Source organism: Gossypium hirsutum, chromosome A02 (assembly GCF_007990345.1).
Source record: "Gossypium hirsutum isolate 1008001.06 chromosome A02, Gossypium_hirsutum_v2.1, whole genome shotgun sequence".
In the NCBI taxonomy this organism is placed as follows: Eukaryota; Viridiplantae; Streptophyta; class Magnoliopsida; order Malvales; family Malvaceae; genus Gossypium; species Gossypium hirsutum.
The window spans coordinates 1,488,528-1,615,355 of NC_053425.1; the positions used below are offsets into that span (position 1 = coordinate 1,488,528).

At 32.7% G+C, this 126,828-nt stretch overlaps 7 protein-coding genes and 3 long non-coding RNA genes across 12 annotated transcripts; 3 read left to right on the forward strand and 7 right to left on the reverse strand.

The window, feature by feature from the left end:
• Positions 1-3,006: 3,006 nt before the first annotated feature.
• LOC121214465 (uncharacterized) lies at positions 3,007-3,817 on the forward strand. The gene is made up of 2 exons (XR_005910067.1): positions 3,007-3,058; positions 3,437-3,817. It is a non-coding gene; the product is annotated as an uncharacterized lncRNA (long non-coding RNA).
• Positions 3,818-24,182: 20,365 nt separating this feature from the next.
• LOC107927445 (extensin-2) lies at positions 24,183-29,158 on the forward strand. 2 transcript variants are annotated; one of them, XM_041088157.1, is made up of 4 exons: positions 24,183-25,688; positions 26,298-28,059; positions 28,228-28,672; positions 28,767-29,158. In XM_041088157.1, exons 1-3 carry the CDS (start codon positions 24,323-24,325, stop codon positions 28,640-28,642), a joined length of 3,543 nt encoding a protein of 1,180 aa, XP_040944091.1. In that variant the 5' UTR covers positions 24,183-24,322; the 3' UTR covers positions 28,643-28,672; positions 28,767-29,158. The 2 variants fall into 2 exon arrangements, with proteins under 2 accessions (XP_040944091.1, XP_040944090.1); XM_041088156.1 differs by having other exon boundaries at positions 24,184-25,688; positions 26,298-28,672.
• Positions 29,159-41,901: 12,743 nt separating this feature from the next.
• LOC107927451 (clathrin interactor EPSIN 2) lies at positions 41,902-49,373 on the forward strand. 2 transcript variants are annotated; one of them, XM_041088162.1, is made up of 14 exons: positions 41,902-42,088; positions 42,557-42,619; positions 42,844-42,895; positions 43,731-43,810; positions 43,890-43,968; positions 44,215-44,298; positions 44,415-44,560; positions 45,331-45,678; positions 46,067-46,108; positions 46,358-46,453; positions 46,551-46,708; positions 47,200-47,444; positions 47,730-48,519; positions 48,604-49,373. In XM_041088162.1, exons 2-14 carry the CDS (start codon positions 42,585-42,587, stop codon positions 49,062-49,064), a joined length of 2,616 nt encoding a protein of 871 aa, XP_040944096.1. In that variant the 5' UTR covers positions 41,902-42,088; positions 42,557-42,584; the 3' UTR covers positions 49,065-49,373. The 2 variants fall into 2 exon arrangements, with proteins under 2 accessions (XP_040944096.1, XP_040944097.1); XM_041088163.1 differs by lacking the exon at positions 46,067-46,108.
• An 879-nt stretch (positions 49,374-50,252) lies between these two features.
• LOC121214468 (uncharacterized) lies at positions 50,253-52,429 on the reverse strand. The gene is made up of 3 exons (XR_005910083.1): positions 52,268-52,429; positions 51,701-51,866; positions 50,253-51,608 (listed from the first exon to the last, which is right to left on the reverse strand). It is a non-coding gene; the product is annotated as an uncharacterized lncRNA (long non-coding RNA).
• Positions 52,430-59,521: 7,092 nt separating this feature from the next.
• On the reverse strand, positions 59,522-75,384 carry LOC121214470 (uncharacterized). The gene is made up of 2 exons (XM_041088173.1): positions 75,284-75,384; positions 59,522-61,691 (listed from the first exon to the last, which is right to left on the reverse strand). The coding sequence occupies exons 1-2, from the start codon at positions 75,337-75,339 to the stop codon at positions 59,660-59,662; spliced, it is 2,088 nt and encodes a 695-aa protein (XP_040944107.1). The 5' UTR covers positions 75,340-75,384; the 3' UTR covers positions 59,522-59,659.
• Positions 68,735-71,174, reverse strand: LOC121214472 (uncharacterized). The gene has a single exon (XM_041088176.1). It carries the CDS (start codon positions 70,898-70,900, stop codon positions 68,906-68,908), a length of 1,995 nt encoding a protein of 664 aa, XP_040944110.1. The 5' UTR covers positions 70,901-71,174; the 3' UTR covers positions 68,735-68,905.
• Positions 75,385-80,684: 5,300 nt separating the features above from the next.
• Positions 80,685-82,727, reverse strand: LOC107927393 (uncharacterized). Its single transcript, XM_041091633.1, has one exon. It carries the CDS (start codon positions 82,725-82,727, stop codon positions 80,685-80,687), a length of 2,043 nt encoding a protein of 680 aa, XP_040947567.1.
• Positions 82,728-87,714: 4,987 nt separating this feature from the next.
• On the reverse strand, positions 87,715-89,029 carry LOC107927430 (uncharacterized). Its single transcript, XR_001692435.2, has 3 exons — positions 88,337-89,029; positions 88,140-88,237; positions 87,715-87,927 (listed from the first exon to the last, which is right to left on the reverse strand). It is a non-coding gene; the product is annotated as an uncharacterized lncRNA (long non-coding RNA).
• Positions 89,030-89,882: 853 nt separating this feature from the next.
• Positions 89,883-90,909, reverse strand: LOC107927479 (uncharacterized). Its single transcript, XM_016858545.2, has 3 exons — positions 90,744-90,909; positions 90,414-90,650; positions 89,883-90,247 (listed from the first exon to the last, which is right to left on the reverse strand). The coding sequence occupies exons 2-3, from the start codon at positions 90,612-90,614 to the stop codon at positions 90,059-90,061; spliced, it is 390 nt and encodes a 129-aa protein (XP_016714034.2). The 5' UTR covers positions 90,615-90,650; positions 90,744-90,909; the 3' UTR covers positions 89,883-90,058.
• Positions 90,910-94,057: 3,148 nt separating this feature from the next.
• LOC107927340 (uncharacterized) lies at positions 94,058-95,673 on the reverse strand. Its single transcript, XM_016858405.2, has 2 exons — positions 94,695-95,673; positions 94,058-94,322 (listed from the first exon to the last, which is right to left on the reverse strand). Coding segments are annotated over exons 1-2 (735 nt in total). The 5' UTR covers positions 95,428-95,673; the 3' UTR covers positions 94,058-94,320.
• Positions 95,674-126,828: the final 31,155 nt, after the last annotated feature.

Below are 126,828 nucleotides of genomic sequence, written 5' to 3' on the forward strand. Positions count from 1 at the left end.
CCTTTCTTCCTCTTCATATCTGGATCTTATGGTCGAGTCTGACGAATTCTCCAAGAGATGTCTATATTAACTGCTTTTTTGCTGGATCCAGGCAGCGACTCGTTGCTCACTTATTTCTATGATACTTTTCAGCTCCTTTAAGAAAGTCAAGACATGACAGCTCTCGAATAATCTTTGTTAGTTTCTGTCTTCAGGCAATGAAGCAAAGTCTTGTATTTCTTCACGGACTATCAGCCTTCTTTCATGTATTCACTTGGACCATATTTAGACAACCGTGTTATAATCCACTTTATCAAAAAATTTGTTTTCTTATGACAAACTGTTCTATTTAGCAATCAAATATGAATCAACACCTCCTTCCTAGGATGATGTAATAAAATGCAATTATAAGCAAAAACAAAACACGTTAGTGCAGAATAAATAACAAATAAAGCAATTCGGGTTTGGAGTGGCTCTACGTAGGGTAGGCTCCTAGGTCTCTCTATATGTGGTTTGGTTCTAGAGTAAGGGTACCTGAACCAGCAGATTCCTCGATCCTCACCCATTATAGGCTCATATGGACCGAGTTCAGTTCAGGGGAATACATTTCCCTACGGCCATGCGGAGATGAAAATCTCACGAAGACATAGGTACGGATGTATCCCGGAAGCGATTCACTATCCCATGCGGAGGTGAAAACCTCACGAAGGCGTAGTTTCTCACTCCCACTTAAAAAGGTGTGACCAGCGGTCATGCAATGCAATGTGCAGAGGTATAAAATAAAATACAGAACACGATAAAAATATAACTCAAAACAAAAGTGATGCAATGAAAGGATCGTAAATTTAAATCAAATTTTCCACTTTCAACAAAAAGACAAGAAATAATCAACACATGGCTTGACTCTCTTATTGTCCCCAGCGGAGTCGCCAAGCTGTTGACACCATTTTTTTGATAAAACGGGGTCGACTTGGATTTTGAAAAAAAGAATGAAAACGGGAGTCGCCACCAATCCTTTTTTTGATGAGGTGTGATCGGGTCACCTCAAAAAGTGGTTGTTTTTAATAAATGATTTAATTTTATGAAAACAACGATTTTGGTCTACGAAATTCAGAAAAAAAGGTTCGGGAGTCGGTTACGCACGAGGAAGGATTAGCACCCTCGACACGCCCAAAATTGGTACCTTAGTTGATTATTTAATGTCTTTATGTCGAAAATTAAAAACTCGAAAAGAATTTAAAAATAAGATCCTTCTTTATATTGCGTTATTTTTTTTAAAAAAAATTACTTGGATAAGTCAAAATGAAAAATGCCTTCTTATCTCGAATTAACAAGATGTCACATCCAGTAAGTTAGGACACGACACCTTGTATTTTTTGAGAGTAAGCTTTCCTTTTATTTTTTATTTAAACCTCATTTATTTTAATTTTAAAAGGATATTCGATTACTTAAAATCAACGAGAAAAATCGAATCTCAGTAAGTTAGGGCACGATTTTCTCGAATTTTCTAAATACGGAATATTGCCTTTACTTTCGAAAAATCCTCATATCGAGAAAACCACGTGTCATATCCAATGCGTTAGGACACAACATATTGAAATCCCGATAATGAGTTTTTATTTATGTTTTTTATTAAAGAGCATTCTCGAGCATTTAGATTCAACAGAAAATTAGAACCCAGCACGTTAGGGCCCAATTCTCTCGAAGATCCCAAGTATCGAGTATTGCTTTTGTTTCCAAAATTTTCCTTTTTTACGAATTCGGGTAAAAATTGATGTGACGGAATAACAATTACGATAATGCGAGTAAAAATAATACGAGCGAAGATAACAAAAATAAATATATAAAAAATCAATTATATACAATAACAAGTAAATAAACAAAATAAAAAAACTAAAACATTTTTAAAAAAAATAATAATGGACACATAAATAAATAGATAAACATAAAGAAAAACAATAATAATAATAAAGAAATGAATAAAATTATAAAAGTTTTAAAAATGCATGTATGAATTTTAAAAGATTTAAAATACAAAAAAAAAACTATGTAGGTATATATATATAATGAAAATATGTATGTCTATACATATATATATATATATGTATGTACAAGAATTATAAAATATGAAAACATAATTACATACATATAAATAACATGCGCATGTATGTATATATATTACATAAAGACAAAAAAATATAAATATGTATATTATAAAAATAAAATAACGTAAGTATGTACATACATTTATAAGTATATGAATTAAAATATGTAAATATATAAGTATATATATGCCTGTAGAAAATATGAAATATAAAAAAATATATACTTAAAATAAATAAAGAATATGTATATATATATAAATTATAATAAAATATTAGAAAAAAATGAAATAAAAATATTAAATATGAAAATATATATACATGTATACGCGTACATAATAAAAATATATACTAATACATAATAATAATAATAGTAATACTAATAATACTAATAATATAAAAATAACAAGGATATTTAATAAAGATATAAAAATAAACGAAAAAAGGACTAAAATTGAATTAAAAACAAAGTTCTGGGGCAAATGTGAAAGGAAATGAAGAGAAATGGGCTTATTTGAGCGCGCACCAAACATAGGGGGACCGAAACAACAATTATTCCATTCCATTAAAACGCAGCACATTAGCGGGGACTAAATCGAAAAGCGCGAGAAATTATGGGGCCAAATTGGAAACAAGAAAAATGACTTAATTGCAAAATCCTGAAAAAGTGGAAGGACTGCGCGCATAAATATCCCATTCAAACGAAAACACGCGGATCCTCTAGCGGGTCGGGTCGGATGGGTCGGGCAATGGTCAAAACGACGTCGTTTTGAGGCTTAAGTGTAGCCCCCAAAACGACGTCGTTTTGGAGGGCTATATAAAGGCCTAAAATAGCCAAAAAAATCATTTGGGGAGAGGGAAAGAAAAAAAGAAGAGAGAGAGGGAAGAGAGAAGGGAGAGAGAAGGGAGGGGGAAGGGGAATCCGGCCAGGGGGGCCGGTCACCGGCGCCGGCCACCGCGTGCGGTGGCCGGAAAAGGTAAAAAAAATATTTTTTTCTTTTTTCTTTTTTTTGCTTAATAATGCATATATTTTTATGTTTTAATATTTTTTAGTATTTTTATGTAGAAAATAAACTCAAAACAGTAAAGAAAAAAAAAAGAAAGAGTCACCTTAGGTTTTAGATTTGATTCTTCGATTTGGTGTTAGAGCCCCTGATAGTATATATATTTTCGAATGGTTCTTGTATTGAATCTGTTAATATTGAAAGAAAATCTTTTGTTTTCATAGCAAAAAATAAAAAATCCCCCCCTGTTTACAATGACCATAGGGCTTTTATATAGCCCAAAATCCAAAGAAAAAAAAGAATTTCATTTTTGGTGTTTTCTTTGCTGTCCTTTTTTGTCTTCTTTTGCAGGCATAGAGTGGTGGAGGCAAGTGGTGGCAAAGTTGGTGGTGACAGAGGCGGCAGCTGTAAAAGAGGACCTTAGGTGCGCCGCACCTAGGGTTAGGGTTACCTTTCTCTCTTTTCTTTATTTTCTGATTTGGGCTGAATTTTTTTATTGGGTTTGTGATTTTGGGCCTGTTGTATTTGGTTTGTTGGGTTTGGGTTGGTTATTGGGCTGATTGGGCTAGTGTGTTATTGGGTAGGTTAGTGAGGTTTTTGGGTTGTATTGGGTTTGGTTTAATTTTGTGATGGGCCCGGCAAATTTGGGCTTCTACAAATATATTAATAATAAATGCTTTGTAGTATAAAGGTTAAAATATGTAATAAATCTATGTACTCTTCACAAATTTTCAATTTAGTCTCTATACTTTTATTTTCAAGAATTTAGTCCCTCTACTTTTCAGATTTGAAAATCAAGTCCAATTGTTGACATTGTTAAATTTTTTTGTTAAGTTTGTTGACGTCACATTTTTAAATAAAAAAAAACTCACTTAGTAGTCATGTAACTAAAAAATGACGTTGTAATAACCTTGAATTTAACAAAATATTTTTAATCAAGAAAATCACAAATGTATATTTGTTTCATTGAAAACAATTTTTATGAAATATTTTTAAGAAATCTGTCAAATAACAGAAAATATTTTACACAGATTCATTCAAACACCAGAAAATATAAACTTTCTTAGGAAATTAAATCATTTTTTAGAAATTATTTTTCGAAAGCTATTTTCGTTGAAACAAAGAGACCCTAAACAATAAAATGGGTTGAGTCAAACCAATAAAAAATTAAAAAATATAAACTCAAGTCCGACCAAAGCAGCCTAGGCTACCTAACTTATGAGCACCTCTATGTCAGACCATTGACTTCCAGGTAGAACAGTTAGCCCAATAATAATTAAATAAAAATAAATTTTCATAACCGGTTGAATCGTCTTTTTCTTATCCTAATTTTCGATTTTTTTACTTATCGACAATGACTTATTCTATTTTCAAATTGTATGTGACTTATTAAATTGTTGATTCCCTTTCCAACTGACCATTCCAACTTGATTTACAAATTTGAATTTAAGATCACAAAGTTCTTTCGACCTCAACCTTGACATTAAGTAAAGGTGTCATTGAATACATTCACATTTACTACTTTATTAAAATATCTCATTATATGGTCATAATGAAAAATAATAAATAAAAATATAAAAAAAATAAAAATGATTTACTTCTTCTAAACATATATAACCTCATTTTTATATCTTATAAAATTAAAAAAATAAAATTTTAATAATTATACTATAATTTCTTTGGCATTGAAGCTTGATAAAAATATCTGTAAAAATTGGAAATCGAAAAATATATTTTATTATGAATTTTTATATATTATTCGTAATTTAAATATTATACAAGATTGAAATTTAAAAAATAAATCCAAGTTAATCCGATTTATTAAAAGTTTATTCCAACCATGCTATCATCTTATACAAATAATTTACCTTAATTTATTTTTTAAAATTTTTAGTTAATTTATGAATTTCATCACTCTACGTTATGAAAATTAAAATATTAGTTCATCTACGTTAATTTCTCAAAATTTGGTCATCGTATTGTTCAAAAATTATGAAGCTAGTTCAATTGGGCAACACTCTTAAACTTTGTGACTAAATCACTGACCTAAAAGTAGCAATTCAATAATTTATATGCAAAGATTGAATTAATAAAAATTAACGGTTCAGCAATTTATACTTAAAAAATTAGTAAAATTAGTAATTAAATAATCTAATCTATTAGGAGCAGGTCAAATATTCTTTTAAAAATTAAAATTGAAATAAATTTTTAAGGGTCAAAATATAATTTTATTTTTTAATATTTGACCGTTGTTTGTGGTTAGGAGTGAGTGCTTGGCTGTTGGAAGGTTTGTTTTTCTTTTTCATTCGAGATTTGGTGTGCTTTTCGAATTAGACTTATTCATGAATTGAGTTTTAATCCAGTTACAATAAAAAATATTCAAGTCCAAGCTCGTTTTGACCTGATCAAACTTGTCAGCTCGTTTACTATTCAAATATTAATAAAATATTAAAAATATTTTTATATTAATATTTTTATATTTTATAATTAAATTTAAATTTATTATTTAAGTTGAATTAGACTAGGAAAATACCAAAGCATAAAGATTTTCATCCAAATTCGCCTCAAGTAGACATGTTCATGGGTCAGGTTACCTACCCAAACTCGAAGGCTCGCCCGAAATTTGGAAGGGTTTGGGCAAAAGAATTAGGCTCGTTTAAAATATGGGTTGGGATCAGGCTTGAACATTCAAGACCCGAGCTTGGCCCGTTTTTAAGTTTATAATATTTTATATTGTGTAATTTAGAACACATTAAAAAATAAACCTATACTAAATATATAATACTACTCTAATATAAACATTAAAATAATATTAAGATGACTATAAAAACTTTCAATAAATAAAAACATATATAAAATTTTATTAAATATTAAAATAACATAATATAAATATATTTTTTAAAAATTTAAAAAAATAATATAGGTGGGTTTAAAATGGACTTGAGTTATTTTTTTGCAAATATGGACGGGTTCGGACAAAATTTTATGCCCATATTATGGGCTAGGGTAGGCTTAGACAAGTACAAAGTACGTTAATATCATACTTAGGCTTAACTTGAACCGATTCATAAGCACCTCTTGTCTCAAGACAACATAAATGAGTTACTCGACTCATGGATAAGTCTATTCATAACAGCTGCATTTTAGTATTTGGTGCCCTCTAAGCGAGGGGTTGATTTTTTTGGGAGTGGGCCTAAAGCCCAATGGTTCCTTTTTTTTATTTCCATTTGGGGGTCTACCAATCCCTATTGCTTGTTTGGACCTTGGTGCCACCTTATTATCTAATACAAGTTTTCTTTCAAGAATGAAGTTTAGTATATGCTATAATGATGATGGTGATGATGATGATGATAATTACCTACCCATAAATCAAATTTTATTAAAATTTTGACCTTAAGCATAACTTGGAAAACCAATACACTAGTTGTCTCTAAAGCACATTACCTACAAAATATGAGGCATTGACTATTAATTTACTTAAAATGTTTTGCCCAACTTATACTCCACCATTAATGCAAAACTTTATATAGAGGACAAACATTTTTAATTGGAGGGTAACGACATTGATTCCCTACTACATTTAAAATGGTTGCTTCAAATTCAAGCCATGGGTTAAATTTAGGATTATAAATTAAGTTATCAGTTACTAGAATTCAACTCAAACTCAAATAAAATTTATCTCGTTTTAATTTTGAAATTTAAGTTTGTTTTCATATAAAATTTGAATTGTTTAAAATTGATTAATAAGTTTTAACTAAGCTCGGCCATAATCTAGTAAAAAGATGGGATTTATTCTCGCAATTGGTATCAAATTTGATTATTTATATATAAGTTTGAATTCGCATTGAGACTTTCAATATTAATTATAGTTAAAAGTAAAAGTTCGATCAAGTTTACAAACTACTCGAATGAAACATTAGATTATTCAAAATGACTTGCTAGATAATTCGAATTAGATCAACAATGATTGAACAAAATTCAAATTCTTTTCAAGTTAAAAGCATGTAGCTTAAAAAAAACAGCTTATTCATCAACATGAATAAAATTAAACGTATTATATTTATTTTATTTAATAAATGCACCAACAATTTTTATTCAATATTATTTAAGTAACACAATGGTAAGTTTTACTTTGAGTACATTATGTTGGGATTTTCTTTAAATTTTATTATGATGTGAATTTGAATTTATTCATGAGTCGGGTTGGGTCTTGATAAAATTTTAGACTTGTTTAATAGGTTTGGGCTCTATCCGGCCCAAAAATGGGCTTAAAGTTTTTGCCCAAATTTAGCCCAGATAAAAATACTGAAACCTGAGTCCGTATTAATTTTTTAATATTTTTATATAATTTTTTAAAAAAATATAATAAATCAAAAACACTAAAAATATTAAAATAAATGTTTCTCAACAAATTGAAAAATAAATTTAAAAAATCTTTATACTTAAATAACACTAACATGGGTGTAACTTAACAAGAAAATATCTCTAAAATAGTAGCAAAATTAATAAGAAAATAAGAGTTATATAATATTCAAGAAATAACAACAAAATAGTAGCCACATAATAATGAAATGACAACAAAACAGTAAGAAAACAGCAAGAAAACCCGTTTTCTAAACGAACCTCATTTTTCAGATTTATATTTTTACATAAACTCTTTCATTTTTCAAACGGGCCTTTAATTTGGGCTGGATAACCCAACTCATGGACAGATGCATTTAAATCCTATCATATGTAAACTTTGTTTGAATTTATTTTGATAATTAGTCCAATCATATTATAATTATTTAAATGTTGTATTATTTATGTTTGTATTTATAATTTTTTAAAAATCCAACTATTTAATATTAAAATTGTTGAATTATTATTGGCAGATGAGTAGATAAGCTTAGAGCTGATGAAAGACTTCTTTTAGTTGTAATTTTACTTATATAATTTTGCCATTTGGCATTTTATTTATTTATTCATTTTTCCATGTCACAATCGAACCTCACCTAATATTAGTTCCCAAAACTGAAAAATAAAAAAAAAATAAAAAAAGGTTGGGGGAAGTTTCGTTGTCAGAATTAGGGCTGCTCATGTCCTAATGTACAACTTTCTTTAATTTGGTTTGGTTCGATTTATCGACTTTATGATTCAATTTAAATCGTATAAATCTTAACTAATAAATAACTTAAATTAAAACGGATTGATTTAAAGTTAATTTTTTTCTGATAACATAAATTGAGTTACTTATTCGATTTAGTAAAATATTGGACAAAAATTAATTATTTTATTCAAATTTAATTATAAAAAATCGAGTTGTGATCCGATTCATTGATAATTTGTCTAACTTTAACAAAACAAAAGCAAAATTGAAAAGTAAAATGGTGTTTCTGTGGGCAAAACTTGCAATAAATATCCAAATGCTGGTAGACAAAATGCAAAAGAATAGGTTGCATTGCTTGGGTGTAAAAGATTAGTTGAAGTTTAAGGAGCCCACATGTTTAAAGTGCATAAGCTACATCTGGATACCCCCAAATTTGTCAAATTCTTTAAATAGACCACATGCTATTTTAGTATTATATATATGGTACAAAAGTTTAAGCTAGGTGAAAGAGAAAACCCCTTTTTTATCAATACCTAACAGTTTAAATCATGCCGATTGAGTCTTAGCTTAATTGGCATGGGCATTGTTGCCAATGCAGGAGAACGTGAGTTTGAGTATGCTGAAGCGTATTATCCTCTTATTAATGGGTTGGTGAGAGACTATGAATAATTCTAAGTATTGTGTAAAAAAAAAGAAAAAGATAAATATATAGAAGTCTACTGAATAATTGATTTTTATTTTTTTTTATTTTAAAAAGCAACAAAGGGTATAATTACATTATATGTGTGTATAGATGATTGGAGGGTTAACACAACAGAAGAAAATGAAGGTGATGGTCAATTATAAAGGGAATTAGTGAATTCTATTCCTTAGAAAAAGAAGAGCCACCTAACATTTCAGTCAGTCACCTCTTGTCCTTTCTTTTATCATTTTCGTGCTCAATTCATGAATACCATTACTCATTTATTGTGTATATAAAGGTGACTCGAAATCTTTATATATATATATATATATTAAAAAACTAATATTGTATCAATCCAATTATTCAATCTTAGACTTTTGAGAAATTAGATGAATATGGTTGTTAAGTACACATTAACCCCATTTTTTCCCTCTTGAAATCAACTTTTTAAAGATTACAATTTGGTCCTTATATTGTACAAATGATTAGAAAAAATCTTATACGTTGGAAAAATGAATAAAAATGATCAATTTCGTAATAGTTGAAAAAGTTGTTACTTTTATGAGATTAATCTAACAAAATGATGTAGTATTGATTTCAAAATATGATGTTGCATTTTTAAGTGACAAGACATGTTCATTCGGCTCGTTGTAGCTTAAAAAATTCGAGTTGTTACATTTTAAGCAACCCGATTTCTTACTCCATCCCCTGTTAAATGCAATATTTCAAGTTTTTGAAGCTACAATAGATTAGGTGAACATGCCACACTATTAACAATTTTTTCAACCGTTATACTAAGACCTTCATACTCTTTATAAAAGTATAAAGGCTAAAATGCAATCCATGTATGATCATTTTACCCAACTTTAAAGGTATATTGTTAATTTCTTAAACTCAAGTCTCAAGAAGCAAAATTATTTTATGGATTAAGCTTATTGTAGGTGCTGATCATATCTACTCTTTTTGACACAATGTCTAGAGCTGCTCATAGTTTCTCCTTAACCCATAAATAAGAGGATAATGTGTTTCAACACACTTGAACCTACATCCTTTTACATTAGCAACAATGCTCATGCTAATTGAACTAAGATTCAATCAGCTGGATTAAGATTAATTATATGCATAAAGTTGTTGCAATGGGGGAATTTTCAAAAGGTAAATTTGTTTAGAAATGTAATTTTTTTAAGGGTAAATTGTTTAATTAGGTATGCAACTTTCAACTTGGAATATTCATGACATTCCAACAACCTTATCCTATAACCCATTTTATTAAGTTGCTTCTTTTACCTTATCTCTTTGATTTTTTAAATTGGTTTAGGTGAATGAAAAAAAAAGGGTTTGAAACTAATGTCAAGAGAATGAACTACACAATAGGAAGTCCCTATGGCCGTTGTGATGTTGAAATTAGGGTTTCAATTTTATTCCTACCCTTTTGAAAACAAAGGTATTTTGAGAAAATATTTTTATTTTTATTTTATTTCTTATGACGTTGGAAAATTGACTGTGAAATTAAACAATCATTGATTTATGTAGAAATAATGTGAGATATTGCGAAAATGACATCAATTAAAATTTAATAAACGTGGACACTTGTCACTAGCTAAATATTAAAAAAAATTATTTACTTTGACAAATATTAAAATTAAAAAAATACACTTGCATATTTTTAAGAGAAAAAAATTAAAATTATTCAATATATTGGTGGTGTAATTTTAATTTCACAAGTCGAGTTAAAAAATCGTCACAAATTATAAATTTATGGTGAATCTAGAAAAATTTTAAGGGTGAAATTAATTATAAAATTTAAGAGGTCAAAACATAATTTTATTATTTTTAAAAAAGTTAAAAATATTTTTTTTATTTTTCTGGAATTAAAGTATAATTATATACTGATTTATAATTTTATTATTTATAAGAGAATAAACTGTAAATTTTTTATTAGAAGGGCAAAGCTAAAATAATAAAAGCAATGGTATAATTACACTTTTAATCTCTCTTAAAAATAACAATTCAATATAAATATTTTTAGCTTTTTCCAAAAAGTGCATTTTAGACCCTTAAAAAATACAAAGTTTATTTTTAGTCCATTTTTGTTTTAAAATTTCTCAATCCCTAACATAAAATTCCTTACATTCTTCTTTTATATGATAATTTCTTAAATCCCATAGCACTAAACTTTAAATTAAAGAAAAATGAAAAAAAAATTAAGTAAATATTTATTACAACAAATTATAAAATAAAAATAAAACCCATTTCTTAAAAAATCTATATTCTATAGAAATGTTGTAAATTTAACCTAACGATAAAATAAAATAAAATTTTGAGAAAATACATAGATGATATTATGAATTTTTGTTATAGAATTATAATAAAACATATTATAACCCAACCCAAAGTCCGACTCAAAAAATCTCTCTTATATAACTTCCAACGATCCTTTTTAAGGGGGGGACGACACTCCACTTTATGAAATTTTCTTCTTCTCTGCTTCTTCATCAAAACACCCTCCCCTTCTTCTCCACTTACGATTTTTTTCCTTATAATTGAAAAGCAAAATCCAAATTGTCAATGATCGAAAATGTGCAAAAGCAAAATTGCCAATGGAAAAAAGACAGACATGAATAACATTTTTTCTCCATAATTTCAAAACACCAGCTGGGTGGGGGGGGGATTGTTAATAGACACAACATTGAATAATCATTAAGCAAATTTGACCAATCAAAAATTTATTTATTTATTAATTAGGGTTAATATCTGCTATACAGCTAGTAGTGCTGAATCACACGAAAGAATGATAATGATACATATCAACTTGTTTATTTTTTTCGATTAATTAAAAATAAAATTATTTATATTTATTTCTAATGTAATATATTATATCCGTCCAAAACGGATATAAAAATAATAATTATTTTAAAAGGCAGGTTAGATAAGACAAGTTGGACAGTCTCTCGAATAAAAAAAATGGTATGCACAGAGTTTTTTTTTTGTCTTGGAAGCATTAATGATGGAAATTTTTAGGTTTAATTCTAAATTTCATTATGAATTAGAAAGTTATAGTCCCTCTGTTTTTAGAATTCAATCTTTGTACTTCACAAAAACCGAGAAATTAGTTCAGTTGTTGGTAAGCATATGAATTTTAACTGTTGAATTTTGTTAATTTCTTGCATGTAAATTGTTGAATTGTTGATTTTCGCTAAGAATTTCATCTTTGTATTTTATGAGAAATTAGTTTGGTTGTTAGTAGACACATGAACTATAATTGCTGAATTTTGTTAATTTCTCGCATACAAATTGTTGAATTGTTGATTTCTGCTAATGTTTAGCATAGAACTTACTAAATTTATGATTTTCAAGTCAACGATTTAATGATAAGATTTAACAATATTACTCAATTAGATCAAGTTCTCAGCTTTCATAAGGTACGAGGAGCTAATTCTAACAAATTAAATTAAAGGACTAACATTTCTTTTTTGAAAGAAAAGGACTAACATTTTAATTTTCATAAAGAAAAGGGATGAATATCAAAATTAGACCATTTATCATAACAATATCTTGACCTAATGAATATTTTATGAAATGGATTCCGTTGGTAAAAAAATATTATTAATTTCGTCGGTAATTGTGGAGAAAAAGGATTTTATTATCATGTGTCGAAGATTCGTTAGTATTCCTTAATTAACAATACGTGGATATATATAGTGACGAAAAGTCCATGAAATCGCGCTGCTTACTATATGCTCTTCCCCAACGGTCCAATTTCTCTTGGAACAATTTTTTTCCCCTAAGATCTGGATTTTTTAGTAGTTATATTGAATTCTGATTAATTTGACTAGAATCAAGTCGTATTGGATATTGAAATGGACAACGCTGAAGGATAGGTAGAAACCTTGGCCACTTAAAATGGTAAAATTTTATAAATTATAAATTAGTTCAATAGAGCGGCGTGAGGGTAAATAGTGCTAAATTTACCACTACTCCACTGTTGGCACGCTCTTCTCCAACACCCACTCCGCTCCACTATAGATGCATAATCTTGAAAACCACTATCACCTCCATGAATGTATATGTTGGATATATCTATGCCCGTCCCACCTCACCTCACTCCGCTTCAATTTAAACTTCGCTACTTATCTTTAATGTTTTCAATATTTTCAAAGCCAAGTAAATATTTAATCACAATCCTTCAAAAAATATTTAAATTAAAATATATGGATTTTTTTCTATATTATATTATTACATTTTTACCATTTTAATAGTTTATATATACAAGGATAAAATGGTGATTTCATATAGCAGAGTTGATTGGGGTGGGGCAAGCAATTATCATAATCACTCTATACCTGCTATCTGGAAGAAAAAATCCGTCCCACCCTGCTCCGCATCCACTTTTCAAACCGATTGGTTCGGAATACATTGGGTGATTCAGGTTTTACCATTCCTAGTAACTGAGTGGTTAATTAAATGTTTTACTAATACAATTGGTTTGGGTTAGAATCTCACCATATGTATATTTTTATTGATTTTTTAAAAATAAAAAAAGAATAAACTACCATTGAAAAATATAACTTATTTTAATTACGGAATGATATTTTCATAATTTAATAACCGAATTAATAACCCGATTGAAGGTGACATTAACCCAATAATACACTTAAATAAAAAGTATGAAAAATGGATCTTGACTCATTTAAAAGTTTATAATTAAACGTTAATCCCCCTAAAGAGATTGAGACATTAACGTCCTTATAATTCGCCTCACAGATGTTCATATTTATGCCTAACACTTTGGTTGGACTGTCTTTTTCATTAGTTTCGCCTTTAGCCTTTAGGTTGGTGGCTATATGTATATTATATATATATAAAGTTCTTGAAGCTTAATTTTCAAGTAAGAATATGTGCATACGTTATCTGTGTCGGTACTTGCTTAGCATCCCAATATTTAAAACGACACTATTCCTTTCCTTCTAAGGTCGAGGAAACAAAAAGAGAAAATTGAAAATATTTTTGGGTAAACTATATTTACGGTTATTAAATTACTAATAAGTTTACGTTTTAGTCACTCAATTTCAGAAGGTTACAAAATGGTTACTGAACTATTCGAAAGTTTTCATTTAAGTCATTGATTGTTAAATTTTTTTTAATTGTCCTATAAATTGAAGATTGGTATGGTGGATTAATACCTATTGACAAGTAGAAAAATATACCTTAGGGCTTAGATCAATACCCATTGACGAGTAGAAAATAGTTTTTTTGGGTAAACTACATTTAAGGTTACTAAATTATTAGTAAGTTTACGTTTTAGTCACTCAACTTCAAAAGGTTACAAAATAGTTGCTGAACTATTCGAAAATTTTCATTTAAGTCATTGAATCGTTAAGTTTTTTTAATTGTTCAGCTAGCAGTTCCAAATGACAAATTGATGATTGGTACGATAGATTAATACCCATTGACGAGTAGAAAAACATACCTTAGAGCTTAGATCCAAATCGAAGAGAAGGGGATGTGTGCAGGCAGTGCGAACAGGGAGGCCGCACAACAACAATTTTAACAACCAAATGACTAAATGAAAACTTTTGAATAGTTCAATGATTATTTTATAACTTAAATAGGAGGATAATGTGCTTCAACGCACTCGAACCCATGTCCTCTTGAACTAGCAACAATATTGATGTCAGTCGAACTAAGACTCAATCAATTTATTTATAATTACTTTTTAAAACATAATCTATTTATAATTAATATTAACTTAAAATACAAGTCAACACAAATCTTCTTCTTCTTCTTTTTTTCATAGTAAAAAGGCTTTGGACTTGATAAAGGGACCCTTTAACTGCAAGATTTAAGGAAGAAATTAGATATATCTTGTTTTTGTGCATCAAGAAATACAATTTTTGACAATAATTTTAAATTATAACCCTACATGCTGAAAAAGAAATTATTCCAAAATTAAATGATTTTTTAATAAAACTTGTCTCAATAATCTAAATTTGTTTTGTTATTTCCTTAAAAATGATATGTACTTAATTATTTTGCTTGGCCTCTTGGTTAACCAAGTAATTTTTTAATTAATTTAGTACAAAACGGTTCACGAGTCAAGTTGAAAAAAAAGGTCATATTTAGGGTTCAGTCCATTTCTTAAATAGATTTTTTTTCGAGATAATAACTTTATGGTTAAATTCTATAGAAGGCCCCTTTACCATGCATTTTCAGTGGATTTAGTCCTTTCACTACAACTTGAGGAACTAAAATGTAATTTTACTATTATATTAAAAGAGCTAATTTTTTTTATTTTTCTTTATATTTTTTGGAGGGGGTATGGCCATTACGTGCCCCCTCCCTCCACCCCTACTAAATTGTCCAAAAACTTCTTCAAACCTCAAATTAACTCTAGATTATTTAAATTAAAATTAAGTATGGAATATAATTAGGTTGTTTGATAAATATATAATTGCTGAGCCAAGTTTTTCTCGTATCCCCTGGAGAGGAATGTTGGAGGTATTTTTACATGCTCCTATCGTTACTATTACAACTCATAACTGGGCTCACCATTTTGTCTCGTCCCTAGGGCCTCCGGTATTGACATTCCCTGCTTTTGGTGTTGACGTTCTCTATGGGTCTCCTGGCTTGCTAGACATGTGTTTGCGTAGCACGTGATCCTTTTTGATCCTAGGGCTGACATCCTCAGAGAGCTCCTTACTCGTTGGTTACAAGTCTAGATTACTTGTAGGCTCACAATCCTTCTTGCGAGGTGTGCCCGCGAACTCTTCTTGCGAGCTATCTTGGTGAATACGCCTCTCCCGAGTCAGGTCCATTCGGGTCAAGGGTCGGAGACCCAAATCCTTTTAAGACATTCGGGTTGGCGGTTACAGATGTATAACAATAATAATTTTTATTCTATATCTTATCATTAAATTTTAAACATTTTACATATTCTAAAAAGAATCAAATTTTAAACATAATTTTTTATTGGATAATACAATGTTAAAATAAATAAAATAAAATTGAATCAATTGAAAATATTCTTCATTAAGTGATAAGTAACTTTTATTTACTTATAATTTTTCACACTTTTTTAATAAAAAAATTTCTATCAAGTTATTTTTATCTTGAGTTATCAAATACATGTCTAAAAAAAACCATTGAAAATATTAATTGTCAATTGATTTAATTTTTTTTCAACGGTTTATCGAAGAGGTCTAAATTAAAGGATATTAAGTAATTAAACACATAACTTTCAAGTTGCTGTAATAATAACGATACCAACTAAATTAAGACTTAGTTAACCATACTTTCAAACATCGAAAATGGTTTTTGTTTGGAAATATAACTCTGATCTTAACAATTTTTTACAGTTACTAATTTTTAATATAATCACAATTAGTGTCGGTAATTAAACAAAGATAAAAATTAAGTACTAAACGAATCCTCAGATCGCACATTGCACATTGCACATTGCAATAAATAATATGAATAAAACTTAACAACTTAACAAAATATCATAAGAAGGGACAAATAGCAGACAATGAATCAAACAACTATCCTTACATTTTATACATTTAATTATTGTTTTTTAGCAACGGTTAACTATTTTATTACCGACGGTAAGGTGACTCATGTACCTAAAGCCAATTAACAAGTGAAAATTGGATCCACCATCATTAATGAAAATTGTTAATATCTGTATACGGAAAAATTATTTTATGGATTCTTCCCACCATATCATTCATGATCCATTTTGAATTATTTATGATATTTCAATAATTTTTCGTGTCATTAACACATAATTTTGGTAATTTTTTTATCTCAAACCCGAACTTAAACCCTAAACCCTGAATATTAAACCTTGAAACTCCATGACATGAAAAAAATTATATATCAATGACATGAAAAAATTATTGAAATGTCATTAAATAAAAAAATAATGTGATGGGAAAGGTCCATAAAATAAATTCTCGTGGATAGAGGGTTATATAAACAATAATTTGATTTTAATTTCCAAATAAATAAATACTTTAAAATGCTTTGAGATTCTATATTCAAGCCTCATTTTATATAAATTTAGTGGGGGGTTTTTAATCATTATTTATTTTTGTTTAAGTCTCGTTAAGTGTGTCATATTCATATTTTTTCATTATCTAAATCTAGATGTATTTCGATTATTAGTTTATTATGCTTTTATAACACTGATTTTGGTTAGAATTACTGAAATTGTATTATATTTGTAATCGCAATTGTGACTATATTTATAATTGTACATGTAATTTTTTGGTTAAATTATAGATTGATAGGTAGATCAATTCAAGCGCCGGATCAAGTTAATTGATTAGTTATTTAAAAATTCGTATTATGAAGAAGCTTACAAGTAGCAGTGAAGTTAGATTTTTTTTTTTGAAGGGAAGAGAAGTAAGATTAAGATGTATATTTTTATAAGAACTAAAATATAATTTAACTATTTTAATAGCTTATATATTTATAATTTTTTAAATGGCTAAATTAAAATTTAATCATTTTAGATAAAATATAATTTTACTATATACTAACATAAAATTTTATTAATTTTAAAAGGCCAAAAGTATTAATTTTTTAAAAACGACCAAAAGGAAAATTATTTCATTTAATCAAAAGGGACTAAGGCCCTTCCTACCTCACTTGGCTTCATCCTTGGATAATACTCAAACTTATATACTTAAAATTTGGAGACCTACTTCAACAAGATTGGATGATACGATTAACACATGTGTTTAGAGAGGACAACATGATAGTAGATAAATTGACAAAAATGACGTTCTCAAGACCGTTGAGTAAAAATATATTCAAACAATTACCGGATAAAATCCTTCAAATACTGCATGATGATTTTCCTAACATAATGTAATATACTATAAGATTACCTTACTTTAATCCTTCTTTGTAAAAAAAATAGAGACCTCAATCATTGTTGAAGTTATCAAAACCTCTTTAACAATTATTTAAAATTTTTAAATATAATATTTACACTTATTCTTACTAAAATTGGCATCCAAGTTGTAATGGAAGTGAAAATTTTTATTAAAAATTAATGAAAGAGAAAGTTGTTTTTTGGTTATTGATTAAAAAAAAATTTAAGTCTTCGTTTAATTATTTATACGAAAAATGGCATCCAAGATGTGACGAAAGTGAAGAAAAAATATTAAGAATATATGAAAGAGAGCGCTACTTTTGTGGTTATTGATTACAAGAACATGGGTAGTCTTTGGAAAGGATTTGATTTAATTTAATTTTTAATTTAAATAATGTAGAAGATACCCTTAGACTATATGTTTATTTTAATTTTGATTTTCGTGTTATTTTTTAATAAATTTATATGATTTAATTTGAAATATCAAATTACGGATTAAGTCTTAATTGGATTCATAAGAACATTATTGTCAATACAAGGAAAAGACGTGAGTTCGAGTGCGCTGAAGCGCATTATCCTCCTATTTATGAGTTGGGGAGAGGTTACGAATAATTTTAGGAATTATCTAAAAAATAATAGATATGATCGAAACCCATAATAACCTATTTCGCCCCTCTCAATATTTAATATATAATATATATTTTTACAATTAAATTTAAATAGAATTATAGGTAAAAAGACATCATTCACCCCTCTCAATTTTGTAAGTGAGCAATTAAGTGTGATTAATCCTAGTGTTAATGTCTTTTGCAAATTGTACTTAATTTTGATGGGTATAACAATAAATTTAGTCCTCAATGTTTACATGTTTTGTCAATTTGATATTAATTTTAAAAAATTTAACAAATTTAGCTTCAACTTTTACATATTTACACAAATGTTACAGGCTGAATTTGTTAAATCATAATCAAATTGACAGGATGTGTAAACCTTGAGGGTTAAATTTATTATTATACCAATCAAATTTATGTACAATTGACGAAAAATATTAACGTCATAATTAATTATCTTTAATTGCTCAGTTTTGATATTATTAAAGATTTAATTGTTCTAATTTTTTTGAGAGGGATTGGATAGGTTTTTTTTACCAAAATTTTATAATAATATGATCTATACTAACTCAAATTGCTAAAATCATTGGAAAATGAAAAAAAAAATCGATAAACATATTGAATTCTGATTAAATTTAAAGTCAAATCAGATCAAACCAAATTTTTTCTAGTATTATTTTTTTATTCATAAAACTCAAACTCAAAACCTATCCTATTAGTCCACTCACAACCTTAAAATTTTTAACCTAATTTGCAAAAAAAGAAAAAGAATATTAATGAAAATAAATAAACAAATGTGAAGCGACGAAGCGAAATGAGAGAAAATATGAATGAAATATATAAATCGAAAATCAATGCCATGCATGTGACAAATCGTGGGGTCAATGTTAATTTGATTTGATGCTGATTTACTGATCTATTAGGACCCAACTGTATCACTTCAATTAAGTTTTTTTCTTCTTCTTAATTATGGTTTAAAATATCTAACTAAAATAATTAATCTCATTAGGAAGCAATAAACAAAGGGATACTGTCGCACCATTTTCCAATTTTAGGGTTTAAAAATGGGTCTTTGCCATTTTCAAAATATCTCAATTTAGACATTTATGATAAATTTTATCTTTACTTTTATTGGTTCATGATATAAATATTTAACTTTGTTTTTGATATACTAAAAATAAATTTTCTTTTGAACTTCCAAAAAATATGGTCTAATTCTGATTTTCGTCCCTCTATTTTACAAAAGCTAAGAAGTTAGTTATTCTACGATCTTTATAATTGGATAATGTTTTTAAACCTATTTTTGTTAAATTGCTAATTTAGAAATTGAAAATTCAACAATTTATATGCAATAAATTAGTAAAAATTAGTAGTTTAAGTTTGTGTTTACAAACAATTACCTACACTAACTTCTCAATTTCTGTAGAGCACGATGACCAAATTTTGATAAATTAAAGTAGACAGACTAATATTTTAATTTTCGTAAAGTAGAGAGATGAAAATCTTTAGATTTGTTTTTATTTTCTTGTTTTCGTTTACGAAATTAAAAATTCTATTAATATAAGCAAAATAATTTCATTGAAACAATTCCAGAAAAGACTAAATTCTGTTACCTCCTATGCATGTATCTGCAAAGATACACTAAAGAAAATTTTAACCTAATTTTATGGAAAAATCCAACCCCATCAAAGACTAAAAACAGTTCATCGTCTAATCTAACAATTGTTTTTAAAATATTTTAAAGGTAGGGATTGTTTAAAAATCAAATTTGGAATTGATGTTATTTAGACGGGCGATACATTTACTTTCTATAAAGTTAAAAATAACGATAATAGTGAAATTCGTTAATGTAACTGTAAGATAAAAGATTCTACTACACCATAAGTACAATGAATTCAAAGGAAGCCTTAATCGGAAAAAGCAACAATTGATTATATCGAGGAAATTGCTTTTAAAAAAATTAAAATATTACATAAATTATAGAGTTAAACATGACTAATCTAGAGATAAGTAATGCAACAAAGTTAGCCAAATTAGATACTTAAATAGAAATTTTAGTTACTAAAATTTAATGCTAAATTGAAAGTGGTCCTTGTGATGACTTCAACTTCAATTTTTTACTAAATTTAATATAATATTTCCCTTTATTTTGCGTCTTAGTTACTCATATAATTCCCACATTATTAGCATTGAAAAGGACATTTTCACTACCATCTTCTTTTATCTTCTCCCCCCCCCCTCCCCCTTTATTCACATAAAAAAATTATATTTTTTAACAAAAATATAATTTATATTAAATGTGGAATGAGAACTTCTTTTTGGGTTAGAATTAAATTGTATGATTTTATAAGAGTTAAAATATAATTTTATTATTTTAATAGTTTATATCATTATATTTTTTAAAGGATTAAAATAAATTTTTATCATTTTTTGAGGTTAAAGTGTAATTTTACCATTTATTAATTTAAAACTTTATAAATCTTAAAGGGTGAAAATTTAAATTTTCAATTTTAAGAGAGGTCGGATACCTGTCCAGGGGTGAAGCCAAAAATCTTTTTCAAGGGGGTTGAAATTAAATTGTAATTTTTGCGATTGTAAAAATGTAATTTCACAATTTTAATAGCCTATATTTTATAATTTTTAAATAATTAAATTAAATTTTTATCATTTTTAGGAGAACCAACGTCTAATTTTACTTTTACTAATTTAAAATTTTAAAAATCTTAAAAGGCCTAAATATAAATTTTCTATTTTAGAGGGTCCGGGACCCCTAGACCCTTGCCAGCTCTCTAGATTCACCCCTATACCTTTCAACCCTCTACTTCCATTTCTGTTTTTATATCTATTTTATAATTTATATTTAAAATTTATGGTATTCACATATTCATATTTGAGATTTGTGGCTCAACATACTGTTTTAAATGTTTATCATATTCAAATGTTTCATTTCTATTCATATTCAAATCCACCTTTAACACACTCCAAATTGGACTTTTCAATGGTTTTTACTTACACGCCATTGACTATATAAGTGGATATATATATATACACATACATATACATATATATTAATCTCCTAGGATATGAGAAAAAATTATTTAAGTTTTTTCTTTGGGTATAGAAAATCGCATGAAGACCAGAAAAATTACAAACGATGCAGATTATGAAAATTGTTTTAAGGGTTAAAAAGATGAATCATAAATTGTTAGAAGAGTTAAAAAAATAATTTTATCATTATATTAATATGTAATTTTATAAAATTTCAGAGGTTAATTGATAAATCTATTTTTTTAGGGTTAAAGTTATTATTTGCCCCCTTGATTTTTTAAATTTATAAGCATTAATCAAATTAGATGGGTTTTTTTTTGAACAATCTTATTATAGATTCTGATCATATCTGTTTTTTTATACAATGTCAAAAACTACCCATAATTCCTTTTCAACTCATAAATAAGAGGATAATGTACTTCGGCCGATTCGAACCCACGTCTCGATTGACAGTTGAGTTCTTTTTTAAAATAATAAGTGATTTAATTTATGGATGATAAATGAGATTGATCTAGATTTATACCAAGTTACTAACTACATTATTTATGAATAGAAAAAGTAGGCTTTAATTACTCTTAGCAGATCATTAATTGTACAATTGTTTTTTCATATAAAGAAAGACTTGAGATTAAAGATAGTAATAATAATTGGAATTTAAACTCTTAATTTATTGAATTTTATCTTATAAAAATATATGTAAGAACTAAATGAAATAAATTATTATTTAAATTTATTATAATATATCTAGGACAGCTAATTTTGTATAACAACTACATTGTTTGGGAGTATCTTGAAAAGTTGACTTTCTCAACATTGAAGCTTGCATGTTTCATTTTCTAAAGAATTAATTATAAAATAATTATAAAATTAAAAAAATAGTGTTTTATTAAATATATGGGGACCAGAGTGGATTTTATCTAAATCGATCTCGACCCAACCTTGAAATTTTTAATAGAAAAACCATCACACTCCGCTTCAAAAACTGTCCAAAAAAGAACCCTTATATGATAGGAACGAATCAAAACTTGTCGAGTTCGAGATTTTCTTTTGCCAACTCTAATTTGTATAATGTAATATTTTATTTTATATCTTACTAATTTCTACGACATTAGCATGGACTAAGAGAGTGGAGAAATCAAATACAAGTGATTTTATTATACAAGCTAGAGCCACTCTTAATTGGGTCAAATTAAAAATAGATGGTGTTGTTTTGGATAACAACAATGACGCATCAATAGAAAGAGTTTTCGTCTACAAATTGGTTACATGGCTTCACAACGAGAATTAGGAAGGAGAGAATTTATAAAGTTGCAATTGATGACAGAGTTGAGACTAAATGACCAGATCCTAAAATGCAATTAAAGTGTGCGAGTTCAATATATCCCTTGAGACCATAATAAAGTTGCTACTTACGAATTTCACTAGTTTATAATTGTCATTGATTGGCAGTCCTTTGTATCGGAAAAAAAATTATATGTTATGTGACAATAATAAAATCTAAAACACCAAAAAAAAATTAAATTGGATTGAAGAAATCATTTTAGTGGAATTTTAGGAGAATGGCGACATGTCTGGTCATGTTGTAAGAAACTTGAAATTATTATACCTTGCACGAAAATGGAATTGAATACAATTATTTTTCACTTTTTTTTTCCATTTTAATTTTCAATTGTAATTAAAATCTCCAGCAAAAGCTGAACTGCCACTTGATTGAATTTCACATGCCATTACCTCATAATTGAGAAATCACATGGATTTTCAGCAAAAAGAAATATTAAAAAATAAATAATTTTAATAAAAATTAAAGTCATTGAGTTAGTAGTGGTGGTTATATATATACATATATGAACGTGCTTTTGTTTTTCATAAACGTGCATTGTTTAAAAAAATTATTTAATTATTATACTTAGTCAAAAATTTTGATAAATAAATAACATTACAACTTGCCAAGGAATAATCTATGTTTTTTAAAGTAATTACCACATAATTTTTTGTGGGAAAAGATTATATTAGACAGTAACTTCACGTTGTTTATATATTTTTTTAATAATTTGATGCTATATCAGTATTTTCATTCTAAAAAAATTAAATCCAAATGAAAATCCTGAAACTTAAGATAAAATTGTTGATGTGGTATTAAACTATTAGAAAGCGATAATATCACTGTTTCATACAATCTTCGATATAATTATGATATTAATACAAGAATTACTAAGTATAATTGATGTTAGTCAAGAATTTTGTAGTATTAGTCACATGTTGAAAAATGACAAATTATTAAAATATATTTTATATAAATCAATCAATGTTTCTTTAATTTGATTAATGTCAGAATCGATTAAATTATTGATTTTCAATCGGATTATTTTCTTCGTGAGTTAATAGCCATCTTTTTAAGATGAATAGTTGGATGAAAATGAACGTATAGAAAGGGAAAGAATGTAGCACGAAATTTTTTTCTACTATCAGCCAAATTGATAGCAAAAATAAATAAATGAAAGCAGAAGAGGAAGCAGCCTCTTCTTTTGTTTTATTTATATAAATTTTCTAAGTTGTTGGAAAGAAATTTGAATTATTTTTGTCCCTAACTGCTCCTGAAAAGATGCTTGAAAAATGGGGGATTAATTTTACAGATATTTATTTACTAAAAATATTTATAAAATTATGTTATGTTTTGGATCGAATTTGGGGTTTAGATTAATTAAATTAAAAATTAATTGAATTTGTCTCTTGTGAACAGCACTACATCAATGACTATTTCTATTATATATAGTCCCACCATTGCATGCAAGCTTTAACTCAAAACACACCACCATAATCGAAAAATAAAGTTGCCTCTCCCTTTCCATTTTTCTCTTTCGAGTAAGGGAACTTTGAGAAAAATCTAGGCGCATTGGCTGCCGGTGGTGTTCCTTGGTAGTCATCCATGATGGTTCCGCGGGGTAACCCGGCGAGGGGCCGGTTTTGGCCCCAAATGTTAATGGCTATGGCTGTTGCTGTAGTTGTTCTTGCGAGCAATGTAGGTTCAGTGTCTGCTGATGCATATATTTATGCATCACCTCCTCCGCCTTATGAGTATAAGTCACCACCACCGCCTTCTCCTTCTCCACCACCGCCTTATGTGTATAAATCTCCACCACCACCTTCACCTTCTCCTCCACCTCCGTATGTGTACAAGTCTCCACCACCACCACCTAAACATGAGGAGAAGCCTTATGAATACAAGTCTCCACCACCACCACCAAAGGAGAAGCCTTATGAGTACAAGTCTCCACCCCCACCATCACCTTCTCCTCCACCTCCTTATGAGTACAAATCTCCACCACCTCCATCACCTTCTCCACCACCTCCTTACGTGTACAAGTCTCCACCACCTCCACCAAAGCATGAGGAGAAGCCTTACGAATACAAGTCTCCACCACCACCACCGAAGGAGAAGCCTTATGAGTACAAGTCTCCACCACCACCACCGAAGGAGAAGCCTTATGAATACAAGTCTCCACCACCTCCATCGCCTTCTCCTCCACCTCCTTATGAGTATAAATCTCCACCACCTCCATCACCATCACCACCACCTCCATACTACTACAAGTCCCCACCACCACCACCAAAGCATGAAGAACAACCACCATACTACTACAAGTCACCTCCTCCTCCATCTCCATCACCACCTCCTCCTTACTACTACAAGTCCCCACCACCTCCGTCTCCATCACCACCTCCTCCATACTACTACAAATCTCCACCACCACCACCAAAGCATGAAGAACAACCCCCATACTACTACAAGTCTCCACCACCTCCATCACCCTCACCACCACCACCTTACTACTATAAATCTCCACCACCACCTTCACCATCTCCACCACCTCCTTACTACTACAAGTCCCCACCACCACCACCAAAGCATGAAGAACAACCCCCATACTACTACAAGTCTCCACCACCTCCATCACCCTCACCACCACCACCTTACTACTACAAGTCTCCACCACCACCTTCACCATCTCCTCCACCACCTTACTACTACAAATCTCCACCACCACCCCCACATTACGTCTCACCACCATACTACTACAAATCTCCACCACCACCAATGAAGTCTCCTCCCTACTACTACCATTCTCCTCCACCACCAACTCCTTACTACCCCCACCCCCACCCTCACCCCCACCCCCACCCCCACCCCCACCCACACCCGCTCATAGTCAGGGTGGTCGGAAAAGTTTACTGCTACAGATGCTATGACTCAAGCTACCCAGAGAAATCACACGGCAAGAAACATCTCGAAGGTAAATTAATTCATACATTAATGCATTTATTAATTTATTTATTTTCAATTTCGTATGTTTTATTTATTTCATAGTTTCAAATTTTTGTGGAACTTTGTCATGTGATTTAGAGGTTAAAATAAGATGTTTATGAATATTTTAATTCAAATAGACGTAAACATAATAATTAAAGGAATCTGAAGTTATTCTTCTGGAAATTTTAAAAAAAATTAAAAAATAGATTATAAAAATAAACAAAGTCTGTTTTTGTTTCTTATATGTTTGAAAATAAATTATGACTGTATTCTCTGTCTATGTAAGATTTTATATAATTTAATATTCAATTCATAATAATTTAATGATAAAAACTATTGTTATAAATTACTCTAAAATTATAGCTTTCCTTATTAAGGGCTGCACCATATATGGATGCACAAGTCAATATAAGTAGTGAACACATAAGTCATGTCTATGGAAAAATTGTTTTTTTTTTTATAATTATGATTAAATGAATTCTTGGGAAGACAGAATTAGTTATAAAATGGTTGATGTCTAAATAGAAAAAAGCATCTTTTGATTGACTTTTTAGCAAAAAAGAAATTAAATTTTCAATTATTGCACATGGAGCAGGTGCTACTGTGGAAGTGACTTGCAACGAGGGTGAAAAGGAAATCACTGTCTATGGAAAGACCAAAAACAATGGCAAATTTGCTGTCACTGTTGATGGGTTTGATTATGGCAAATATGGAGCCAAAGCATGCATTGCCAAGCTTCATGCCCCACCTAAGGGTTCATCATGCAACATACCCATGAGTGTACATGATGGCATCAAGGGTGCTGTGCTCAAGGTCAAGTCAGAGGACAAGTACGAGGTTGTGCTTAGAGCTAAGCCATTTGGTTATGGTTCAAAGAAACCTTACAAGAAGTGTGAAAAGTACACTCCTAAGCCTCCGACTCATCCGTACAAGCCACCACCGTACTATTATAAGTCTCCACCTCCACCGGCTCCCACTTATGTTTACAAGTCACCACCTCCACCATCACCAACTTATGTTTACAAGTCACCTCCACCTCCTGCGTACTACTACAAGTCTCCACCACCACCAAAGCATGTGGAACAGCCTCCATACTACTATAAGTCTCCACCTCCACCGGCTCCCACTTATGTTTACAAGTCACCTCCACCTCCTGTGTACTACTACAAGTCTCCACCACCACCAAAACATGTGGAACAACCTCCATACTACTATAAGTCTCCACCTCCACCGGCTCCCACTTATGTTTACAAGTCACCACCTCCACCATCGCCGACTTATGTTTACAAGTCACCTCCACCACCTGTGTACTACTACAAATCACCACCACCTCCCACTTATGTCTACAAGTCTCCACCACCACCAAAGCATGTAGAGCAGCCCCCGTACTACTACAAGTCTCCTCCACCACCATCACCATCTCCTCCTCCACCATACTATTACAAGTCCCCACCACCACCAGTTCACTCTCCACCACCACCATACTACTACAAGTCCCCACCACCACCAAAACATGAGGAGCAACCTCCATACTACTACAAATCTCCTCCTCCACCATCGCCATCTCCTCCACCACCATATTACTACAAATCCCCACCACCACCAAAACATGTAGAAGAGCCCCCATACTACTACAAATCTCCTCCACCACCATCACCATCTCCTCCTCCACCATACTACTACAAGTCCCCACCACCACCATCTCCATCACCACCCCCACCATACTATTACAAATCACCCCCACCACCATCGCCATCTCCTCATCCACCATACTACTACAAGTCCCCACCACCGCCGAAACATGTAGAGGAGCCCCCATACTACTACAAGTCTCCCCCACCACCATCGCCATCTCCTCCTCCACCATACTATTACAAATCTCCTCCACCACCATCACCATCTCCTCCACCACTATACTACTACAAGTCCCCACCACCACCGAAACATGTAGAGGAGCCCCCATACATCTACAAATCTCCTCCACCACCATCGCCATCTCCTCCACCACCATACTATTACAAGTCCCCACCACCACCAGTTCATTCTCCACCACCACCATACTACTACAAGTCTCCACCACCACCAGTCCACTCTCCACCCCCACCATACTACTACAAGTCTCCACCACCACCTTCTCCCTCACCACCTCCACCATACTATTACAAGTCTCCACCACCACCAAAACACGTAGAGAAGCCCCCATACATCTACAAATCTCCTCCACCACCATCGCCATCTCCTCCACCACCATACTATTACAAGTCCCCACCACCACCAGTTCATTCCCCACCACCACCATACTACTACAAGTCTCCACCACCACCTTCTCCCTCACCACCTCCACCATACTATTACAAGTCCCCACCACCACCAAAACACGTAGAGGAGCCCCCATACATCTACAAATCTCCTCCACCACCATCGCCATCTCCTCCACCACCATACTATTACAAGTCCCCACCACCATACTACTACAAGTCTCCACCACCACCTTCTCCCTCACCACCTCCACCATACTATTACAAGTCCCCACCACCACCAGTCCACTCTCCACCCCCACCATACTACTACAAATCCCCACCACCACCAGTCCACTCTCCACCTCCACCATACTACTACAAATCCCCACCACCACCATCTCCTTCACCACCTCTACCATACTACTACAAATCACCCCCACCTCCAGTGAAAGCTCCAGCACCTACCTACCACTACAACTCCCCTCCTCCACCATCACCATCTCCTCCTCCCCCATACTACTACAAATCTCCCCCCCCACCAGTCCACTCTCCCCCACCACCATACTACTACAAATCTCCACCTCCTCCATCTCCATCACCACCTCCTCCATACTACTACCACTCACCTCCCCCACCAGTGAAATCACCTCCACCTCCGGTCTACATCTACGCTTCTCCTCCACCACCAACACCCTACTAGATCTAAAAAGATCGACCACACACCGTTCATGTAAGTAATATTTTATTAAATCAATAGTTAAGTATAAATTATCATATAACAGTTAATTTCATATTCTAACTCATTGGCCACATCAAAATTTCAGATTCTAGTTTCGCCAGCAAAATAAAGGAAGGCGCCAAGAAGGAAGGGAGATTTGGACATCAAAACAGTTCCTTTTCAAGTCCATGGAATAAGGGTCTAAGCATTACAGTGGAGAGATACAATTTTGATAATTCAGGCCTACATGTAACTTCCACTTCTTTGGTTGCCATGTTACACATGCTCTTTATTTATTTTAGTGGCATAAGAAGGAAGTGAGTGTTTTTTCTATTTTAATTATTGGTTTTTCACTTTAATTTATTCGTGTATAGAAATGTGGCCTTCCGTATGATTGATGAAGCTTTTTCTATTTATTGTGGGCATGCATTTGCTATTTGGTGGATAATTTGGTGTACTATGTGCACTATTAGCAATAAAAGAATCTATTTGTTTCAATGTCAATGCTATGCAACAACACCTTTTTTCCTAACCATTTCGACCAATTCCAGTTGTATAACGAAAATTTTTAATAAAAAATTTATCAACCCTTAATTAAATAATTGTTTTTTCAAGCAAATTAAGAGAAAATTGGGACATTTTTTTTGGTAAATAAAATAGTAAAGCTTTAAGCTAGGATTATAGTAGAATTAATAGCCATCAAACAATAGATATATAACGTAATGGGTATCATCATTTAATAAACCCTTCATATTTTTTAATAATTTCTGATAAAAAATAAGTGATCCATTTCGTCTCAAACCTCTTTCACTATACGATTTGCCATCCTATTACTTTCTCTCAATATCTGCCAAAATTTTTCCACATAAAAAAAACAAATCAATATTTTTCCTATTGAATTTTCAATCATTGCTAAATATTTTGTTTTTAAATGGTAATTATTCCAAGATTTGAAAGATGTTACAAAAAGCAATTAATTGATTAATTAATTAATAATGCATCCCTTTTCAGTTTTAACTTCTTATATAGGGTTAGGGATGGTGTGTTGGATATGATTTCCATTATAATAATTGTTCACCTATAGGCTATAATAATATTTGAGGCATATACTAGTTTTTTAACCCCTAGATTTGAAAAATTATTATACAACATAACAACTTATAAACATAATTAAAATACAACACAAGTAAAATTTAGTATGTTAGTTTAATGATTAATGTGTTCATCGTCTTTAATGTGACCTGAGTTTGAATCATGTTAATTGTGTTATTGTTAAAATTTTAATCTCCTACTATAAATTACAAAAAAAATACAATAGAAATATAATATAAAATATATTTAAATATAATTATAATACGAAAAATATATGAATACAACTAAATAAGTACATAATGCATTATGTAACTAGCATTAAATAATGCACCAGAAGTAAGTTTTGTTGGAAGGGGGTTGGTGCAATGCACCTTCTAAAAGATTCTTCTATTTATTTATTTATTTATTTGGGTATAATTTTGAATAGTATTTGGATCAAAAGTAAAAAGCTGGATCTCATTTAAATAAAATTTTGAGTTTGAATTTTGTAATTGTATAAGAGTTTGATCCAACCAAGATACTTTAGATGGCAATTTTATGTTTTAGTCTCTTTAAAAGATATAAATTAATATGTTAATACATGATAAAATTATATTTTGACCTTCAAAATAAAAAAAATTGATTTAATCTTCTTAAAAATTATAAATTTATAAAGCTATTATAATGATAAAACTCTCATAAAATTTAAGATTCAATTTTGATTCATAAAAAAAAACTTTTGGCTTCGCATTTGTATTCAACTCGACTCCAAACTTAGTTGGAGCCCAATGTGATTATAGGATTAAGAGTGACAATGAGATACTGATGCTCGCAATTTATTCATGTTTGATTTGAAAAAAGAAAAAAAAACAAAACATGAATTTTCATTTGGTAATTATCAAGTCAAGGATCGAACTATTGATCGAGCTAAATTTGAACACCATAATACATTATTTGAACAGCTTGCTAGCCTAATTGGACTTTTCGTTTTAATATCTTTTTACTATTTTGAAATTACATTGGTACCCTTATTATATGAAAAAAGTTTAAGTACAAACGAGTTTAATCGAGTTTAAATTTGAATTTAAATATGAAAATTGATCAATAAACTAAACCAAACTCGAGCTTAAATAAACTAATTAAGTCACGATCAAACTTGAGCTTAAAAAAGCTTAAACTAAATACCAAACCTTAAATTTCAAAATTGAGTTCCAACTTACTACTATTAGGCTGTGGGTCGGATTGATTACAGCCTTACATATGACACCAAGTCTAAAAATTTTTAAAAGAATTAAACTAATTAAATATAAGTGAACTGGCAAAAGTGAAGCAGGTAAAAACAGCTAGATGCCAATTCATTTGTCATAATCATCATCACCATGGGTTGTCAATAATTTGTCGTGGAAGAATTAAGAAAATTGACAAGTCAAAAAAGTTGAGAGATAAAAAAGAAATTTAATTAAAGTGGCAGCCCCTCCCCCACATGAAAAAATATTCCTTTTCCCCCCTTTTTTGCCAGCATCTTTCTACATTTATAATTCAATCATACCATAGTTCCATTTTCATTTATTTATGTTTAATTGTTAAGTTAAATAAACCACTATAACAGAGGGAAAACGAACCTTATAATCATGTATTCAATCAACAATTCATGCATAACTCAACTCAGTTAATGTCGATAGTGTTGTTAATATAAGAGGATATAGATTCGAATGTGCTAAAGCACATTTATCCTCCTATTTAAGGGTTTAGAAGAGATTATGGGTATTTCTTCTTCTTTTTTGTTGAATAAACTCATTATAGGTTCTAATCTTATCTTGATTTTTTTTGACACGATGCCTAGAACTATCTATAGTCCCTCCCCAACCCATAAATAGGAGGATAATATGCTTTAGCATACTCAAACCCACGTCTCCGACATTGACAACAATGCCCATGCCAATCGAACTAAGATTAAATTGGCGGACTATAAGTAACTCTAAACATTATATCAAAAAAACTACACACAATGAATTTATAAATTAAATAAATAAAAATAAAATCTTTTTATTTAAACTAGATTTATATATATGATCTTTAAGTGTTCAACTTGTTGTCCTTGGTGAATGACCTTGACACTCTATCTTTTTAAGTCTACAAAATTTTAATGTCATACGTGTTGTACATAATTCGAAGTAATTATTTTTTTAATTTATTATATAATATAATTTTGTTTAATGTAAATAATATGAAATAATGTAATTAAAATAGTAGTAAAAAATTTAAACCACAATAAAAGTTCAAGTAAAAATGAATAATAAATTGTCATTAAGTGCACTGAAATGTATTATTTTCTTATTTATAGATTGTGAAGGGTTAATTTAAATTAAGTGTTTGTCGGGCCATCTTTTCTATGTTTAGAAAGAAAACGTAAAGAAAAGAACTTTTAACCATTAAATATATTAATACAGATAATATTTTGGATCGATGTGATAGAAATATCGAATCAATTAAAATTTTCAATGCATAAATACTTCCCTCCCATATCTATATATATATGTAAAAGGAGTGTCCAACTTGTTTTTCTTAGAAAATGGCCCCTACCTTTGCCAAAATAGCCTCCTTTATAATTGTCCCTCATGGGGTTTCCAATTTTAAATTTTCAATTTTATAATAGGTATTAATCTTGACTCGGAACATTTTAACAAATATTTTTCTCAAAATTTAAATTTTAGTTGAATTACCTTTTTATAAAAAAAATTGACTAAACAATTAAATTTTTAATGGTATTGATGATAGCTCGTGCAACAGTCCATGTATATTTCATAAATTTTTAAAAAATATATATTTCAAAAAAGTTCCTAAACCTTTTAGAAAATGTATCTATATTAGCAATGAAGTACGCATAGACTGCCATGCGAGTTGTTTGTTAGTGTTGTTAGAATTTTAACAATTTATTCAAATTGTCCTTCAAAAAGAAAATCAAATTGACTAAAATTTGAATGGTGAAGGGTGAAGTAATTGAAAAAAAATAGAGTCAAAGTGACCAAATGAGTTCATTATTCTTAATTTATTTCCAAACTCAAACTCTTTATTTATTGTCAACTAAATTATAAGTTAAATACTAAACAATATTTATTTTCCACTTTGGTATTTAAAACTTTTGTTGACACTTTGGTACTTGAACTATCATTTCATCTTAGTTTATTTTAAAAAGTACCATCGTGGCTAACAATTTAAGTATTAAAGTGAACCGAAAAAAGTTTTCTTTTGATATATTGCCTATAACGACCTATAATCCCTTCTCATTGTTAAATAGGAGAATAAAGGCAATATCGGTACCAATAGAGCTAATACTCAATTGAGAGTAATTTTGATCATATTAGCTATTTTTGACGCGATACCTAGAACTATCTATAGCCCCTCTCCAACCTATAAATACAATGATAAAACAGTTTTGCGCACTTGAACCCACGTCCTCCTACATTGACAACAATACCTATGCCAATCGAATTAAGACTCAATCAGTTAGTTAAACCCTTTTCTTTTATAAGAATAAAAATCAAATAATATAGATATAACCAAAATTTTAAATACAAATTCTCACCCGTTATAATCATGATTAAATCAAGTTTAGTGCTTTTACCTTACTCTTTCTAGTTTGTCGTTCCGACCCAACCCTAAACAAAAGATAAAGATATCGAAATCGTGATGGGAGCATGAACACTTATACCCACCATAGTCTACCAGCACTACAACAAATTGTCTCCTAAAAGAACAAATCCTTTGATGGCATTCTAAAATCATGTAATTTGTCCATTATAATATATACTCATAATTACAACGTACAAGGAAATAATTAATATTGGATAAGAATTTTTGTAGGACATCCTTAAGTTTTTTTGTTTTGTTTTTTTGACTAAAAGTGGGATCATTTCAGCAGCCAGAACAGTACCATCTTTTATTTGAAATTTTCCGCATCCCACATATAAATCAATAATAAAGCCAAATGTTTTGGAAGAAATTTAAAATAAAGTAAAATTCAAACTTTCTTTTTAGCCAATAATCAAATAAAGTGGACATGCTTTTTGGATAGGCAATCATGAAATAGCCATGCTTTTTTTAAGAAAAAAATTAGACAAATTAATAAACAAAAGATAATGAATTGAGTTTTAGTTCGATTAACATGTGTATTGTTGTTAATATAGGAGAACATGGATTCAAGTGCGCTGAAGCATACTATCCTCTTATTTATAGGTTGGGAATGGGCTATGAATAATTCTAAGCATTACGTCAAAAAAAACAAATATGATCCGAACTTATAATGAGATTATTTATGATGTATTTGATAATAGCATAAAAAATTAAATACTAATATAAAATCATATGTAATAATATTTTAATTAATAAACTGAAATACTAGCAAGAACTTGACTAATATAGTAAGAGTGAGAGTTTAGAAATTTTAATATCTCGAATTTGAGTATCACTATATATAAATAATATGTACAAATTATTTAGATGTGTCAACTTTATATTTTGATTTTGTTAATGTAAATTGAATTTGAATTCGGATTCGAATTTAATCAGGTAATGATTTACCATTTAGTGCACTATTGAGATTTCATGTTGTTTTCACTTGTCTCTTGTAATTGATTGGGATGTGATGAATGTGTTGTCTTAAAAAGCAATATAATTGTGTTCGTAATAATTTTAGCAGTCTCCACTTGCTAATGCCTCTTCCATTCGAGGTTGCCACTTGTAATTGATGGTTATGATAGTAATATTTTTCGAAATATTCTTGTTTCATATATATTTCGGATACGAGTATGAAATATAAATTTTGGTTTATTTGGAGATATCTGATAAAATTGATATTATAATATTTCAAATAAATTTAAAATATTTAGAAATATTCAAATGTAAATATGTTCTAACAATGTCATATAAGTGTATAGCGTCAACAGGTATTAATCGTAGAGCTAAGTTTAAAGTGTGGTGGTGAATGTTAGATTGATGATTGGAATGTCTGGCTTGCATGTTATATTAGCTTTTGTGATAATTGTATTGTTTAACTGGAACTATTGTTCTGTTGCTTTTAAACAGAATAATTTGACTTGAAGCAAAAAAAAAATGTATAGCTTTTAAGTCTTATTAAGAGTAAATGTTGAAATTCTATGTGAATCGATCATTTCGTTGTGCTCTTAGTAAAGTTAGAAGACAAAAGTCTAAAGATAAAAATGAGCATAGTTACCCAAGTCCAATATTGAGTTTGTTGAAAGGGTCCGACAACCTTAAGCCAAAATTCTTTAAACAAAACATATTTGCTTATCCGTATTCAATACTCATCTCAATAAAACAAAAAGCTGATGTGTGGAGGCATCTATAATTGTTTATATTCAACCTAATAAACTCTTAATTTTTCGAATATCTGTGAATAGAGTTATCAATTGGACTGGTGGTTAATTTTGAGTTAGTTCAATTGGGGTCAAACTAATTTAAGTTCTAAAATTTTGGGGTCATTTCAAGTTGGGTCGTTTCAAGTTTCGATTCTTTCAAATTCAAATCATTTTAGATTTAGGGTGATTTTAGATTAATTAAAATCGAGTTTGAGAGATTTCAAGTTCGGATAAGTGAATTCCAACAAATTAGATCGGACTTAAATTCAAGTTAATTGGGTTGGTTTTTCAAACTTGACCTAAATTGTCAAATCTATATTCGAGAACATATATATTCAAACTTGAGGCTGCAATATAATTCAAAGATATAAAGATATTAAGCATGCCCACATCATGCTCATAACCATATCCAGACCCTCACATTAGGGAGACATAACAACAACGAGTTGAGACTTACATTTTTCAAAACACACTACGAAATGCAGAATTGTAGATCATAAAAGAAGTTTAAGTTGAGATTTTGGACATACTTTCAATCACGTTATAATATTTAAAATAAAGAGAGCCAAAAACATAAAATAGCAAATTTGAAACTTGATTAACATTATCTTTTAAAGTTCTTTTATCCGAATTAATTGAATTAAACTCCGAGTAATCGATAGTGGTTAGTTGATTGATTTCAAAATCTAGAAAATTGCATGTTTCATTTTTGAAATTAATTTTTCTTTTGGAAAGCAAACAAAAGAAAAGAAAAAGAGACCTTATGAGCTTTGGCCTTTTCATAATTTTACGTAACCAAAATGGTGATTGATTTCACCTTTTTTTGCTTCTCATCTTTCTATGCTTTCTAAATTTTGATCAATCCCTATCATGAAAACAGACTACAAAGTCAAAAAATTCCCTATTTTGTTTTAGAAGGAAATTTTCCATAAATGAAATTGCTTAAATTTGTATTTTTAAAAAATAATTTAGATAGATCATTCGAAAATTTCAGTTCTACTTTGGTAAAAAGAACTCACGTACTCTTGGCAATACAACATAAATTAAGGCCTAAGTTGAAGCCTTTCTATATTATTTTTCTAAACTATGTTTAATAATTTAAATAGTCAATTTCATATCGGTATCGCTCGCATAAGTTAAAATATTTTATTCAGTAATAAACTAAAATAATAAAAGTTAGTATTTGATATACTGATAGTGTACTTTTATTATTTTACAAGCAGTCTTAAAAATTACCTCGTATCATTTTTTTAATATTTTATTATATTCCTATAAAACACTTGTCAACTCATTGACTCTCCTTTTAGGGTCTAAAAACTACTTTAAAATTTTATTCCTCTATAAATTTAAAAGAGTAATGGTCTTACGGGTGTGACATGGAAAAATGATTTTAAAAATTTATATTTTTCTTTAAATTAAGAAAAGCTTGGCCTTTTCATAATTTTACATAACCAAATTTGTGATTGATTTAAATTTTTTTTTCCTTTATCTTTCTTTACTTTGCTAGCATTACTTGCCTGCTTTTGAGTTTTGATCAATCCATACATACCACATAGTCAAACAATTTTCCTATTTTCTTTTAGAAATAACAAAAGGTGGTTAACTAAGTATTAATTCGATTAGCATTAGTATTATTATCGGTGCAAGAGAATGTGGGTTCGAGTGCACTAAAGCTTATTATCCTCTTAATTAAGAGTTAGAGAGGATTATGGATAGTTCTAGACATTATATTAAAAGGAGCTAATATGATAAGAACTTATAATCAGATTAATGTTAAAAAAATAATAATAATAGAAGGTGAATAACATTATCTAAAATTTGCATTTACTTGAGAAGAAAAAAAAACATTTGGGCCATAATTGGGAAATAAAGATATTCATAATAATGGGTCGAATATGTGGGATTTAGATGGGTCCAACTATGGTATCATCATACTTGATAGCCTAAGTTCAAGCCTCCTGTATATTATAATATATAGATACAAATATGGTTTCGTGTTAGGCAGGGGTGAAGCTAAAACAATATTTTAAAGGGGTAGAATGAAATTTTAATTTTTTATAGTCTATATCTTTATAATTTTTTAAGTATTAAAATAAATTTTGATAATTTTAAGGAGGCCAAAGTGTAATTTTACCTTTACTAATTTAAAATTTTAAAAAATTTTAGAGGCCTAAATGGTAATTTTTCATTTTAAGGGCCGGGGCCCATGCCAGCCCCCCTAGAACCGCCTCTGGTGTTAGGTTGATTATTTATCTATGTTAAATTATGGTGTAAAAATTTAAAGGTTAAAATATGTTCTAAATCCTTACACGCTTCATAGTTTAGTCCCTTTACTTTTTGAATTTAAAAGTTTTGTTAGAATTGTGTTCCTAAGAAAAATTGGTGTTAGGTTTTTTTATTGAAACAGTTAACATTATTAATTATTTTGATTAATTAATGACATTATAAAAGTAGAGTAATCAAATTATGTCAAAACTTAAAATAAAAAAAAATAAATCTCAAGTTTCAACATAGTATAGGGACTAAAATTGAAGTTTAACTATTATCCTATAACATTATAAAGAGAAACAAGACAAACTCAAAAGAAATTAGAAGCTCCATCGATTGAAACTACTGTTTAGCATTTAAATAATACAAATCCAAATTTTGTTATCCTCTTTTCACATCCCGATATTATAATGATAAAAGAAATACTAAAAATATATAAAGTAATCTATGTTTCGTAATTTTCAAATCAAGTCAAATTTAAATAAATATAAAAAATTAAATATTTGAAAAATTATTTGATATAGTGTTAATAGAGATAACACATGTTCAATAATTCATTCTTCATATTCTATAGGTTTATTAAGGGGTAAATATTGGTCACAAGTTAACAAGTAAGTATACTGACCATTAATAATATAATAAGCTTTATTTATTTTTATTATTCTCTAATTAACTGATAATAAGAAAGTGATAGGAAATAGACTTGTAACCGAACCTTCTACCTACTACTCTTTCGTCTGTAGCTTTTAACTTTTTCTCATTTAACTTAGTCCTTTAAAAAATGGTATATTTTAAAGCATAATTAGTCAAATACCCAACCTAGTCAAAATTATAAACTCTCCAAAAAAAGGATTAATTGCATAGACGCCCTGAGATTATGATCCAGATTTGATATTGTCTTCAAACTTCAAAACTTCTAATTGAGTTGTAATAGGTCCTTCCATTAGACTAATCGTTAGGTTGGAAGTTAAACGCAAACTAAAATTTGACGTGGAACATATTTAAAACACGTGGATCAAATTGTAAACATGTGTACATATTGTATTGACAGTTTTGGATTTGATGTTTTTTTTAAAAAATAATCTTCCTAAATTATATTGATATTAGAGGTGTTCAAATTTCGGTTAAAATCGAATTAACCGACTAAATCAATATAATTCAATTAGTCGGTCGGTTAACCAATCTAATTCGGTCAGAGATTGGTTAATGATTTTTTAAAAATTTAGTTATCGGTTAATTCGATTTAAAATCGGGTAATTAACTGTACTTAATAATTAATTATACAATTTATATGTAGTCTTAATTCGGTTAATTTGGTCAAATGAACAATATCAATTTATTTATTTATTTATATGTTTTATACTTGTTTTAACAAAAAAAAACAAAAATATATAAATTTCGGTTAACTCGGTTAACCGACCGATTAACCGAATTAATCAAAATATTTCGATTTGGTTAAATTTTTTTGAAAAAATTTTGGTTCGATTAACAAATTAAAAAGTTTGGTTAACACTAGTTCGGTTCGATTAACCATTCGGTTAATCGTTTTAACACCCCTAATTGATATTGCATTTATTTAACATGTTAGATCCAAGTTATTCACATGATAAGTACACATGTATTTACAGTTTAATTCATGTATTTTAGATACGCTACATGTAAGATACAAACTAATATTTAATGCTTAAATTAACAACAATTTATAAACGTTTAGTACAATTAATCTATCTAGAAATAATAAAAATAAAAGAACAAAATTAATTTTAAAAAATAAAATGAGTTTTCATTAATTTATTTGAAAAATCACAAACTTTCTTGATCTTTTCTATTTGCCCCTTGGATATTGAAATTTGAGAAGAAGCCAATACTTTATTTGAGCAACACATTAGTTAGTAATGACTAATGAGATAATAAGATGGTCAAATCTCCATTTAGATTTAAACTAGCTAGTAATGAGATTCTAGAGGAAAGGAGACTTTTAGTCCCTAAACAATGCTCTATTAATTCTTCTTTGACTACCTAAAATTCAACCATTTATTCTCAATAATGAGCATTCAAAGCACTGCTAGAGAAGACAAAACTATTAATTCCTTTTACAAATTTATAAATCGACTTATTTGTTTAAGTACGAAGGCTTGTTAAAAATATACGAGAATTTTGACAAAAGTATAATATTCGAAGAATGGATTTGAGCAAAAAAAAAAAGTTCATTTATAATATGAGTCGAGCTTAAACTTTAACAGTGAATGCATTTTATACTTTTGTAATTCATTTATTTATTTGTATAAATTATGTAAACTTATATCACATGAATTAAATATATAATAATACAATAATATGTAGACATTAAATAATTTGTTTAAATTTAAATTAAAAACAATATAGTTGAGTTCAAAATGAGTTTGGATTTATTATTTACAAATACAAAATAATTTACGCAAAAATTTAAACTTGTATTTCAGACTAAATTAATACTACATATAAACTCAACTCGAACTCGGTCTATGAACATTTCTAAACATCGATAATGATTTGCTAATCCAGATTTTATTTTACAATATCATGAATATCGAAGAATTTAAGGATTTAGAACAAATACTACCAATACTTGACCTTGGTATCTATGGTTAACATTAAAAAAATGGTTGAATGGTACATAAGTGGTGATAAAAGTTGAATTAAATGGTAGATAAAAAATTAATTAAATCATTAATAACACTTATTAGAAGGTTTTTACTGTTCGAATTACTTATGCAAGCTTAATAAATTTAATTTTATCATGCTAAATTTTAAATAAAATATATTTAATTTATACAAAATAAATTCATCGACATCTATTTCAAAAAAAAAAATTAAAAACAATCAATTTTGTTTATAAAAAAAATCAATGATGATATATATTCAATAATCCATAATTTCTAAAATTTTCAATGATTGTATATGAAATAATAATTATATACATTCAATTTTTTTTGTAAAATTCAAGCTGGTCCTTAAATTATCATCTTAAATCATTTCTTTCAATTATATTTTAATTGTTAAAAGATAATAAGATAGAATGCTGTATAGATAATAATTTTAATATAATTCAATTTCACTTGTACTAAAATAATTATTTACTCAAATAAATAATTTTTTATTTCATTTTAAAAAATTTCAATTATAATCATAGTAAGTATTTTTATTTATGTAATTATATTAAAATAAATAGAAGTAATTACTAATTTATTCAATGGTTAAATTTAATTAACTAAAAATTTAATTTTAGGTGGACTAATGATGATTGTAGGTGGAAAAAAAAGATTAAAGTAATAAAAAAAAATTAGCTGGTGGGAGGGTAAAGGCATATATTCCTCTAAAGCATCTGTCAACTATAAAGCTTTGCATTATGAGAATCTTTTTTTAAGCAATAAAATAAAATAGTAAAATATACTAAAATTAATTTTAAAAAAAGAAATAAAAAAGAAATACCCTTTAGTTTTTATTCTTGTGTAAGTTGAGCTGTCTCTTTTTTTATGTGAGTAAATTACAAAAATGGGGTCTATTAAGAATTTTTTATTAATTGATACATGAGGGAATTTTTTTTTTGGAAAGAAAATAGTAAAATTAAATAGAAAAACAAAGAGCTGAATTTTTTTATTTTGATTTATTTTAAGAAAATCAGATTCATACATTAATATGAAAATCTTAAAATTCTTAGATACAATATAAATAAATAAATTATTACATGTATTTGCCCAAATTCAGACATCTCTAAGTTCATAAAAAAATAAAAATATTATTTTTAAAATTAAAATAATAAATTATATTAATCGCTATTAATTCGATCAAAATCGAATTGATGTGAATTGTAAGTTATATTAATCAGATTGGTATGTGTATTGTTATCAATGTAGTAGGATATGGGTTTGAGTGTGCTGAAACGTATTATCTTCCTATTTATGAGTTAGGGAGGAGTTATTGGTAGTTTTAGATATCATCAGAACCTATAATAAAATTATTAAAAAGAAATAAACGAATATATAAATACTATTTATATATCCGTTTAATACATAAGGTCCAACTTGTTGATATAGTAAGTATATAAATATTTACAAATTGATCCACTTATTTTATATATGCTTCGCAATTGATTTAAGCTAATATTTATTTCTCAAATTGACAACTAAACTGATATAAGGACATGATCGATATAATACTAATATTTTGAGAACTCAATGAATACATATCAAATCCAAGTTGCCACAAAGCGGGAAAATAAATGTTTACAATTGGATCCATTTATTTTAAATATGCTTCAAAACATATTTGAGTTAATATTTATTCCCCGAACTAACGGCTAAACCAATACAAGGACCGGATCAATACAATACTAGTACTTCGAGAATTCAATTAAAACATTTTGAAATTTAGGGATCAAATTAAAATCCGAATATAATTTAAAGTTGTGTAGTGCAATTAACCCAAAGAAATAAAAATGATAATGTGAATAATATGAAAACAAGGGTAGTTTTGAACTTTTCTAATGACTACATTTCATTTTCCTTTCGCAGCAGCTTATTGTGAATAATGAATTCGTCGTATATTTTCTATTGAAAATTCCCATTTTCTTTTCCACTTCAATTTTTTTCCCTCTCTCTAACAGCGACGATCGATTTTTATTAATTTTCTTTGCCGTCGGATCTTCGGTTTTCCATTTCGATTCAATAAGGTTAAGATTTTCTTTTTGAAATTTTTGATTTTTTTTCGTTTTCTCTTTCATTCTCATTTAGATCTGATTTTTTTTTTTGAATTTGGAGTTTCGTTTGGATTTCTCATTTTATAGATCTATTTTTCATGTATCTAAATTCAGCTGAATTTGATCTTATTTTGATTGATTTTTCCTCTTTTTTTTTTAATTCGTAATTGTTAAAACTTACTCGAAGATTCTTAATTGTAAGATTTGAAGATCTAGGGATCTGTTAGAAATATTGGTCAAAATCGTGATATCTATCACAGATGTCGTTATATTTCCTGTAATTGATCTTCAATTTTTCCCTCTTTGAGTTCTTTGACTTTCCTTTGTCATGTTTTTGAACTTATATGTTCAGTTGGATTTAATTATATTACTTTGTATGCCTGAAATTGGTTCAAGATCTAAGCTTTTCCTTTTTTTTCCCCTATTTCTTTAATGTGACAGGATTGCTTCGTTTTGAACTCAGGCGACGATGAAGAAGGCTATCGGTCAAACTGTTAGAGAGCTGTAAGTGTATTGCTAGATTCTAATTCCCTTATATGATAGCGTTGTTGAATTTGTTTCAAATATTTTATAGTTCAAAGCAATATTTTGGTACTAAATTATCTATGAAAGATGATTATTGGAAGTTTAGTCTCTTTTGAATTAATTTGTTTTATTCCTGCTTATCAGTATCTGCTATAAGCCTATAACCAGTGGCTAAATGTTTTATTTTTCTTATGTTTTTGCAGTAAGAGAGAGGTTAATAAGAAAGTTCTCAAAGTTCCTGGAATAGAGCAGAAGGTAAGAATACTCTAGAAAGTGAATTGTCCATTTAAGTACTTAAAAGGTGATTGTTGCATAATTGTAAGTATCGATGATTGTTAGGCAAGGGGATTTAATAAACTATCTAGATACTGTTTTGATAGATATCATATTTAAAATATGAAACTATGAATGTGATTCTAACTCTGGTCCGCAACTCTAGTAATGGGTTAGTAGAAACTGGAGAGAAGTAAATGTAAGATTATACTACTTAGGTTTGAGATTGGGAACTTATTTAAAATTAATGAATTCTTTGGATTAGTAACCTGAGTGGTATTTATTTTATGATGGTTAGTTTCCTACTAGTCAAAGGCCTACATATGCCGCTTTTTAACCAAGTACTATAAGGAATGGGGACATAATAGTAAAAAGTACAAATGGCTGATTTGGTTTGGGAGAAGAGTTTGCTGATCTATGTTGTTGACATTCAGCGGCTGCCTGTTGCAGGCTAGTTTGATGTTTGTTTGAATGTTTTGGAGCACTTAATGAGGTTTATCAATGGTGGACTTATTCTTACATTTGCAAAAGGATCTTTATTTTTCATATAAATGTCTTATTAAGTTTGGTTAGGTACATATGATGCTCTGGCTGAGCTGAATCTTGATAGAATTTATTAGTTCCAAACTATTTTTTCCATACTTCTTTTTTGTCCTTTTGGCAAGGAGGGAATTGTCATTCAAAGTATAGCTTTAATAAATATAGTATTCTTTCACAACAAAAGTGTCTATGCGGCTAAGCAATAACGTTACTTGTAACACTATTAAAATTTAATTTATCTGCTTGAAATAATTTTTTTTTTCATTTTGTCTTTCAGGTTCTTGATGCTACCAGTAATGAGCCATGGGGTCCTCATGGATCACTTCTTGCAGATATTGCAATGGCTACAAGAAACTAGTAAGCTTGAGAGAAGTTATGTATGATTTTCATTCCATATATGTTACTAGGAAATTCATTCCTATAAATATTCATGCAGTCATGAGTATCAGATGATCATGACAGTGATTTGGAAACGCCTAAGTGACACTGGAAAGAATTGGCGTCATGTCTACAAGGTCAGCAAAGATTTGTTGCATTCATTATCAGTTTATTTCCTCTGCAACATGTAAAAAATATCATACAGAAATCTCATGTAATTGTTAGCATTTTATCTTTTAACTAAATCTCCGTCTTCAATTTTGCAACAATCATTGTGTTCTAACACATATTCTGTGTACTGCATTCTCTTTTCTTTTTTGGTATATATTTTACGTTTCTTCAATGTACCAATGTACTAAGGTATTTGCTTTATTGAGCTTCAGGCTCTGACTGTTCTGGATTACCTTGTTGGTCATGGATCGGAGCGTGTCATAGATGACATAAGAGAACACGCTTATCAAATATCGGTAATTTCTGTTTCTTGATTCTGTATGACAACTTTGCATGCAGTGTATATGATACAATCTACAGCTTACTGTATTTAAATGTTGTGGTCTGATTAAATAATTCTTCCATGTTACAGACTTTGTCCAATTTTCAGTACATTGATTCCAGTGGAAGGGACCAAGGTAACAATGTCCGAAAGAAATCTCAGAGCCTTGTGGCCCTAGTTAATGATAAAGAAAGAATAATTGAAGTAAGACAAAAGGCTGCAGCTAATAGGGACAAGTGAGTCAGCAACATGCCTTTATGCTTTAATCTTGTTGCTGAGTTCAACCATCCTCCTGAATAAGTGTTTTTACTCTAGCATTGACAAATATTGGCGGTTCTTTTTGTTCTATGCTGCTTTTAACATCACATTCACAAGCATGCTGACTTTCAACATGAAAGTTCATCTGTGCAAGAGCATTCATACTTTCAACGTGACAAGTACATGTTTCATGAGCATGCACATATACAGATGCACTTTCTCTCTGTTAGGAAAATTCATGTGTTATGTGGTATCTGTTGTTCACATAGCAGTTGAGAGACACACACGTATGTTGTATGTGAGTTTCAGTTGGAAGCATCATTATCTCCACAGAAAATTGATTTAGATTTTGATTAAAGTGGTTTTTCTCTCCTAAGGGGCAGCTGTATTTTCACTTTCTTGCCATTAATTTTTGGATATTTCTTGTTCATCTGTTCACTGGTGGACATCCATATATTTTGTTCTTTCTTGAGTGATAGACACAATCCTTTTAGAATATTAATGCAGAACTGGAACTCAAATAGAAAAAAAGTTTATACTTAATCTAATTTCATTTCTATTTGAGTTTCATTTTTGTGAGTTCTGATAACATTTCTTGCTCATGATCAGTGGGATCTGTATGATTTGCTTTTATTTTCCAATTAGCAGTTTGTTAAATATTTTGCTTTGGAGTTGCATTCTCTATATGAGATTATAAATTAATGGAAAATTTGAATCCTTCAATAATGCATTACTGCTTGTTCTACAGATTTAGGAACACATCAACAGGTGGAATGTATAGGCCGGGTTCAGGGGGATATGGAGACAAATATGATTATGATCGTTATGGAAACAGGGATTATGATGATCAAAATGGTTATGGAAGAGACCGGGAATATGGCTATAGAGATGATGATCGGTATGGCAGATATGGGGATTCAAACAGTCGTGATGGAGATCGTTATGGCAGAGATTATGAAGAACGCTACGGCAGAGATGGTGACAGGGATGATGACTACCGAGGTAGAAGTAGAAGTGTTGATGATTATCAATACGGCACAAGATCTAGGAGCTCTGATAGAGACCGTGCTTTTGACGAGGATGGTGCTTCTTCTCGGTATGCACTTATTTACTTTTGAGACCTTTTTATTGCTATGTTCTTCTTGGGAACAGATTAATGTTGATTTAATTATGTTAACCTTGTCTCAATTTTTTGTTGAAGTAATTTATTTTCCCTTTCATTATGGGTATCATGAAAACCATACAAAATAGAAGGTGTAAATATTAATAGTTTGTGTTGCACTAGAGTAGGATTCTTAAATGGTGCATTCACTTGGTAATTTTCAATGCAACATTTCTATCCAAATGAGGTTTTGGTTTTCATTTCACCAAGTCATGGAAGATTTTATAGTTATGATCCTTCCTCGTCAATTTCAAGCATACTGCTCATACTTTCGTGGTAGGCTTGAGACAGAATGTAATTAGCATGACTATCATCACTGCAGGGGCAGCGGTGCTAGAGCTGATGATCACTCTCAAGATGGAAGGTAGCCATGAGTGGATGCAGTCAAAACTTGTATTAGTTGATATATATATATTTTCTCAAAGGAGATCACAGCCTAGGAATAAAAGAAGAGATTGCAAGTGCTGAATTCAAACTTTAGACTTGTTGGATGCCACCTCTTATGGGTGTCTGCATGAACCAACTAGGCTAATCTTTGATTCTAGTTGATCAATTTTTTTATTAGATTGGTTTCTTGTTTCTGAAATTTTCTGAATATATATATTTTGTTCAGGCGGCATGAGCGGAAACAATCTGAACAAAATATTGGTGGTCCTCCTAGTTATGAAGAAGCAGTAAGTGAGACTCAGAGTCCTGTTCGTGGTGAAAGGTATTGCCTTTCACCTTAAACTCTAGAGACATCAGACATGTTGCTTGGAACTGTGTTTTGGTTTGTTGCTGCATTCTGAAAAGATGTTTGATAATAGGGTTGGCCAAACTTCTGTAGCAGCTGCTCCTGGGGCTTCTCCTCCTCCTCCTACCAATAATCCTAACCAAGCAGCCTCTGATCTTAGTAATTCAGCTTCTCCTCCAAATCAACAAGCAGAGGCTTTTGATGAATTTGATCCCCGTGGTTCATTTTCAGGTATAAAATTCTATGGTTTCTATGTTCCAGTTGCATTACCTGGATGGTCATTGTTTATTGCTTTGATGTGCTGGTCTTTTGACTTGAAATATCATCATGCGAAGTGTAAATTTCTGAGTCGTCTAAATATTAAGTTTGACATGCTCTGTTGCTTCACATTCCATGCTGTTTTTTAAAATTTTTTATGTGGTAGTTTTTAGTGTATTTTATATCTGCAAAATGTATATTTCTTGCCAAATGTTGAATCATTTAAATGCGGATATTACTTGCTGGGGGAGCTAAGCCTTTTGCAGTTGGTTATCTGGTATTGACAGTTTTAGTGTTTTGATGACTTCTTATTCAATTTTGTGCTATATTTTCTCAATCCATATGAAATTATTGGTTGGAGTTTCATGTGATTGCATGGAACTTAATTTGGAATCTTTTGATGCCATTCCATTTATCCCTTGTAACTTGAACTTATTTGTTCATCTTTTGCTCATCAATTATAGTTGCCCCAACTCCTGCTCCTGTTCCTGCTCCTGCTGCTGTTCCCACTGCCACAGCTGTCCCTGCTACTGCTGTTCCCACTGCTTCGACCAATGCTGAAATAGACTTGTTGGATGCTCTGTCAGATTCTTTTGCCATTGTGCCAGTTACACCTGAAATCCCTGCTACTGAGGCTGATGCCCCTGCAAACTCTGGTGCTATGCCCACCTTTGCTGCTAATCAGTCGGCATCTAATTTTGGAAATCAGGTAACATGGTCCATTTAATATTGAGGGATCAATACAAGGATTTCATTAACCCTGTCTACAATATGTCTATTTATGGTACAACGAATTTGGATAAGCTGTTCTGTTGTTGCCTAATGTGTTTCATTTTTTCTTTTAAAGTTGTATATTTGAAAAGCACCTAAAAAAAATTGATAGTTAAAAATGAATGAATTATTGAAATCCTGTGTACAATAGTAAGGGTAGCATAAAGTTATTAGGGTGAATTTGTTGCCATACTAAAATTTTTAGGGGATATTCCTGATTCAGGGTTTTGATGATCCATTTGGTGATAATCCTTTTAAAGCTGTCGCTTCAACTGACTCTGCCCCAGCTGTACAACAAATTTCCACTTCCATGCCTACTTTCCAGCCTGCTACAAACCAAAATGAAGTAGCTCAGCCACCTTCTGCAAGTTCCGAGACAGTCACAAATTTTGACTTTGGGAACTCATTCTCTGCAAATGCTTACTCTGCACCCAATAGCACAAACTCCCAGTTTCTTCCTCAAGAAATGTCAACTCAAAATCAGGGAAGTGCTTATAGCCAAACAACACAGCCAGGTATCTATGGTCAACAGGCACAATCAAGTGCTAATATGTTCAGCCAACCGACACAGCCAAGTGCTAATCCGTACGGCCAACCTGCACTGCCTGGTGCTAACGCATATGACCAAGTTGGACAACCTAGTTCTAATGCATATAGCCAATCTGTGCAGCCGAGTGTTAATCCTTATAGCCAACCGCCACAGCCAGGTGCTAATCCCTACAGCCAACCTGCACAGTTTAACTCTGGGAACCTATCACGGCAGGGTTCTCTTGTTCCAGTTTCTTCACAGAGTGCTCACCAAATCACAAATTCACCCGCTGTACAAAATAACAATGATTTCCTAAGTGGCTTAGTTTCACAACCAGGGTCAAAGCCAGCACAGACGGTTACTCCCTCATCAGCGGGAGCACTTGCTATAGTTCCACAACCCTCAAAGGATAAATTCGAGCTTAAGTCGGCGGTTTGGGCTGATACATTAAGCAGAGGATTGGTGAATTTGAACATATCTGGACGTAAGTAAACATTATTCTTCTCTAAAAATTGTCATCAAGTATGTCCTTTCTGCATGATCTAACTTTGTTGTTTTTGGTATGCAGCTAAAACAAATCCGTTGGCTGATATTGGAGTCGACTTCGATGCTCTTAATCGGAAGGAAAAAAGGATGGAAAAACCTGCCCCAAATGCAGTGACATCTACTGTCACAATGGGTAAAGCAATGGGATCTGGGTCTGGGATTGGTCGTTCTGGTGCTAGCACTCTTAGACCTCCAGCAAATCCTATGATGGGTTCTAGTATGGGTAGCATGGGTATGGGCATGGGAATGGGTGGTGGACCTGTTGGAGGCATGGGAATGGGAGGAGGCTATGGTGGTATGAATCAGCAACCAATGGGCATGGGGATGGGGATGGGGATGAACAACATGGGCATGAATCCAGGCATGGGGATGAATATGGGAATGGGACAAAGACCCCAAATGCAAGGAATGCCCGGCGGTTATAACCCTATGACGGGTTCTGGCAGCTATTCTCAACAGCCATATGGTGGTGGTTATCGATGAGAATGGGTTCCTATCCCGGAGAAGAGGAGTAAGGAAATTACATACAAGCTTGTGATATGAGAGAGTAAAAAAGAGATGGGAAAATAGCTAAAACATTAGACGTTGGGAATGGAATCCCAAAGTAGAAGCAGTAGAGTCGCACATTTGTGTTGGCAGATGAGAACCATGTTTTTTATTCATATTATTGTCATTCTTGGTTAAGCTATTGCAGTGTTTGGGCCATAATCACTCCTTCCATTGATTACTGGTTTGAGCTGTTGTGAAATTGTGTGGATGAAATGGTATGATGAAGCTTCATAAATTCTGTAATTAAGCTCCAATATCTTATTTTAATTTTTTTTAATAAATTTCTGCAATAAAATTTTAATATGCAATCCATTTACAAAATGTTTGTGTTTTCTGAAAGAGACAAGTCCTTGTTACTTGAAAAATTCGTGTCCTTTATCAAATACGTAGAGCTGAAGCATCCACAACAAATACGTAATCAAGCGCTAAACCTAATTTGAATGTGCAGCCAAAAGATAGTGAAATCATTTTAGATAAAGTTGTATTGTCAAGTAAATTTATATAAAGAAACAAAGAGAAGCATTCGACAATACCTTTATTATTGTAAGTATAATCATATTCCCAAATTATAAAATATCAACATTTAGCTTTAGATTATTATATGACATTTATTTAAAACTTAAATATCGAAAAAATCAAAGTACAATAACAACAATTAACATCACAAGTAACAAGGTAAAGATCAAATATTGTTTTCCAGTCTTGAGTTTTCTTGCAAATAAAGTGACAGGTTTCAAATATGATAATATTTGAATTGTTATAAGTGTCACATGCACTAACGCGTAAAACGGGGTGCTATATAATCCCTGTGGACAATATATATGTACTCCGACTTTGAGCATTCAAGAGTCGCATCTTCACAAGGTTTATCACATTTTTCACAACTTGGGTAATAATACTTCTTTTTCACGATGGTGAGTGAGTGCGGATGATCATTTTCTTCATAAATGCTCCTGAGTTTGAGGAATGAATATTTTTCAAGAACACAACCAACATGAGCAGAAGTATTGCATGTTGCACAATGATAAAACCAACGATTTGGATCTCAACTTCACAGATATCACAATGATGACTTTCTAAATAATTGTTATCATCATGATCAATAAGTAAAAGAAGATGCGTATCACATTTGTAGCGAGCTATAATTGGAAGTAAAAAACGTTCAAGATGTAGCACAAAATTGCAATCCTTACAACAAAATGCCCTCCATGTAGTCGTACCACAAGCATTGCATTTCCCATTGTGCTCTCTGTAGTAAAAGAGGATGTTTCAAACATGTTCGAGCACCAGGAGTAAGAGGAATCACACATCGGAGACATTGTTTCCTTACATCCGCAACATTCATAAGCAAAGGTATTAGATATGTGCCAACATTTGTGACACCGAAAAGCTTTGTCGGAAATAAGGGCGAGAGGCTCTTGGCAAGAATGGTGCCAAACATTCTTCATCTTAGGTAACTCAGCACGCGCTTTGTGAGGAAAAAAACACATTCTGAACAGTAGTAAAATGGATACGAGATTGACAACATACACCCGTCGCAACTATTTTCATATCCTCCATCAAAGGGACTTAACATTAGATTTTGCATATGCTTGAAATGCTTTATTTTTGTAGCTTCTCCAACATCGTTCCTCTCAATAGCAATGATGGAACTTTCAATGGGCATCTCATCTTCATTTTCTACTATTTCATACGAATATTTATCCTTCATTGCACACTTCACATGGAATATAACACTGCACTTTGAACAATATTGACTTCATCATGGCACATTATACAATCCAAAACTCTAAAGTTTTCTCAGTGATGGAAATATGTGTGAAGAAGGCGATGGTCATGCCACTTGCTTTTGATAATGCGAGGCAATGAAATGCAATTTTTATGGATTATAATGTTGCATGTACCACATGTATAGGCAACATGATTTCCTTCTGTGCCACACACATCACAAGTGAATGGAACTTGTCTCTAAAACAAGGTGAATGGATGTTCATGATTGATACTCTTAAGAACTTGTCATGGTGATTGTGATGTACATTCAATGTGAACAGTAAAGTTACAAGGTGAACAACCATAAACAAATCCTATACCCTTTCGATTGGTTTCTCCGCATATCTTGCAAGAGAGCTATTCGGTATTAAATTGTAGAACAAGAGGATGCTTGCGATGCCACACAAGGTTCAGTTTGAAAGAAAGCTCAACGCATTTCTTATGTAAACTAAATCCATAGTCAAGAGAAAAGTAAGTATAATTTGCTAATGGTTCCAAACACCAAAAGCAATTACCAACATCTTCAAGTTCTTCATCGCCATTTTCAGTGGAAACCAATGGATGTTGAAGGGCAGCATGCTCAAGCTCTTTCAAATGATTTTCAGCAATATTAAATGTGAATAGAGCACATTTAATATGAAAGTGCAATTCGCAAGAGCAGTGATAAACAAACTTGCCACCAATTTGACGGTAGAAAGTTCAAATGTACTGTCCAGAGGAATAAGGTGGATTTTGCATAAGAAAAGAGGATGGTTGAGATGAAAAGGGTGATTAAGCATCAAAGGTGCCTCAGCACATACCTTGTGAAGGTAAACCCACAATCCTCAACACAGCTAAAACATGGAGTTGACACTTTCTCTCCACACCTTGAGCAGTCAGCTACAATCAGCAGCTGATCTTCATTCAAAAGAAGAAGCAGGTGATGTTGATGACCGTAATTCAGTGACTCCTCCATTTCTCCTTCCTCTTTGGTTTTTTCCGTCGACGTAGCAAGAAAGAAAAAAACAGAAAGTGAATGTTGGAAGTAACATGTTCAAACTCTTTCAATTTCTTTTCAACAAGATTATACATGAATAAATCACCAGCTTTTTTTGACAACTAATCTATTAACTTAAATGTTCACTAAGAGTGAGATAAAAATAATTCCTTGTAGCACTTCTTTTTTCAAATAATTAAGCCACAAGAGAAACAATTAAAGCATAAATCGTATATTATTATGATGATGATCAACTGCAATGCTGTGACATTTTATTCAAATTAAAGAATACAAAACAACAATAAATAATCTAAACCACACAGGTTTCAATCCAATTGGCTAAATTACATTATTTCAACTTACAATTGAAATGCCAATTAAAAGTCTCTACCTCTCAAGAATCCATATTCAGAGCTATATGGGTTCATACATTTTCAGTGAACAAGATAATTGCACTCTGGTTCTGCACATTCCAGAGCGAGCTCTTCATAGGGTTCTTCACATATAATGCATTCAGGGAAGTAATTTATCTTCTTCACAAATGTGAAAGGGTGCAGATGGTCCCCTTCTTTGCAGATACTCCTGATTTTGATAAATGTATATTAACCGAGAATACATTTCACATGGACAAATGTGTCCTAAGTTGTGCAATGATGCTTCAGATTTCTTTTTTTCTCACAAATGTCACAATAATAATGTTTTAAATAATCATTAATCTTGTGATAAGTGAGTACAAGAATATAGTTATCACATTTGTGTTTGACTCTAACCGGTAATAGCATATAAAAAGAATGTACAGAATGATTGCAACCCTTGCTGGTGCATGCCACTTCTAGATCCTCACCACAAGCACTACATTGCCCGTCAAAATCATAATAAAAAAAGTAGGGGATGTACACGTCAGAGCATCAAGAGGAAGAGTTGCACATAGAAGGCAAATGTGCTTTCAACATTCTTTACATTTAAATTTGAAATTAAAAATTAAAGGCTAAACAAACTTTTTTATAAAAAGTAATTAAGTCCATTTTTTTTACTTAATTAAGCATTTGAACTTTTAAAATGTATAAAAAAAGCTCTCAAACTTCTTCAAAAAAGAAGAAGAAGCAATTAAGCCATTGTTTTTTTTTTCACTCCATTGAGTACTTAAACTTTCAAAATGTATCAAAAAGACCCTCAAATTTTTTTAAAATAGCAATTAAGCCAATGCTCTTATTAAAAATTAGAAAAAAGTTATAAACAATAATTTTTATAAAAATTATTAAATTTTAATAAAAATAAAAATATAAAATTTATTAAAAATTACAAATATTTTTATAAAAATCATAAAAAAATAAAATATTGTAAAATTTTATAAAAATCATAAAAAAAATCAACGACCCATAGTTTTTTTTTTCAATTAAAGTTATCACATCATGTTGCAACATAGCGTGATATGTGGTGAAAAATGATAAAAAAATAAAAATCAATAAAAGTTATAAAAAAATCATAAAATACTTCTTTTGGTACGATAATTTTTATATATTTTTTTGTGAAATTTATATTTATTTACATTATGTATAATTTTCTTACGACTTTATAAAATTTTATGATTTTTATAAAATTTTACTATTTTACTATTTTTTTTCTAATTTTTAATATTTTAATTTTTTTATTAAAATTTAATAATATTTATAGCTTTTATTGATTCTTTTTTTATAATTTTTTTTTCTAATTTTTAATAAAAGCATAGGCTTAATTTTCTTTTTGAAAAAGCTTGAGAGTTTTTTTGATGCATTTTGAAAGTTCAAGTACCCGATTGAATGCACAAAAAAATGTAGGGGCTTAATTGCTTTTTTTTTTTTGCAAAGGTTTGAGTGCTTTTGTAATGTATTTTGAAAGTTTAAGTATTCAAATAAGCGAAAAAAAAAAGAAAAAAGAAAGAAAGAAATAGGGTCTTAATTGTATTTTTTGAAAAAAAATTGATGAACCAAAATTAAAAAGATGAGTGTTGAAATAAGGAAAACTTTTATTGTAAAGTTATCAAGGCATTTTAAATAAGACTATGAGTATTTTTGTGGCTTTAGTTACATATTACCCATAAATATATCCAATTTTTATTCTTTAAATTTATATTTAAGTGGAATAAGTTTTTTAAGAAAACTCAAACTCTACTAAAATAAGCAATGGTTAACATTAAATTGACTGATTTTAGTATAAAAGAGTGATTGTAATTAGTGTTAGTGTTATGCATTAGGGATTGGGTATTGGGTTTTGAGCTGAGTACCATGTGCCACTGCCATGTCTTTTTTTCTAAAATAATACATTAATTTGTTTTAATTTTACTTAGTCAATAGAAAATTTTATAATTTATATAAATATGAAAAAGAATGTTATAGTTTTATTCAATTAAAGATGCTAGTCGATACTAAATTATAATTTTAGCATGTAATTTATGTTTTAATTTATTATTGCATAATCAAAATGTTGTCTACCATTACTATTTACCTTTTAATTTCCCAATTTTATAGCTTAATTTTTTGGCACATGTAAATGAGTTTTGGTAGCAATTCCAATTATTGGTTTCACACAAAAGCTAAACAGATTCCTTTATCAAAATAAATAACTTTCCAAAGGATTTACTTCACAAGCCATGCATTAAAGAAAATAACACACAGAAGTCAGGATACTATAGTTTGAAAAATCAAATGTTCGCACAAATTCCAAGTCAAAACATGCTTCCCTTACAATACGAAACCCTAGTCTACATAATAATTACAATCACCATTACAAGTGACCATACTCTGTGTTCTCCGCAAAAGAGAAGTGGTAGTTTTGGACTATAGTCACCTAAACGCCACCTTAGTCCTCCGAATTTTAAAGACACTGTTGGAACAATGGCAGCAGCAAATATCAAACAAAGTTGCTGCACTGTGTTTGCTGAACTAAGCAAGAAGAATCGAAGCAAAGAAAATCAAAGCAAAGCAAGAATTGAACAAGAATTGAATACTCAGCCAAATTGTAACTGAACATTACATTTTTCATTCAAATTTGAAATATAAAAAGAGTTACAATGTACATTGACAGTTACCTAATGTACTTAACTGCCCCAACTAATACAAACCTAATCACTAGCCAAAAAATAATCAAATATAGCTGACCAATCAGCCATTACATCAAAAGATCTTATCACTAACTTAAGTTTAACTAGTATTACAAACAAACTAAAATTGAACCGAACCAAATTACATCAGAACAAAACAGCAAAGTTGGTTGCTTCATTCGGTTCAAAAACCATTCGTGCGCACCAAGCAAAAGAAGCTGAGCTCGATAGCTGCTGGTCTCGACAGTGGCAAGCTTCTGGCTCCATGTTGCATTGCAGTCCAGCTTTCAACACTCCTCCTTGGACTGTATGCAACACATTCCAATTGCACTTCTCAAAGATTCAAATCGAGCAGCCCCTAAGGGCTTGGTCATTATGTCAGCCAATTGTGCTCCTGAGCTGCAATGCACAAGGCTGACTTCCTTTGCTTGTTTAGCCTCCCTAACAAAATGCAGTTTGATTTTAAAATGCTTAGTCTTACCATGGAACACAGGGTTCTTGGCTATTGCAACTGCAGACTGATTATCCACCCAAATTTCAGTTGCTTCATCTTGAGTTTCATTAAGGTCATAAAGCAGCTTCCTTAGCCAAATGGCCTGATTAACTGCTCCTGCTGCAGCAATGTACTCTGCTTCAGCTGTGGACTGAGCAACAGTTTGTTGCTTCTTTGAACTCCAGCAAAACATGCCCGATCCAAGTGTGAAGAAGTATCCAGAGGTACTTTTCATGTCATCGAGGGATCCTGCCCAGTCACTGTCAGAGTAGCCTTCTAGTTTCAGTTGGTTCCCACTTTCAAACATTACACCAAAACTAGCAGTGCCCTTGATGTATCTAAGGACCCTCTTTGCTGCCTTCAAATGTGCCTCATTGCAACAATGCATAAATCTCGATAACAGGCTGACACCAAACATGATGTCTGGCCTGGTTGCTGTTAGATACAACAGACAACCAACCAGGCTTCGATAGTGCCTCTCATCAACCCTCTGCTGATCACCACTGCTAGTCAGCTTTTCTCCTTGAGCCACAGGTGTGCTGACTGCTTTATAGTTATGCATGCAAAATTTGTCTAGGATCTTTAAAGCAAATGAGTGTTGGCTGATGAAGATACCTCGATCAGACTGGTGAACTTCCATGCCAAGGAAGTAAGTCATGATCCCCAAATCTGTCATTTCAAACACTTGCTGCATTTGGACCTTGAACTCATCAATGAGCCCAACTTTGCTCCCTGTCACAAGCAAATCATCCACATACAAGGAGACAATCAGCAAGGTTTCATGTTCTGACCTTTTAACATACAGAGTAGGCTCACTAAGGCTCTTCACAAATCCAAGTTTGGTCAGGTAAGCATCAACTCTGTCATACCAGGCCCTTGGTGCCTGTTTCAGGCCATAGAGGGCCTTTATCAACTTATACACTTTGTCTTCATGTCCAGCAACTTCAAAACCTTCAGGTTGCTCGATGAAGATCTCCTCCTTGAGAAAACCATTCAGGAATGCTGATTTGACATCCAATTGGTGAACTCTCCACTGCTTCTGAGCTGCTAAAGCAAACAGCAGCTTAATTGTATCCAGTCTTGCCACTGGAGCAAAAGTCTCCAAGTAGTCCACACCATACTGCTGACTGTAGCCCTTCACCACAAGCCTGGCCTTGTGCTTGTTTAGTGAGCCATCAGCATTGTACTTGGCCCGGTACACCCATTTAACTCCTATGACCCTCTTGTGTTCTGGTCTGCTCACCAACTCCCAAGTATGATTTTTGTTGATCATTTCCAACTCAGCTTCCATAGCTTTCATCCAGCTTCTGTCCTTAGCAGCCTCTTCAAAGTCTGAAGGTTCAATCACAGCAACATTGCACCTCTGATAGACATCAGCCAAAGTTCTGGTGCCCCTCACTGGTATATCATCAACAGCATCATTACTTGGTCCTTCTTCTGCAGGTTCAGCAACCAAGTCTAACTGGTCCAATTCAGACAAGTTAGCCTCAACACCATTCCAATTCCACACCTTTTCCTCATCAAACTTTACATCCCTGCTGACTAAAACCTTCTTTGCTGTAGGATCATACACTCTATAGCCCTTCTTGTTGCTGCTGTAGCCAACAAGGATTCCTGAAGTTGCTCTGCTCTCAAGCTTGGTCCTTTTCTCTACTGGAATAAGTGCATAACATACACAGCCAAACACTTTCAAGTGTGTTACCACAGGTTTGACTCCATGCCAAGCCTCAAAAGGAGTCTTATCCTTGACTGCTCTAGTTGGCAGTCTGTTGAGCAGATACACTGAGGTGTTAACTGCCTCAGCCCAAAACTGGCTTGGAAGCTTGCCTTGAAACAAGAGGCACCTGGTCATATTCAGCACAGTCCTATTCTTTCTCTCACAGACTCCATTCTGTTGAGGAGTATAGACTGTTGTGAGCTGATGGTGTATCCCAGCACTGTCACAAAGCTTCTGAAATCTCTCAGACACATATTCAGTGCCATTATCAGTTCTCAAGGTTCTAATTTTGCAGCCTGACTGATTTTCAGCATAAGCCTTGAATTTGCAGAAGGCTTCAAACACATCTGACTTTTGCTTCAAGAAGTAGACCCAGCACAACCTTGTTAAATCATCTATAAACAGGGCAAAGTACCTGTTCTCACTGATTGAAGGTGTTCTCATAGGGCCACAAACATCAGAGTGCACCAATTCGAGCTTGTTTTGAGCTCTCCAAGCACTGTCAGCAGGAAAAGGTAGTCTAGCTTGCTTACCAAGCTGACAAACCTCACAAACATTCCCACTAACCTCAATTTTTGAAATGTCATCAACTAAATTCAGCCTATGTAACAAATCAAGAGATCTAAAATTGGCATGGCCTAGTCTCTTATGCCACAAATCAGTGTTATCAGCAAGGCTGGTGTATGCCTTTCTTTCTACTTGGCTAACATCCAGCATGAAGCATCTATCGGTCATGGAGATTGAGATTAACTCCAGACCATTCATGTCTTGAACAGTACAACAACCATCCTTGAAAACCAATGTATAGCCCTTTTCAACTAATTGGCCTACACTGAGCAAATTCTGGTCTAAATCAGGTACAAAAAGCACATCTGTGATCAGCTTGTTACCTGAACCAGTGCTAACCAGCACACTGCCCTTGCCCTTAGCCTCAATCAGCTTGCCATCTCCAATTCTAATCCTCGAGTGGAAGCTTCTGTCTAGGCCCTTGAACAGCTTCTCATCTGCTGCCATATGGTGTGAGCAACCACTGTCTAGTAGCCAATCATTGCTGGCCTTGGTTGTGCCAACAAAACAAGTTGCAGTGAACACATGCTCCTCCTGAGCTTGAATGTCCTCAGCAGGTCTAGCTTGTTGCAGAGCAGCCTCCCTTGGTTTGCCCTTACACACCTTTTCCACATGGCCAAACTGCTTACACTTTCTACACTGTATATCTGGCCTAAACCAGCAATACTTTTCTGAATGTGTTGTCTTCTTGCAATGAACACATGGTGGGAACACCCTTTTTGCTTCATCTTTTCCTGACTTGACTCTTCTATTATGCCAGGGCTTCTTGCCTTTTGTACTCACACTCGAGCCTTCACTGGCTTTAGCCTGGAAAGCAGCTTCAGGATTCTCCTCCTGCCTATTTGCCCTCCTTTGCTCAAGTGCATACAGGGAGTTTATTAGCTCAGACAATGAAATGGCTGATAAGTCCCTTGAGTCCTCAAGTGAAGAGATTTTTGACTCAAATTTCTCAGGGAGAGTTGTAATGACCTTTTCAACAACTCTGCTTTCTGTGAAGTCTACTCCCAGGAGCCTAATGCTGTTGACAATGGCCATTATCCTGTCTGAGTACTACTTGATGGTCTCAGACTCCTTCATCCTCAAATTCTCAAAGTCTCTCCTGAGGTTAATCACTTGCTGTTGCCTTGTCTTATCAGTCCCCATGAACTCCTCCTTCAGCTTCTCCCAAGCCTGCTTTGGTGAGTCACAGGCCATGATGCGAGTAAATATCACATCAGAGACTCCATTTTGCAAGCAGGCCATAGCCTTATGCTTCTTGGCTCGCTCCTCAGTATGTTGCCTCATTTGTGCAATGGTGGGATTGGCTCTCAATGGAGGTGGTTCAGCATCATTCTCGATCACACTCCAAAGATCATGTGCCTGGAGATAAGTCTTCATTTTAACTATCCAAATGTGATAGTTTTCTCCAGTGAACACTGGTGGAGGTGGTGGAGTGAAACTCATCCTGCTAAACTGATTTTAAGTGCTTCAATCTTACCAAATTTTGAACTTGCTGTTGGTTTTGATTCAAACACAACAGATTGCATACAAAGGCCCCTCAAAGACTCGGGCTCATGATACCATTTGTTGGAACAATGGCAGCAGCAAATATCAAACAAAGTTGCTGCACTGTGTTTGCTGAACTAAGCAAGAAGAATCGAAGCAAAGAAAATCAAAGCAAAGCAAGAATTGAACAAGAATTGAATACTCAGCCAAATTGTAACTGAACATTACATTTTTCATTCAAATTTGAAATATAAAAAGAGTTACAATGTACATTGACAGTTACCTAATGTACTTAACTGCCCCAACTAATACAAACCTAATCACTAGCCAAAAAATAATCAAATATAGCTGACCAATCAGCCATTACATCAAAAGATCTTATCACTAACTTAAGTTTAACTAGTATTACAAACAAACTAAAATTGAACCGAACCAAATTACATCAGAACAAAACAGCAAAGTTGGTTGCTTCATTCGGTTCAAAAACCATTCGTGCGCACCAAGCAAAAGAAGCTGAGCTCGATAGCTGCTGGTCTCGACAGTGGCAAGCTTCTGGCTCCATGTTGCATTGCAGTCCAGCTTTCAACAGACACTTAGCATGGACAAAGAAGTTGCATCCAGTACATTCCAAAGCCAAATCTAAACAGGGCTCACTACAAAAACTGCAGTTTGGATAGTAATAAATCTTCTTAACAACTGTGAGAGGGTGCTCATGTATGTCCTTATATTCTTCAATGATACTCCCGAGTTTGAGGAATCGATATTTACCAAGGACACAATTGACATGAGTAGAAGTATCACATGTTGCACAATGATAAAACCAAAGATTTGGATCTCGACGTTCTTCACAAATATCGCAAAAATGGTTTTCTGAATAACTGTTATCATCATGATAAGTGAGTAAAAGCAGATGTTCATCACTTTTGTGTTGGGATATAATAGGCAACGAATAACATACATTACCTACAGAAAAATCGCAATCTTTACAACGCAACAACCATTTGATACCATTCCTACCACAAGCAACACATCCCCCTCTATTTTCAGTGTAGAGAAAAACAGGGTGTTTATGTCCTAGATATGTGCGAGCACCAGGTGTAAGAGCAATTATACATCGAAGGCATGCACTTTTCTTACATTCTTCACATTTATAGGCAAAAGCTTTAGACAAGTAATGACATACTACACACCGAAATACTTCGTTTGAAGTAAGGACTAGTGATGATTGGCAAGGATGATGCCAAGCCTGCTTTACCTTCGGTAACTCGACACAAACTTTATGGAGAAAGAAATCACACTGTGTACAGTAGTAAAATGAATCCGAGATCGGTAACAAGCACCCATCACAACATTTATTATCATACTCACCTACTCTGTCACTTAACGTTAAGCGGTGAATATGCATGATATGCTCTATTACAGTGGCTTCTCCAGCATCATTCCATTCAAGAACCTTGGTTATGGAGCTAACATCAGCAGATTCCTCATCTTCATTTTCTACTATTTCATATGAATCTTTCTTCTTCATTGCACACTTCACATGGAATATAACATCGCACTCTGAACAATAGTAACTACCATGGTCTGTACTGACTTCATCATTGCACATTATGCAATTCAAAACTCTAAAATCTTCTATGTGAAGGAAATATTTGTGAAAAAGGCGATGATCATGCCATTTGCTTTTGATTATACGTGGCATTGAAGTGCACTTTTTATGGACCATAATGTTGCATGTACAACATATGTAGGAAGCATAACTTCCTTCCACACCACATGCATCACAAATGAATGATAATCTCCTTGTAAACAAATTGAAAGGATGTTCATGCCTTTTATCTTCAACAACAAGATCTAAAGATGCTGATACACATTCAATGTGAACAGAAAACTTACAAGGTGAACAACCATAAACAAGTCCTATACCCTCTTGACAGGTTTCTCCGCATATCTTGCAAGAGAGCCGTTCGCTATTAAATTGTAGAGCAAGAGGATGCTTGCGATGGCACACATGATTCAGTTTGAAAGGAAGCTTAGTGCATTTCTCATGTAAATTAAATCCACAGTCAGGAGAAAAGTGTGTATACTTTACTAATGGTTCCCAACATCCAAAGCACTTAGCAGCATCTTTGAGTTTTTCATCACCATTTTCAGTGGAAATCAATGGATGTTGAAGGGCAACATGCTCAAGCTCTTTCAAATTATTTTCAGCAATATTAAATGTAAACAAAGCACATTTAATATGAAAGTCCAATCCGCAAGAGCAGTGATAAATGAATTTCTCACATGTTTTATCACAGAAATCGCAAATACACCTTGTGTAAGAAGATGGTGGCTTTTGCATAAGAAGAAGAGGATGATGAGGATGAAAAGGATGATTAAGCTCCAAAGGTGCCTCGGCACATACCTTGTGAAGATAAAACCCACAGTTCTCCGCACAGCAAAAACATGGAGCAGACACCTTCTCCCCACACCTGGAGCAATCAGTTACATCACTTTGATTGTGGATCAGCTGGTCTTGATTCACGATAAGAAGCAGGGGATGTTGGTGGCCATAATTGTTAGACTCCTCCATTTCTGCTTCCCCAAGCAATATAAAGAAAGGAAAAGGTTGATTTTGGGAGCAAAGATTGAATGGGAAAACAAGAATACAAGTGAAGAAAGATAAAGATTGAGGAAGTGGCAGAGGCAGAGGCAGAGGGTGGGTTATAGTAAACAATAGAGGTGAAGTCAATGAGGTAGTCAATGCTTTGATCTTATCTTATGGTTGTACAGCTCTGCCGGCTTCACATTTGCTTTTGAGGTTGGGTTGATTTGATATTTATGGTTAAATTTTGAGCGATTTGATATCTTAAGGTTCTTAGTTGTTTTGATTGACTTAATTTAGTTCGGATTGAATGGTTTTGGTTTGGACCATTAAATTTTGTATTTATATTTACATATATATATTTTATAACAAATCTTTTAGGCCCAATTTTAATTTAATATTAATATTACAATTTTTTAAAAGTTGCAAAATTGCAAATGAAGTTCCTACCTTTTTACAATGTTTACATATGGATCCTTAGTGTGTTCTAAATTTAATTTGATCCATGATTTTTTCTTCATCAATAGGGATTCTATTGATGTATATTAATAATGGGATGTCCTTTCTAAATTGAGTGAATCCATGATTTTTTATCTTTTTATAAAAAAATAATTAAATTTTTGACATTTTATGGAAAATATTACTTTTCTTCACGTACTTTGAAAAGGATGGTCTAAGTCATGTACCTAACGTTAATCATAATTCATGTTTTAATAATAATTAACAGAAGACGCTTCTGGAGTGGACTCTTCCTTTCATGCACCTAACATTCAATCATAATTCATATTTTAATAATTATTAAAAGATGCTCCTTCTGTGGACTTACTTTACACCTCTTCTCTTATTTTATTTCTCTCTCTTACCAACTCCTAGCTTAACCGTTGGTCTCCGGGAAGCTATCGTCGTCAGATCAGCTAAAAACTACGGCCTGAAGTTCAAACACTAAACAAGTGCAGACGACAATCTGTGATGGTCCCAAATGAATGAGCCTGCCTGCACATGGTGCTATTTCTGTTTTTGTTCATTTGTTATAAGAAGATAATTTGAATTTAGATATAATTTGAATTGGTCCCTTGGTGGCTACATTACTATCATCTATTCTTTTTTCTTTTTTTTATTCTTCAAAATTTCAATATTATTATAATAGGTCCGTTTGATAGGTCTGAGATTGGCCTGAAAAATTTGTCTAAAATTTTATCTAAGCTCGACCTGAATAATAAAGCTAAAATTCAGGTCTAGCCTGACCCTTTCTTATTAAAATAATGCCAAATTTTATTAGAAGTGTCACATTGATTGACGAAATTAAAATTCTAACACCAAATTTGAAAGTTTGAAAGTAGAAGTACCATCTAGAAGATTCGATAAATTACAAGAAGCATTATGTATTCTTTTTTTGGGTGAATGTATTTAGTAGGTAGTTTTATTATAGAGATCGGATCAAATTAGTCACTACTATTACATGGATCAATTTAGTCTTTATACATTATAGTTGAAAGAGACACGTTCTTGTTGAAACACACAAACGTGAAACATTCTTGTCCTTTTATGAAATAAAAGATAATAAATCTAGTGCAATTAGTATACATACCACAAATACATAATCAAATGTTAAATGTAATTTAAATGTGAATCTAACAATGAGAGAAAAATAATTTCAGAAAAATAATTCTTGTTCTTTCAAGTGATGTATTTATTATCCCCTTTTTTTCTTAATTTGGGCCGCGACCCATTGCTCGCTCATCTCTGTTAACAACCTGGATCCTTGGACAACGAGGCAAAGTGGTGTACTATTCTATAGTAAGCACCATGTCTACTTTCCCAAAAGTGTAGCAACTATAAGCGCGTTTCCAATACTGTGTGAGCTCAAAATAAATGTTTGTCCACTTTGACATTAAGTTGGTAAGGCAAATCACTATGTTCGCTGTAGAATAACTGCCTTGTTTCATTATCCCATTGATTCCATATCACTTTCAACTCTTGCAAATTATTCTGAGTCACATTGACCCGGGTGAAATCCCATAACTCTAACACATATCTCCCCAACAAGCTGTCACCTATCTCTTGTTGCTTTTCTCTGACCATATTCGCATGGCCGCATTGTCTTCCACTTTATCAAGAAACACATTTTCCATGACAAGCTCTCTATTTAACAATTGAACACGAATCAACACCTTTCCTTTAAGATGAAAATTCAATGCAACCACAACTAAAACAAAACGAAACAAGTCAGTGCATTTTGTATAAAGCTTGAATACAAAGCAAAAAATAACGATTAAAATGTTTCTTCTTCATGGTTATACCTAAGGTAGGCTTTTAGGGTTCATTACATACGGGTTGGTTCTAAAGTAAAAGCACCTGAACAGGCAAATTCCTCGATCCTCACCCATTATAGGCTCATACAGACTGAGTTCAGTTCAGGAGAATGCATTTCCCTACGACTGCATAGAGATGAAGACCTCACGAAGACATAAGTACGAATATATCTAGAAACCGGTCCACTATCCTACACGGAGGTGAAGACCTCATGAAAGAATAGCTTCTCATTCCCATTTAAAAAGAGCCGAAGAGAATGATTATATCATGCAATATTTGAAAACATAAAGAAGAATTCTTAAACATAAAAAAGAAAAAAAAAGACCATATGTCTAAATCACTATATAACTCGAGACTATGAACAAAGACATTCATACATTCATACAATACACCATATGTATACGTGTATATGTATATATGTACATGTCAATTCATTTCGGATTTGTTTTGGTTTGGTGTTAATTTTGTTGTAGGCCAATTTTGGCCCAAATACAACTCAATTACCCAAACCCCTTAAAACCCAATACAAAACAGCCCAATATCTAACCCAAACCCGAATGGCCCACTACAACCCATTCCAACCTAATACCCACTCCAATTTCATCAGCCCAACATCATCAAACCCAATCTAAACTTACAACCAGACCCACTACCTAAACCTTAACCCATCAGACCCACTATCAAAACCCAAACTAACCTAAACAATTAAAACCCAACACCAGCCCAAAACAGTGAAGCCCGGTACGCCCAAGATTCTAAAAAATTTTCGAAAAGCTAGAAACCCTAGGGTTTCTGGCGCCGTTGCCCCATGTGCGCGACCACTCAGCCTCTACGCGAGCTGCCAGACCACTTCCTCCTCTGCCCGAGACCTGGCATTGCCCAGACCGTCTGACACTCCCACCACCAGCACCGGCCATGCCCTGCAAAAACAACAGACAAACAAAGCAGAAGCAAGAATAGTAAAAAAATAATAACAAAGTATGTAACAAAATAGGCTATAAAAGCCGAATAGAAAACTGAAATTTTTTTGCTTTCCCTTTTCTTCCTTGATTCTTCGTAAACATCGAAAGAAATTTATAGACTTCAATAAACAGACAATAGTTGTTGTTCTAACAAACGAGGAGTAAACGAAAAGGTTGCATTTTTTTTTCTCTTTCTTTCTTTCGATTTTTGCATACGTATATATATACACATTTCTTTATTTTTTTATTTAGTATAAACATAAAATATAGTACAAAAAAAGAATACAAAAAAAAAAATAAAAAAATAGAATTTTTTACCTTTTCGGTCACCGTGTACTGTGGCCGGCGCCGGCGCCGGCGAAGGTCCGGTGACGGACCGATGACCGGCCCCCCAGCCGGAGCTCCCTCTCCCTCTCCCTCTCCCCTTCTCTCTTCTTCCTCTCTCTTTTTTTTTTCTTTCCCTCTCACCAAATGATTTTTTTTTGTTATTTTAGGCCTTATATAGCCCTCCAAAACGACGTCGTTTTGGGGGCTACACTTAAGCCCCAAAACGACGTTGTTTTGGCCATGCCCGGCCCATCCGACCCGACCCGCCAGGAGGATCCGCGTGTTTTGTTTGAACGGGCTATTTATGTGCGCGGTCCTTCCGCTTTTTCAAGGTTTTGCAATTAAGCCATTTTTTTCGTTTTCAATTTGGCCCCATAATTTTCCGCGCTTTTCGATTTAGTCCCCGCTAATGTGCTGCGTTTTAATGGGAAGGAATAATTACTGTTTCGGTCCCCCTATGTTTTGTGCGCACTCAAATAAGCCCTTTTCTCTTTATTTCCTTTCACATTTGCCCCAAAACTTTGTTATTAGTTCAATTTTAGTCCTTTTTTATTTGTTTTTGTTTCTTTATTAAATATTACATTTTTTTTGTATTTCAATATTATTATTATTATTATTATTATTATTGTACATTAGTGTATATCTTCATGTGTGTATATATATATGTAGTAATATTTTTATTACTTTATTTTAATATTTTTATTATAATAGCTTTTGTATTTTAATATTATTATTATTATTATCATTATTATCATTAGATGTATATATATATATTACTGTTTTTAATGACTTTATTTTAATATCATTTTATTATATTTACTTTTTTGTATTGTATTACATGGTTATTATTATTATATTTATTAGGGTATGCCTCTTACCCCCGTATATATTTTTAGTACGTATTAATAGTCAATTTTTTTAATATATATTATATGAATAATTTATATATAATATTATGTATATATTTTAATATTATCAGTTATATAACTTTATACTATATGATTTCTAATACTATTATTTATATATATATGTATAAGTATGTGTGTAGTGTACAAAATAGTTTTCTTATTATTATTATTATCATTTCTAAGGTATGTATGTATTGTATATGTTCTATATATGTTATATATATTTTTAATATTACTAGTTATATATAGTTCTTATACATTTCCATGTACATATTTTTATACCATCTTATGTATATATTTTTAAATACTATATTGTATATATATATATTTTCTTAGTACCACATTACGTATATATCATGTATATATTTATTTTTACCCATATTGTATTTATTATTAATTTTAATACATTTATTTTATCATACATATATATATACCTTTCTTATTTGTATTATTTGTGTATGTCGTATTATTGATTTTGTATTTATTATGTTCCCTATTGCTACTTATTATATTATTATTTGGTGTACATACATCTTTTACTATTATTAGTATAAATGTATTTTCCTTGTCCATAGTATTCCTAATATTATTGTATATGTTCAATTATATTATGTGTACTTGTATCTAGTACGTATATATTTAGTAATATTGCACATATATGTCTATTAGGCATTATATTTTCATACATCATGTATATATGTCATATATTATATTTTGCATATTATCTTATGTATATATTACCTTATATTATTATTACTAAATGTACTTTATATTTGTTCATGTTTGGTTTTTATTTCTCTTTTAAATATTATTATTATTGTTTTGCTACTGCTCTAGTATTATGTTAACATTTTTCATTGATAATGTCATCGTTTGCATCTTTGATTTATTTTAAATTCTTATTTCATGAATATTTTTTATGTTTTAATTACTAATCGAGGCAATATATCGATTTAACATTAAGTCGTAAATTTTATCGCTATGTTGGATGGAATTTATCGGCTCGTGTTAAAACGGTATATCCTTCTCAAAAATCAAAAATTGAAAGTTCTCGTCTTTTAAATCGGATCACGATTGGAATTTAAATTGAACTAGCATTTTTGAAAATTAAGACAACACATGTTTAAAAGATACCAATTTTGGGCGTCGCGAGGGTGCTAATACCTTCCTCGCGTGTAACTGACTCCCGAGCCCTACTTTATCTCTGATTTTAACGTAGGCCTAAACTCGGCCTTCTTTTGTTTTTAAAAATAAATTTATTAGGTGTCCGATCACACCTATAAAAAGGATCGGTGGCGACTCCCCTCTTTATTTCTGTTTTTCAGTTTATGTTTCAAAAAATCAAACTTTAGTTTTCAAGTTTTCAATAAATTGTCACAATTAGCGACCAAGCTAAAATTTTTTACGTCGCTACAAATTTTATTGATTGGATGGTTGAATTTTATATTTATATTTACATATACATTCTATAACAAATCTTTTGAGCCCAATTTTAATTTATAGATATATTGGATAAATGTTTTCTATTATTAATATTACACATTTTTTAAAAAAGTTGCAAAACTACTAAAGAAGTTACTACTTTTTACAATGTTTACATACGGATACTTAGTGTGTTATAGATTTAATTTGATTCATGATTTTTGCCGCATCGAGAGAGATTTCTATTGATATTTATTAATAATGGGATCTCCTTTCTAAACTGAGTGAAGAATAACTTTTTTTTTTTCAAATTTTTTGTTGAAGCTCCAATCGATCAAATTGAATTTTAGCTCATTTTACATCAAAAATTAAAATATTTAAAATATCTTCATAATTTTATAATTAAATTTAAATTCAAATGAAATAAATATTTTTATTATTAAAAAATCATGTCACAAAAATCTAAATTTAAAAAAAAAATCTGTCAGATTTAGGCCAATTATCATTAAATATATGAACAGAATCTTTATGTTTTTTTTTCTTATTATTTAATGTCTAAATTTCATTTAAACAAATTTTCTTGACACTTTCATCCTTCAATTATTGTGGTGAACCAATGATGTCGAAAAGAGTAAATAAGCACAATCGGACCTTTAAAGAAATCCACCCAAATTTTCAGTAACAAGTGAAATTAATGTTTAATTAAGATTAAAAAAAGTTGTTGTGTAAAAAGAAAATACGTTTTTTAGAAAGTATGTTTTATTGAAAACATGTTTTATAGGGCGCGTTTTCAGTTGAAAACATGTTTTTTCTTCCTCCCAAATCGATTTATTTTTCTAAATTTAGAAAAAAATTGACCTACTTTTCTAAATATTTTTTTTGAAAAAAAACTTTCTAAAGGATTTACTTCACAAGCCATGCATGCATGCATACATTTAAAGAAAATAATACACAGAAGTCAGGATACTATAGTTTGAATAATCAGATGCTCCCAGAAATTCCAAGTCAAAACATGCTTCCCTTACAATACAAAACACTAGTCTGCATAATAATTACAATCACCATTACAAGTGACCATACTCTGTGTTCTCCGCAAAAGATAAGTGGTAGTTTTGAACTATAGTCACCTAAATGCCACCTTAGTCCTCCGAATATGAGGAGGTAAATTGTTATGGTGGACATCTAACATGGACAATGAAGTTGCATCCAGTACATTCCAAAGCTAAATCTAAACAGGGCTTACCACAGTTACTGCAGTTCGGATAGTAATAAATCTTCTTAACAACAGTGAGAGGGTGCTCATGCATGCCCTTAGGTTCTTCAATGATACTCCCGAGTTTGAGGTACCGATATTTACCAAGGACACAATTAACATGAGCAGAAGTATCACATATTGCACAATGATAAAACCAAAAATTTGGATCTCGACGTTCTTCACAAATATCGCAAAAATGGCTCTCTGAATAACTGTTATCATCATGATAAGTGAGTGAAAGAAGATGTTCATCACTTTTGTGATGGGATGTAATAGGTAACGAATAACATTTATGATCTAGAGAAAAATTGCATTCCTTACAACACCACAACCCATTGAAATCACGACCACAAGCAACACATCCCCCTTTATTTTTATGGTAGAAAAAAATAGAGTGTTTATGTCCTCGATATTTGCGAGAACCAGGTGTAAGAGCAATTATACATGGAAGGCATATACGTACCTTACAATCTTCACATTTATAGGAAAAAGCATTGGACAAGAAACCACATGCTTCACACCAAAATACTTCGTTTGAAGTAAGGACTAGTTGTGATTGGCAATGATGATACCAAACATGCTTTACCTTCGGTAACTCGACACAAACTTTATGGAGAAAGAAATCACACTGTGTACAGTAGTAAAATGAATTCGAGATCGGTAACAAGCACCCATCACAACATTTATTAACATATTCACTTACTCTGTCACTTAACGTTAAGTGGTGAATATGCATGATATGCTCTAGTACAGTGGCTTCTCCAGCATCATTCCATCCAAGAACCTTGGTTATGGAGCTAACATCAGCAGATTCCTCATCTTCATTTTCTACTATTTCATATGAATCTTTATCCTTCAGTGCACACTTCACATGGAATATAACATCGCACTTTGAACAATAGTAATTACCATGGTCTGTACTGACTTCATCATTGCACATTATGCAATTCAAAACTCTAAAATCTTCTATGCGCAGGAAATATTTGTGAAAAAGGCGATGATCATGCCACTTGCTTTTGATGATGCGTGGCACTGAAGTGCACTTTTTATGGACCATAGTGTTGCATGTACAACATATGTAGGAAGCATAACTTCCTTCCTCACCACATGCATCACAAATGAATGATGATCCTCTTGGAAACAAAGTAAAATGATGTTCATGGTTTTTATCTTCAACACCAAGATCTAAAGATGCTGATACACATTCAATGTGAACAGCAAACTTACAAGGTGAACAACCATAAACAAATCCTGTAATATTTTCATCGGGTTCTTCGCATATCTTGCAAGAGAACTGTTGGATACTAAATTGTAGAACAAGAGGATGGTTGCGATGGCACCCATGATTCAGTTTGAAAGGAAGCTTAGCGCATTTTTCATGTAAATTAGATCCACAGTCAGGAGAAAAGTGTGTATACTTTGCTAATGGTTCCCAACATCCAAAGCACTTAGCAGCATCTTTGAGTTTTTCATCACCATTTTCAGTAGAAATCAAAGGATGTTGAAGGGCAACATGCTCAAGCTCTTTCAAATTATTCTCAGCAACATTAAATGTAAACAAAGCACATTTAATATGTAAGTCCAATTCACAACAAGAGCAGTGATAAACAAACTTATCATCCTTTTTATCACAAAAATTACAGGCGTACACTCCATCTGAATAAGGTGCATTTTGCATAAGAAGAAGAGGATGATGAGGATGAAAAGGATGATTAAGCTCCAAAGGTGCCTCGGCACATACCTTGTGAAGATAAAACCCACAGTTCTCCGCACAGCAAAAACATGGAGCGGACACCTTCTCCCCACACCTGGAGCAATCAGTTACATCACTTTGATTGTGGATCAGCTGGTCTTGATTCACGATAAGAAGCAGGGGATGTTGGTGGCCATAATTGTTAGACTCCTCCATTTCTGCTTCCCCAAGCAATATAAAGAAAGGAAAAGGTTGATTTTGGGAGCAAAGATTGAATGGGAAAACAAGAATACAAGTGAAGAAAGATAAAGATTGAGGAAGTGGCAGAGGCAGAGGCAGAGGGTGGGTTATAGTAAACAATAGAGGTGAAGTCAATGAGGTAGTCAATGCTTTGATCTTATCTTATGGTTGTACAGCTCTGCCGGCTTCACATTTGCTTTTGAGGTTGGGTTGATTTGATATTTATGGTTAAATTTTTGAGCGATTTGATATCTTAAGGTTCTTAGTTGTTTTGATTGACTTAATTTAGTTCGGATTGAATGGTTTTGGTTTGGACCATTAAATTTTGTATTTATATTTACATATATATATTTTATAACAAATCTTTTAGGCCCAATTTTAATTTAATATTAATATTACAATTTTTTAAAAGTTGCAAAATTGCAAATGAAGTTCCTACCTTTTTACAATGTTTACATATGGATCCTTAGTGTGTTCTAAATTTAATTTGATCCATGATTTTTTCTTCATCAATAGGGATTCTATTGATGTATATTAATAATGGGATGTCCTTTCTAAATTGAGTGAATCCATGATTTTTTATCTTTTTATAAAAAAATAATTAAATTTTTGACATTTTATGGAAAATATTACTTTTCTTCACGTACTTTGAAAAGGATGGTCTAAGTCATGTACCTAACGTTAATCATAATTCATGTTTTAATAATAATTAACAGAAGACGCTTCTGGAGTGGACTCTTCCTTTCATGCACCTAACATTCAATCATAATTCATATTTTAATAATTATTAAAAGATGCTCCTTCTGTGGACTTACTTTACACCTCTTCTCTTATTTTATTTCTCTCTCTTACCAACTCCTAGCTTAACCGTTGGTCTCCGGGAAGCTATCGTCGTCAGATCAGCTAAAAACTACGGCCTGCAGTTCAAACAATAAACAAGTGCAGACGAAAATCTGTGATGATCCCAAATGGATGAGCCTGCCTGCACATGGTACTATTTCTGTTTTTGTTCACTTGTTATAAGAAGATAATTTGAATTTAGATAATTAGAGGGCTCATTTTTTGTGGGTAAGTTTAGGGGGCTCCCCTTGCGCTAATTGGTCCGTCGGTGGCTACATTACTATCATCTATTCCTATTTTTTGTTTTTTTATCCTTCAAATTTTCATTATTATTATAATAAATTCGTTTGATAGGCCTATAGTCAGCCTGAAAAATAGACTTAAAATTTTGTTCAAACTCGATTTGAATAAAAATGTCAAAATTTAAATTTGACCCAATCTATCCATATTAAGATTTTTTATATAATAAAATATATCAAAAACACTAATAATATAATAAAAAACCCCTTAACTAGTAGGGTAAAATTTCACCCTCCAATGTCCCTTGAATTGATATAATAAAAAGTTCTGATAAATTATATCACAAGGTATCTTATGATTGACTCACGTATTAAATAATGTCAAATTTTATTAGAGGTGTCACATTAATCGAAAAAATTAAAGTTCTAACCCCAAATTTGATAGTTTGAAAGTAGAAGTACCATTTAGAAGATTCGATAAATTACAAGAAGCATTTTAGTCATTTTCCCATATGTAATATGACTTATCTAAACAGTCGTGTTTGGTTTTTCATACTGTATCCTATCATTGTGAGTATGTCCTTTTTTTTCTTTTTGGTGAATGTATTTTGTGGGTAGCTTTATTATAGGTATTAGATTAAATTAGTCTCTATTATTACATGGATCAATTTAATCTCTATACTATTAAAAAGAATCAATTAAGGTCAAATTTTAAAATAGTTAACATTTATTATTTAAAAAATATCATTTATTGTTTAGTAGTGTTATATTTTGAAGGTTTTTTAAAATAATTTTGTAGATAAAATATTTTCATGATAGTTTTTAAACCATAAATGTTAATTCTTTTCCACTTTAGCCTTGTTTGAGTCTTTTTTATAGTATAAAAGTTAAATTGATCCATTTAATAATAAAGACACTATTTAATCCAGTAGGATTTTAACAATTTTGTAATGAACTTTTGTTGGTCTAAAGTCTTATAGCATTTCTAATTAACTGCATTAAGCTCAGATCTCTTGTTGTTTCTAACAGTTTTTGTAATAAAGTTATAAAATGTAAAACCATACGATATGATCGAATTCACACAAACGTGAAACATTATTGTTAAAAGAGACATGTCCTTGTTGAAACACACGAACGTGAAACATTCTTATCCTTTTATACAATAAAAGATAATCAATGTTGTGCAATTAGTATACATACCACAAATACATAATCAAATGTTAAATGCAATTTAAATGTGAATCTAAGAATGGGAGAAAAATAATTTCAGAAAAATAATTCTTGTTCTTCTAAGGGATGCATTTATTATCCCCTTTTTCTTTAACTCGGGTTGTGACCCATTGCTTGCTCATCCCTATTATATCCATCAATCTCTTTAAGAAAGTTGGGACATTGGTGGCTCTAGAGTAGACTTTATCGACCTGGATCATTGGACAATGAAGTAAAGTGGTGTACTTTCCTACAGTAGGCACCATGTCCCAAAAGTGAAGCAATTATAAGCGGAATTTCAATACTGTGTGAGAGCTCAGAATTAATGCTTGTCAACTTTGACATCAAGTAGGTAAGACAAATTACCATATTCGCGGTAGAATAGCTGCTTTATCCCATTGATCTCATATCTCTTTCAACTATTGCAAATTATTCAAAGTCACACTAACCCGGGTGAAATCCCATAACTCTGACACATATCTCTCCGACAAGCTGTCACCTTTCTCTTGTTGCTTTTCTCGGACTATATTCGCATGGCCGCATTATCTTTCATTTTATCAAAAAATAAAATTGAAGCTTTATGAATTGTGTAATTAATTGGATTAAGCTCCAATATCTTATTTTAATAATTATTTAATAAATTTCTATAATAAAATTTTAATATGGAGTCCATTAGAAATATTTCATTTTTTTGAAGGAGACAAGCCCTCGTTACTTTATCAAATACATAGAGCTGGGGAAAGGATTGTATGAAACAATGACACCACGTCATCTGTATCCCTTTCCAATAGTTTTATGCCACATCAGTACTCTTATCTTGAATTTCAGGATTTTATCCTGAAAAAAATCAAATTCAAATTAAAATACTAAAATTCAAGATAAAATCTTGAAATTCAGGATAAGAATACTGATGTGGCATAAAACTATTGGAAAAGGATACAGATAACGTGGCGTCACTGTTTCATACAATCCTTTCTCATAGAGCTGAAGCATCCACAACAAATATCAAACGTAATTTGAATGTGTCGCAAAAGAAAGATAAATAATTTCAGAAAAAAGTTGTATTTTCAAATAAACTTATATAAAGAAACAAAGAGAAGCATCCAACAACACTTTTATTATTGTAACTAAAATCAAGATTTAACCCTATTTTCCAATCTTGAGTTTTCTTCTAAATGAAGTGGTAGGTTTCAAATATGATTAGATCTGGATTGCTACATGCCCTAGTTCCACCCATGCCATAAAGAATATGGAGCAATCCTAGTGGACAATATATTTGCACTCTGAATTTGAGCATTCAAGAGCCAGATCTTCCTAAGGCTTACCACATTTATCACAATTAGGGTAATAATACTTCTTCACAATGGTGAGTGGGTGTGGATGATCTTTTCTTTATAGATACTCCTGAGTTTGAGGAATGAATAGTTTCCAAGAACACAATCAACATGAGCAGAAGTATCGCATGTTGCACAATGATAAAAGCAATTATTTAGATCTCGACTTTCTTTAGAGATATCACAATGATGATTTTTTGAATAATTGTTATCATCATGATAAATGAGTGAAAAAAGTAGCTCATCGCATCTGCGATGAGCATGTAATTGGAAGTGAAAAACAATCAAAATGTAGTACAAAATTGCAATCCTTACAACAAAATGCTATCTTTGTGGGACGACCACAAGCATTGCATTTCCCATTGTGCTCTCTTTAGTAAAAGAGGGGTGTTCATGTTTCAAACATGTTCAAGAACAAGAGTAAGAGTGATCAAACATTGGAGACAAGATAAAGTATAAAGCATAAAGCAACGTTATGCTTGAAACAAGATAAAACCAAAATGGATCACTCGTTGCACAATTCACATAAAATATGATATTGCAATCTACACAGTAGTAACTATCATGCGCTGTGTTGACCTCATCATGACATATTACATAATCCAAATAATGTGTGAGAAACATGATGGTCATGCCACCTGATTTGAATAATGCATAGCAATGAAATGCATTTTTTATGGACTATAATATTGCATGTACAACATACATAGGCTAAATAAATAACCTTCTCCCCACACCTGGAGCAATCAGTTACACCACTTTGATTGTGGATCAGCTGGTCTTGATTCAACATAAGAAGTAGGGGATGTTGGTGGCCATAATTGTTAGACTCCTCTATTTCTCCTTCCCCAAGTAATATAAATAAAGGAAAATGTTGATTTTGGGAGCAAAGTGTCAATGGGAAAACAAGATTACAAGTGAAGAAAGATAATGACTAAGGAAGAGGGAAAGTATTTGATATTTAGAGGCACAGGCTCGACGGCGGTGGCTAAGGCTAAGGAAGAAAGAAAAGAAAGAAAAAAGAATTCTACCATTCATTTACAAGATAAATATATAATTTCTTTAACACTAACTGAAAACATTATAAACCAACCTCAACACTAGACTATTGAAAGCATTCCCGTCATCTTCAACGCGACGACCACATATATCCGCAAAGGTACCTTCCGGTAATGACAGTAGTCTGGTTTTTAGAAGTTATTTTTTGTTTCATTTTTCACATATGCTAACATGAACATGTTTACACTACTCGCTCTTAGAAGAAAAACTTGAAAAGTAAGGATTTTTAAAAATAATTTCTTGTGAAAGAGGCTGTATTAAATTTTCTAGGAACAAGAAAGGAAAACTTATAATAATAAACACACTTATCAGAGAAAATCATGTTTCATAGTCAAGATTAATGTCCTTTGAAATTCTCTCAAATTTGTTTAGTAAGTGGGAATTACTATTTAAAACTACTGTGTAACAATTTAGCAAAATTAATGTCATGTTGTGATGGTAGAAACAATTCACACTGAACTTAGTCTCCCCTTCCACTTCAAATCCATTCCCTAAGTAGTGGCCATTAAAGAAATCATCCTCATTGCATAACCTTAACGGTAAACATGCAATCGTGTTACTACCATCCATATTCAATATCTTCCAACAACAAATTCCTACATCTGATCCTTCCTTCTATCTGGATATTTTTCAAAAAATTGTAACATTTTTGCAACACCTTGCACCATTAAACATACAACCAATGTATGGACAACCAATGGAAGAGTTTCTTTCGCTGTCATTGTGTGCCTCAAAATCACTTCACCCTCTACCATGTTGCCTTGTTTTGGGAAGAGTAAAGTTCCTAGCATAATTAGGGCTTGAATGTTGCCGACGTTAGCAAAGCTCATAATGCATTCTCGTGTACAAGGTCTCCTTCCCACTACCCATACATGATGAACTATGTTGTTCAAGTTTACTACCCTCAACACTATCTCTTTACAACTGTTTCGAACAAAAACATAAACACTAACCAATTAGCAAACTACTAACAAATATTAGAAGTTAAAAAAAAAGAAAGAAGAATGTTGTTTTCAAAGTCACACAAATAAAAAAAATCATACTTTAATCCCTAACATCACAACCAATAATACAAATACAGTTTACTCCAAGGTCCACCCGCAACATCCTTGCCAATAACTTATGGGAATTTTGGCTAACTGTTGAAGTTGGCCTGCATGCAGTATATGAAGCAGCCAATGAGCAGACCATGCAGCGGAAGTCATGCGGATGAAGTGTATGCAACTCGTAAAAGGTCAAGCTGCTGTATGTTACCTGGATGAAATACAGTAGCATACAAACATATCGTAAATTATCCGGATGAAGTACTTTTGTGTAACAGGCGACCTGTATCTGATTTGACAGCTACTTTTTGAAAGATAAAGTAAATCAATACTTAGCAGATTTAGACAAGTTTTAGGTTATCATTCAGCCATTTTTTAGCATGTTCTTTTTCATCAAATTTATTGCTCTTTTCATGTAATAGTTTAATATATATACATTTTTCTTTAACAAAAATGTAAGAGAGAAGTCAGTTTTTTATTTCTCCTTCAACATCTGAGTTTTGCTTCTGTTTTCATTTTTCAACACAAATTTTAGTTCTTTTGTTCTTGTTTTGTGATCTTAAAAATCCAACAAATGGTATCAAGAGCCTAAGTCTTTAAGGACCTTGGTTGTGTTTTGTTTGTGAGTGATTCGTGTTTGAAAGAAAAGAAGCATAAGCTATTTTTGTTGGTTAGTTTTGTTGCTGCAAAGATGAGTTTTACACCACCACCACCACCACCTGTATTTGCTGGAGAGAACTACAATATTTCGGTAGTTAAGATGAAGACATATCTCCAAGCGCATGATTTGTGGAATGTGGTTGAGAATGATGCTGAACCATCTCCATTGAGGGCCAATCCAACCATTGCACAGATGAGGCAACACAGTGAAGAGTGTGCCAAGAAGCATAAAGTAATGGCCTGCTTACAGAATGGGGTATCTGATGTGATTTTCACTCAGATAATGACTTGTGACTCACCAAAGTAAGCATGGGAGAAGCTAAAGGAGGAGTTTATCGGGTCAGACAAAACAAGGCAGCAGCAACTTATCAACCTTAGAAGGGATTTTGTGAACTTAAAGATGAGGGAGTCAGAGACTATCAAGCAGTACTCTGACAGGATAATGGCCATAACAACATTAGGCTCTTTGGTGATGATTTCAGAGAGAGCAGAGTTGTTGAAAAGGTCATTACAACTTTCCCTGAAAAATTTGAATAAAAAATCTCATCACTTGAGGACTCGAGAGACTCATCAACCATCTCATTGTCTGAGTTGGTAAACTCCTTGTATGCACTTGAGCAAAGGAGGGCCAATAGGCAGGAAGAGCATCAAGAAGGTGTCTTCCAAGCCAAAAGCAGACTAGCCTCGAGCTCCTCTACATACAAAGGAAATGAATCCTGGTCAAGCAAGCCTAGATCAGATGGTAAAAAAAGATATCTACCCTGCCCACACTGCAGAAGGGTAAGTCATCCGGGTGAAGTATGTTGGTATAGGCCAGACGTCCAGTACAGAAGCTGCAAACAGTTTGACCATATTAAAAATGTGTATAAGAGCAAAGGGAAGGCACAAGCTCAGCAGCAAATGCAAGTTTAGGCTGCTGAGGACTTTCAAGCTCAGGAGGAGCATATCTTCACTGCTTCATGCTTTGCAGCCTCAAGCAAAGTAAAAAAGGACTGGCTAGTGGATAGTGGCTGCACGCACCATATGGCAGCTGATGAAAAGCTGTTCAAGGACCTAGATAGAAGCTTTGCCTCAAAGATCAGGATTGGCAATGGGAACCTGATTGATGCCAGAGGCAAGGGAAATATGGTGATCAACACTTGTTCAGGTAACAAAGTAATTTCAGATGTACTTTTTATGTTTGACATAGACCAAAACCTGCTTAGTGTTGGCCAGTTAATTAAAAGGGTTATTCATTTCTTTTTAAGAATAACTCTTGCATTATTGAAGATCCACTCGGTCAAGAATTAGTCACAGTAGCCATGACTGAAAGATGTTTTGTGTTGAACATGAATCAGTTGGAAAAGAAAGCCTATACTAGTGCTACTGACACATTTAGTTTATGGCACAAGGAGTTAGGATCCATCGTAGAAGGTCAGGATGTAAAGGAATAAAAGATTCATGATGGAGTGGATGGTATAGCTGAAAAGCTCTCCACATTGACCACCGATAGGCTCAATTCCAATTCTGGTTTGTTGGATAAAAGAAAAGATGTGTATGAAATCAATAAGTTTGCTGAGGCTGAAGCTAAGGGGTTCTTGGTATTTGTTTGGGAAGCTCTTCAAGATATGACTCTCATAATCCTTGGTGTGTGTGCTTTAGTGTCATTGATAGTTGGGATAACAATGGAAGGATGGCCAAATGGAACTCATGATGGACTTGAGATTGTCGCAAGTATCTTGTTGGTGGTGATTGTCACAGCTACTAGTGATTGTCGCCAATCATTACAGTTCAGGAATTTGGACAAGAATGTACCAAAGGCTGCTATTGAAGATCTTGTGACAGATCAGATTGATGCTGATCAAAATGGTCCTGAAATGGACATTGATGATGAACCAGTCAAGGGCATTAGACCATTGGCTGAGATTTATAAAAGAGCTCAAGAGGCTGTAGTTGAACAAGCTGCTTTGAAGAGGCTGAAGTTCAACAAGGCTGGAAACAGGCCATGGTTGACAAAATCAGTATGATTAAGAAGAATCAGACTTGGCAGCTAGTTGAGAGACCAGCAAACATGAAGGTTATTGGAGTGAAGAGGGTGTTTCGAGCCAAGCAAAATGCTGATGGTAGCTCGAACAAACTCAAAGCAAGGTTGGTTGTAAAGGTTTCAGTCAGAACTATGCAGCATGCAAGCCAATGAGGAGTGTTGAAGTTGGCCTACATGCAGTACATGAAGCAGCCAAGGAGCAGACCATACAGCGAAAGTAATGCGGATGAAGTGCATACAACTCATAAAAGGTCAAGCTGCTGTATGTTACCCGAATGAAATACAATAGCATACAAACGTATCATATATTATCCGGATAAAGTACTTTTGTGTAACAGGTGACCTGTATCTGATTTGACAGCTACTTTTTGAAAGATAAAGTAAATCAGTACTTAGCAGATTTAGACAGGTCCTAGGTTATCATTCAGCTGTTTTTTAGCATGTTCTTTTTCATCAAATTTATTGCTCTTTTCATGCAATAGTTTAATATATGTACATTTTTCTTTAACAAAAATGTAAGAGAGAGGTCAGTTTTTTATTTCTCCTTCAACATCTGAGTTTTGCTTCTGTTTTCATCTTTTAACACAAATTTTAGTTCTTTTGTTCTTGTTTTGTGATCTTAAAAATCCAACACTAACAACTGCACTATTTTTTTCACGGAAGACAAATCTTCTCTCTTCATTAACCAAATTAACCAGTTTTAAGTCACCAATACATTTTTTTCACTTAATGACATGTCCTAATCCAACGAAGGAAGTAATCGTCCTAATCTAACGAAGGAAGTAATCTCTTTTTTTTGTCTTGCAACAACAATTGATTTAAGATGGATCCCATTGAAAAAAAAATTCACTTTAGTCGACATCGCTTTTTTGCCAACAAAATAGTAATTCAAGATGTTCCACATTCTTTCATGTTAAGCAAATATACATAGAGCTGAAACGCTCACAACAAATACATAATGGAACACTAATATAATTTAAATGTGCATTTTAAGAATGAGAGAAAAATAATCACAAGAAATAATTCAGTTTTCAAGTAAACTTATATAAAGCAACAAGAGCTATTGAGTGAATATAAAGCATCAAGCAACAACCTTATTATTGTAGTCTTCATGTAATTACAATCATGCTATCCAATTACAAGAAATTATAAATTCAACCATCAAACAGCAATACAAATCTCACAAATTCCAACTTCATATTATTACAAGACATTTATTGAAAACTTAAAAAAAAAAACCAAATTACAATGACAACAGTAACTAGCATTTTTCAAATTAAAAGATCAAATTCTGTCTTACTCACAGTTTTCCTACAAAAGGAGGAGCATTTTTCAAATTTTTGATCAGAATTGCTATAGCAACCATTCCCACCAACGTTGTAGAGAAGGGGGCGTTGCACAATTCCAGTGGACAATATATTTGCAACCTGACTTTGAGCATTCAAGAGCCAAACCTTCACAAGGCTTGCAACATTTATCACATTCAGAGTAGTTATAAAGCTTCTTCACAACGGTGAGTGGGTGTGGATGACCCTTGTCTTCATAGATGCTCCCGAGTTTGAAGAATGGGTATTGTCCAAGAACACAACCAATATGAACAGAAGTATCACATGCAGCGCAATGATAAAACCAACGGTTTGGATCTCGACTTTCTTCACAGATATCACAATAATGACTTTCAAAATATCTGTTATCATCATGATCAGTAAGTGAAAGAAGATGCACATCACATTTATGATGAGCTGTAATTGGAAGTGAAAAACATCCGCGATGTAGCACAAATTTGCAGTCCTTACAACAAAATGCCGCCCATGTAGGAAGACTACAAGCATTGCACCAGCCTTTGTAGTCTCTATAGAAAAAGAGAGGGTGTTCATGTTTCAAACATGTTCGAGCACCAGGAGTAAAAGCAATCATACATCGGAGACATATCTTTGTCTCACATTTGCAACATTCATAAGCAAAGGCATTAGACACGTGCCAACACATTCCACAACAAAAAGCTTTGTTTGAAATAAGCCTGAGAGGTTGCTGGCAAGGATGATGCCAAACATGCTTCACCTTAGGTAACTCAGCACAAACTTTATGAAGGAAAAAAACACATTCTAAACAATAGTAAAATGGCTCTGAGATTGGTAACATACACCCGTCACAATTGTTTTCATACCCTCCAACGAAGGGACTTAACTTTAGATCATGTAGATGCTTGAAATGTTTTATTTTTGTAGCTTCCCCAGCGTCGTTCCTCTCAAATACACAAGTGGCGGACTCAACGGATTTATCCGAAAAAATTTCCAAACCTCCATTTGATATCTGATATTCATTTTCAAGTGAAACTACAGAAAATGAACTTTTTTCTTCTGTAACGCAACATAGATGGAATTTAGTATTGCAATATGAACAAGAATAACTCCCGTGCTTTGGATTGACCTCATCATGACAAATAATGCAACTTGAACTTTTAAAATCATTTGGAAGGAAATATTTGTGAAAAATGCAATGATCATGCCACTTGCTTTTGATGATACGAGGCAATGAAGTGCACCTTTTATGGACCATAATGTTGCATGTACAACATATGTAGGCATTGTAAATTCCTTCGATGCCACATGCATCGCAAATGTATGGCACTCGTCTCAAAAGTCTTGTGAATGTGTGTTGATGGCTTTCGTCTTCAATAGCAAGATCAAGAGGTGGTGATAAACATTCTATGTGAAATACAAGCTTACAAGATGAACAACCATAAACAAATCCTCTTTTCTGGGTTACTTTACATATCTTGCAAGAAAGTCGTTCACTATTAAATTGTAAAACAAGGGGATGTTGACAATGGCATATATTACTCAACTCGAGAGGAAGCTTAGCACATTTCTTATGTAAATTAAATCCACAATTAGGAGAAAAGTGTGTATAATTTGCTAATGGCTCCCAACACCCAAAACACTTACGAACTTCTTCAAGTTCTTCATCATCATTTTTAGTGGAAACCAATGGATCTTGACAGACGAAGTGCTCAATCTCCTTCAAATTATTTTCAGCAATATTAAACGTAAACAAAGCACATTTAATATGAAAGTCCAAGTTAGGGCAATGATAAAAGAACTTTTCACATGTTTTATCACAGAAATCGCAAATGTACGTTCCAAATGAATAAGGTGGCTTTTGCATAAGAACAAGAGGATGATCACGATGGAAAGGGTGATTAATCTCCAAAGGTGAGCCGGCACATACCTTGTGAAGGTAAAACCCACAATACTCCGCACAGCTAAAACATGGAGCATACACTTTCTCCCCACACTTGGAGCAGTCAGCCACTCCACTTTGATTGTTGATCAGCTGCTCTTCATCCAACAGTAACAATGGATGGTGGTGCCCATAATTCTTTGACTCCTCCATTTCTCCTTCCTCTCTGTCTCTTTCCAAGCAGCAAAAGATTAAAATGAAACCCCAAAAGGAAAAACAAGGTAGGATAGCTTAATGGGGGCATTAGAGTAAGGTTTCAAAGAAACTTGAAAGGGTCAGCTATATAGAATATAGAAATTCAAGATCATTGATGCACCATCTTCCATTATTTATTTATTTTTATAATAACACATTATTTATTTATTTTTATAATAACACACTAGCTGACTTGTGATTAAACCTTTTTTTAGTTCTCTAAACCAAATCTTATCTTTGACTTTGACTGCATCCATGCAGGAAAGAGTAATAGATCTTTATCTCTATATTTATTTCAATTTCTAGATATTATCTCATATTTTCCAATTCAAATAATAATAATAATCGCAAATTGATAGAATAACAACGCTTTGATTTCATAAAACTTTGATTTCATAAAAAAAGGTACTCACCATTTACTTCCACAACAAGGACAATAATATTATGTTGACTGTTGAAACTTAACCATAATAATTTTATTGAAATTGGAGTTGCATGTATCATTACCAACGACAAAGTAAATGGTTTAATTTTATGGATAAATTATAAAATTAGTCACTTATATTCAAGTAATGATGATCAAATTTTGATAAATTTTTATATGATCGCTAATATTATCAATTTATTACATTATTAGTAAAAATGTATTGTATGTTTATTTGTACGATCAACATTCAGTTATTCACAAATGCAAGGTGGTGTGGGAGCTCTTTTCAAACAATCCATGTATTTTCAAATCTTAGACGGATTGTCTTGTCAATTAGAATAGTTAAATCCGTACTTGTTTAATTCATTCTAATACTAGTGATGAACTTCATAGCTTGTTTATGTCATAATTTATGTTTATGTGGTGTGAATGTGTGATCTAATTTAAATAAACCCCACTGAGGTGAGTTTGTTAGTTAGAAGTAGGTCTCACTCATTCTTAATGCTGTCGTTAAGTTGAATCTTGGGCATTGAGTTATAAGGTTATTTATCAATTAGAGAAATAATTTCAAATGATTTGTCTCTCGATTACCAAACATGTAAGGAGAGATTGGATATCCGCCGCTGAGTAAGCAACTAGAACTAATTTACTAAAGGTGTTGAAGACACCTTTGCATCAGTAATCAAATTCAAAAATCAAACGGAGATTTATTTTTGGCTAAAATTTTTTTTCAATTTAAGTTTTCAATTTAAATTTAGTTGTTTAATTTAATTTCAGTTTTCTATTTCATAAATAAACCCTTTCCAATTGATTTTAATTGATTTTGTTTAAAGAAAAAAATTATAATCAATTTATATGGATACAATTCCATTTATTGTTTTTATTAATTACTCTTTTTCAAATAAATTTTATTTTTGTAGGTCTCGTCTACACAGTTGTGAAATTATGTGCTAGTGTGGATGACCTTTCTCTGCTTTGCAATTTTAATTCTGGTTTGTAATCAACAAAATAAAACTAATCTTTCAATTTTTTTCCAATCATTTATTTTCCCATTAGTCATTTCAATGTTTTTTGGGGGTCGAATTGAAGATTCTTCATTTCAAATAACAGCAATAAAGAGACAAAAATAAAACTATGAGAAGGCACGGAGCTCATCAGGCACCTCAATATGAGGGATTAGCGTTGAATTGAATCAAGTTGAATTAAATAATTAAGTGAAAATATTTTGAGTTAATTAAGTTGGTGAGTTCTTTCTTATCATCCTAGTTCGATTTGAATTTTTTTTCAAATCGAGTCAATTTAAATGAAATTTGAGTCAAGTTGAATTGAGTGGATTTATTTGAATTAAATTAAAAGTTTAAACATGATAAATTAAAATATTATTACAGTATAATTAATTTCACTATATAAATTTGAAGTTATATATATTTGAAAATTTTATTATTTAGAAAATTTTAATTTTAATTTTTTAATAAAAAATACTTTAATATGATAAACTTGCACCATTACTTGTCCAAAAATTATTATTTAGAAAATTTTAAAATTTTAAAATTTTTATATATTCTTTAGAAATTTTTTTAAAAAAATTTCATTTTTAAAAAATATAAATTTTGGAATTCTAAAAATTATTTTGAACTATTTTGTAATTTTTGTTGAAAGAGAGATCAGTTTGCTCCTTTTCAAAATTGGCAGGGACTAAAGGGATATTTACACCAATTTATTATTTGAGTTATTCAAATTATTAGAGTTATTTGAATTTTAAAATTCAACTTGACTCGAACTTGAAACTCGAATTATTTATTCAAATTGACTTAAAATAGCTTGAATAATTCAATTCTATTAACTCAAATCGAATCGAATTTTATTTATCTATTTTTAATATTTCTTTTTGCTCAATGCTGAAAGATACATAACAAGATTCATTCTAACTATGAGGAAAAAATAATCACAAAAAAGAATCATTTTTCAAGTAAACTCACATAAAGCAACATAGAGGTATTGAGAGGATATAAAGCATCAAACAAGAACCTTGTTATTGTAGTCTTCATGTATGTACAATCGCACGCCCCATTACAATAAACACTAAATTTAACAATCAAAGAAAAATGCATTCTTTACAAGTTTCGGCTTTAAATTATTACATGATATTTATTTAAACTTAAAAGTCGAAAATATCAAATTACAATTACAATAAAAATTAGCATTACAAGTAACAAAGTAAAGATTAAACTTTATTTTCCACTCTTGAGTTTTCTTGCAAATGAAGTGGCATGTTTCAACTATGATTAGATCTGAATTGCTATATTAACTACTACCACCATCGCTGTAGAAGAAAGGGTGTTACACAATTTCAATAGACAATATATTTACATTCCGACTTTAAACATTCAAGAGCCAAATTTTCATAGGGCCAAACACATTCATCACAATTATTATAGTAATAAATATATTAACGAAGAAATAGATTAATGTATTATCCTACTATTGGTTTGAATTAGGATAATACGAGTCTATTGGAGAGTAAAAGATTATCATAATAGGTTGCTTCTCTAGGCAATATCTCAAATATGCAAGTGACGAACCAAATTGTATTACTGATTGAACTATGCAAATTATCTTTTCATTGTTTCATTTATTGTGACCACAATATATTAATTAGCATAATATACTACCAAGGCATGCATGCATACATTTAAAGAAAATAACACACAGAAATCAGGAAATTATAGTTTGAATAATCAAAATTTCACTCAAATTCCAAGTCAAATCATGCTTCCCTTCCATTTCAACTTACAATAGGAAAGCCTAGTTTGTATAATAAATACATTCCACCAAAGCAAAGTGGTAGCTTTGGAGTATAGTCACCACAACGCCACCTTAGTCCTCCGAATCTGAAGGATACTCAGTATAGAAAATGAAGTTGCATCCAGTTTAGAGCCAAATCTAAACAGCGTTCACCACAATCACTGCAAATCAGATAGTAATAAATCTTCTTAACAACAATGAGAGGGTGGTCATGAACATCCTCACGTACTTCAATGATACTCCCAAGTTTGAGGAATTGATGTTTATCAAGGACACAATTAACATGAGCAGAAGTATCACATGTTGCACAATGATAAAACTAAAGATTTGGATCTCGACTTTTTTCACAAACATCACATAAATAACTTTCTGAATAATTATTATCATCAATAAGCGAGTGAAAGAAGATATTTACAAAAATGGCTATACAGAGCAGCAATAGGAGCTTCAACTCTCTGATAGGTTCTGATGCTCCTGCCTTCTGTTAAAACATGGTTTAAACAACTTAACAAGGCATGCATTCCTACATTTAAAGAAACACAGAAATCAGGAAATTATAGTTCTAATAATCAAAAGGCAATCAAATGTTACACAAATTCCAACTCAAAACATGCTTCCCTTCCATTTATACTTCAAATAGGAAACCCCAGTTTGGATAATAAATACAATCAGCATAACAAGTAATAAAATACTACTGTGTTCTCTGCCAAAGAAAAATGGTAGTTTTAGGAATTATTATCCCTGTGGATCGACTCTACTACCCTATACTATAATTTAATTAAGTTAGAGTGTAGAAATTTTTATTTAGTGATTTCGACGCACATCAATAATATGCTCAAACTCTTTCAATTTCTTTTCAGCAAGATTATACGTAAATAGATCACCAGCTTTTTTGGCAACTAATCTATTAATTTAATTGTTCACTAAGAATGAGATCAAAATAATTCCTAGCAGCACTTCTTTTTTCAAATAATTTAAGCCATAAGAGAAACGATTAAAGCATAAATTGTATATTATTATTGATCAACTGGAATGCTGTGACATTTTATTCAAATTAAAGAATAAAACAACAACAACAAATAATCCAAACCACACAGGTTTCAACCCAATTGGGTTTTGAGTACCATGTGCCACTGCCATGTCTTTTTTTTTTATTTTTTAAATTATACATTAAATTGTTTTAATTTTACTTATTCAATGGAAAATTTTATAATTTATATAAATATGAAAAAGAATGTTATAGTTTTATTTAATTAAAGATGCTAAATTATAATTTTAGCATGTGATTTATGTTTTAATTTATTATTGCATAATCAAAATGTTGTCTACCATTACATACCTTTTAATTTCCCAATTTATAGCTTAAATTGTTGGCAGATGTAAATGACATTTGGTGGCAATTCCAATTATGGGTTTCAGACAAAAGCTAAACAGATTCTTATCAAAATAAAAAACTTTCCACAACATTTAAAGAAAATAACACACAGAAATGAGGATACTATAGTTTGAATAATCAAAAGGCAATCATATTCCAACTCAAAACATGCTTCCCTACAATACAATCAGCATTACATGTAATAATGTCAGGATCATAAATCATTAATTACATGGTTAACGAGATTTATTACGGAATCTTATCTTAGAATAAGTTCAACCATAACCAGTAGAAAATCCAAAACAGATAAAATTGCAAGTCTAGCATATCACTTATCTAAAAATATTTTATGAAGATGCAAAAAGAAAGGTGCAGCTGTTGTTTGAATCATAGATTGAAGTGTACTCGCTGTGTAACTGCAGTAGAAACTTGTCACCTATTATTACAGTTGTTCATCACACAACTTGATAATTCTCTGTAATCTAATTTGTTCGCTGGGAGAACTTGGGGGGAGGAGCTCCACCGCCTCTCAGGGGAATGATGTTCACAACCTACACCAATAATTCTCTTCGATGAGTGAAATCTGTGGCATTTATTTATAAGTTGAAGGAACAACTTTTTCTCTCCTGCACTTAAAAGAAGTGCCCAAATTGACCAAGTTCCTACTCAGCAATTTCCTTGATAACAGGCATGAGACAGTGGAAACCCCAGCAGCAATTATCCCAAGTTAAAATAAATAAATAAATAAATACGCATATCAAACCTTCAGGTCACTGTATGTACTCGTTGCTGAAAAACGGACAGAAATGGGGGAAGAACACAGATGAATCTGCTGGAGGCACAACAAACTCCATTGATCCACTGCCAATATGTCACAAGCAAGAAAGTACTTACAAACCAATAGCATCTTAAAAATATCTAACACAATAACAAGTTTTATAGGTTAACAAATGTACTGACCTGCGGTTAGAGTTCAATGAGAAGTATGGACCATTCTAAGACACAATTTCTGGAGTCATATCTGCAAGACAAACAAGAAAATGAAAATCATTTAGTGTGCTGTTCCCAAATTTTACCATTTATATAATACACAACATCCTGGTACTTTCACTAACACCCAAAGTCAGAAACACCTTCAAAAATCACCCAAAATTTACCATTTATATAATGCACAATCTTCTTTAAAATATCATAATTTGAGTTCTTAAATTTAAAATCAAATAATTTAAAGTATGTTTCAAAACTAAGTGATAGCTCTTAATCGACATGAAGACATCTAAACCTATAAATACATGGATACCATCTAAAAACTCATTGGAATTTAAACGATCTTTTGAGCTTAAGATTTACCCAACCATGCACGTATCATTTCCTTTCAACTAAAAACTAAAATCCTCCAAAACAATCTCTTTGACACACACACACAAATGGCTAATCTCGTTGAAACCTATGCATGTGCCCCTTTCACTAAACATGGTCATGGAATTGTAATCTCCAACAATCTTGCATACAACTCCATCCTTTATTGCAATGCAAGACTTGTCGAGGATTCATATTTGTTCAAAAATGGGAGAACCAAAATCTTTTTGTCTTTTAGTTGTTTGGGTACTTTTAAAATTTGTCCTAAGTTAAGAATTGGACAGAATTAATTCAAAATTTATCCAAAAATGGAGTGGAGAATGAAAAACGAAGAATGTGAAAAAACTAATATAAAGTGAAAAAATTCAGATATGAGAAAGAATAGTTGTGAAAAATAATAGAAAAAATTAACCAATAGCTAATTAATTAAAAACCATTTTAATAATATATTATTTTAACAAAAAAGATTTTTAATAAAATTATATTGTGAAATAAAATTAAGACATGTGCCATGATTTTATTGGGTGGAGATTTTTTTAACGTTTGAAAAATTTCGTACTAAAAATTATAAAGGATGAATATTTTAGGGATCAAAATTTAAATAAAATAATTTAATTATTAAAATAAAAATAAATATATTTCAAAAACTAAATCATGAATTAAGGCTTCTACGATACAACAAACATTCTATAACAGGAAATCCAAATAGAGAGATAGATTTTAAAGGGTTTGATTTGAGTTTTAACTTAATTTTTGCTTTTTCGGTTTCAAAACCACTTTATCGCTGAATTTAGATTAGATAATACTTTTACTTACAATTAGTGTAAAAATAACAGTAGTGATAAGATTAGATACTGAAATAAAAAATAAGCTAAACGCATTGCACCACACCGCCACCCCAAAAGAAGCCTGAGTTTAATTGTTTTTTAATTCACGGTTTCAAAACAGGCTGAATTCTCTGATAAGGAGTCCTAGTCAATGCTCTCAATAAAACACAAACCCAAGCTTCGTAACTTACTTTTAATAACTGGATCTATGAAGTGAGTTGTGCTGCGGACAATCCATGTTTATATTTACAAATTTATAAGGTAGAAGTGGTTGAAAACCAAATTCAAATAACCTTATTATGAAGATGCGAACATGAAAATAAACATAAACATAAATCAGTGTACTCAAATAACCCTTAAAAGTATTTCAAAAACATTAACCCAGATTTGTTTGAGGTATGAGGTACCCACTTTAACCAATGCAAAGTAAAGTAAGAAAGCAAGCACAGGAGAAAAAAATGTATAAGATAACACTTTCAGCAACCAAACTACATGGCTAAGCCTTCTCGTTGCTGTTGCTCTTCTTCTCAGCGTTTTGCTTTGGAACAGGCTGAATTCTCTGATAAGGAGTCCTAGTCAATGTCTCTCCCCTCAAAGCAGCAACATACCGATCATTTGTATCCTCTTTCCGCTGGAGCTCCCCAAGGTATTCCGCTAATCGCTCTTGGTTCACTTTCCCCATCATCTAATCAAAAAAAGGGAAGGGAGGGGGACACGAGATAAAATTATTAACCCTTAGTTTATGATGCTTCAACGAATTAGGCAGGCAATTATGATATAAGTTATTCAAAACATTCAATTAATCGATGAATTAATAATGGATGGAACTCAAGAGTAAGGAGGGTGCTTACGAGGGATTCCGGGCGGGCGTTTTCGCGCAGCCGAGCCTCCAACTGAGGGTTGCGGGAGTTGGTAAGTTGCATGACGCCGTAGCCAATGACACCCGGAACAACGCCGCAGAGGGTGGCAAAGGCCAAGAAGAACGGCTTCGAATCCCTTGTCCTCCTCACTAGCCACCGCCATGTCTCGCTTTTTTCCCAAAGTATTGACATTTCTAATTTCTGGATACCCCAACAATTGAACCCTCCCTAATTCCAAAACAAATATATATCCCTTTTTAACTGGGCTGAGAAAAGTTCTTTTGGGCCGTTGGCCTCTAAAAATCAACAATTTATTAATACCTTATTCCCTCAATATGTTTTTTTTTTTCAAAAGAAGATAAAAAGTTCTTTAAATCTTGGCTTGAGGGAGGTGGAGATTGAGGGTGATTCTCGGTCGGTGATTCGCAAGCTAGAAGAGAAAGAGGATAGATCTGATATTGCTGTGTTTATTCATGACTCAAAAAATTTATGTCTTGATTTTCAGACTTGTATTTTCCTTTTTACAAACAGAGAAGCTAATAAGGTTGAGCACATCATTGCATCGGAAGGAATAAAAAGAAGGGAATCAACTTATCTGGCGAATCAGGTACATTCTGGCGCGGCGGAGATGGTGGCTGAGGATCGAAGGACAGAGAGCATGAGGGAACTGAGGAGACGGAGGGCAGGCGATGAAGAAGAAAATGTTCTTTGTTCTTTGAACCTATCGTTGGCAGATCATTCAAGAAAGAGGGAGTAATCAAGGAAGTTGTTGGGTTTTGAAACGGTCAGTTGGTGATTGATTGTTGACATTTAATTTCTGACTGCTGCTACACACCCGTTTTGTTGTTTTCAAGAGGGTTTATTGGTTGGATTCCAATAAATAAAATCATTTTTGTTATCTATAAATATTTCAAGGTATTTCACTTTTAATTTTTAAAATTTTTTTAAAATACGTAATTAACAGGGGATGTTGATTGTGGATCAGCTGGTCTTGATTCAAGATAAGAAGCAGGGGATGTTGGTGGCCATAATTGTTAGACTCCTCCATTTCTGCTTCCCCAGGCAATATAAAGAAAGGAAAAGGTTGATTTTGGGAGCAAAGATTGAATGGGAAAACAAGAATACAAGTAAAGAAAGATAAAGATTTGAGGAAGTGGCAGAGGCAGAGGGTGGGTTATAGTAAACAATAGAGGTGAAGTCAACGAGGTAGTCAATGCTTTGATCTTATCTTATGGTTGTAGAGCTCTGCCTGCCTCACATTTGCTTTTGAGGTTGGGTTGATTTGATATTTATGACTAAATATTTCCTGTTAATAATATTAATATTACAATTTTTAAAAAAGTTGCAAAATTGCAAAATAAGTTCCTACCTTTTTTACAATGTTTACATATGGATCCTTAGTGTGCTCTAAATTTAATTTGATCTATGATTTTCTCTTCATCGAAAGGGATTCTATTGATGTTTATTAATAATGAGATGTCCTTTCTAAATTTATTTTTATCTTTTTATAAAAATAAATAAATCTTTTGACATTTTCGTGGATACTAAAAAATATCGAAAGTTGTTTACTTTAAAATTTGAATTCACTCAAAAATAAATAAAATCATTTTTGTTATGTATAAATATTTCACTTTTAATTTTGACTCAACTCATCATGACCTCCTCTCAGGCTTAACTTCAAATTTTCTAAGCCTTGGTTAGTGGGGTTAAATTTCACCCTCCAATGTCCCTTGAATTGATACAACAACAAATTCCGATAAGTTGCACCACAAGGCATCCTATGATCGGTCCACATATCAAGTAATGTCAAATTTTGATAGAAGTATCACATTAGTTGACAAAATTAAAGTTGTAGTATAAAATTTGATATTTTGAATTACAAGAAGCATTTTAGTCATTTTCCCATATGAAATATGATTTATCTAAACATATTGTCTAATTCAAGTAACATAATGCAGTTTTTTTGCAGTGTTTGGCTTTTCATACTTGTATCCTATCATTGTGAGTATGTATATATATTTGGTAGGTTATTTTATTATAGGAATCAGATCAAATTAATATCTCTATTATTACATCAGTTAATTTAATCTTTATATTATTAAAAAGAATTAAATAAAATCAACTTTCAAAAGAGTTAATTTTACTATTTAAAAAATGTTAATTATTGTTTAGTAGACTTATATTCTGAAGGTATTTTTTTTTATGATGTTGTAGATAAAATATTTTATTTGGAGTTGATTTATAGATGAAAAAAATATTTTTTTATGATATTTTTCAAACCGTAAATGTTAACTCTTTTCCACTTTAGTCTTATTGGGTGCATTTCACTTTCTTGCTAATTTTGTAATTAACTTCGGTAACTTTTGTTGTTCTCTTATGGCATTTGTATTTAACTGCATTAAGCTCAGATCTCTTATTCTTTCTAACAATTTTTGTAATAAAATTATAAGATGTAAAATCATACAAATATAACTAAAAGACTTCTTTTGTGTGTTTTCTGTTTTGAAGGAGACATGTACTTGTTGAAACACACCAACCTGAAGCATTCTTGTCCTTTTATGAAATAAAAGATAACCAATGTAGTGCAATTAGAATACATAGAGCTGAAGCATCCACAACAAGTGCATAATTAAATACTAAATGTAATTATAAAGAAACAAATAGCTATTGGGAGAATATAAAGCATCAAGCAAATATGTACAATCACATTCTCCAATTACAATAAATTCTAGATTCAACAATCAAACATCAATGCAAGCTTAACTAGTGTTTGCTCCATATTATTACATGAAATTTATCTAAAACTTATAAATAGGAAAAACCAAATTACATTGACGACAACAACTAACATCACAAGTAACAAAGCGAAGATCAAACTCTCTTTTTCAGTCTTAGAGTTTTCATGCAAATGATTAGGTCTAAATTGCTACATGGGCCAGTCCCACCATCGCTGTAGAGAACGGGGTTCTACACAATTCCAGTGGACAATATACTTACACTCTGACTTTAAGCATTCAAGAGCTAGATCTTCACAGGGCTTACGACATTTATCACAATTTGGGTAGTAATATATCTTCTTCACAGTGGTGAGTGGGTGTGGATGATATCTTACATTTCGAATGATCTGGAGTTTGACAAATGGATATTTTCCAAGAACACAATCAACATGAGCAAAAGTATCACATTTTGCACAATGATAAAACCAACTGTTTGAGTCTCGACTTTCTTCACAAATATCGCAATAATGACGTTCTGAATAACTATTATCATTATAATCTATGAGTGAAAGAATATGTTCATCGCATTTGTGATGAACTGTAATTGGAAGTGAAAAGCATCCAAGATGTAGTACAAAATTGCAAACCTTACAACGAAATGCTGCCTTTGTAGTATAACCACAAGCATTGCACTTCCCATTGTAGTATCTGTAGTAAAAGAGGGGGTGTTCATGTTTCAAACATATTCGAGGACAAGGAGTAAGAGCAAGCACACATTGGAGGCATTTTTTTGCTTTACATCCACAACATTCATAAGCAAAGGCATTACACACATTCAAACATTCTCGACACCTAAAAACCCTGTCAGAAATAAGGGCAAGAGGTTTTTGGCACAAATGATGCCAAACATCCTTCATCTTAGGTAATTCAGCGCACGCTTTATGAAGGAAGAAATCACAAAATGAACAGGAGTAAAATGGTCCCAAGATTGGCAACAAACACCTGTCACAACCATTTACGTTCCTTTCAACAAAGGGACTTAACATTAGATTATGTATATGCTTGAAATGTTTTATTTTTGTAGCTTCTCCAGCATCGTTGCTCTCTAAAACAGTGAAGGAACTTTCATAGGGCATCTCATCTTCATTTTCTGGTGAAACTATCGAATATGAGCGTTCATCCTCTGTCACACAACGCACATGGAATATAGCATTGCACTTTGAACAATAGTAACTACCATGCTCTGTATTGACTTCATCATGGCATATCATGCAATTCAAAACTCCAAAATCTTCTATGTGATGGAAATATGTGTGAAGAAGGCGATGGTCATGCCACTTACTTTTGATAATGCGAGGCAATAAAATGCAATTTTTATGGATTATAATGTTACATGTACTACATTTATGGCCAACATGATTTCCCTCGATACCACACGCATCACAAGTGAATGGAACTTGTCTAAAAAACAAGGTGAATGGATGTTCATGATTTGTACTCTTAATAACTTGTAATGGTGATTGTGATGCGCATTCAATGTGAACGACAAACTTACAAGGAGAGCAACCATAAACAAATCCTATAGCCTTCCGATTGGTTTCTCCGCATATCTTGCAAGAGAGCCGTTCGCTATTAAATTGTAGAGCAAGAGGATGCTTGCGATGACACACATGATTCAGTTTGACAGGAAGCTTAGCGCATTTCTCATGTAAATTAAATCCGCAGGCAGAAGAAAAGTGTGTATACTTTGATAATGGTTCCCAGCATCCAAAGCACTCTCTAACATCTTCAAGTTCTTCATCACCATTTTCATCTTCAAGTTCTTCATGACCATTTTCAGTGGAAATCAAAGGATGTTGAAGGGCAACATGCTCAAACTCTTTCAAATTATTCTCAGCAATTTTAAATGTAAATAAAGCACATTTAATATGAAAGTTCAATCCGCAAGAGCAGTAGTAAACAAAATTATTACCGCCTTTACCGTAAAAATTGCAAATGTACCCTCCAGATGAATAAGGTGCATTTTGCATAAGAAGAAGAGGATGGTTGAGATGAAAAGGGTGATTAAGCTCCAAAGGTGCCTCGGCGCATACCTTGTGAAGGTAAAACCCGCAATGCTCCGCACAGCATAAACATGGAGTAGACCCCTTCTCCCCACACCTGGAGCAATCAGTTACACCACTTTGATTGTGGATTAGTTGGTCTTGATTCAAGATAAGAAGCAGGGGATGTTGGTGCCCATAATTGTTTGACTCCTCTATTTCTCCTTCCTCTTTGGTTTTTTGCATTGACGTAGGAAGAAAAAAACTGAAACTCAATGTTTGAAGTATAGTACAAATTGGAAAGAGAGAGAGAGAGTCCAAAAGCAAGATTACAAGTGAAGAAATATAATGATCGAGAGCATTTGATATTTAGAGGCAGAGGCAGAGGGTTGCTTATAGTAAACAATAGAGGTGAACTCAAATGGGTAGTCAATGCTCTTTTATCTTATCTTTTTGTTGTCCACACTTGCTATTCCATGGTGGGTTGATTCGATATTTTTGAGATTTTTTCTTTTTATAAAACCTTTTTGTTTTCTTTCGAAAGTTCCATATTATTCTATACACCATATGTGTGTGAAATTATAAGAAGAAAACTCTGAAGAGAAACATCTTATTCAAAGACTTGCTTAATACATGCAGGTTGCACGTATTTATACATGCATGAGAGCTGAAGCTGACAGACGTTACAGCAACCTTTCTAACTGCTATCATCTTTAACTGCTAACAGACTAACTGCTAACAGACTTACATCGGTACAACGGTTTTGACTATATTACAACTGCTTTGACTATATTAACTCTAACATTCCCTTAACATTTCTTTGGACTTTTGATCACTAATTTCACTTACTGACAGCACTTGAAGAAGTAGACACCTAGCTCAGATAAGCTTTTGGTTTGAAAATGCCAACTTTACTCCTTGTGATCATGGAATGAGTATTTGTTGGGACAGAATGAGTGGTTTGTATTGGAATAGGTGGTGAGGCTGAAGGTGATATGGATGGAGTGGACGGTAATTGGACTAACGTGGAAGAAGAAGGTTGTGTTGGTATATGTGATAAAGCCGTAGGTAATATGGGTGAGGTGGATGGTGAGTGAGCTAATGTTGAATAAGTGGGCTGTGAAATAGGCATTGTAGTTGTTGGAGTAGATGAGACAGATGTTGAAGAAATATTAGTAGAAATGATATTAGGTGAGGTGTTATGATGAGCTACAGGACTAGGCTTTATGACAAACAATTTTGAATTTATTTGTGAAGTGTTAGATATGGACGGCTTGACTATTGAGGTATGAGTTTTATAGGGAAAAATAGCTTCATTAAATGTGACATGACGGCTAATGTAAATTTTTCCTGTAGGGTCTCTACATTTGTAACATTTGTGCAAGGGAGAATAGCCAAGAAAAACACAGGGAGTGGATCGAAATTGTAATTTTGTTTTGTTGAAAGGTCTCAGATTAGGAAAGCATAGACAACCAAACGTTCGAAGGAAAGAATAATTTGGCTTTGTTTTAAAAAGTTTTTCATATGGGGATATATCACCTAAGGGTTGAGAGGGTAATCTATTAATCAAGAATATTGCACTGCAAAATGCTTCATTCCAGAATAACAAGGGCATAGTGGCATGAGCTAGCATAGACAGACCGATTTCAACTACCTGGCGATGTTTTCGTTCGACAAGCCCATTTTGAGCTGATGTGTATGGACATGTGAGCCTCTGTAGAATCCCATGTTGACTCAAATAGTTCTTCAAAGCCTGAAACTCCCCTCCCCCATCAGTTTGTAGAACTTTGAGCTTAGTACCAAGCATCCTCTCAGCTTGAAGGTGAAACTGTGGAAATACAGTAGCAATATCAGACTTATTCTTCAAAAAATAGAGCCATGTGTAGCGTGAATAAGCATCAGTGAATGCAACATAGTAGCGAAAACCGTTGGATACAACAGGAGCGGGTCCCCAGACATCAGCCACTACTAATTGCAAAGGTGAGGAATACTCAGTGCATGACTTTGAAAACGGAAGCTTGCGTTCTTTACCCAAGTGACAGGCAACACAGTCAACAAACTTATTACTGTCTATAAACTGTATATTACACTGAAGAAGAGCTTTTGTAAGTGTTGCTTTACATGGATGGCCTAATCTAGCATGCCAAACACTAATAGGAAGCTTTGTGCTTGTTGTAAGACATTGAGCAGCATGAGACAGAGTTGTAGGTGCAGGAGACTTGTTGAGTTGAAGCTTATATAACCCATGATGCACCAACCCTCGAAGAAGCACTTCTCTGGTCCTTAAATCACGCACCCGGCACTGAGTAGGCAAGAACTCAAACATTACCTGATTATCTTTAGCAAACTTTGACACAGATAATAGATTTTTAGTAATTCCAGGAACAAGCAGTAAAGATCGCATGTACAATGGTCGAGATCTCGTGATTAATGAGGACTGCCCAGTAGATAAAACAGGTAATGCAGAACCATTACCAACAAAAACCTTTCCTGGTCCGTTACATGACCCACCGTCACCAACCAAAGTAGCTGAATTGGTGAGGTGGTGTGTTGCACCAGAGTCTGGATACCATGCATTGTCAGCTACTGTTTCAGGAGTTGCAACATAAGCTTGAGGTGGTGTGACACCAGCAGATGGCATACTGACTTGTTGGGGCATACTAACCTGTTGTGGAGAGCTACCAACAAACGGGTTAGGCCAGACAGATGAAGGAGGAGGAAAACACCAACCTGGAGAACCCCACGGAGGACTTTGCTGAGGATAAGAAAACCAAGGTGTAGACGGACTCCAAGGTGCGGATGAACTAGAACCAGTCATGCACATATTTGCTTGTGGAGGGGGTCTATAGTTGCTACTCTTGTATGATGAGTCAAAACGATGGTAGCAGCGGTCAACAAGATGACCAGCCTTCCCACAAAGCTGACATTGAATTCTTGAGCTAGACGAACGCCCTCGCCCACGTCCTCGAACTGAAGATGATGGCTGATAAGCAGGTAGTGAACCAGGATCATCAGAAGACTCATTCAACACCAAGTTTGCCGAGCTGGATACTTCAGTACTTACGACCTGCTGACGAGCCTCAGTATCAAGAAGCATAGAGGTTACTCCTTGTACCGTGTAGGGAATCTGACTCGCCGTAATAATTATGATAATCGATTCATAATCTGGGGGTAGGCCATTAAGGATTGCAGTAATGTGTTCATGCTCTCCAATGATTTCTCCACAACTAGCAAGATTATCACAACAACCCTTAACATTCATCAAGAACTCCTTCATGCCAAGGTCACCTTTGCGTTGAGAGTGTAACGCTCGACGATATGCCATCAGTTTAGAGGTTGTTTTACTACCAAACAAAGCAACAACCGCATTCCAAATCTTGGCGCTAGTATCCATGCCAATGAGATGAGGAAGCACCGTCTGACTAATAGAAGAGAGTATCCACGAAGCAAGGGCACTATCCTGCTGTTCAAACAATGCAAAATCTGGATTTTCATACGAACCACCATTATCATCGACAAGTAACGAGGGTGGCGGAGTTTCTTGAGAATCCAAGAAGCGCTGTAATTTATGCGCTTTCACAGCCAAGAGAACTTGCTGGCGCCAGAGTAGATACGTATTATCATCAAGAAGAACACTAATACGCTTTGTTGAAAAGAAACGACTGTCAAGAACTCCATCAGAAGCACTGGATGTCATCTTGCCCAATACAAAACTGTACAGCGAAAGAGAAAAAAGAAAAAAAAACCAGGAAATACTTACATCTGATACCATGTGAAATTATAAGAAGAAAACTCTGAAGAGAAACATCTTATTCAAAGACTTGCTTAATACATGCAGGTTGCACGTATTTATACATGCATGAGAGCTGAAGCTGACAGACGTTACAGCAACCTTTCTAACTGCTATCATCTTTAACTGCTAACAGACTAACTGCTAACAGACTTACATCGGTACAACGGTTTTGACTATATTACAACTGCTTTGACTATATTAACTCTAACAATGTGTATGTATATATACGAACAGGTCTAATGTAACATTGTTATGTGGTATTAAATTGGCTTTTTTTTCCTTCTAATTTAGCGAAAAGACAGTAAAAGTGTAGGTTGGATATTTATCTCATATTCATATATTTTATATTTATATAAATTTTGATATATTAATAATTTAATTATATACACTTTGAAATATAGTCATATATTTTTACAATTTTTATATTGTATTGTATTTGAATTATTTTTACTATTGTCTGTATAAATACAAAAAAAAGAGTGTAAAACACCTGATTTCGTCTGGATTTACTAATAGTTAGTTCCTGATTTTCAAGGGGAAAATATTTAAGATCAATAGATTGAATGAATTAATTTTTAATTTATTTTAGTTTAGGTCTTAATTGTATTGATTGAGTTTAATTTGGACCAAAATTGATTGGTTTTGATTTATGCCATCCAATTTTGGACTTACATTTTTATATGCATCTTATAATAAATCTTTTGATCCCAATTTTAATTTATAGATATAACGAATAAATGGTTTTATTAATATTATAAGATTGAAAATTTCTGAAAAATTGCAAAACTACAAAAGCAGTTATCAAAACTTACAAATGAATCTTTAGTAAGTTCTAGTGTCACGGGACTAAAACTTAGTTTGATAAATCGTGTAGCCTTAGGTAATTTCTTTATTTCAAATCTGTTTAAGTCAGTCTTATTCTCGAAAAATGAGAATTTTTGCATACCAATGCACACCAAGTATTTGAGTAAATGCTCTCAAAGTGTTTCTATTGCTTTGAAGGAATACAACTAAAAGGGAAGACCTTTATTTATGGTTGATGTTGACACCATTTTTTTGATGGAAAACGGGGTCAACTTGAATTTTGAAAATAAAACGAAAAATGGGAGTCGCCACCAATCTTTTTTCATGAGGTGTGATCGGGTCACCTCGTAAAATGGTTGTTTTCAATAAACGATTTAGATTTTATTAAAACAACGATTTTTGTCTACGAAATTCAGAAAAATGGGTTCGGGAGTCGGTTACGCACGAGGAAGGATTAGCACCCTCGATACGCCCAAAATTGGTACCTAGTTGATTAATTTGTGTCTTTGTGTCGAAAGTTAAAAACTCGAAAAGAATTTTAAAAATATGATCCCTCCTTATATCGTGTTATTTTAAAAATACTCAAATAAATCAAAATGGAAAATGCCTCCTTATCTCGAAGTAACAAGATACTACATCCAGTAAGTTAGGACACGACACCTCGTATTTTTGAGAGTAAGCTTGCCCTTCATTTTTTATTTAAACCTCATTTATTTTAATTTTAAAAGGATATTCGATTACTTAGAATCAACGAGAAAAATCGAAGCTCAGTAAGTTAGGGCACGTTTTCTCGAATTTTCTAAATACGGAATATTGCCTTTACTTTCGAAAAATCCTCATATCGAGAAAACCACGTGTCATATCCAATGCGTTAGGCCACAACATATTGAAATCCCGATAATGAGTTTTTATTTATGTTTTTATTAAAGAGCATTCTCGAGTATTTAGATTCAACAGAAAATTAGAACCCAGCACGTTAGGGCCCAATTCTCTCGAAGATCCCAAGTGTCGAGTATTACCTTTATTTCCAAAATTTTCCTTTTTTACGAATTTGGGTAAAAATTGATGTGACGGAATAACAATTACGATAATGCGAGTAAAAATAATACGAGCAAAAATAACAAAAGTAAATATATAAAAAATCAATTATATACAATAACAAGTAAATAAACAAAATAAAAAAAACTGAAACATTTTTAAAAAAATAATAATGGACACATAAATAAATAAATAAACATAAAGTAAAACAATAATAATAATAAAGAAATGAATAAAATTATAAAAATTTTAAAAATGTATGTATGAATTTTAAAAAATTTAAAAATACGAGAAAAAACTATGTAGGTATATATATATAATGAAAATATGTATGTCTATACGTATATATATGTGTATGTATAAGAATTATAAAATATGAAAACATAATTACATATATATAAATAACATGCGCATGTGTGTATATATATTACATAAAGACAAAAAAGATGTGAATATGTATATTATAAAAATAAAATGACGTAAGTATGTACATACATTTATAAATATATGAATTAAAATATGTAAATATATAAGTATATATATATGCATGTAGAAAATATGAAATATAAAAAATATATATTTAAAATAAATAAAGAATATGTACATATATATAAAATTATAAGATATAGTAAGAAATGTATATGAGTATGTATATCTATAAATTATAAAAAAATATGTACGTGTATGTGTATTAAAAAAAAACATGTATGTATATATAATGACTTAAATCAAGTAGTACAAATAATAAGAAAAATATTAGGTAAATAAAATATACATATATATATGTACACATATATATAACTTAAAATAAATATTAAAGGAACTCCCCTTTTATTTTTTAAAAAAAATAAATTAAATGAACTAAAGGATGAAAATAAAATCAAACCAAAATCTGGGGTTCCAAACTGTAAAATAAATAAAAAGATCGTCGGGGACCAAAATAGGATGCGTTGGGAAGAAAGAAGGACTGACTGCGCAATATCCCCGTCTCTTATGCGCTTCGTTTTGACATGGGCCAGAACGAAATAAGAAACAAATTATGCAGATAAATTAAAAAAGGAAAGAAAGTAACAAAAACGGACTGGATTAAAAGAACAAAAAATGAAGAGGGACTATCTACACAAATAACCCCAAAGAACCAAACATGCAGATTCCCCCCCCAAAAACGACGTCGTTTTGCGTCTAGGGTGGGTTCCAACACACTGCCGTTTCAGCTCTCCACTTAAACCCTCTTTTTATTTTTTTGTTCATTTATTCCCCCCTATTAAGAAAAATCTACAGAAACCTCTCAAAACCTCCCCATGCCTTCCGACGGTTGAGTTTCACACCGCCATTTATCCGTCCATCGTACCGCCACTATACCGGCGGCCAACGAAGCGACAAAGGGGCTTTTAGAGCCTAGCCTTCGGGCGATTTGAAAAGCCGGGTCTTTGAACACCCACGAGCGCCGAGACTGAGGCTCGTAGCTCCCCCCTTTCAGATCCGGGCCAGCGATGGAGAACCACACACCGACGGCGCAGTTGTGAGGTATCTCCGGTAAGCCCTCTTTCTCTACTTTGTTTTCGTTAAAAAATATGTATATATAAAATAGAGTAAAACAAAATAAAATAACAGTTCTGGAGAAGAAAAAACTTAGTTTTCTTTTTATTTCTAAAGTTTGTTAAATTGCCCGAGAGAGGACATTACAATGCTTTTGTTCAGCCTATATAGCAAACTTTTACCACCCCTAAACTTCTATTTTTGTCGTTTTATGCTTTGGATCCTTGTACTGTTGCGTGTGGCTTCGTTTTGCAGGTGTCAGAGGCGTGGAGGAATGTCAGACGCGTGGGGCGTGGTGGCCAAGGCTGAGGGGCATGGTGGCCGACATGGTGGCGGATGAGGAGCGTGGCAGACGAGGGGGGCCACGCATGGAAGCTTGCGACGGCTAGCTTGGGGAAGCAAACTAAGGTTTGTTGAAAATGGGGTTAATCTTGGGCTAGGGTTATGTTTGTTTTGGGTTTAGGGTTAATTTTGGGTAGTTTGGGCCATATGAAATTTGGGCTGCAATTTAGACTTTATTTCATGTATTTGGTTTATGTTTTATTTTTATTTCGTTTTTTGTTTTGGCTCTGGGCCCGGGCAAAATAGGCTCGTACAGCTGCCCCTCTTTGCTCATTTTCGTGTAACGAGAATAGAGCAAAGACATCAAAAGGGCCAATTTTGCCCGGTCTTGCCGAGTCTTGACTTTTTGGTGCTCATCTTCTTCAAGTAGCCTTATTCCAACCTGCTACATTTTGTTGCTTCGATCCACTCTACTGCAACTTCAGATACGCCTTGTAGCTTCAATCTACTCTGCTACGACTCCATGGGGATGAGATTTGTGTTTTTAGTCTGCTCCACTACTATTTAGGGAGATAAGACTGGGTGTGATCTGCTCCACTACTACTTAGGGAGATAAGATCTGTAATCTTCACTCTGTTCCACTGTTGAATGCAGGGAGATAGAGTTATCGGCTTCAATGTACTCCACTGTAGTCAGGGAGGTAAAATCCGCCATCGTCGATCTGTTTCGCTGCCAAATACAGGAAGGCAAGATCTGCAATCCTCAATCTATTCCACTGCCAAATACAGGGACAAGATCTGCTTTCTTCGATCTACTTCACCACCAGTATGGGAAGACAGGATCTGTATCTTGGATCCACTTCCTATCAATATAGGAAGATAGGACCTGCTATCTTCGATCTACTTCACGCCAATACATGAATACAAGATTTGCTTTCTGCGATCTACTTCACCACCAATATGGGAAGACAAGATCTGCATCTTCGATCCATTTCCTACCAATATAGGAAGATAGGATCTGCTACCTTCGATCTACTTCACGCCAATACATGAAGATAAGATCTGCTTTCTGTGATCTACTTCGCCACCAATATGGGAAGACAAGATCTGCTACCTTCGATCTACTTCACGCCAATACATGAAGATAAGATCTACTTCCTGCGATCTACTTCGCCACCAATATGGGAAGACAAGATCTGCATATTCGATCCACTTCCTACTAGTATAGGAAGATAGGATCTGCTACCTTCGATCTACTTCACGCCAATACATGAAGATAGGATCTACTTCCTGCGATCTACTTCGCCACCAAATGGGAAGACAAGATCTGCATCTTCGATCCACTTCCTACCAATATAGGAAGATAGGATCTGTTATCTTTGATCTACTTCACGCCAATACATGAAGACGAGATCTGCTTTTTTGGTCTACTTCCTACCAATATAGGAAATATAAGATCTGCTTTCTTCGATCTCAATCCATCCCACTGTAACTTCAGGGGTATAGGATTTGTTTCTTTGATCTGTTCTCTGGGGAACATGACCTGCAAAATCCATTTCATGGACCTATTTATGCCTAGTGTTTAGGATGACATGATCAGAATGAATCAAATGCTCCTAACTAGATGTGTATGTATTATATTTGTAGAATGTCATGAGAATGATCCATTTTTAATGCTTAGGTTGTCATTCCTCATTGTTCATCAAGGTTCTATTACTGATGCCTTCTTGTTCAGCCAGTTTGACAGAAAACCCAAAGAAATAGACGCTATTTAGACTATCATTTCTCAAATGTTTCCAACCCTTAGGTTTGGTTAGTTCTAAACAATAGTCCTGTTTCAGGTCCTCGTATTATTTAGAAACTTTCAGAGTAATATGCAGAACTCCTTCTGCGTGTGTATTGTCAGTCCATTAATCGTTATTTCAATGAAAAATGCTTGAAAAAGATTATCAAAATGGACAAAATGAAATTTTGTTGAGAGCAAAGCTCTAAACAAACAAATCAATCAAGATAGCAAATTTTGCTGAGATACGAGATGAATAAGATGGAAAATATTATCACAATGGATAAGATGAAAATTTGTTGAGGGCAAAGCTCTAAATGAACACATTAATCAGGATAGCAAATTTTGCTAGAATACAAAATGAGAATAAATTAATCAAAATGATGTATTTTGTCAAAAATACAAAAAATGAATAAAATGGAAATAGGTGCCCAGATATCGTAGCATGAGCTTCTCTGCCCCAAACTTCTTAAGGACCCTTTTGAACTTGATATGTGTTTAGAAGTCCTAGAAGGCTTTGTTGATGCCCCAAGATGTAGCATCTTTCCTTCTTGTTAATTCGGAGAAGACAAAACTACTCTATGCCTCATCTTTGATCGAAAATTTGAATTGCCCAGTCCTAGGTTTTCAATTCAAAACCCATTTGGTCTCAAGGTGCCCTTTGCGGGTTTTCGCCTTGGCCTCCCTCTTTTTTTGTTTTTTTTTTAGGCAAAGTACCTTTTCACTGAATCCGAATTCACAGGATTGGGCAAGCTTTTGCCATCCATCCCAGTTAAAATTACTGCCCCTCCTGAAAAGGCCTTTTTTACTACATAAGGTCCCTCCCAGTTTGGCATCCACTTTCCTCTGAAGTCTTTTTGTATGGGAAGGATCTTCTTCAGTACCAAGTCCCCTTCATGGAAGTTTCTAGGACGAACTTTCTTATTGTAAGCTCGCATCATTCGTTTCTGGTACATTTGACCATGACGGATAGCTCTTAACCTCCTTTCTTCAATCAAGTTCAGCTGATCATATCGGGATTGGACCCATTCTGCTTCGTCTAACTTTAGTTCTGAAAAAACTCGGAGAGAGGGAATTTCAACCTCAATTGGTAGCACTACCTCCATTCCATAAACCAAAGAGAATGGTGTTGCCCCGGTAGAAGTCCTGACGGACGTTCGATAAGCATAGAGGGCGAATGGCAACTTCTCGTGCCAATCTCTATAGGTCTCAGTCATTTTCCCCACAATCTTTTTGATATTTTTATTGGCTGCCTCCACCGCACCATTCATCTTTGGACGATATGGCGATGAGTTGTGGTGCTTGATATTGAATTGACTACAAACCTCTGCTATTGTGCTATTATTCAAATTTAATGCGTTGTCAGATATAATCCTTTCGGGCATTCCATACCGACATATGATTTCCTTCTTTAAAAACTTGCTGACAGCTGCCTTTGTGACGTTGGCGTAAGAAGTAGCCTCTACCCACTTAGTAAAGTAGTCAATCACTACAAAAATGAAACGATGTCCGTTTGAAGCCTTTGGCGATATCGGCCCAATGACGTCCATGCCCCACATGGAGAAAGGCCATGGGGAAGTCATGACGTGAAGAGGTGATGGAGGCACATGAATTTTGTCTCCGTAAATCTGGCATTTATGGCACTTCTTAGCATATTTGATGCAGTCTCCTTCCATGGTAGACCAATAATATCCAAATCTCATGATCTGTCTGGCCATTGTGAAACCGTTAGCGTGTGTTCCACAAATACCATCATGGACTTCTTCCAAGATCTGCTTGGCCTCCACAGCGTCCACACATCTTAACAGCACCTGATCTTTTCCTCTTTTGTACAGGATCTCTCCATCTAAGACGTAATCACTGGCCAGCCTCCTCAACATTCTCTTGTCATTCTCAGTTGCTTGGTTTGGGTATTCACGATTTTTCACGTATCGCAATATATCCTGATACCAAGGGTTGTCGTCCTTTTCTTCTTCCTCGTCAATGTTACAACAGTGGGCTGGAGCATCATAAATGCTCATTTGGATAGGCTTCACATCCTCTGGTCTATTTACTTTGATCATGGAAGCCAATGTAGCTAAAGCGTCGGCCATCTGATTCTCGTCTCGTGGGAGATAACAAAAAGTGATGTCGTCAAACTCCTCAATCAATTCTAGGACTATCCTTCGGTAACTAATCAACTTAGGGTCTCTTGTTTCCCATTCACCTTTGAGCTGATAAATTACCAATGCCGAATCCCCATATACCTCAAGTACCTTGATTTTGCATTCCATAGCCGCGCGGATTCCCATGATACATGCTTCATATTCCGCCATGTTATTTGTGCAATCAAAATCTAATTTACTGGTGAAAGGATAATGATCACCGTTTGGAGATACCAAGACTTCCCCAATCCCGTTGCCCATGGCATTTGAGGCTCCGTCAAAATTTAATTTCCAAGTATTGCCTTCTTGTGTGCTTGCTTCAGTAGTTGCCACATACATCAGATCCTCATTTGGGAAATCAAAGTTCAAAGGCTCATAATCATCCAGGGCTCTACTTGCTAGAAAATCTGCTATCGCGCTCCCTTTTACAGTCTTTTGATTCACATAGGTTATGTCAAATTCAGATAGTAGAATTTGCCATCGGGCCATCCTTCCGTTTAGAGCAGTTGACTCCATCATGTATTTCAGAGGGTCTAACTTTGAGATTAACCAAGTCGTATGGTACAACATGTATTGTCTCAATCTCCGAGTAGTCCAAACCAATGCGCAACATAATTTTTCAATTGGCGAATATCTCGTTTCGCATTCAGTGAACTTCTTACTGAGATAATAGATCGCTCTTTCTTTTCGTCCTGACTCATCATGTTGGCCGAGCACGCACCCCATGGAATTCTCAAATACTGCCAAGTATAGTATCAGTGGCTTGTCAGGGCAAGGTGGCATCAGTACTGGGGCGTTGGACAAGTAATGTTTAACTCTTTCGAAAGTTTTCTGGCACTCTTTATCCCATACACCTGGATTGTGTTTCCTAAGAAGACGGAATATGGGGTCACATTTTTTAGTTAATTGTGAAATGAATCGAGCGATGTAATTTAGTCTTCCTAGGAAACCCCGAACTTCTTTCTGAGTACTTGGCGGAGGTAATTCTTGTATGGCCTTAACTTTGTCTGGGTCAATTTCAATTCCCTTTTCGCTGACTAAGAATCCTAGCAATTTTCCTAATCTCGCCCCGAAAGTACACTTGGCTGGGTTAAGTTTTAGCTGGAACTTCCTTAACCTTAGAAACAGTTTTCTCAGAACTTGCACGTGTTCCCCTTCTGTTCTGGATTTTGCGATCATGTCATCAACATAAACTTCTATCTCTTTATGCATCATATCATGGAATAATGCTACCATGACTCTCTGACACGTTGCTCCCGCATTTTTCAACCCAAAAGGCATTACTTTATAACAAAACGTCCCCCACATCGTTATGAATGTGGTCTTCTCCCTGTCTTCAGAAAGCATCTTAATTTGGTTGTACCCGGAGAAACCATCCATGAAAGAGAACAGTGAGTATCCGGCCGTGTTGTCTACCAAGGTATCGATATGAGGCAGTGGGAAATTATCTTTTGGGCTGGCTTTGTTCAAGTCTCTGTAGTCCACACACATTCGCACCTTCCCATCTTTCTTAGGAACAGGGACTATATTGGCTACCCATTCTGAGTACTTGACCACCTGTAAGAAACCAGCATCAAATTGCTTCTTAACTTCTTCCTTTATTTTTAGCAAGACATCAGGCCTCATCCTTCGAAGCTTTTGTTGGACTGGTTTGCATTCTTCCTTTATAGGCAATCGGTGTACCACGATATCAGTACTTAACCCTGGCATATCTTGGTAGGACCATGCGAAGACATCTTTAAACTCTTGAAGCAACTCAACAAGGTCTTGCCTTGTTTCCTTGGCAATGCAAGCGCCAACTTTTACCTCTCTGCCCTCTTCTAAGATCACAACTTCTACTGATTCCTTATAGGGTAGAATTTGTTTTTCTTCTTCTTCCATCATTCTTAACAAATCCGGAGATAAAACGCTGTCTTGGTCACCTTCAAAATCTTGAGGATCATCTATACTCATGTCTTGTTCAAATAGAGACTCTGGATTCGTAACAGCGTCGCTCATCTCGTTGATATCTGAAGACCTGTTATTGGAACAAATGGAGGCCCAAATAAAATAATCTAAGAATACTTGTATGCATAGTATGATTATAAAGGGAATGAAAAGAATGAAAGAATATTTGCTCAAGATGAAACTGAATGATAAGTTTTCACTAAAATTAGATTTTGGACATGTGCCTTTCACAAAAGATTCTTATCACCCCCAGGCTTAGGGCAACAAGTGTTCTGAATATTACTCTAGATTAGCTCTAAAAATACAGGGATCTCTTCCACAGTCCCATTGTTCAAAACACTCCCAAATATGCAAAAGTTTGGAGACTTTTATTCCTCAGTTCCCTTTTCGGATATATCATTGAAATTCCTCGATATTCCTTTCAGGCTTTTGACTTGTTCAAGGCATTACAACTCTTTGCTCATTATCGTGTAACGTAAAGATGCCTAGTCATTTGACTTTTGTCGGTTTCCAAGTTAACTGGGATAATTTTACCTAATTAGGGTCCTTTTAGGGAAAGTCTAATGCAAAATAAAGCAATGCAATGCAAATGCATGAAATGAATGCAAAAGAAAGGAAGGCGTTGATTCTAAATTTAATTCTATTAGAATAATTTTTCTAAAAGACAGATTTTTTTACATGAAAATAGTTTACATATGTGGTATTGCCCTTCATAGTCCAAGTAAACGCTGATATTTTCTTCATGGTTAAACCTTGTAAATTCTCCAAAAGATGCATTTGCTAGCTCCTTACTGCTTAATCTGAGCCTCGATCTCTTGCTCGCTTATCTCCAAGATACTCATCAAAAAGTGCCAGCTCTTGGATAATCTTCGTTGGCAATTAAATCAAGTCATGTATTCCTTCGTGGACTTCCGGCTTTCTCTCGTCATGCCTTCGTTGGCTTGAATCTCTAGAAATTACATTATGTATTCCTCCGTGAACTACCAGCTTTCTCTCATCGTGTTTACTCAGACTATATCCAGGCGACCGCACTATAATCCACTTTATCAAGAAATTCGCTTCCTTATGACAAACTATTCTATTTAGGAATCGAATTTCGAATCAACACATTCTTTTCTTTGATGTAATGTAATGCAAATGCATGAATGCAAAAAGAAAGGAAGACATTGATTCTGAATTTAATTTCATTGGAACAACTTTTCTAGAAAACAAATTCCTTTACATAAAACGGACTACATACACGGTCTTTCTCTCATATTCCAAGTGAAGACACCTTTCTTCCTCTTCATATCTGGATCTTATGGTCGAGTCTGACGAATTCTCCAAGAGATGTCTATATTAACTCCTTTTTTGCTTGATCCAGGCTGCGACTCGTTGCTCACTTATTTCTATGATACTTTTCAGCTCTTTTAAGAAAGTCAAGACATGACAGCTCTCGAATAATCTTTGTTAGTTTCTGTCTTTAGGCAATGAAGCAAAGTCTTGTATTTCTTCACGGACTATCAGCCTTCTTTCATGTATTCACTTGGACCATATTTAGACAACCGTGTTATAATCCACTTTATCAAAAAAAAATTGTTTTCTTATGACAAACTGTTCTATTTAGCAATCAAATATGAATCAACACCTCTTTCCTAGGATGATGTAATACAATGCAATTATAAACAAAAAAACAAAACACGTTAGTGCAGAATAAATAACAAATAAAGCAATTCGGGTGACCACTAGGGGTTTGGAGTGGCTCTACGTAGGGTAGGCTCCTAGGTCTCTCTATATGTGGTTTGGTTCTAGAGTAAGGGTACCTGAACCAGCAGATTCCTCGATCCTCACCCATTATAGGCTCATATGGACCGAGTTCAGTTTAGGGGAATACATTTCCCTATGGCCATGCGGAGATGAAAATCTCACGAAGACATAGGTACGGATGTATCCCGGAAGCGATTCACTATCCCATGCGGAGGTGAAAACCTCACGAAGGCGTAGTTTCTCACTCCCACTAAAAGGGTATGACCAGCGGTCATGCAATGCAATGTGCAGAGGTATAAAATAAAATACAGAACACGATAAAAAATATAACTCAAAACAAAAGAGATGCAATGAGAGGATCGTAAATTTTAAATCGAATTTTCAACTTTCGACAAAAGACAAGAAATAATCAACACGTGGCTTGACTCTCTTATTGTCCCCAGTGGAGTCGCCAAGCTGTTGACACCATTTTTTTGATGGAAAACGGGGTCAACTTGGGTTTTGAAAAATGAAGTCAAATGTGGAAGTCGCCACCAATCTTTTTTCATGAGGTGTGATCGGGTCACCTCGTAAAATGGTTGTTTTTAATAAACGATTTAGATTTTATTAAAACAACGATTTTTGTCTACGAAATTCAGAAAAATGGGTTCGGGAGTCGGTTACGCACGAGGAAGGATTAGCACCCTCGATACGCCCAAAATTGGTACCTAGTTGATTAATTTGTGTCTTTGTGTCGAAAGTTAAAAACTCGAAAAGAATTTTAAAAATATGATCCCTCCTTATATCGTGTTATTTTAAAAATACTCAAATAAATCAAAATGGAAAATGCCTCCTTATCTCGAAGTAACAAGATACTACATCCAGTAAGTTAGGACACGACAGCTCGTATTTTTGAGAGTAAGCTTGCCCTTCATTTTTTATTTAAACCTCATTTATTTTAATTTTAAAAGGATATTCGATTACTTAGAATCAACGAGAAAAATCGAAGCTCAGTAAGTTAGGGCACGTTTTCTCGAATTTTCTAAATATGGAATATTGCCTTTACTTTCGAAAAATCCTCATATCGAGAAAACCACGTGTCATATCCAATGCGTTAGGCCACAACATATTGAAATCCCGATAATGAGTTTTTATTTATGTTTTTTATTAAAGAGCATTCTCGAGTATTTAGATTCAACAGAAAATTAGAACCCAGCACGTTAGGGCCCAATTCTCTCGAAGATCCCAAGTGTCGAGTATTACCTTTATTTCCAAAATTTTCCTTTTTTACGAATTTGGGTAAAAATTGATGTGACGGAATAACAATTACGATAATGCGAGTAAAAATAATACGAGCAAAAATAACAAAAGTAAATATATAAAAAATCAATTATATACAATAACAAGTAAATAAACAAAATAAAAAAAACTGAAACATTTAAAAAAAAATAATAATGGACACATAAATAAATAAATAAACATAAAGTAAAACAATAATAATAAAGAAATGAATAAAATTTTAAAAATTTTAAAAATGTATGTATGAATTTTAAAAAATTTAAAAATACGAGAAAAAACTATGTAGGTATATATATATAATGAAAATATGTATGTCTATACGTATATATATGTGTATGTATAAGAATTATAAAATATGAAAACATAATTACATATATATAAATAACATGCGCATGTGTGTATATATATTACATAAAGACAAAAAAGATGTGAATATGTATATTAGAAAAATAAAATGACGTAAGTATGTACATACATTTATAAATATATGAATTAAAATATGTAAATATATAAGTATATATATATGCATGTAGAAAATATGAAATATAAAAAATATATATTTAAAATAAATAAAGAATATGTACATATATATAAAAATTATAAGATATAGTAAGAAATGTATATGAGTATGTATATCTATAAATTATAAAAAAATATGTACGTGTATGTGTATTAAAAAAAACATGTATGTATATATAATGACTTAAATCAAGTAGTACAAATAATAAGAAAAATATTAGGTAAATAAAATATACATATATATATGTACACATATATATAACTTAAAATAAATATTAAAGGAACTCCCCTTTTATTTTTTAAAAAAAAATAAATTAAATGAACTAAAGGATGAAAATAAAATCAAACCAAAATCTGGGGTTCCAAACTGTAAAATAAATAAAAAGATCGTCAGGGACCAAAATAGGATGCGTTGGGAAGAAAGAAGGACTGACTGCGCAATATCCCCGTCTCTTATGCGCTTCGTTTTGACATGGGCCAGAACGAAATAAGAAACAAATTATGCAGATAAATTAAAAAAGGAAAGAAAGTAAGAAAAACGGACTGGATTAAAAGAACAAAAAATGAAGAGGGACTATCTACACAAATAACCCCAAAGAGCCAAACATGCAGATTCCCCCCCCAAAAACGACGTCGTTTTGCGTCTAGGGTGGGTTCCAACACACTGCCGTTTCAGCTCTCCACTTAAACCCTCTTTTTATTTTTTTGTTCATTTATTCCCCCCTATTAAGAAAAATCTACAGAAACCTCTCAAAACCTCCCCATGCCTTCCGACGGTTGAGTTTCACACCGCCGTTTATCCGTCCATCGTACCGCCACTATACCGGCGGCCAACGAAGCGACAAAGGGGCTTTTAGAGCCTAGCCTTCGGGCGATTTGAAAAGCCGGGTCTTTGAACACCCACGAGCGCCGAGACTGAGGCTCGTAGCTCCCCCCTTTCAGATCCGGGCCAGCGATGGAGAACCACACACCGACGGCGCAGTTGTGAGGTATCTCCGGTAAGCCCTCTTTCTCTACTTTGTTTTCGTTAAAAAATATGTATATATAAAATAGAGTAAAACAAAATAAAATAACAGGTCTGGAGAAGAAAAAACTTAGTTTTCTTTTTATTTCTAAAGTTTGTTAAATTGCCCGAGAGAGGACATTACAATGCTTTTGTTCAGCCTATATAGCAAACTTTTACCACCCCTAAACTTCTATTTTTGTCGTTTTATGCTTTGGATCCTTGTACTGTTGCGTGTGGCTTCGTTTTGCAGGTGTCAGAGGCGTGGAGGAATGTCAGACGCGTGGGGCGTGGTGGCCAAGGCTGAGGGGCATGGTGGCCGACATGGTGGCGGATGAGGAGCGTGGCAGACGAGGGGGGCCACGCATGGAAGCTTGCGACGGCTAGCTTGGGGAAGCAAACTAAGGTTTGCTGAAAATGGGGTTAATCTTGGGCTAGGGTTATGTTTGTTTTGGGTTTAGGGTTAATTTTGGGTAGTTTGGGCCATATGAAATTTGGGCTGCAATTTAGACTTTATTTCATGTATTTGGTTTATGTTTTATTTTTATTTCGTTTTTTGTTTTGGCTCTGGGCCCGGGCAAAATGGGCTCGTATAGTTGAGTTCTTCCAGATCCAACGGTACAAATTAAATTATATTGACAACTGAGATTAGTGTCTATTTACAAGATGAGAGTCCCAAGAGATTTAAACTATATACATCTTTATTTTTTAGAATTTACAAAATTACATTGGTAATTCTTGTTTTAATAGAGTGCTTCATTGGCCACCAAGGCTTTAAGTAGATGAGCTCCTCCATGAACTTTATGAATAAGGTCAATTCAAGTGGATTAAATGAGCCCCATTTAATAATTAACCTCCATGGAGCGGTTTGTGTACATTCGTCATGGGCTTTGATTCGTAGCCTGTGACATTCTCCCTCACCCATTCTTGTAATGCTCTCGTCGCATCCTTGGAACGACACTAGTTTGACTCGTCTCGAAATTGTTTCAATGCCTCTGTAAGCCTTCTATAAGCCTCCCACATGCGTTTGAAAGCAGGATAATTATTATGACCTTCCATAAGCCTCCTCCCATGGTCTACGAGTAGGGCCACTTTATTATCTTCATTATTCGAGTCCTTCCGTAAACCTTGCAAACCTATTAAGCTCTCGGCGATGGTGAGACATATCTTCAATATTTAGATCCCTTCATGAACCCTTGGGGCTCTCGGTAGAGGTGAGACATATCGTCTTTATAAAAATCAAAGTTAAGTCAACTAAATAACTACCAGCACACGCACTTTATTTCTATAGACCAACAATTTTTTTTATCGCTAACAAAAAGTAAGCATTTCTTACATTGCATATTACCAATGAATGTGTTGCATCTCTTACATTTTATATTACCAATGGATGGCTTGAACCTCTTCTATTTTACATTTTCAAGTAGGGGTGAGCATTTGATCGAATCTGTAATACCCTACCCGTATTCATTGCCGGAATAGGGTACGAGGCATTACCGGAGTTTACGAATTAATTTTTTTTTTCAATTCAACATATTTTCATGATAGATTCATGCATTTATATAAGATAACGTCATCACATATCTATAACCAGGTTTGTTAACCATACTAATGGCTAACTTTACATTCATTTCACGTTAACATTTACTTTGTTAGCTTATACATGCCATTGATTTCCAAAATAAAGTTTCTTTATATACCGAAATCCTGAGGTTGACAGTGTGATGTGTCTCCGACCAAATCCGACCTCCGAGCTCTTAACACTACAAAACAGGGAAAAAGGAAACGGGGTAAGCACTTTGTGCTTAGTAAGCTCACGTAACAAGAATTATACTTACCTAATATTTTCAATACAATATAATAAACATTCATATATCCATTCAATGCATTATTACCCTAACATGCACAAACTCAACATTCAAGTTAGTACAATAATTTCCATGTATCAATAATATATATATACCATGATTGATGTACTCATCAATACCATGATTTTCATTCCCTTATTATTTTTCATATTTATCCCGTTGAATTTATCGAAATTTCGATGGATTTTCAGAGGTACACTTTTAGTGTACAATTCCGGGTCCGTCAATTCATATTCATGTGCGCACATTTCCATTTCAGAGAGCACACTCCCGTGAACCTCAACCTTGCAGCGGGATTACCAGTCCAGGCTAAATCCCCTGCAATATAAACTCATAGAGTATTGTCGGGATTACCAGTCCAGGCTAAATCCCCTGCAACGACAATTACTCTAATGAGCTTGGATTTGAATTACCAGTCCAGGCTAAATTCAGACCCTAATTCGGATTACCCTTCCGGGCTAAATCCATTTTACACATATTCTTCGGGAGAGCTATATCAGGATAGGATCACCCGTCCGGGCTAGATCCTTTTTACCGTCAATTCCTTTTCAGAGATCCATCGAATTTTCCTTTCATTCAAACGGGATTTCTTCCCATTTTATCAAATATATCAATGTTTCATAAATTTCCATATAATGAACATTCAAATCATATTCATATAAAAAACATGCATTTCAAGCATTTAAGAATATAATTCAAGTTACACGAACTTACCTTGATACTTGTTTGTAAACAGTAAAAATCTATTAATCCCGAACTTTTTCCTTTCCTCGATCTAGCTTCGTATTTGAATCTTCTGGATCTAAATAAATAAATTTAATTATCAATTTAATACATTTCATGTTCATATGCAACATTCTCTATAATTCAACTATTATTTATAGTTCATTCAAAGCTGTCTACTTGAGTCATAGTCACTAAATTATTTATAACTTGAGCTACGGAACTCCAAATTAAGATCCGTTAATTTTCCCTGAAACTAGACTCATATATTTTTACCATAAAATTTTCATAATTTTTGGTTTAGCCAATCAGTACAGTTTATTCTTCAAAGTCACCCCTGTTCTGTTGTCTAACAGTTCTGACCCTTCTTCACTAAAAATAAATTATCTCTTTATACAGAATTCAAATGATGTTCTTGTTTGTTTCTATTAAAAATAGACTCATTCAGAATTCTAGACATATAAATTTAAGTCCCTAATTATTTTTATTCAATTTTTTATAATTTTTCAAAGTCAGAACAGGGGAACCCGAATTCATTCTGACATTGTCTCACAAAATTCATTATATCTCAAAATTTACAAATCCATTGCTTACAATATTTCTTCTATGAGAAACTAGACTCAATAAGATTTAATTTCATATTTTGTTCATCTTCTAATTCGATTCCTACAATTTTTGGTGATTTTTCAAAGTTAGTCTACTGCTGCTGTCCAAACTGTTTTAGTGCAAGCTGTTTATTACCATTTTTCCCCTAAGCTTTTAATAAATGATAATTTCGTCCCTACTCAATTAGCCTCTCAATTGAGCTGATTTTTCTCAATTAACATTTTATTCTATCACCTTAAACTAGTTTACAACCTTTAGGAATCAGAATTTCAGCAATAGACTTTAATTCCAAACATTTTCACAATTAGGTCCCAAAAATCAATTTCCATTGAAATTGCCTAATAAAATCATCTCATAAACAAATTAAAGCTTTAATTTCATTCTATTTCATCATAAACTTACAGCACTCAACCATGGTGACTTTAAATTTAATCCATGAAATCAAAAACTAATGAATTTAATAGTAGGATCTAGTTGTAAAAGTCTTAGAAACACAAAAATTACAAGAAAAAGGCAAGGATTAACTCACTTGGTGCAAAAATTATGAAATACCAGCTTAGAGAACCCTCCTATGGCGTTTTTAGCTGCTGGAATTGAAGAGAAATGAAGAGAAATCTAGATATTTCCTATTTAGTCCTAGTTTTATTTAGTTAATTTTGCAATATTCCAATTTTACCCTTAATTTATCAATTTTTCTGCTGATTTCATACCCTTGCCGTCCAGCCCAAATAACTTTTGGGTCTAATTGCCTTTTATATCCTTTCTCATTAGACTAATAAGCTATTTAATCACTCTAGCAACTTTTACACCTATTACAATTCAGTCCTTTTCATTTAATTGACTACCCAAACATTAAAATTTCCTAACGAAATTTTAATACCACATTAATAACATTTCATAAATATTTATAAAATTATTTTTGACTCGGTTTTACGAGATAGAGGTCCCGATACCTTATTTTACCCAATTTCTTCAATAATTTCTTTTTCTAACTAATCACTAAATTGATAAAATTTTCCTATCAATATTTTTATACGATTTTCCTATCATATAAATTTTCAAGCAAAAATATTGAAATAAATTTCTCTTTAAATCGGATTTGTGGTTACGAAACCACTGTTCCGATAACATTGAATTTACGCCATTACAGAATCGAGTGAAAAAATTTTGAGTTACTCTAATTGACGAGTTCTATTTTATCATCCTAACTTGTTTTGAATTTTTTTTCGAATCGAGTCGAGTGAAATGAAATTCAAATCGAGTTGAATTAAGTGAAATTGTTTAAGTTAAATTAAAAAAAATTAAACTTGTCAAATTAAAATTTTGTTACAGCATAACTAATTTCATGTTAGAGTATATTAATTTGAAATCATATATATTTGAAAAAAAATTTAGAGAAAAATAAGAAAAAAATGCTTTAATGTGATATAATTGAATCATTAATTAACTTATTTAGGTCCTAAAATTAATATTTTAGAAAATTTTAAAAGTTTTAACTTTCTTTATATATTTTTTTGATTTTTTTAAAATTATATATTTTCTAAAAAATATAAATTTTGAAATTTTTATAAATATTTTGGAATTTGAATTTTTGAAAATTATTTTGATTTTTTTTTGTAATTTTTGTTGAGGGAGAGACCAAGTTGCTTATTTTTAAAATTGATAGAGACTAAAATGATATTTACATCAATCTGTTATTCGAATTATTTGAGTTATTCAAATTATAAAATCCAACTCGACTCGAATTCAAAACTTGAATTACTTATTCGAGTTGACTCGAAAAAGATAAAATATTTCAAATAACTCGATCCAATTAACTTAAAGTTTAAATTTTTTTCGATTTCTTCGAATCAAATCGAATTTTGGTCACCCCTATTTTCAATAACCTTTTCCGCAATATACATTCAACATGTCTCCATCGTATAAATTTGGATCCTCTAATTAACAACTGCACCACTCAAGCATACATTATACATTTTTGGATTGTAAAGCCAATGGACACACCACCCGTTAAACCACAAAGCGAAATTTATACGAGTCAACTATGAATAGAAATACCATCCATAAACACATTATTAAAAAGGGTGTGCATGAATTTCAATAGCCTAGAAGATATTGTATATTTACATGTCATTAGGCTTGTACTTATACCATCCGTCTTGTTAATTTATTTACAACAACTACCACCCACGGGGCAACTTGCGAAATGGCTCAAGGCAATATCACTTTATAACCTACTCTTGATTGGGGAGATTCTTGTTATATCCCTACCATAAATTGGACCCGGTTAGGCCCTCACTTATCCTATAAATACCCAAATGTAGCAACCCTACTAGTAGGGGGACTCCTCTCCAATTAAAACCTTAATACGCTAAGCAGTCATCTTGAGTCTCTCTACCTGTGCGACTCTCTTTCTTAGAATAGGTGAACCGATCTCTTTTAACACCACCCCTCTCCTCTTTCTTCAACTTTGTTGGTATTATGCATCAACAAGAACAAATTTAAATTTGAACTTAAAAGAATGAATAAAAACTTTTGTAAAAAATAAAACTTCTTCAAAATATATATAAAATTAAAAATAAATCATAGAAATAATTGAAATTCATTTATTAGTAACTTAATAATGAAAAAACAATACTCATATATATGCTATGAATGTATTATCATATGAATTTGATTTTCTTTCTTTTCATCTGTCAGATTTGGACTATTAACAAAAACTATCAAATTTGGACAAATTATCATTAAATAAATCCTTATCTATCTATCTTTTTTCTTTTTTGTCATTGTGATTTAATGTCTGTAAAATTCATTTAAATCAAATTTCCTTACACTTCCTTCCATGCCCACCACTTTCACCCTTCATTTTTTGTACTCAACCAATCATGTCCAAAATATTAAATAAGAGCAACAATAACTTTAAAGAAGTGTACCCAATTTTCAGCTAACAGAAACAAGAGCAATTAATAATAATAATAATTTTTTATGCGAGTTGTTGGGAAAAAGTTTGTTTGTATCAATTTTTTTTTTCAAGTAAAAGGTAGATAGTAGTTGCAAGGTTGATATTGGGACAGTGACTTTTAAACAAATCCTTGATACTTTGTTTCAAACTTCACTGTTGTGATGTAATGGGAGAGTTTAATGTGATCATTTTAAGTCTTTATTTGCTATCTCGAAGAGATTTTGTTTCTCATAACATGACCACAATCTACTTGTCAGTTTTAGAAAAAAAATAACTAAAATTATTTATATTATATGAACATTTACAAATTTTCGTTTTGAATAATAAAAATAACGTCTCACTAATATCATTTAAATGCTAGTTACTAATATCATAATTTAAATGATTAAATAATATTATATCTCAAATTAAATATATATCATAAAAATGAAAGATTACTTTTATACTAAAATTTTAATCATAAATAGGATGGAATAAATTAAATTTCAATTCTCCAAATTTATTATTTAATTTTAATTCGGAGCATAAGTGATTCTTTAAAAACATCATTTTTCAAGTTTTTCTTTTTTCTTTTTTAGTTTTAAGAGGTCATTCAACCCAACATTTTAAACGTAATTATTGGATTCAATAACCCAATCTTTTGACTTAAGAAGGTTTTCTCGAATAGTCATAATTTTCATTTTGGATAGAAGTCGGTTCAACTAATGTTGAACCATGTCATCACCATTCAAAATAAAAATATTGTTACGATCCATTAATAATAAATAAAAATTTTATTTTAAAATAGCTTGATATAAAATAAAGAATAATTAAAATACGTTTAAATTGGAAATTAGAAAATAAATAATAACTCTTATAAAAAATAAGATATTTCTAAAATAAAAAAATTTCTCTTTATTAAAAATAACTCATAAAAATAACTAAATATTACAGATTAAAATTAATTTATATATTAAAATATAATAAAAAATAATACTCTTATAAACTATATTAATGTACTATCTTATCGATGGATTTGATTTTCTTTCTTTTAATAAGTCAGATTTTGACTGCTAAAAAAAAATATGTCAGATTTGTACAAATTACCATTAAATATATGAACAGAATCTTTATGTTTCTTTTCCTTATGATTTAATGTCTTTCAAATTCATTTAAATCAACTTTCCTTACACTTTCACCTTAATAAGCACAACAGAAACTTTACCCAATTTTCAGGTAACACTAATAAGAGCAATTACTACTTCAACTAATAATAAAAATAAAAATATTATGCATAGGCAGCATAATCATGGCCTATTGGCCTTACCCCCAAAAACGTCCTCTCTAGTTTTAGTGGCCATTGAAGATGAGATAAATAGAGTAGGAGAGGACATAATGCCTTACCAATGTTAACCAAATTTGCCTATCAACTCCGCAATTGCTGAACAAAGCTAGATAACAAGTTTGCTTTCAAATATGCAGCAATTACTTAACTTGTTAAACAACTGTTTCGAATCTCAAAAGGTTTGGGGTTGCAAAATGTGTGCCTTCAATGATAATTCATCAATGTCTGTTGTGCGGAAGCGTGTAAAAGAGCAAAATTATTGTATTAAAAAATTACACTAAGTTCAATTCTCAGGAAAGAGAGGTGGATCACGAGGATCACTTAAGTACCAGGTCTTTCCTAGCCAGAATATCCCTCTATCGTAATTTAATAGCACAATAAATCGCTACAATCACACTCACAAAATATGCAAAAATAAACAATAAAGAACACCAGAATTTTAACGAGGTTCAGCAAATTTTGCCTACATCCTAGGGCACTACCAAATATATTTCACTCCAAAAATACAAGTGAAATTTACAAATAAGGAGAGAGAGAACAATGCCTTAAGTAGAGAATGACAAATATGGGATGAAGAAAATGAGAATTGGTTAGGCCTATTTATAGTTGAGGTTCAGTGATCAACTTGCAAAGTCCCTATACAATTAGGGACCAAGATTGCAATTATCCCATGCCAAATTTCAAACCAAATTTCGGTGCCTTAAATGTTCTTATTTCCGGTGCCAATTTTCTGACACTCATATCTTTGACTTTTCAAAGATATGGGTAGCTGCTAATAATCTCCACCTTGAAGATTTGATTAGGATAATCTTATCTTTACACAATTCTTTTTGCCTTTGACAACAATACTTGATACTGCATTCTTCAACTATTAAACTTGCAGGATGTTGATCAAGTTTAAACAATGTTCGAACTTGATTGCTGTTACCACCTTGGTCATCATATCTGCGGGATTATCTGGAGTCTTGATCTTCTGAAGACAAATTTTCCCCTCATCAATAATTTCTCGCACAAAATGGAATCGTACGTCGATATGCTTTGTACGTGCATGATAGACTTGATTCTTTGCTAAATGAATAGCACTTTTACTATCACAATACACGTTAATATGCTCCTGAACCAATCCCAAGGTTTTAACCATACCTTATAACCAAATAGCTTCCTTTACAGCCTCTGTTACAGCCATGTATTCGGCTTCTGTGGTTGACAACGCAACTGTAGACTATAGTGTAGACTTCCAACTTATTGGTCCTCCAGCAAGTGTAAACACATAACCGGTGGTTGATCTTCGTTTGTCCAAATCACCGGCATAGTCAGAATCAACGTACCCAATAACACCTTTACCAAGTGTATTATCCTACTTGAACAGTAATCCAACATCCACGGTCTTCTGAATATACCATAGAATCCATTTCACAGCTTGCCAATGTCCTTTTCCAGGATTATGCATATACCTGCTCACTATACTAACTGCCTGTGAAATGTCGGGTCTTGTACACACTATTGCATACATCAAGCTACCCACTGCATTAGAATACGAAACTTGCAACATGTATTCTTGTTCCGTATTCGTCGAAGGAGATAGTTGTGCAGAAAACTTGAAATGATAAGCCAACGGGGTACTTACAGGTTTTGTCTGCTCGTTCATGCCAAACTGCTGTAGTACCTTCTTCAAATACTGCTTCTGAGACAAGCTAACTCTGCCATGAGCTCTATCTCTACATATTTCTATGCCAAGAATCTTTTTAGCTTCACCTAAATCTTTCATCTCAAACTCAAGATTGAGTTGGGTCTTCAATCTCTCAATTTCAACTTTACTCTTAGATGCTATCAGCATATCATCAACATATAAGAGCAAGTATATGAAAATTTCTTCTTGTAGTTTCTGAAAATACACGCAATGATCAAATTTACTTCTTGTGTACCTTTTCCCTTTCATGAACTGATCAAATCGCTTGTACCATTGCCTTGGAGATTGCTTCAATCCATAAAGTGACTTTGTCAGTTTGCAAACCCAATTTTATTTACCAGCAACCTTAAATCCATCTGGCTAAGTCATATAGATTTCCTCTTCCAAATCACCATATAAAAACGCGATCTTCACATCAAGCTGAACTAGTTCAAGGTCATGTTGCGCAACCAAGGCTAGCAAAATCTGAATAGACGAATGCTTCACAACTGGAGAAAACATTTCATTGTAGTCTATTCCTTCTTTCGAACGTAACCCTTTGCTACCAATCTACCCTTGTATCTAATTTCATTTTTACCAGGAAATCATCCATTCTTTGCATATACCCATTTGCATCCAATTGCCTTCTTTCCCTTGCATCTATAAATATTTCAAGGTATTTCACTTTTAATTTTTAAAATTTTTTAAAATACGTAATTAACAAGGGATGTTGATTATGGATCAGCTGGTCTTGATTCAAGATAACAAGCAGGGGATGTTGGTGGCCATAATTGTTAGACTCCTCCATTTCTGCTTCCCCAAGCAATATAAAGAAATGAAAATGTTGATTTTGGGAGCAAAGATTGAATGGGAAAACAAGAATACAAGTGAAGAAAGATAATGATTGAGGAAGTGGCAGAAGTAGAGGGTGGGTTATAGTAAACAATAGAGGTGAAGTCAATGAGGTGGTCAATGCTTTGATCTTATCTTATGGTTGTAGAGCTCTGCCTGCTTCACATTTGCTTTTGAGGTTGGGTTGATTTGATATTTATGACTAAATATTTTCTGTTAATAATATTAATATTACAATTTTTAAAAAGTTGCAAAATTGTAAAAGAAGTTCCTACCTTTTTACAATGTTTACATATGGATCCTTAGTGTGTTCTAAATTTAATTTGATCCATCATCGAAAGGGATTCTATTGATGTTTATTAATAATGGAATATCCTTTCTAAATTGAGTGAATCCATGATTTTTTATCTTTTTATAAAAAAATAAATAAATCTTTGGCATTTTCGTGGATACTAAGAAATATCAAAAGCTATTTACTTTAAAATTTGAAACAAAAATTATCTTGTCAAAATATGATTTTTTCCCTAACAGAAAAAATAAAGAAAAGGATGAAGTTGGGTAAGGAATAAGGATGTTCCTTTTTTGGATTGAAGAATACCTTAATTTTATTTTTCAAATTGTTTGTTGAAGTTGAATTTTAACTCATTTTACATTAAAATTTAAAAATATCTTTATATTTTTAATTTAAATTCAAATGAAATAAATATTTTTATTATTAACTAATAATTCAGGTCATAAAAATATATATGTTATAAAAAATAATTTTATTAATTATATATGTTAAATAAATATTATATTTATATTAAATCACTAACTAAAAAACATTCAAATTCATTACTTAAAACCTAAAAAAAAAATTACTCAAAAAAATAACCCAACCCAAAATATAAAATTTTAAAAATTATATTTAATACAATAAATCATTTATTATATTATGATAGTGTTTTTTTAATATAAATAGTTTTCAATGTATTTTAATATAAAATCTTTTGTGTTATATATCTATACATAGAGCGACAACAAATGCACAATCAAATGTTAAACTTAATTTAAATGTGCATAAAAAGAGAGACATAATTTCAGGAAAAAAAACTTGTATTTTCAAGTAAACTTATATAAAGAAACAAAGAGCTTAAAGAGCTATTAAGAGTAGCATCAAGCAACACCTTTACTATTGTAAGTACAATCACACTTTCAAATTACAAGAAATTCTAAAATCAACAATACAAACCTCTCAAGTTTCAACTTCATATTACTACATGACATTTATTTAAAACAAATCAAATTACAATGACAACAATGACTAACATCACAAGTAACAAGATAAAAATCAAACCCTATTTTCTAGTCTTGAGTTTTCCTGCAAATGAAGTGGTAAGTTTCAAATATGATTACTTCTGAATTGCTACATGCACCAGTCCCACCAACTCTGTAGATAATCGGGTGCTACACAATCCCAGTGGACAATATATTTACACTCCGGCTTTGATCATTCAAGAGCCACATCTTCACAAGGCTTACCACATTTATCACAATTAGGGTAGTAATACTTCTTCTTCACAATGATGAGTGGGTGTGGATGACTTTTTTCTTCATAGATGCTCCTGTGTTTAAGGAATGAATAATTTCCAAGAACACAACCAACATGAGCAGAAGTATCGCATGTTGCACAATGATAAAACCAACGATTTAGATCTCGACTTTTCTCACAGATATCACAATAATAACTTTCTGAATAACTGTTATCATTATGATTAGTGAGTGAAAGAAGATGCTCATCACATTTGTGGTTATTGGAACCCACCATTGTTTGAAAAGTCAAATGGGGTGGGCACCGAAAGTAGAAAGTAATATTGGTTGGCAAGTTGGGTTAAAAGTTGGCATGGGATAATTGCAATTTTGGTCCCTAATTGTATAGGGACATTGCAAGTTGATCCTTGAACCTCAACTACAAATAGGCCTAACCATTGCTTACTTTCTTCATCCCATAATTGCCATTCTCTACTTAAGGCATTATTCTCTCTCTCTATTTGTAAATTTCACTTGTAATTTTTGGAGTGAAATATATTTGGTAGTGCCCGAGGACGTAGGCAAAATTTGCTGAACCTCGTTAAAATTCTGGTGTTCTTTATTATTTGTTTTGCATATTTTGTGAATGTGATTGTAGTGATTAATTGTGCTATTAAATTACGATAGAGGGATATTCTGGCTAGGAAAGACTTGGTATTTAAGTGATCTTCGTGATCTACCTCTCTTTCCTGGGAATTGAACTTAGTGTGATTTTTCAGTACAATAATTTTACTCTTTCACACGCTTCCGCGCAACAATTGGTACCAGAGCCAGGTTCGTACTTGGGGAATACGACCGTTTACAGTACTATTCACGTATACGTACTATTTACGTATATAGTACTATTTACATATACGGCACTATTCACGTATACGGTACTGTTCACGTATACAATAGTTGGGATTGAGGAGAAAAATGGCAGCAGCATCGTCATCAGCAAGGACTACTGTGACAAATGCAAAATTTGAAGTAGAGAAATTTGACGGTACCAATAATTTTGGTATGTGGCAATGTGAGATCCTGGATGTCTTATGTCAACAAGAGCTAGATATAGCCCTTGAAGAAAAACCTGACAAGATGGATGACAAGAAGTGGGCCAAGATCAATAGACAGGCGTGTGGTACAATCCGCCTATGTTTGGCCAAAGAGCAGAAGTACTCTATCATGAGGGAGACATCAGCGAAGAAGTTATGGGATACACTGGAAGAAAAGTTTCTAACGAAAAGTCTTGAAAATAGGCTTTATATGAAAAAGAAACTTTATCGATTCACGTATGCACCCGGTATGTCGATGAATGACCATGTGAACTCATTCAATAAAATTTTAGCAGACTTGCTAAATTTGGATGAGAAATTTGAAGATGAAGACAAGGCATTATTGTTGTTGAATTCCCTTCCTGATGAATATGATCATCTTACCACCACATTGCTTCATGGAAAGGACACGATCACATTTGATGTAGTCTGTAGTGCGTTGTATAGATCTGAGACTCGAAAGAAAGATAAAATAGATTACAGAGATACAACCGCAGAAGTCTTAACAGTAAGAGGTCGTTCACACAGCAGCAAATCTGGTAGAAGGGGAAAGTCCAAAGGGAGACCCGCCAAAGATGAATGTGCCTTTTGCCGTGAAAAAGGGCATTGGAAAAAGAATTGTCCTAAGCTACAAAAGGGCAAGGCTATTTCTAATACATGTGTAGCGGAGCATGATGAGGAGTCAGACTTTAGCTTGGTTGACATAGCAATGGCATGTCAAACGGATGAGTGGATTTTGGATTCAGGATGTACTTACCATATGTGTCCTAATAAGGACTGGTTTTCTCGTCTTAAAGAGCTAGAAGGTGGAATTGTTCTTATGGGCAATGATAGTGTTTGTAAGACAATGGGAGTGGGTACAGTCCAATTGAAGAATCACGACGGCTCAATCCAAGTCTTGACAGATGTTCGCTACGTACCTAGCCTGAAGAAAAATCTCATCTCATTTGGTGCCCTAGAATCTAAAGGGCTCACAATCACTTTGAGAGATGGATTACTAAAAGTAGTAGCTGGGCAACTGACGGTGATGAAAGGCACAAGAAGAAATAACTTGTATTTTTTAAATGGAAGTACAGTTATTGGATCAACATCAATAGTTTCTACAAAAGATGTAGATTCAGAGGCTACCAGATTATGGCATATGCGATTGGGACATGCTGGTGAA

Bases quoted from the DNA above. Each gene is read 5' to 3' on its own strand.
- LOC107927479 (XM_016858545.2), bottom strand. From the start codon at position 90,614: ATGTCAATACTTTGGGAAAAAAGCGAGACATGGCGGTGGCTAGTGAGG. The intron at 90,248-90,413 runs GTAAGCACCCTC...TTTTTTGATTAG, and splicing joins ACGCCCGCCCGGAATCCCTC to ATGATGGGGAAAGTGAACCA.
- LOC107927340 (XM_016858405.2), bottom strand. From the start codon at position 95,427: ATGCAAAAAACCAAAGAGGAAGGAGAAATAGAGGAGTCAAACAATTAT.
- LOC107927393 (XM_041091633.1), bottom strand. From the start codon at position 82,727: ATGGAGGAGTCAAAGAATTATGGGCACCACCATCCATTGTTACTGTTG.
- LOC107927451 (XM_041088162.1), top strand. From the start codon at position 42,585: ATGAAGAAGGCTATCGGTCAAACTGTTAGAGAGCT. The intron at 47,445-47,729 runs GTAACATGGTCC...TTCCTGATTCAG, and splicing joins CATCTAATTTTGGAAATCAG to GGTTTTGATGATCCATTTGG. The intron at 48,520-48,603 runs GTAAGTAAACAT...TTTGGTATGCAG, and splicing joins GAATTTGAACATATCTGGAC to CTAAAACAAATCCGTTGGCT.
- LOC107927445 (XM_041088156.1), top strand. From the start codon at position 24,323: ATGATGGTTCCGCGGGGTAACCCGGCGAGGGGCCGGTTTTGGCCCCAA. The intron at 25,689-26,297 runs GTAAATTAATTC...CACATGGAGCAG, and splicing joins CGGCAAGAAACATCTCGAAG to GTGCTACTGTGGAAGTGACT.
- LOC121214472 (XM_041088176.1), bottom strand. From the start codon at position 70,900: ATGGAGGAGTCTAACAATTATGGCCACCAACATCCCCTGCTTCTTATC.
- LOC121214470 (XM_041088173.1), bottom strand. From the start codon at position 75,339: ATGTTGAATCAAGACCAGCTGATCCACAATCAAAGTGGTGTAACTGAT. The intron at 61,692-75,283 runs GTGTGGGGAGAA...TGATTGCTCCAG, and splicing joins GGTGTAACTGATTGCTCCAG to GTGTGGGGAGAAGGTGTCTG.